The following is a 144,179-nucleotide window of genomic DNA, read 5'->3' as shown; positions in this document are numbered from 1 at the left end:
AACATCTAAAGCGGACAAAATCGATATGTTACACATGAATATACAAGAAAATTAATAATAGGGAAATAAAACTTTTGAAAAACCCTTGTAACCAACGTAACAAATTCACGTAAGATGTAAAATGACATATTTAATTTGTCCGCTTTGAATGATCTAATGGATGCCCTTTACAGAACCGCGATATCATTTCTTGATGCAGAGCTATGAATTTGTAAACTTCGTTCTTCTATTTTTTTCGAACGGTCAAGTATTTGAATATTGTTTCAAGAAAATTCAAGCCCTAAATAGAAATTCCGCTTCCAACAGTCACTAGAATTGAACTTTCTCTTTCAAATGCAACACATTTCATTAAAATCGGTCCAGGGGTTATCTCATGAAAACGTTTTTGCGTTTTACATGTATTTGAATAGGCCGCGCCGGAGTTGGGCCCGAGCTAAAGCTTCCTCTTAATATTAAAGGAGTACTGACACATAAAAAATCCACTTGGTTTTTTTTTTGCTTTAATAAGTAGTTAATGACCCAGTAATTACGGCACGAAACCTGATTTACTTCAGAGCGCGACAGGTAATTATTCGCAGTCTTTTTTGTAGCGACCAGTCGAAGTTTCGGTTCCAGAGAGTAACGAGACGGGAGAAACGGGAATGTAAACAAAGTGGTCACGTGTTGGCAAAAAGCCATGACGTATGCTCTGACCCGCAGCCAGCGTGCGCGACCAACTTGCTGAATATTGTCGTGCGACTGCCGCATCTGTCGGACGACCGCAGCCAATGACAGCGCCGGTAGCGTGAAAGTCATGGGCACGTGGTAGACCCGGCGGGGCGGGACCGGCGAGCGGGCGCCTCGCCGCTCTGATCATGTCTGTTTTCTTTCTCTCTCCCTGGTCAAAACGCGGGCCTCTTTCGCCGCAGACGGCGGCACATAAATCGGTTACAATTTGTTTCTGACACGAAATAACTTCTAGAATAAAGTGACCTCGAAAGAGTGCGAGTTATAAGACGTTGTGCGAAATAGTACATCGATGGCTTGATTTCTACTCGGACGCGGTAAGCGCAGACGCGCCAGCAATCGTCTGTACACGAAGCGGCTCGCCTGACTGGCGTGTTTACTCATCGCTACTAACGGCACCGCGAAAACTAACCGTATTTTCACTTAAGAGAAACATAAATGTTGAGGTATTGATTGTGCTGACGAATTTAGGCGCTTTATTACGAGCTGCGGACGCATCGCAAGGACCCTCGGCCCCGGATAGACGGCCGGCGAGCTAGGCCTACATCGTCTGCCAGCGATCGCAAGCTCGCCTGGCATGCTCGTTCGCTTCTGTAGGCGCCAATGAAATCAAATGTGCTGCAATGTAAACGTGACATAACTGTGTACACGTTGTGCCGACTAACATAGACGCTTCGTTATACGAGCCGCAAGCGGTCGTGTCACAAGCGCAAACAGTGTCGGATTCGATGGCCCAGCGAGCTATGCCTGCCGGCTCCTGGCCATCGGCGGCTGTCAACGGATCCGATATTGCTAACGCGGCCTTGCGGAAACACGTCTACAGTGCTCGCATAGACGTGTTTATATTGTCATCGTTTGTTTCAAACAAGATAGCTGTGCAAATACGGTTGCTTTCACTTTCTCTTCCAAGTTACGCAGCATTCCGAACGTCCACGCAAGGGCGCCGGTTCTGGGCGGAGCTACCGGCCGCTCGCACCATGTGTCCCGAATCGCCGCATGCGGCAAGTCGCACACGACGAGCCGTACGACAGATCGCACGGAAAATCGCACCATGTGTCTCGTGCTTTAGACGTCGCCAATCACTTAGCGACTCAGATATTGCGGCCGGCGATGGCGAGGACGAACCTCAACAAAACCCTCGCATCGGCCACGATCAATGGTAAGACACAACAAATCGGCGTTGAACGTTGTGACAGCGCAGTCAAGCTGATAGTGTGGGAAATATCCCGATGGACACGACAAAAACTGCAGTTGCAGCGACACGAACAGCGTCCCACTACAAGTCCAACAGCTAGAACAAGCAACAACAGAGGAGAAGAGCACATGTAAGCCGCATGGCAGCCAACGAAAATTCGTGACGTAGCCATATGACGTAACGTTTTCTTGGCTATTTACAATCCCGCGTGATGTCAATGTCGCGAGGTGCTCTGTTTTGTGGTTGGCTGCGCGCACATACTTTAACATTGATTTTAAATATTTTCTAAGCGATATTCGCCGCTGATATTTTATAGACGATGTCTGTGGGACCAACTAAATCGATCTCACAAGTTATCTCGACTTCAAATTTTTGTGTCAGTACTCCTTTAACCACTCTCGTTCGCGCGCCTGCAAAGCGTGCACCACCTAAAGCAACAAACAAATGGGTGAAGACAACCTTGCAAGAAAGTGGCTAGTTTCTATCTCGGTAGTTTCATGCGGCACCCTGCAAGCTGCAGGACTGCTTAGCCAATTGGAAGGCTGGATGCGCCTCTACATGTGTTGATCCGCGCCGAGTCGTCTGCTAAGCGTCTGCTTGCCATCATATCGATACATGCTCCATAGTTAAAGGACTGACGCAACAAACGTCTTTGCTTTGTAAGCATAAGCTGAGTTTACATGAATGCGACAGCGCGCTTCGCTTGATCTGTACGCTTTCTCAGCAGTTATTTTGCAGCCTCTTTAGCGATTAGTAAGGGCGAACGCCCAAATAAACTTTCACCCGCAGTGCATTGTCTGCTCGGTGTCTATTTAGCGTTGGCTCGCTACCGTCATCATTGGCCATACTATAGCGGATTGGTAAATTAATGATGCATTGAACAATTGGACCTTTTTTTTGGACCGCCTCGTTAACGCATCATCCCTTTAAATCCTGTGGCGCCATCTGCTAACTGGAAATTAAACCAATTTTACCACTAGGCGACGCCTCTGTAGTCATACCAGAGTCAAAAGAAACCGCTGATCTCAATAATTAAGGCAAACAGACACGTACCCAGGATTTCGTTTCGGGGAGAGGGGAGGGAGGCAGCCCAAGGTAACTTTTCTATGCAATAGGGGTGGGGGGGGGGGGGGGCGTACATTTACTACTACAATTGTGAAATGCCCACCGTTCACCATAAGGACGCGCAAATCCGCAAAAGAGAAATGAAATAAGGTGTGTCTCACATGTACGCCTGGGAGATACACCTCTCCTTTTCGTGACAAACAATGAACCGCATCAAATGGACTCGCCCAGGAAGAACACAGCCAAGAACAAGTAAACAATCGAAAGTGTAAACTAAAGATATCTAGTTGCGTTTTTTTTAATTAGCTCGGAAATAATATTAAAGAAATAACTATTTGCGGCAAAATTACAGTTCTTTTGGATCTCTCGTTTACTGCTCTACCAAGTTAAGTGTCCAAACCAACTCGTATTGTTATTTGGGAAGTTGCGTAACGGTGCCTGGCCGCCAGTCCCGTACAACCCCACCCCTGGGTACGTGCCTGACGGCAAAACATACCTTATATTTTGCTCTCAGCGTGAGATTATACTAAGCGATGACGGATTTTACGTCCTGTGTCTTGCTGTCAGGGCCAGGAGCCAAGAAAAAGTGCGAATTCGGATAGAAGCGGGGGTCTACGCTGTATGGGCGCTGCCATACTGCTATATGTAATCACGAGTAGGGTGGCTATTACGGTTACCGGCGGAAATCACGATAGTAATCAAGGTATATGATGTACATACGCGAAGGTTCTAACGTGTCCCTTATCGCTGTACTGTATCATGTACCAAGCCAACACAAATCTAAGTTCCCGCCGTTAATCACATTGTTATGTCTGGAACTATATCTCGCTGCGCAAGGATATTGCCTACGTACGCCTCGTGTCTTGGGCAGTGCTGCAAGTTACCTGTGAGACAGATTACAGTTCAAAGTTGAACGTGAGTAGGGACTAAATCTTGAAACACAAGTACAAGACACAAATAAAGAAAGAAGGAAAGCAAGAAGCAGAAAGACAGCTATACTAAAGATGCCTAAAGTACGTAAATAATGCCAATCGCATTACATGAAGTGCCTGGAAACATCATTACGCAAAGGGAAGCTCGTACAGAGACACTGGTAGAAACGAAGCCAAGTGGTGCTTAATTGTGTCCGTGAGATTATTTATTGCATTAAGCATTTCTAGAGCATTATGTCTGTCCTTTGTTCAAAATTTACGAATGCCTGGTGGCGTATTATTTGTAAATATTTCTACATACATTACAATCAATAAGTTCATCAACCCGCCACTTGACTCGTCAATCAATGAGACTTCAAGACCTGAACGCGGTTGCATAATGGTGCGCACGCGAACGGAGAGCCCGAGGAAGCGCGCAAGTTCTCGTGAAGGAAGAAGCGCGCGCAGTGGCGGCAGCGTTACAGCTGCGATGCCGCTGCTCCATTTACAGCAGGAGAAGCGACCAGAACAGTGAGTCGGAAGCTCGGCAGATGTACTACATTCCTTGCTTTTAAGCAACGCGGGAGGAGATGAGAGTGATTGCATGGGAGTGACTTGTTCGCGGCAACTTTTAGTGCCTGGCCAAGGCTATAACCGGAAACAACTGCGCTACAAAAAAGGAAAGAAGCCAGGCGCCTTCAAGAAGGTCGAGCCGGACTAATTTCCAAGGAATGCGCCGGTAAACCTCAGGAGAGGTCCCTGCCATTGGCGACGAATGAGTTCCCTAAGGGATCACGTTTGGCCACATTCTTCAGCTTTGGTCCTTGGCGTGTTGTTTTTTATCTCTGGAGAGTGGAGAAATATAGTAGGTTCTGAATGGCGAATAAGAGACGAATGCGGCGAAGTAAGTACGAGTTTTACGTGGCAGTATCGGGAGGCGCGATGAGCTCAACGTTGTCCAACCCGAGCATTTTTTAATGCTCGAATAAGAAGTAGTACTAATTAGTCGATCCTGACATTTTCAAACTGCAGCGACGGATCCATGAAATATTAGAGAAGCGGCAGGCGTAGTGCTCCTTCGTAAACTTCTCTTTCTAACAAGGTAGCGCAGCTTTTCACTCGAAGCATTCAATTTTTTTAGCACTAGACGCATGCATATGGCAGGTATTCCTTGCCATAAGCGGCAATCTATCGACATGTTTGAAGAGAAGTATATTTTTAATGTATTGTACTAACTTACCGCGCTTATATTTGGATGGCAACACATAATGTCGAAAAGTCGCTTAAAACCACGCAAGAAGCGGTTTAACGGAAAATGATAGTCGACAGGTGTGTATTAGAGAGAAAACGGCAATATGTGCATGATGATGCAGCTGAGATTAAGAGGAAAAAATACAATAAGCCATATTTTGAAATCCTTTGAGAAGGTTAGTAGAGCAGCATCGTGAAAGCCGTGCGAATGAAAATGCCCTCGAGAGTCGCGTATGCCTGAACGGTGCCATTATTAAAATTTGAAAATTTGCTGCAGTATTATAGAGTAGGCAGACGCAAGGACAGCTGTAAGTGGAGATCACTGGGAGACGCCTTCGTTGCTCCATAAAAACGTAAGTAGGCTGCTGCTGCAGATGATAATGACGATACTGGCGACGACGCCGTATATCACTGTTAGGCTTCCTGATTTGCCATCACAACAATTATAATACATCCGTGAAAAGGAGAATGTAAATATTTATTTATTTATTTATTTATTTATTTATTTATTTATTTATACACACTGCAGCCTCCATGAGGCTATTGCAAGAGTGGGATTAAGAACAAACATACAAACGTTTATAAACAACCTTGCGCGAATTGTTCCAATGGTAGTGAACGGATGTTGCCTGGTAATCAATTCCAGACTTCAATTGTTGATGGAAAAAAACTGTGTTTAAAGGAATCAGTGCGGGTAAAAAAGGTTGAGATATTTAGAGCATGGTGACTCCTCGCACATAAGGGTTTGGAAAAAGTCAAATAGTTATCTAGAGCGGAGAGGTGAGGAGAATTGATTAACGTGGGAAGGAGTGTAAGAAATTCAAGTTCGCGACGCTCTGCAAGAAGAGTGAGGCCAAGCAGTGGAAGAGAGTTAGACGGCGAAAATTCCTTGCCATATCTCCTACCAACAAAACGCATTGCCTTTTTTGCACTGATTCTAGTTTTTTGACGTCACAGTGTTTGCATAGATTCAATAGAACGCACCAATATTCGAAGATGGGGCGCAAGACGCAGCGTACGATGTAAGTAACCTAGCTTTTAAGGGCCTTGTTACAGTTGACATCAATGTGTTTCGATAATGACAAATCGTGTGCTAGTAGGCTACCTAAATATTTGAATTCGAAGACCCTATTTAAAGTAATATTCTTAAAGGCATAGGCAAAGAAGGAAGGGGATGAACGTCACGCAAAGGACACGGAGACAGTTTTGGAAAAGTTGATATTCATTTGCCATGCTTTGGACCAGTTACAGAAGTCAGCAATACAATCACTAAGGACACCATGATCAGTAGGAGATTTAATGGTAAGATATAAAACGCAATCATATGCAAAAAGGCGTATTTTAGCTGAGGTGTGTACGGGGAGACCATTAATATTGATACATGCATATTGCGTGTTTCTTGTGGCCGATGCACGCGGGCGCCCCGACGAAGACGACGAACGTTCGCTGGCTCTCGAGCTAACAACAATGAACTGGCCAGTGCTGCAGTTACCTTTCGTAAATATAGTTTGTAAATAGTCTCCAGTCTTAGTCCTTTGCTCGCGTAACGTTTTGGTGGAGGGTGCCGTTCCCCGTCATCGCCACGGAGTTCCGCAGCGGCCGCACCGTCCTGCTTTCCGCCATGGCTTCCGGTGACGACACCTCGTCTCCTTCTACTCCTGCGACCCCGACAACACGTACGTTACGGTTACCCATCTCCGCAATCCTGGCAATTCTCCGGCCAAGATAATGTCGACGTTGAGGACTGGGTCAACCTGTATGAGCGTGTTAGCCAAAACAATCGCTGGGACCCTACCATTATGCTAGCCAATGTCCTATTCTACTTCGGCGGAACTCCTCGTGTCTGGTTCTGGACACACGAGGACGAGATCTCTAGCTGGGATGCTTTTATAGAGAAGCTCGTCGACCTCTTTGGAAATCCCACCAGTCGGCAGCTGGCTGCTAGAAAAAAGCTTGCTACCCGAGTTCAGTCTGCTACTGAATCGTATGTCTCGTAAATACAAGACGTGCTCGCTCTTTGCCGGAAAGTCGACGAGAAAATGGCCTAGGTTGACAAAGTCGGCCACGTACTCAAAAGGATCGCGGACGACACCTTAAACTTGTTGGTCTTCAACAATGTGTCCACCATCAACGTCATTGTCAAGGAATGCCGTCGCTTTGAGCTCGCCAAAAGCCGCCGCGTCATTCCACAGTTCTCCCGTCTCCCTAACACGGCTGCGACGTCGTCTTGAGTTGACCTTACCACTTCACCACCCTTAAATGAGCATGTCACACGTATTGTTCGCCGCGAACTCGAGGCTACAAGTCCTGCGCCATTCCATTCGCGCCCCCTTGAACCCACCATTGACCAACCAGCCCTAGCGATCTCTCTCATTCAGGCAGTTGTACGGCAAGAATTTGCAAACCTAGGTTTTCCTGCTGCCTGCTCCGTCTCCCGACCTGACGCCCGACCGGTGCCGACTGCTCCGCCTCACGGCGATCTGTATTCCCCTCCCAGATTTGGCAGCAGTGGCAGCGTGTCAGCACAGCCATCACTGTCTAATTCACACGCTCTGTGTTTTTGCAGTTGATTGCGCATCGGATGGGAATCACGGTCGTGTGATAGCTCCTTCCACTGCCAGACTGCCAGGAAGCTGAGACGATCGCCTGGAAAGTATATCGGCGCATGCGGACTGGAGAGCGACATCAGCGCGCTTGGGACCGTCACAGTATAAGAAGGGACGCAAGAACATCGGACCACTATTTGGCAGCAGTGGCAGCGTGTCAGCACAGCCAGCACTGTCTAATTCGCACGCTCTGTGTTTTTGCAGTTGATTGCGCGTCGGCTGGGAATCACGGTCGTGTGATAGCTCCTTTCACCGCCAGACTGCCAGGAAGCTGAGACGATTGCCTGGAAAGTACATCGGCGCTAGCGGACTGGAGAGCGACATCAGCGCACTTGGGACCGTCACAGTATAAGAAGGGACGCAAGAACATCGGACCACTATTTGGCAGCAGTGGCAGCGTGTCAGCACAGCCAGCACTGTCTAATTCGCACGCTCTGTGTTTTTGCAGTTGATTGCGCGTCGGCTGGGAATCACGGTCGTGTGATAGCTCCTTTCACCGCCAGACTGCCAGGAAGCTGAGACGATTGCCTGGAAAGTACATCGGCGCTAGCGGACTGGAGAGCGACATCAGCGCACTTGGGACCGTCGCAGTATAAGAAGGGACGCAAGAACATCGGACCACCATTTGGCAGCAGTGGCAGCGTGTCAGCACAGCCAGCACTGTCTAATTCGCACGCTCTGTGTTTTTGCAGTTGATTGCGCGTCGGCTGGGAATCACGGTCGTGTGATAGCTCCTTTCACCGCCAGACTGCCAGGAAGCTGAGACGATTGCCTGGAAAGTACATCGGCGCTAGCGGACTGGAGAGCGACATCAGCGCACTTGGGACCGTCACAGTATAAGAAGGGACGCAAGAACATCGGACCACTATTTGGCAGCAGTGGCAGCGTGTCAGCACAGCCAGCACTGTCTAATTCGCACGCTCTGTGTTTTTGCAGTTGATTGCGCGTCGGCTGGGAATCACGGTCGTGTGATAGCTCCTTTCACCGCCAGACTGCCAGGAAGCTGAGACGATTGCCTGGAAAGTACATCGGCGCTAGCGGACTGGAGAGCGACATCAGCGCACTTGGGACCGTCACAGTATAAGAAGGGACGCAAGAACATCGGACCACCATTTGGCAGCAGTGGCAGCGTGTCAGCACAGCCAGCACTGTCTAATTCGCACGCTCTGTGTTTTTGCAGTTGATTGCGCGTCGGCTGGGAATCACGGTCGTGTGATAGCTCCTTTCACCGCCAGACTGCCAGGAAGCTGAGACGATTGCCTGGAAAGTACATCGGCGCTAGCGGACTGGAGAGCGACATCAGCGCGCTTGGGACCGTCACAGTATAAGAAGGGACGCAAGAACATCGGACCACCATTTGGCAGCAGTGGCAGCGTGTCAGCACAGCCAGCACTGTCTAATTCGCACGCTCTGTGTTTTTGCAGTTGATTGCGCGTCGGCTGGGAATCACGGTCGTGTGATAGCTCCTTTCACCGCCAGACTGCCAGGAAGCTGAGACGATTGCCTGGAAAGTACATCGGCGCTAGCGGACTGGAGAGCGACATCAGCGCACTTGGGACCGTCACAGTATAAGAAGGGACGCAAGAACATCGGACCACTATTTGGCAGCAGTGGCAGCGTGTCAGCACAGCCAGCACTGTCTAATTCGCACGCTCTGTGTTTTTGCAGTTGATTGCGCGTCGGCTGGGAATCACGGTCGTGTGATAGCTCCTTTCACCGCCAGACTGCCAGGAAGCTGAGACGATTGCCTGGAAAGTACATCGGCGCTAGCGGACTGGAGAGCGACATCAGCGCGCTTGGGACCGTCACAGTATAAGAAGGGACGCAAGAACATCGGACCACTATTTGGCAGCAGTGGCAGCGTGTCAGCACAGCCAGCACTGTCTAATTCGCACGCTCTGTGTTTTTGCAGTTGATTGCGCGTCGGCTGGGAATCACGGTCGTGTGATAGCTCCTTTCACCGCCAGACTGCCAGGAAGCTGAGACGATTGCCTGGAAAGTACATCGGCGCTAGCGGACTGGAGAGCGACATCAGCGCACTTGGGACCGTCACAGTATAAGAAGGGACGCAAGAACATCGGACCACTATTTGGCAGCAGTGGCAGCGTGTCAGCACAGCCAGCACTGTCTAATTCGCACGCTCTGTGTTTTTGCAGTTGATTGCGCGTCGGCTGGGAATCACGGTCGTGTGATAGCTCCTTTCACCGCCAGACTGCCAGGAAGCTGAGACGATTGCCTGGAAAGTACATCGGCGCTAGCGGACTGGAGAGCGACATCAGCGCACTTGGGACCGTCACAGTATAAGAAGGGACGCAAGAACATCGGACCACTATTTGGCAGCAGTGGCAGCGTGTCAGCACAGCCAGCACTGTCTAATTCGCACGCTCTGTGTTTTTGCAGTTGATTGCGCGTCGGCTGGGAATCACGGTCGTGTGATAGCTCCTTTCACCGCCAGACTGCCAGGAAGCTGAGACGATTGCCTGGAAAGTACATCGGCGCTAGCGGACTGGAGAGCGACATCAGCGCGCTTGGGACCGTCACAGTATAAGAAGGGACGCAAGAACATCGGACCACCATTTGGCAGCAGTGGCAGCGTGTCAGCACAGCCAGCACTGTCTAATTCGCACGCTCTGTGTTTTTGCAGTTGATTGCGCGTCGGCTGGGAATCACGGTCGTGTGATAGCTCCTTTCACCGCCAGACTGCCAGGAAGCTGAGACGATTGCCTGGAAAGTACATCGGCGCTAGCGGACTGGAGAGCGACATCAGCGCGCTTGGGACCGTCACAGTATAAGAAGGGACGCAAGAACATCGGACCACTATTTGGCAGCAGTGGCAGCGTGTCAGCACAGCCAGCACTGTCTAATTCGCACGCTCTGTGTTTTTGCAGTTGATTGCGCGTCGGCTGGGAATCACGGTCGTGTGATAGCTCCTTTCACGGCCAGACTGCCAGGAAGCTGAGACGATTGCCTGGAAAGTACATCGGCGCTAGCGGACTGGAGAGCGACATCAGCGCGCTTGGGACCGTCACAGTATAAGAAGGGACGCAAGAACATCGGACCACTATTTGGCAGCAGTGGCAGCGTGTCAGCACAGCCAGCACTGTCTAATTCGCACGCTCTGTGTTTTTGCAGTTGATTGCGCGTCGGCTGGGAATCACGGTCGTGTGATAGCTCCTTTCACCGCCAGACTGCCAGGAAGCTGAGACGATTGCCTGGAAAGTACATCGGCGCTAGCGGACTGGAGAGCGACATCAGCGCGCTTGGGACCGTCACAGTATAAGAAGGGACGCAAGAACATCGGACCACTATTTGGCAGCAGTGGCAGCGTGTCAGCACAGCCAGCACTGTCTAATTCGCACGCTCTGTGTTTTTGCAGTTGATTGCGCGTCGGCTGGGAATCACGGTCGTGTGATAGCTCCTTTCACCGCCAGACTGCCAGGAAGCTGAGACGATTGCCTGGAAAGTACATCGGCGCTAGCGGACTGGAGAGCGACATCAGCGCGCTTGGGACCGTCACAGTATAAGAAGGGACGCAAGAACATCGGACCACCATTTGGCAGCAGTGGCAGCGTGTCAGCACAGCCAGCACTGTATAATTCGCACGCTCTGCGTTTTTGCAGGTTAGTCATCGATTTGCGCATCTTCACTTTACCAATCGTCTAAAACCGCTGCCACTGCTGCCTTGGGTTTTTAGCGTTGCTGCAGTGATAGCAAATGCTGTAAAGGTTTTATTCTATATTTTTTTTTCTGCCATGGCTCCCAAAGAAAAAGAGATCTGTTTGTGTTCTAAGGACGAGTGTTTGGATAGTGAAGGACTGCTTTGCGCGGAGTGTGGCTACCGATACCATTTTGGAAATTGTTCTAACCTGTCTGAGAACACATTTAAGTCAAAAGACGAGTCATGGAGCAAGGCATGGCGGTGCCCTACTTGTAGAACGGGCCGGTTGAAGGGTGTTCAGGAAAGCAAGCCCAGTATTGAAGCTGAATTAGCAACACTCCTGGTTGCTTTGAATGAAAAGGTGGACAGACTTGCAATGCTTAAAGATACTGTTGAAAGTATTGAGAAATCATTTCAGCTGATGTCAAGTCAGTATGACGAAATTCTGACCCACATGCGTCGTCACGATAAAGAAATAGGCGAACTGAAGAAACGTGTTCAAACAATAGAAAGACAAGAAAAAACCTTTGATACCTCCCAGATTATGAAAGGGGTTGACCAGCTAGAATGGCAAAGCAGGAAACTGAATCTCGAGTTTCACGGCATCCCGGTAACTGAAAACCTGTTGTCAAAGGTAAATAAAGTGCACTGTTAAAGCAGTGCTTGTAAAAAAAAAACAGTTTTCATGTGAAATCTTGCCGGCCTACTCATGCATTCACACAGACTATGAAATCCTGTCATTAAAAATAGGCAGAACTATTATTGCTGTTGTTTACAGGCCCCCGAGCGGAGACGCACGCAACTGGTTAATTTTTGTGGAGTATTTACTGGCTTTTGTCACTGATAATAAGTACACTATTATAATGGGCGGAGACTTCAATATCAACATGCTTACTGCTACTCCCGCTAAAAGAGAAATGGAACAGCTCATTCTGGCCTTTGGATGCACAAATGTCATTAGTTCCCCTACCCGAATTACCGCTACCTCTGTAACACTACTTGACCTATTTATAACAAATAACTACACACCTTCTTGCAAAGCCGGAGTAATATGCAGTGATGTCAGCGATCACAATGCCATATACATGTACCTTGAAAACAACCACGCACGCCCAAAGAGCACACAGCGTGTTCAGTTCCAAGAAATAACACCTAAATGCTTAGAACTCTTCAGACAAAGAGTAAATAATTTTGAGTGGAGCAATTTGCTGTGCGAAACAGAAGCAGATCATGCATACAACTTATTCTTGAGTAGCTTTGTAAAATTATATAATGCATCATTCCCTTACAAGTACCTCACGCAGTTAAAAAAAAAAAAACGTAAACCCTGGATAACGCCAAGTCTACTTACTAGAATTCAAGCGAAGGATAGGATGTATAAGAAGTTGTTGAAAACTCGCGATTCTGATCTCTTTAAAACATACAAATGCCTTCCTAATAAACTAACGAAAGATATCACAACCGTTAGAGATGAGTATTATTGTAATTTCTTTTTTAACTCAACTTTAGGAGTGATGTGACGTGGAAAAAGTTAAAAATTGTGCTTAATCTCCCTCCCTAAGAAACCAAGTTATAAAAATTAGTCAGGAAAATGAATTGTCGGACAGGAAGTTGGCTGATGTGTTTAATTATTTTTTTATTGATCTCCAGAGTAATGATTATGATGTGATGGCTCTGGACTACGTAAATTGTGTCATGAATCAGACATGTTTCCTAAGTCTTGTAACTCAGTCCGAAGTAGAGACCATATTTTTTTTCATTAAATATTTCCGGGAGCTGTGACAAAGACGGTAATAAGGTGAAACCTGTGAAATATGTTATGGATGTAGGAACACCGAGTCTCGCCCATATATTCAACCTTTGTCTGGCAAATGGTGTCTTTCCTCAGCAAATGCAGATTGCAAGAGTAGCAGTTGTTTATAAGAAAGGTGACAAGAATGACTTTGCAAACTATAGGCCTTTGACAATACTACCTGTTTTCTCGAAAGGGCTTGAGAAAGTTATTTTGACCCGGATGATTAACTTCTGTAGTAAGCATGATATACTGACACCTTCACAATTTGGTTTCTGGAAACAGCGGTCCACCGAACTCGCTCTATTAGAACAAAAAGAATACATTCTAAAATCTCTTGATGACAGGAATTTAGCATTAGGAATATATGTAGATTTTTCGAAGGTTTTGACATTTAAAAAAGCTTCAAGTATATGGCTTTCGAGGAACGTCATTGATGCTTTTGAGCAGCTATCTCGGAAGTAGACAACAGTATGTTGAAATAAACGGTCAGCGATCCAATGTTAAAACTCTCTCTTCCGGCGTACCGCAAGGCAGCATTATGGGCCCGTTTCCTTTTAATATATACGTGAACGACATAACACAGATAGACAGAGAAATAAAAATGGTCATATATGCTGATGACACCAGTTTATTCTTTTCAGCCTCGTCTGCCTCGAACATGGTCATGAAAGCAAATACAGCACTTAGGCAGCTTGAGAAGTGGACAAAATATAACGCTCTAAAAATTAACACTTCCAAAACAAAGGCCATTATTTACCGTCCAAAAAACAAGGATGTTCATATTAACGATGATATCATTATTAATAATTTTCAAATAGAGAGTAAATTCCTTTAAAGTACCAGGTGTACTTTTCAATGAGAAAATGACGTGGGATGAGGACACAAATTGCATAGAATTTAAACTGTCACGTGTCATTGGATCGATTTACACTCATAAGCACCTCCTCCCTATAAAAGTGAAATTGCTACTTCACAATTCATTGTTCTGTTCCCATCTAAATTATTGTCATTTGGTCTGGGGGGAAACATCCCTCATGAATCTACGAAAATTACACGTTCAGCAGAAAAGAATGCTCAGAATAATATACAATGTAGCATATGACCACCCATCTAAACCGCTCTTTATGAAAGGCAACATAATGCCGATTCATGATCTGTACGCATACCGCCTAATCTCGAAATACGTTACCGAGGTCAAGAACAACGTCTCGTTCATTGCACAACTGGCATCACTGCAGAAAAGAAATTTCACGTACGCAACCAGAAACGCCGATATTTGGTACATACATTTCTTCAGAACAGGTTACGGGCAACATATGCTCAGAAACACTCTTCTATATCTCTTAAACCTGTGCCAACATTACAATTTAAATCTCCAACGCAGCCAGCCAAAAGATTTGCGTCATTTTGTTTCAGTTATAAGCGAAAGGGCGGCGCTTCTTGTTTGAAATGTACGACATGATATTATGCACATCGCTTTGGTTTTTGGAATTGTACATTTGTGTAAAAATTGTCATTTGTTTGTGCATTGTGTTATTCCTTTTTGTCTGTACTCATATGCTTGTACTGTTTGCCTTTCTTTTCTAAACATCATCTACTGTATCGGGGAAGCGAGAGCCCGTCAAGCTGGATATCTAGCTTTTTCTCTACCCCTCCCACATCCTTGGGATGGAAAATAAAGGCATTATTATTATTATTATTATTATTATAGATACCGCAACCTTACCGAGTGGAGAACACCGGACGACAAGCTCATTCGCTTCCGTTGCCTCCGCATTGGCCACGTCGCTTGCCACTGCCGAACCTCCTGGACGTCGCCGTATTCGAGCTCCTTTCCCCCGTCTCCTCGCCCATATGCCGACCCGCGCCGTTACTCGCCTCGCCGTATGCCTCCTACTTCTGACGTATCCGTCGATGTCAGTCGGCCTCCTCGATCGCTGTCACTTCAGCGCCGTTGTTCCCCGTCGCCCCAGACACCCCGCTATTCGTCGCCGACCAATTATGGACCATCCCGGACGGAAAACTGGACCACGCAGCTCTTGGAGGTAGCGCTGCATTATCTTCGTCATGTCGAAATCCTCCATTGACGCTCCCAGCGAACCAGAACTTGATGTTCACGTCGACGGTGTCCCTTTGACGGCGTTATTAGATACTGGAGCCCAGGTGTCCATAATGAGTTGTAACATCCGTCGTCGACTGAGGAAAGCTCTCACGCCTCCTACTGCTCGAGCCGTACGCGTGGCCGATGGCAGCAATGTTGACGTCACCGGAATGTGTATTTCTCATATAAGTATAGCCGGCCGCCGCGTTCCTGTTCTTTTTACAGTGCTGAGCAATCGTTTCCATGACCTAATCCTCGGACTCGAGCCATTCCTTTAATTCCAGAGGCCCTGGCATGTCGCTCCTGTCCGAGCATGCGTGTCTTCGCATCGCTCCACACGAAAGACCCGAATGCCAATTTATTCGACAAGGACCTGACCTCAGACGCGGCTCGGCTCGTCTAGAACATCATCCGAACATTCTGGCCAACCTCTGTTTTGATCGCACCAACGTACTGTGAGTTTCTGTGCTTTTGTCACGGACCTGGCAGGCCGCTCAGCTAGCCCTAAGGGCTGGGAGAGCAGGCTCAAGTACGCCAAAGGCCCGCACTCCTGCAGCAGCAATGTCCCCGAAATTCGTCACCGACGCTGATGGATGGACCACCCGAGTATCAAAACATTGCCAAGATACGCAGCACGTTGCAACGCTCATTTTGCGTCCGCCAACTGGCCTTTTTTCCTACCTCAGTGGAGCCTACGAACGCTTCACGACGCGCTAAGCGTCTCAGCGGCCCTGACAGCTGCAGAGGCTCGCGCCGCTACAGTAGACATAAAAAAATTGGAGGACGCTTAAGCTTCGCCTTCAAGAGTGGAACGCGATAGCGTTCCCGTCGACCCGCCAAGGGGTGTAAGACAATGCGCTACGGCGCAGCGATCACTTACGAGGCGCTCCAAATCGTACTTTGCACCCACCAATCACGCGGTGAGCGTCGAGCAACGCAGCGTTCGGCGCGGCAACGAAACGTGCGCCTGAGCAAGCGGAATGAACCAAAGAACTCGGTGTCTCGGAGGGGGAAACGATATACACCAGCCAAACGTCGTGATCGGCACGGGCAGAGAGATAGACAGATAGTGATCTAAAGAAAGGAAGGAGGCTTGATTCTGCAACCCCAGTCCATCTTGCAAGTTGTTTTTTATTCATGAAGTGCCTCCCGGGATTTATCGCTCACGGCCAACGCCGCCGACACCGACACCGACGACACCGGCTTTTCTGCGACACGAGCTCCTTAACGCTGTCGCGTTAAAAAAAATGAACTTGGCTATAATAACCAGCGATGACCCCTCTGTGACAGAAAAGCTCCAGCGCATTAACAAAAACACTTTTAACGGCAAAACTTACCCTGCCAACATCTATATCGCTTCGCCCCACAACTCGTGTAGAGGTGTGATTAACAACGTGGAAATGAACACCCCAACCGAAGAATTGATGCGGGAACTCCGAGCCTCAAATTACGAAATTATTGCTGCTCGTATGATGGGTAAAACAGCCAACGCAATCATAACTTTCAAGGGCTCGCATGTACCTCGCCAGGTCATGTTCGGCGGAGGTGTATATCGCTGCGTCCCTCACCGACCGAAGGTGCAATTTTGCTCAACATGCTTTGCTATGGGGCAGCGATCAGACGTTTGTCGCGACAATGGAAAACAAAGGTGCAGAACATGTGGAAAGTGTGTCGGAGATCCTGTAGAGGATCATGGCTGCAAACCAGGCTGCCCTAATTGTGGCAAGGACCACAAGGCCGATGACCCAACTTATGAAGTGCGACGAGCCGCTGATAAAGCGGTCAGAGAGGCGGCCTACCTGAAGCGTTTGAAACAACGAAAGGACGACAAGCAAATGAAAACAGTCACCATCGCAAGCCGAAGCCCAAAACGCAACTCCGACAACACATCGAGAGACAGAAGTAGCTCCAGAAGCCGTCAACAGTCCAGGGGCCGCAGCTGCTCTAGAGGCAGGAGCCACTTCCAGGGCCAAAGGCAGTCCGGGAACCAAAGCCAGTCCGGCAGCAGTGGCCAGTCCGCAAGCCGCGGCCAGTCCGGGGACTGCAACCGGCCCGGAGGTGGCAGCCAGTCTCCGGATCACAACCATTCCCGAGGCCAACAGGAACAGCAACCCGCAAACCAGCGAAACGTGAGTCAGTCACCCGGCACCTCCCCTTTCCCCCCCATGACCTATGCATTTCAAGTTCAAACACGAGCTCAAAAAGTAGCCAAGGATTATACACTCAACAAATAATGAGCCAGATGCGCCCCCTGTTCAACGAGCTACTCAGCAACCAGGCAGAGGTGATTGTCTGTACACAAGTGCAGGCTGCAATGGCCGCATTACCGCGTCTGGAAGAGTGCGATTGACCCAAATTAAGCACGTCGATCTACCAGCGTAACGCGACCCACTCCTTACCCTATAGCAGACTATAGACTATAGAATTCAGTAGACAATTTAGGCAACACATAAACAAACAGAAGATACTGCCGAACCACCAATCGAATATTTGATTAAATCGGATTAAATACTGAAAAACGAAGAAAAAACAAGTTACAAAAAAAAAAAACAATCCACAGCATGAGTCTCATAAAGTCGGAGAAAAAAATACGGGCAGAAACGGACCCACATAAATAAAACGCACTTAATCAACGTGGACATCCGTCGCGGTGGCTTAATGGCTGTGCGGCCGAGGGGAGGGAGATCCCAGTTTAAATGTCAGGCTGCGGCGGTCGCATTTCCACGGATATGGTGCACAAATTCTAAACCATAAATGCTTGTGTAGTTCGTAGCTAAGCAACATGTTACAAACCAACACCTTATTTACTTACTCAAGCTTACAGTACTACTATACTGCAGCGAGTATGCACCGGAGCAAGGGTGAAATGGTAGAGCATCCGCCTCGTATGCGAACGTTCCAGGTTCAAATCCTGGTTTCACCGAAAACATAGCGGCTTTTAATGCGTAGCAGTCTCTGCGCTACTCGGGCGTTTCCCGTGTGTCCATCTATCTATCTAGCCTCGTACCCGGCGGGGCTGGTGGTGCCTACCAACATGCAGGGTATATGCTCATGTTCGCATTGCTGACCATGGTCGCGGCATCGTCATCATTCGAGCTCCGTCATCCGACTCTCTCATTCTCCCGTGCACCGAGCCAGCTGGTGCGCCTGAGTAGATTCGTGAGCGTCGGCTGCGGAACACCGGGCGGTGGTTGCCTCCGTACGAACGGCGATTCAAAAGCTAGTTTCCCGCCCCGTGCACGCCAACTGGCTCCTGACGCTCAAAAGAAGCTCTTGTAAGACCGCAGCTTCTTCTAGAAATACGTCAACTCGGACATACCGTTTCTCAGAGGTGTACTTCAGCAGCTCGGGCATGGCGTACCACTGGGGCGCTACTTGGCGCAGAGGAAGGGGAACGTGCTCTTAATGACCGGTCAGCTGGGCAAGCCCACATTCTTTCTAACCCTCAACATGTCCGAGATCCTCAATGAGCGCCTGCTCGAAGTCACTGAGAGAGTCAAAGAGCCGGCCGAAGCGAGCAGTCTCAGGGTCGATGGCATAGCAAGCCACTTGCAAAATGCTTCGAATAGCTCGATTCCTACTGTAAGTGAGATCTGCATGTTTTTTTTTCTAATGGGTTGAGATGCTCCAGGACCTGGCGTTCAGTTTATATGGGTTGTCAATCTCCCCAAAAAGTGGGTCCTATAAAAGTATGCAAAGAACTCTTGGCGCCCCACCGCAGCTGCGGCGAAATAGCATAGTATCTGCCGCTGCTATGGGAGGCAGGCGAGTGCTGCCGCCGGGTACCTGCCCGTTAAATAGGCACAGGCGCATTCCCGGCCAGGTGCTCGGCAACTTCCGGAGTTCCAGACGCTTGGAAGGACGCCCACCTAATGGGAACTCGTTGTCATGGGACCGCCAGACTCCCATTTTCTCGAACTGCATGGTGTTCTCTTTGTCTAGGTTCTTGCACAGCAAGCATAGCTGTCTGTACGAGTCTCTTACAAGCAACACATCCCTGGAAAGCTGGGTGTTCTACTCACTGGGCCACGCCTGGGAAAAGAAAGCTAGTCTTCAAATATAAATAAATATATGAGCACGACGAGGCCATTTCTTTCGAAGATCACAAGAATATATAGAGGTGTTATACTCGAACCAACCCCGTTCATTTGTTTGTAGGGGCAGAGCCTACTCCTCAGTCTTCCTGTAGTACGCACTGATGACCCCGTGAAGAAGTCTCCGGGGAGCACTGGAGCGGCTGCTAAGTGAAGTGCGGAGTACGTTTTCGATGATATAACAGGCGTTCCTTGTTTTGGCTTGGTTTTGGTTCATCGAGGTCGAAGGGAAAAAAGCCACGTTAGGGAGCTATTAAACACGAAGCAACTGTGCAGTCTTCTTTAACAATGAATGAGATTACGCCTGTTATCCTACCCCACTCCTCTATAATAATCTCCCTTGCGCACTAAGAAGTACATGAAACGAGAGGTAGGGACGGAAGAAAAGGGAAGACGAAACACTGGCGAAAAGAGCAGCACGGATGGTCTTAACGACCCTATGGGAGGAAGCGGCTTACAACTAATAAAGACAAAATGCCCGAGGTATGAAATTACTATGTGGCGGCTGTATCAGCGGTATCGATAATGGCGAGGACATCCAGTGCATAGAGAAAGGCTTTCACTTCATGAGCCCACAAAATAAACTGCGATAGTTTCATCAAACACACACAGTAAAAGGAAATAAGAATAACCGGGTGAGTGCTTGAAGCCAGTTTTATATACGGGTAAGCGACAGGTGGGCGACTTCGCGAAGCTATGACTCCTCGCCACGCTTTCGGTTTCTTTCACTGGGGCTTGCTTGGGTCTCTCACTTGTTACAACTTTTGGAGAGTGAGATACACTCGCCCCAGTGAGTCGACGAGAGAAGTTGTCAATATAGAAAATATGGGGAAATAAAGAGCTGCGTGGGGCGCCACGGAACAGTGATGTAGTAAATTGCCAGGAGTCTATCAAGCCAAGCTTCACTGCAGCTTTGTGGGAGTGCGTGAGAGAGAGAGACAGAAAGAGAGAGAGAGATGAAACATCGGTTTCTCTCTGCCACTTCCCAGCGTCCCGTTCGCGTTCCTCGTTCGAGAGTTGGCTCGGCTCGGCTCGGCTTTCTCTGTTAGCTGCTGGCTCCAGGCTCTTGTTTCCAGAGTCTGCCCATTACGGCGTAACTCACGACCATCTTGGGAATACAGCGGCGCTGGGCAGGCTTTCCATGCAACGGGTCGAATTTTATCCGCTGAGTTCACATGGTGGATAATGTTGCCCCTCCCCTCTTGTACACCTATACACATTATAAAACTGTGCAAGCTATGGACGTGCGCTCAGCGGCGAAACGGGAGAAGGCGCGGTAGTGGAATAAACGAAGCAAGATTACTTGTTAACGACAATAAATTGGACCACCGGAAGCGAAAGAGGTTTGTAAACAGCAAGAAGAGCCCCTTCCCTACGCCCTTTCCTAAAGAAAACAAATGGGCGGGAAAACTAAAAAAAAAAGAAAGGGAAGACCGGAATGGGAAACAATTGGTTACACATTTTAGTTCACCCACCTGTCCGGAACGCTTGTAGCGTTAGGAATTTAGGACACTAGATTTCCCAGTGTAATATTGTGCAATTGTGTGCTCACTACTCAATAATGGTACTCAATAATATATATATATATATATATATATATATATATATATATATATATATATATATATATATATATATATATATTATATATATCATGCACTCGCAGATGTGGAAAACATATACTGGATGGTCGCAATCGGTAGGAGGAGACAGTTGAATGGTATGTGTTGAGGTTAGCTTAACGACAGGTTTGGCATGCGACTAGACGTGAGATGGTGAGGAATGGAAGAAAGAGAGCGAGACAAAAAATTCAAGGCCGCTCCACCCTGCGAAGGTGAATGACCAGCGGAGCTGTAAACATCGTGGTAAGAAATGTTTGCGATCACCGGTAGGTCATTTTCAAAGCCCAATCGGACGATCGGTCACAAACATGACAACTGAAGCCAAAAGCTTTGTCCACGAAGTTTGCGCAGAATCGCGCATCAGCGCTACTGTGAGTATCAGTCTCCCGAACGTGGTACCTGCGGCGTTGCGCCGCATTAATCGCTCCCCGATCTGGGGGACTGTACCCTCGAGCTCGCCGCTTACGAGCAGCCTCCTCGGCACGATCCTCGCTGGTTTGTGCCGCCCGCCGCTGTCGCTCACGCTCACGTCTGTGGTCCGGAAGTTGGGCCTCGTGAGCAGCTTGTTCTTCGGTAGTACGCACTACACGTGTCCTCCCCATACCAGTTCACGCAACATACTAACTGCCTATTCGGTTCTTTGCGCAGGCATGGAAATGCCGCAGATGGCTTGTTAGCAACCACCTGTCACACCAAGTGATCTATGCGCGCTACGGCCATTAGCGCTTCCTCGGTGCAGCCAAACCGAGCTGCTGACTAAGTCAAGAGCTGGACTAGCTGTCAAGACCGCATTGAATTCACGCTTCGCGACATCTCGAATGTTACCAATAACCATCAAATCAAGTCTGTTGCACACCGCACAAGCGAATTCAAAATGTCTCTACAAGAAGTCCTGAAATTTAGCACACGCACCATTGTGCTCGTCCAAATTACGGGTATGGTACCTGCGTCGCTTCACCGCATTCTCCGCTCCGTGGCACCCGTCTTCTTGTCGAGCTCGCCGCTTACGGGCAGCCTCTCGGGCACGATCTTCGCTGCTACTCGCCGCCCGTTTCCTAGCTTTCCTCCTGCTACGCCGGGCGTCAGCACATGCCTTACTGGTTTGCTCCGCCTCCTCATGGAAGGCGGCATTATGTAGTATTTTGCTTATGTAATAAAATAACAAAAAGCTTGGTAGCGCAATTTACCACCCTGTTCTCTCTCTCTCTCTCTTTCTATATATATATATATATATATATATATATATATATATATACACACACACACTGGCTCTCCATGCATGATGCACTTGGCTGTAGCAGCTCACAGGTAAGTTAAGCGCGGTGTTAGCCCTCGGTCGTCGACTTCAGCGTGCAGGCATGCGGTCCTCCTCTTGCTAAAGTGTCATTGATTTTGTTCGTTTCTTTGTAGCAGCCTCCATTTCGGCAAAACAGCCAATGTTCCTTGAGCACCACTTAACAAATTTGGTCGGTGTCTGAAGCCTCCCTATATCGAATTAGACGGTGGGATGCAATAGTGTCTCCGAAGGTCTACACAGTGGAGCGTAGACTAGTTCCATGCGGCTCTAGAAACAAACGCTAGTGTTCAACGAAATGAGAGAGCAGCTGATAGATAAACAATAAAGGAAAGTGAAGGCAACAATAAGGTACGCTAAAATAGGCAGATATTGAGCTAATTAGGACTGACGACAAGTTTATTATTTAGTTTGCAGAGAAAAAAAAGAAGGTCCATAAATTTTCGGACTGTTCGATTTCTGAAAAATCTAGGCTAGCGCCGAAGTTGGGAGCTCCGTTGAATTCTTTGCCGTCAGTGCAGCAAACGCTCCTCACGGAGGCATGCAGTGTTGTCACACACGTCTTTGAACCATAAAGTGTAGCTTAGCAAAAGAAGAAGAAAGCTAGCGCAAGTAGGATGCGTTAAGGAGTCATGAAATATTTATAAAACCGATCTGGGACGTCCGAAGGTTGATGCACAAGTGAGAGGAGCATATACGTATGCTGACGTATGCTGCCGAAAGCAGCGCCAATCCCAGGAAATGGCAAGTGCACGTCCTCAGGAAAGACACGGCTGAAGATACGCCGATCTCTTCGCAAGAGAACGGTGGTGCCGCCGGTCACCGCGGGACGTGTTTCTCTGTGCTTTGCCTTAGCGGTAACAGTTGGCGCCACGATTACGTTGCAGGGACATCATGCGCTGCTTTTGTGGGACCATAGGCTAGGCTTTCGTTCTGTGCTATCGAGAGCCAACCTCAAGAATACCGCCGAGATAATTCCCGAGCTTTGCTGTCGAGGTGAGATAAAGCCTAGTGAAAGCCTACAATGCCATTTGCTCACCGTTGAGGGGGCAAGCAGGTTAGAAACGGTTACCCGTTCGGCCTAAGGCAAGCAGGCCTAGGTAGACCAGATGCCGCCACGTCAGGCGATGACGTAATCTCCACTGTATCCTTCAAACGGAAGCCTTCGGCGGATTTCGACAAAGACCACTTCTGCGGTAAAAGAAACTACCGGCGATTCTATTGGAATATTCAAAACGTCGCGTTGGAATGCTCTCCCGATTCATGTATAAACTTTATGAGCAACTGAAATGTTGTTGATCTAGGCTGTAATTTCTGCGCTGTCTACAAAGAAGTGTAACACCGCCATCTGTGTTGGACCTGCTTCCTTGCGTTATATCTGTTCGGCGACACGGCATATCCCGAAGCGACTTCAATTACAGAGTCCAATATAATACGTTGATCAGTGAAGAAAAGAAACGGAACGTTTGTTTAGCCCTCCAAGTTGTTATCTCGTCGTTTCTTTTTCTCTTTAAGCAAATTAGAAGAAAAAATAAAGGATACACAAATATGATAATGTTTTGCTTTCCACTCTTGTACGGGCCTCAGTAATGGGGCTGGCAATATTAACAAATGACTGAAATGAGTTAATGAACGAGAAGATGAGAAAACGGGTAAGGACGGGTTTTTTCTTACTTGCTTTTTCTCTCTTTGCGGGTTCTAATTAACCGCGCGTGGGGCACTTTCTGTGTCCGCAGCAAAATAACGATGCGTGCTCGTAGCTTAATTACGTGTAGGAGCGAATACAATTTCACTTTGTATAAATGACGATGCGTGTCCAAACAAAAGACAAAGAATAAAGTGCGCCCCTGAATGAGAGCCGCAAGAAGTCGACACGCGGGAACTCTAGAAGCGAACTGATCGACAACACACGGGAAAAAGGGAGCGACGTGGTACAAGCCATTCTTGCTCCACGGTAACATTATTAGAAGAGAAGATTGAGCTGCCCAGGAAAAAAAAAAAAAAAAAAAGAAATAATTATTACAAGTTCGCGCTCTGCTTGAATAAATACGTGCACTATGACAAAACCCACACGTTCAACGTAGCATGTGGCCTCACCTAACAATCTGCAGGGCCAACCACGCCACAAATGAGAAAGGCGTCCTTTTGGCGATGCCACGGTAAGGCAGCCAGTCACGACGACCATGTTATGTGATCGCCAATCGAGCATAAATCAACCTTATGTACCTCACTCGCTGGCATGCATTTAGACTCACATGAAGTCGCAACTATTAAAGCTTCTGTGTTGGAACACGCTCTGACCTGCATGAAATACGGTGGCTATCACGCAAGCACACAAGCAAGGTCACCCGCCATTCCCACGAACACACATATGCGCACGCACATATACGTACGCACGCGTGCTTCTGCAAGCTCCCGAGAATAAAAGCAATTTCATACACACTCACAAATGACTAGGACACATTGACACTCATTCAGAATCTAACTAACTCGTCCTCACTCGGGCTCTTACGTACACAAAGAAAATTTGTGAACGGTGCCTTTGTGAATGATGGGTGCACCCCGACGTAGCGTCTTCAACTCTGCACAGATTTATCAAGACCGTCACAAGGAAGAAGGCTGGAGAGTTCCTCGTGCTTCGGACAGCTTTTATTCCACAGGCATGAGACAAAAAGGAGAGAGCCGAATGACGGGAAAACTAGGAGAGAGCGCCACGGTGTTATTGAGTAATTAAGCGAAACGAGGCTTTCCACGCCACTATCGGTGGTCCTTCATTATAGCATGCCTGCCTCTGACAGGGCGTGTTTTCATTTAAACATAGAGATAATTGCGACGGAGTAGGGTAAATAGGAAGCAAACTGTCGGGTCTGCGCGTCGTTCTTTAATCAGAAGTACTCTGGGAACACAGTTTTCGACGCAAACTTCAGCAGTGACAGCTCATAGGTTTAGTCGCATGGTGGTCAGGCTATGCGCTGCTCAGCGGTAGGGTGGGATTGAGACCGACCGATGACGTGTTCTACTTGCGAGGCACCTGTCCATAACAGCGCGGCCTTCGGGTTTTAAACTCGGTAGGTTGGATGAGAGAGCGAGAGAGAAAGAAAGAGAAAAGGGTAAAGATAACAAAGGCTGGGAGTTGGCCCGAGGCACTTAATTCGCTTTAGCCAGCCATTTTGCTCTGGGGGAAGGGGAATAAGGAGGAGCAAGAGAAGCGACGATGACGTCAGAGGGAAGTGGCAATACAGATAGTGGGAAAGTTTACTCATAGCTTAGAATCCAGTATCGTGCTTTTTAATAGTCTGGGAAGGCCTGAGTGACGTGAAATCCAGATAAGTAGTCACGCTAAGGACCCAATATAACATCCTTGAACAACGGCTGGCTTTCGAGACGGGCAATAGCTTCAGGATACCTTTGTCGATCTTCCGTGTACTTAGGGCAGTCTCATAGCATGTGCTTTATAGATTCATGCGCATGGTGTAGTTCACAGCCTGGAGACAAATAGCGTCGCATTCAGTGCGCGTAAGGGCGCGTAAACGCCGCTCCCAGCCTCAGCCGGCGCAGAAGAGCGGCGCTACTGTGCTGAATATTTAGTGCTAGTCTAAAAGTTATGTCTGGCTCCAGGCTAAGATGAATTACTTTGTTGTGGATAACACTAGGAGGTAGCTGAATGATTATTGGCGAAAATATATGAAATACAATACAACAGAAAGAAAGAACAACATTCATCAGGAAAATAAAGCGCACTCTACGGTTTGTTAATACAATCTGTGGTTCCTAAAGACCGAAAAAAAGGAAACGTAGGGAAGGCAAGAATAGCGACCCTCGTTTTTATTCTAAACTGCAACTTTGCAAACTTGAACGAAACGAACGAGCTCTTAGGCACATTCTTGATTTTTTTGTCTTGGAAATGTGCATTACCAGTCAAATATATCGCCTTTGTTCGTCTATTGTTTATTTTTGCTGTACAAAGCGCTGAATGCGTAGCACTATAGTTTTTTTTAATTTTGCAGCAAATTTGTGATCGGCATCTTCTGAATGTTTCGCGATGGCTCTGCGTACTGGAGGGAAGGTCCTGACATCGTTCTTGTGTTGCCTGAGCCTTTCGTTTAAACTATTTTGTTTCCCCAATGTAAGGAACTGGACAGTCAGCCCACTTGATCTCGTATTTTTTTCATGTTATTTGTTTCCTTCTGCACAGGAACAGAAACAGAAGCAAAAGCAAGACTTAATAGCCTGACAAGGGCCTTTGCTCCAGATACAGTACGGCACGCAGACCAACATGCATACTGTGAAGAAAAAACAAACACATACGCGCACATATTTGAACACAGGAGAAAAAGAGTAGTTTAAAAAAGAACAAATATTTTTGGAAGTTTGTACTTGTTTTGTAAAGGTGAAAAATGGTGAAATGTACACAATATAGCGACCCTTATTACAGATACACATACATTTACAGTACGACACTTGTGCTGTCAAACCATTCATGTCAAGTTACAGTTGCTCAACACATGTAATTTGAATAAAGACAACAATATACATGAAACACGCAAGATAATAAAGAAGATATATGTAAGTATTGTGTAACGTAATACTTTGGTGTTAGACATTTCGAAGCAAAACATAAGCATGTTGAAAAAAGATTAAAGAAAATTCAATGTTATTCTCTATTAAAGCCATTCTAAACCTTCTTTTTGAGGTTGTGGTATGTATGTCTAAGAAGCAGTCGACTTTATTTGGCAAAGTAGGCACCTGATTTGAAGTGTGTTGCACTCCATAAATAGTTCGTATCTTTGTAGTACTTCTAAAATGGGTGCGGAAAGGATACGCAGTATCCTGAAAACCTTGCAAGGAAAAAAGCCTATTGCACTTTACATACTGGAACAATTTGAAATAGTATATTTGATCGGCTTTTAACATATGATGCTTTAGAAAAAGCGCTTTGGTCCGCAGCCTAGATAAGGGGCCGTAATAGCTTTCCAAAGTTCTCAACACCCTCTTTTTGCAAGATAATGAGTTTAGTATAGCTTGTCAACGTCATTGTTCCCTACACAAGCGCGCAATAAGAGAGTCGAGAGTAGAACAGAGCATAGTAGAGCGTCTTTTTGAGCCACAGTGGTATTAATGAATTTAATTTGTTCATGCATCCAATGCTTCTACTTAATTAGGCCGTTAACATTGTTATGCACTTGTTCCAAGATAGGTCTTCGTGAAACCACACTCCCTGGAATTTTTGAGTCGTAACCTGTTCTAACATATGCCCTTGGCGGGAAATGCTCATGATGAAATTTCGCGGCTTGTTCACGCGGGCAAATATCACGTCTTTTGTTTTATTGGCGTTCAAGCATAGCTTGTTCAATTTTAACCAGAAAGACAACTGATTGACAAAAGTATTCACATTTCGTTCAAGATCAACCAGCGAAGCACATGGAAAAAGAAAGATATTTGTGTCGTCTGTGTACATTACTAGTTTGGGACAATCTGGAATGCGGCATAGGTCATTTATGTATATCATAAATAGGAGGGAACCCAATATGGAGCCCTGCGGCACTCCTCTCTTCACTTCGAGGTACGCTGATGGCTCGTTATTGATTACCACGTATTGGTAGTGACTGGTTAAGTAGCTTATTAACAAGTCACGTGCAATGCCTCGTATACCCCATGTGTTCAGTTCACCTAAACGGAAGTCATGACAAACGGTATCAAACGCTTTGCGTAGGTCAATAAATAGCTCAACTGCGTATAATCTTTTTCTCAAAGTTATCTAGTATATGATGCTTTATTTTAAGTAATGTTAGCGCGGCAGATTTGTTTTTTTGAAAGTCACATTGGACATCATTTATAACATTATACTTATAAAAAGAAAGAAAACCTCTGTAGCCGGACGTTTATTGCGCTTTCATATACTTTCGACAAAACAGGCAGAACTGATATGGGACGATAATTCGACATTTGTTTTTCGTTGTCTCCTTTAAAGGTAGGTCATACTCGAGCAATTTTCAAATTATCTGGAAAAATGGCCGTAGTAAAGGATAGGTTAATAATATGGGCAAGAGGAGCTGATATTACGTATCACGTACTTTACGTGATACGTAATATCACGTGATGCTACGTACTTTACTGGTGTATGTTTTACTTCGTCATATCCAGCAGCACAGTTCTTGATTTTGTTATTAATTTCTTCAAGTTCATGAAAATGTGAACGGTTTGGTAGAATGGTGTTTGGAATGCTGTAATTATTTAACAACAGATGAAGTTCATCTCCGTCACAGATATCATTGGAATCACAACTAATCACAAAATAATTGTTCATGGCCGTTGCAGCACTGTAGCCATTGATGACACCCGTTTATGTTTCTATAGTGGTTATACCGCTGGGTGTTTTCTGACCCAACAATCGTCTCACCTCGTTCCAGATTTTCCTTGGGTCATTGCTTATTCTACCGAAAACATCTTCGTAACAATTCATTTTGGCGTGTTTCAACTCGCGAGCTGGTTTCTAAATTTCTTGAACTAGATTAATATATCGATGTCAGGAGATCTTACAAACGTATAGGACATGCGATATTTTTGTTCCTTATTTTTCATGTAAAGCATTTGTAATCCATGGCTTCCTTATTTTTTGCACTCCTTATTTTTTTAGCACCTTCGGGAAAGCAAGATCACAAGATTTTTGAGTTTTGCGATCAATAGGTTATATGCCAAGTTTAGGTCAACTTCCTCAAATAAGCTCCCTCAGTTTTCCTCAACGACTCGGTGATGAAATAGTTCGAAGGTGGGCGCGTTGATTTCACGAAATAACACTTTTTCTTTTTTATTAGCCAGATTGTGACCACGAGACGAAGGAAAAGCGTAGAATGTGGGCAGATGATCTCGCTTATCTGTAGTAAAAGTAACCCAGCAACTCACGATGGCGAGCACATGTTCGTGATACAGATATCGAGCAAAGTTGCTGTTTCAGCCGTCAGTCGTGTTGCTTCCGTGATGATGTTTTCACAGGCGAAATGGTTTTTGAGCTCCGTTAGCTATCTGGCTGGAGCATCCATCGAAAGCATGTCTATGTTGACGTCACCCATTACCGTGAAAGGTAATCCAGAGCGACATGAGTAATCCAAGATGCGTTCTGTTGACTCCATAAATTTATGCTCCAAAAATGGCGCCTTGAACCCTCTGTCTTGGTAGAAGGTCCTTTCGAATGGAGGCTCTTCTTAAATAATTATCACAGTCAGACTGGGAATTCTGTCAAGAGGCTTAGCCTCCTCTGCTCAAGCATGGTTTGCATCTGATGAAGTCCAGTTCTCGCTCACCTATTCTATAGCTGCGCTTCTCCTTTCAAGGATTTTATTTTAGCCGTGAGTGAAACAAGCACTACATCTTTCATTTCAGGATGCCTGCGAAGCAACAGATGCAGCGCTTGTTAGCTAAATCCGTTCCGCTAGATGCGAAGAGCCCCCTACGGAGATGGGGAAAAGGAGGAGGCTGCTCCCAGTTTTTCTTCCACCCCTTTTTTTTCTGAAGAGCGACCCCTTCTTCGACAGGCTAATTGCGAGGCGTGTCCGCTCAGGACCCTGTTCATTGTGCCGTGACTGCGCTGTTGCTGTCTCGGCGAGCAAACAAAACAGCCGAGCGCTATTAATCGGGTGACTGACTCCTACCTGCATCCCTTCTTCGTCAGTTTTCCTCAACTCCTTTTCGAATAGACCCACGCCATTCCCGACATTCCACCCCACTCCTGCCCGCTTCCATCCCGCAATCGCCGAGAAAGTGAGCTCCGCCACCGACTCTCTCACTCTCTCCCATAAATCGCCACAATCTCCACATTAGGCAGCTTTCTCACCCCGATAGAAAACAGTTGGTCTCTGCACATAAGCGTTGCTCCGAGGATGAAAGCAAAATCTAAAGGTAATGCAGCGGAAGTCAAGGCAGGCGCCTCCGTTATGAGAGAAGCAGTCGACGTAAACAGGAAGAAAGAAGAAAAATAAAGCACCAAATCTGCACTTAAAGTAAACGCGGGAAGGCCGGTGGACTTGTGTACAAACAATACAGATACATCAGAGTGCCCGGTGTCGGAACTGCTACACCGCTCTCCGGCACGTTCCTTTTACTGTGTCCGTTGAACTCCTCTCCGGTCTGACAGTGATGATTCGCTTTTATTTGTTAGCCGCTTTGTTATTATCGTTTTAAAGACACTTCTGATTTCTCTTTCTTTCAGTTGAACGTTCTGTCTTTTTTTGTAAATGTCACCTCCTTATAGTGGGATGCGAGATGTATCGAGCAACAACCAAGATCCGTCCCAGCAATCTGTCTTGTCTCTTCGGGGCTTCTTTTCATTCGCTCGTGGGAAATGAAAGAACACAAGCGAAAGTCGCGCCATCACCCAAATCGCGCTTTTAGTTGCCGTCTTGCCTCCCTCCGCTTTTCTACCCTCCGCATACAAGTTGCCGCCAACACCAGAAAATGAATAAAGAGTGCCGCCGACGATTCGTACCAAGTCTAGCAAAGGGCGTCCGGGCATCGACTCATTAATCAGGTAATGACTCATTGCTTTCGCGCAGTTTCACCAACATCCCATTCTAGTTTCTCTTGCCGATAACCAACGAGTTGTTGCTTTGTTATGTACTTGCATATCCCTGTTCCTTCGTTTCGCACAGTCTACTTTTTCTCTTTTCTCTTCTCTAGTTTTTGACGGCACAACTTTTTCTAATAGCATGTAGTTCCCTTGGAAATGTGGTGAAGAGAGAGAGAAGTCAGTGAAAGGGCCATCGGATTCGATTTTCAAAAGAAGACAGTCATCCAAGGGAGGCAGTGTGACGGGCCCGAAACGAAGAAGAGGCCTCTCGGAACACAGCTCTCAGAGCACAGTTGACTTTGCTCTCGATGGTGAAGAAAAGGTCAATCTTAGATACGCAATCCTAGACGGACAGTTGCCACAAGAACACCCAAAATACTTTAGAGCGTGTTTCATTTATCTACAATGATATAATGCAGCGAACAGCTGTAGCATTGATCAACTGCAGTGACAATTCTTTTAAAAGTTATAATTTAACTCTCTAAAAGTGTTTAGAACCGTGTACGTGTTAGCGTAAGGTAGTAAGCGCATCACAGAAGGTTATGTAAGACGTGCCGAAAGATGCATGCTCAGTGACTTCAGGTGGTCATACTTAACACGGAGCCCCCTACTATGACCCCGTTAAAATTCTGCTTTGATGTAAATAAATAAATAAATAAATAAATAAATAAATAAATAAATAAATAAATCGGCCAAATAACCAACCTTACAGATACCTCACGTTTCTCTGTTTTGCTTTGCTTTAACACGTGTCAGTGCAGTCAAACGATAACACCGTCCCCCTCAAGCTAGACAAACAGACACAGGCACGTACCCAGGGGAGAGGGCCAGGGGAGCCCTGCCCCCCCCCCCCCCCCCCTGTTTATGCCACCACTCTTAAAGCGCCATCAAATCAATCTTGAGACGACAGCTATTCGGCGGTCAACACTGGGCTGCTGTTACGGCATTACTATGGTCAAGGCGTAGAAGCGAACGCTGATCGGGTCAAGGGAAAGGAAACTGAACTGAGGGCATGAAACAGATTCACATTGCGCCAGCTAAGAAAGGATGGAATGTTTTCGTATTTCTGATTATTTCGATGTTTGTTTCGAAATCTGAAGGTGCTGGCACTAGAAAGGCCCCACTGATATTTTTTCAACGGCCTACGTTTAACAATCATTCCTAAAAATTTAGGAATTTCAATAAAACCCTACAATAACTGTTGAATGCTTAAGCAATATGAATGTCACCTGCTACCTGGTCTGAGTTTTCCCCTAATTGTCGAGTACTTTTCGTGCAAACGTGGCAACGGGAAATAAGAGTCGCAAGAAATTCAAAAATTAAGCGATCTACTAAGGGAGAAAGCCGAGGCAGCAGCCAAACAGGAAAGAAAAGCAAAAATGAACAAATTTAGCCGTTGTTTGTGAATATATTTATGGATCAAAATCTTTTTATTTAAGAAGGAAGTAGAGAAAATGCCACCGGAAATGGATGATTCCGTGTGTTTTGAATGGCGCTTCTACAGTTATCGGTCGAGCCGACCTACATAGGCACTTCTGTGCTGTGCTTATGTAGGTGCTTTTCTAACCTTCCGCGGTGGGCGCAGTACGTCTAGAACTGCAGCGTCCTGCGCTCTATGCAGTTGTATGGGACTGACGGCCACTCATCATTACTCAACTTCCCAAATAACTATACGAGTCGGATTTGGCATAGAGTTTCCTACAATGTACTAAAGGAAACTGTAGCGCTTCAGTCGTTGAGCTACTATGAGAATGATGGGAAGTAGATGCATTTGTCTGATCTTCGTGCTTGTGGATTCGCTTATTACGCTTTGTATGCGTTCATTGTCGTAAATGTCAGAGCAATGTATACTTTTCGAAGTGTAGAAGACGCTGTGAACGCAAACAATCGCTACTAATTGCAACGGTTCAGCTTGTCGAGGTGGCCAAATCAAAACGCGCCTAGCGCCTCAAGGCACTGGGTCGCCCACGATAAATTCATAAGGGCGTTATATGTCACTTGTCGATACATGCGACCGTGTCGTAATGACTTCAATATCGGGCGTCTGTGCCCAGAGGTCCTGTATTCGAAACCTGCGGTTGGACAATTTTAATAATGTCTATTTAATTATTTACTGCGCAGAACATTGTTGAAAATGGCGAGTTTACAAAGCCACGAAGCCGTATGAAGCCGGAAGAACGAAGTTTAGGCAAATCCATGTGCTTCCCATAATTTACATGCTGGCTCAACCGCTTCTATTGCAGCTCCCGTAGACACTACCGCCAGAGTTCCCTGTAGTAATTATTGTATGAAACTCTACGAACTTTGGCACTTCCCTTGGTAGAGCAGTAAACGAGGGACCCAAAAGAACTGACTGTTTCGCAGATATATCTTTCACTATAATTCCTCCAGAGCTCATTAGAAAAACACTATTGGAAATCTTCAATTCTCGCTTGTTTAGCTGTTCTTGGCTGTGTCCTTCCTGCGTATCTTTCCTGCGCGAGTGAATTTGATGTGCTTCTTGGTTTTCTAAGTAAACCAGAGATGTATATCACAGGCGCACTTGTGAGATACACCTCATTTCATTTGTTTTGCGGGTTTACGCGCCTTTGTAGCGAGTGGTGGGAATTACTAACGTTTCTACTAGTAAATGTAGACCCGCCCCTCATCTGCATAGAAAAGTCACCTTGGGGGTTGCCTCTTCCCCACCCCCTTCAGAAAAAAAAATCCTGGGCACGTGCCGGGACAGACAGACAAACAGAGAGAGAGAGAGAGCGAGAAAGAAAAGAGTTTCAGCTACCCTAACAGCCAACATGCTACTTTGTATCAAAGGGAAAACAAATAAAATGATACGCGGTACACAACATTCGCTGCCGTGCACGTGACATTCTGCACCCGATAGACCAAATTTCATCCCGCTATTGACAACGCTGCTACACTTGACGATGGGGGTTGTTGCAGGTTAGAAAGGCTCATCGGGTTTGTGTGAATGGACACAGTTAGGCTTATTAGAGTGGCTGACTTTCCCCTGTGTTGCCGGACCAGGGAGTAAACGGACAATAAAAATAAACACTAAGTCAGGTTAGTTTGACAGCGCATTCGCTCAGCTATAAGGTCTGAATCTCTCTCTCTCTCTCTCTCTCACACACACACACACACACACACACACACACACACACACACACACACACACACACACACACACACACACACACACACACACACACACACACACACACACACACGCACACACACGCACACACACGCGCACACACACACACACACACACACACACACACACACACACACACACACACACACAACGGTGACTTCTAAACGAATAAACCAATTTGGGTAACCTGGTGTAACAAACTCAGTTGGGAGTCATCGCGCATTGCCTGTGTCTCTGTTTTCCACTCGCTTGTCTCGTCTTTTGTGCTGCTCCCTTGTAAGATGTATTTTCTCAACACTCCATTTTAGTTAATATTTTTACGCAAATCACCACAATGTTACGCGAATCAAGCACTGATTACACAGAAGACTGTAGAAGATGTATCAACACAACTAATTGGGATGCTGGCCAGTTTAGCTAATAACTTAAACGTGAGTTTCTTCTCCGTTGATGCCTTGGTCAGGAAGACTGCTTTCCGAACTTCTTCAGTGGACGTACGTTTCAATATTGTGGTAACCGGTTGATTATTAGAAGTGAAAATAAGGTCGAAGTTTCCTTTCCTGAATTAAGAAGAAATAAATTGTGGGTTGTTAGGTTTCAAAACCACGACCTGATTATGCGACACGTCGCAGTGAAGGATCCTGGGTTAATTGATACCACCTGGGGTTCTTTACCGTTCACTTAAACCTAACTGCACCCGGGTTATTGCCCGCCTCGAAGTGCGGCTGCCGTGATCGGTATCGAATGCGCAAGCTTGAGTTCAGCAGCAAAACGCCATCATCGTCCGCATCAGTATCACTTATTTACCCTTGAGGGTACCTAGTATGACCTTACATAATGGGGGATGTAGGATTATCACTAATAAACAAACCTTACTCCTACACTGAAAAAATACCGTCAGAACAAAAACAAATAAAGTGAACATAAGAAAAAAAAGTCATATATGTAATTGAGGCAACACTACAGGGTCACTCCGCAGCAGTATCACGCAACAGAAATAGAGTGAGCAAAAAGAGCATAAACTGATAGTGTGGTAGATTGCATAGATACTTAGACAATGTTCCGCGGAAACGAGAAGAGTTACGTTCATTCACTATTGAATGAGGCTATTTATTCCATGCATTATTAGCAACTGGAAGAAATGAATGGTTGAAAAGCGCAAGTCGAACCATGTAATCGTTGTATGCCTGAAGAATTAACTTGACGACGCGAAGCTCGATGTGGTGTAAGAAGTAGTATTTCACGTAGGCCCGGGAAACTGTAGGACAGCTTACGGACGCCATAGCCCCAAAGCTACCGCGACGGGTTCATTACTTGAGTTTTGCGGCGAAACCGCAACGCCGATATGTTAGTGTGACGTCACGAATTTAACTAATTAATTAGTTTATCGGAATGGTGCCGGCCTAGGTTCCAGACCTTAGGCAGGAGTGGGTTACAAATCAAATACATACATTGAATACGAACAAAGGAATACAATAAGATACGTAAACAATGAGAAAGATCGCCACAGGAAGCTTAGTGCACACGCTATACAGTAAAGTTCTGGAAGATATGCACAGGAGAGATGCGAGGGAAATGACAATCGAGGCTCATGTACTTCAAATCAATGTTTTATAGATTCCAGAGCACGTGAATAGGACGATATCACCGGGTATTTGACAACAGTGGTGGGAATTCAATTTCAGTTAGGTATCATCATCATCATCATCATCATCATCATCATCATCATAATCATCATCGTCGTCATCAGCCTGGTTACGCCTACTGCAGGGCAAAGGCCTCTCCCATACGTCTCCAACTACCCCGGTCATGTACTAATTGTGGCCACTTTGTCCCTGCAAACTTCTTAGTCTCATCCGCCCACCTAACTTTCTGCCGCCCCCTGCTAGGCTTCCCTAACCTTAGATTCCAGTCCGTAACCCTCAATGACTACTGGTTATCTTCCCTCCTCATTACATGTCCCGCCCATGCCCATTTCTCTTTCTTGATTTCAACTGAGATGTCATTAACTCGCGTTTGTTCCCTCAGTCAATCTGCTTTTTTCTTATCACTTAACGTTACACTTAAGTTAGGTATAGTTCTTGGAAAAAAAGAATACCTAAATATGTCGGGGTTACGTGAAAGCTCAATCACTTTTTCAGAATGATAAAACCGCGTGGGTCGTCGGTTTGTGTCACTTAGGTATGCATCCTTCCTAATTACGAACTGTCCGTGGTAAAGGGGATAGAAAAGTTTGATTCGCTCCCGGTATCGCCTGATGTATAGCTTTTCGAGATTAGTGTTTTATAAGAGAGCATTTCTTCTTATTTGGGTAGTTGCGTCTCAGAAAATTTTCTTGAAACTTGTCCCTTCTTGGATTTATTTGTTAAAAAGCTGGCAGATCCCACACCCTGTGGGAACCGATATTATGCGAAGCAACATGCGGGGAGCCTACCGAGTTAATGAAACGACCATGAGAGCACCAAGACGTAGGCGGCTGTTTCATAACCTACGAGACACACATGTCATGATATCACGTCATGACCGACATTTTATGTTCGCCATACACTCTTGTCATACTTTGCCAGTTTTGGCACATACCAAGTTAACGAGACGACCATGAAAGTACCAAGACGTAGACGGCTAGATAGATGGGTAGATAAATGTTCGCCAATAAACCCTTCGCATTTAATACAATGCAGTCCATCTTCAGTTACAAGATAATGTAACTAATATTGAGCAGGCACGGCTAAAATCTGTGACGTCACCGTGGGCTGGTGCGGGAACTTCAGTGTGGCGTTGCCAACTGTATTTCGCTATTGCGCATTTTTCTCTTTTACCTTGCCTCTTATCACGGTAAAAAAGACTGCATTGACATCGTATCAGGGAAATGTATTAGTACATGTCAAATCTTTTTTCTCTTTAGTGTACTTTATAAATCCGATTTTGAATACTGGGTAAACGGAGTACTTGGGAATCTTTAAACACAGTGGCAGACGAGCACAAGCAAGTGGACACATACCAGCGCTTGTGTGTGTTTCCACTGGCTTGTGCTCGTCAGCCACCGCGTCGGCTTTCCGAAGTGTGTCTTCCCAACAAGGCTAAAGCGTAAAGGGCGTCAGATAAAAAGAGCACATTAGACCATGTGCAAATGGGCATCCAAAAGGTTTTCAGAAAGCTAAAAAGGAGTTACGGTGCTGCTAGTACACCTTTCAGACTGCGACCACCTACAACCACCTTCAATGAATTCAAACAAAGGGAGAATACAGAACAAAATGAAGTAGCAGAAAGAGAAAACAAAAATAATATTAAACGCAACCAGAACACACGATAATCATAACCATACAAGAAGGAAAGAAATAATGTAATCATACAATACAAAATTAAGAATTACAATTAAGCCCTTTAATAAAGAAAACAATAACAAAAACGAACATTATAATGCTAGTGTTCTACTGTGCAATAGACCCTGAAAGGCAGTTGCCTATCTACCCTTTTAGTGCATTTCCTTTTCTTATCTTTCCCTTTTTTCCTTCTTCAACATACACTGGTAGTAAACCGGTTATATTTTCGGTTAACACATCCTGTCTTTCATTGCCTTGCGTTTCTTTAAGTTACGCACAGGTTGGTTAATGCCGATGTAGCCTTCCTTTACTTTTTCCTCTTCTGTTAACTCAACACCGCCAAGGCGGCGGAGGAATGTTTAGGCCAAAGCACCTTCCGGCAGGCGCAGCCAACTATTCGCCTCTACCTAATTCTGTTCCTCTTCCGCCGCGAGCCAAGCGCCACTTGAGAATTCTCTTTCCAGCAGCACATTCCACCCACGGAGGGGGCCAGGAGAGAAACAGTAAACCGACACACGCGCGTTCGCTTGAGCTGGAGCAACCCACGAAGAAGAGTAATACAGTCACAAAAAGAAATATATAGCGAGAAACGGTCTGAAACTCAAGAGCTCAGGAAACTCGAGGCACCCTGTAGGCAGTTTCAAACGGGCAGGCATTAAGCTCGAGCGGGCCGCAGAAAGAAAAGAGGAAATGAGACAGGCGGAGCTTCCAGTTCAGCTGCCTGGAACAGCTTCTCGCGAAGGTGGACATGTTCAATTCGAGGAGTGCTTTTCTTGCCCTTCCATTCTTGGACGTCGTTTTCCGTGCGCTTAGTTCACGGCGCCCTGACTAGACGGAGCAGCGCGTGTTGCTACCCGCCTGTTTTCGGTACATGACACTTGTGCGGAGTAGTGTGAGCCCCGGACTTCTCTAGTTACCAATTCCCCAGACTGGCTTTTTTTCGCCGGAATTACATCCGTGACGAAGAAAGCTGGCGCCATTGCGCCGAATTCAAGCAACTCGGGGATTTCCAGACTGAGAGGTGGGAGAGGGGGACGATGGGATGGGATGGGCGGAGGAAGGGAGCATAGCCATGCACGGCGATCTAGAGCAAATTAAGGGGCTAAGGCAGAGCAGGCGTCACTTTATTGCGGGTGACATGTTTTGACGTTCCGCAGATGAAGGGAAAGTATAGTTCGTGGTATAATCCTGCCGGCTGGGCATCTTACGGTGATGTCGAAAAAAGTCTGTCCGTCTGTCTGTCCGTCCGTCCGTCTGCGCGTGCTTGCTTGCAAGTGTTTCGATGTGTGAACGTGGCTGCCTTACAAGTGCTATATCTGCGACCTTTGGTGACCAGCCATTTTTTCTTTACCACGTCAATAGCTGTGTATTTCCCTTGGTTCTTTTCGGAACCAGACAGTGCTCGCAACAAACTTCAGTTCGCTTGTCAGGCATATAGTTGCAGCATTTATCTTAATTCCGACTCGGAATTACAGTAATGGTGTCTAAAACGAACCACGTAGTCAGACCTCGGGAGATTTAGCAGTGGTAACTGAGAAATATAATAAACTGCTAGTCCAAAAAATAAATGGGCAAATTTATATAGTAAGTGGAAGAAGTAGTGAACCTAACACCGAGTAGGTTAGGCCTATGTTATCCAAGGGTTGTGCATTTTCCTCGCAGAACAGGTAATTTAGCAGAAAAAGTAAAGGTCGAGCCAGAAAAAACAAAGAAAAGAAAATACTTGTGAACTTCGAATTAGGAAAAGTGAACTGATCCCATAGCCAGCAGTGAAAGTCGAGGACAACGGGCGCTGATGTTGCTGTAGGAAATGATGGTAATGGACAGAACAAAGACGAGACCGTTATGAGCTCGAAAGCGATTGCGAACACTCCCTAGAATATAGTTTGCACGGTATTATAACTGACTACTCGCATAACGACCCGACAGTCATCATTTCCGTTCGCGGTGCGTTGTTGCAACTTTGTCGCGGGTTTTCAGGACAGTTGGCATAAAAATAAATACTATAAAAGAAAGGTTACACTCCTATGCAGGCACAACACACAAGGCAGACAGGAAAAAGAGAGGATTGAAGCAGAAGGACAGGAAAGCAGCAAGAATTGCAGACAGCACCGTTTGCGAGCACGTTAGGGTTAGTGAATCAGACTCCGCAAATAATTTGCCGCATGATTTCGTTCCCTTTCGAACATTCGTTTACCATTTAGAACACGCGATTTCCAATAGAAATTTTTTATATTCCCGTACTTGTCTTGTCGCCTTGCTCTCCCTACTATGCTATATTGTTAGAATAGGCCTTCAGACATCTTATTTAAATAAAATTTGATGCAATCATTCAATAAACTTTACGAGTGTATAGAGGCTCCGAATGATTCACAATTACTCACTGAAATTTTCACATTCGCGCTTCAAAAAGGCATCTGGTCATCGTTCTTGCTTCGCGTTGTTCTTTGTTTTTAATAATTATATTTAAAACAACGTTTGCCAGAATTATATTCCTGTTGTTGAATGTTTTGTTGTTTAGGATGTTGACGATGCTCCTTCGAAACAGCGTGCACATTATATATATATATATATATATATATTTTTTTTTTTGCTGCCAAATTGGGCTGTAGTTAGCGGCAGTCCATTATCGGAACAGCGCGAAATGACGAGACATAACAAACGAAGGTCGTTACAGAGATGTCACATCTTTACGCCCCGTATATTCGCGCTTTCTCCTTCCTACCTATCTCTCTTTTAATCCCATCTCCCCCACCCTGCTGGCGCTGAGCCGTGCTCTCGCATGGGTTGCAGAAAATAGTGCTAGCGTTTCCTCCTTCCCCACAAGAACCACTTCTCTCTCTGCTACGCTGCACGTGGACGGGGTAAAATGAGGATAAAATAAGAAAGGACGATAAATAAAAAGAAAAAGAAAATTACTACATCAGGAATTACTAAACACGTCCACAAAGCCCCGTGGATTGTAAAGAAAAAGAAAGAAACAAGAGGAGGAAAACACCCACCCACAATAATGCTTTGACAGTTCCCTGATGCGATGATGAGTCACATCTATGTTGTAGAATCACCACTTCGTACAGAGTGCGGTCGTGTAACTTGTTTGCCACCAGGATGAGCGAGTGTCTCTGCACACCGCGGTCAGCTGGCAAATAACTGTTCGCCGCAGTAGTCACAGACTCCGCAGGCGGCCATCCTTATGAGGAAAGCGTAGGCATTGCTGAACGCAGCGCTTAACCATCTTCTGTCCATGATGGGTCCAATAATCCAATATGATCCCACAAGGTTATTGCAGAATAAGGTAAAGACATACAGGTCTTAGAATGTGTGTGGGGGAGTTTGGAAGAACATCAACATTTCAACTCTTTTCATGTGGTAAACAACTACGAAACGGCATCTCGGAAGAGTTACCGGTGTGATGTCTAAGTTTCTTTAACTATGATTTTCAATCTTCGGACAATAAGAAAAGAAAAACACATTAAAGAACATATGCTTCCTGTTTTTCCAGGAGAACTTCAGTGGAGTGAAGCAGATGTCCGACAGGTCACAGCATGTATAAAAGCTCCAGCGTGCGCCTCTATGGATATGATTGTTTTTAAAGTTCGTTTTTTTTTCAGCAAACAACGAACTGTGCAAAAAAAATTAAATAATGGGGTTTTACGTGCCAAAACCACTTTCTGATTATGAGGCACGCCGTAGTGGGGGACTCCGGAAATTTCGACCACCTGGGGTTCTTTAACGTGCACCTAAATCAACGAACTGTGCAGAATCAGCTGGCAAGAACAGGGTGCTACGAGAACACGAAGGGATTGTGGGTGCAAAAAACAAAGGAAGAAAAGAAGAAAGAAACTGAAGCAAGAGCAACGGCCGCATCTGCGGAGGAAAGATGACGCCATCAAAGGTTTTCACTTGAGCGCTCTCGAAGCCTAGGGAAAACCGGGAAAAGATGGAGTAGCTGACAACTCCGGAAGGCGCCCACGAAAGAGCCTGCGCAATATAGCGATGAGCCGCACGCATTTCTCCGCTGCCGATGTCGCACAGAGTTGTCATGCAGTGTACACAATACCGCGCACAGCTGAAAAAAAAATGAAAAGAGATGGCACGCAGAAGAAGGAAGAAAAATATATACGCCTGGCACGCATCTTAACTCCATGACCAACGTTTGCCGGTGTTTTATTTTGCAATTTGATCTCATGTTTACGCGTCACTACTTTTTGTCTTAAGGACGTTCTTGTTACTCTGTTGTTTCTTCAGTCGCGTTCTGTTGGTGAATTTCTGGCTAGATACAAGAATTTTCAAGAGTACGGCAAACATAAAGAGAAGGTTGAACGAAAATAGTGTGGTAGTCCCACGAAACTGCAAAATCTTTTTCGGAACGGCGAGATGGTTTGCTCGTAAAGGCGACTGTTATTTCGTGGTCTTGTAACGCAACACCGGTTCTTGTCTGTGTAGCCTCGAGAGGAAAAGAAAGAAGGAGACGAGCGGTTGCCAAGAAAGAAGAAAAAAGATTGAAATGGTAATAAACATCACAATATCGGCTTTATGTGAACCAAACGTGCGATGCAACGAGGCCATTACTGCGGTCGAGAGAGACTACACGGACGACCTCCGCTGTATGAAATATGAAATCTAACGGGCCATTAAGGTTTCATAATGCAGCGGATATATTTCGTGCTCTTAGTTAGATGCAGCAGGTGCTTTTAAACAGAAGAAGCAACAGGGTATTTCCAGAAACCACAACATTATGCTGGTGTACAGCTTGTCATGGAGACATAAACGCACAAGGGAAAGCGACATTATGCAGAACATGAGATACACCTCCGATTTTTTGGAGGGAGGAGGAGGTTTTAGTGCAGAGAAAGAAGAGCTTGGCCAGGAGGGCGTGTCTCTAGCCTGATACTCCTCACCGAGACATGAGACAGACAGTTATAGGTAGATGACAGGTGAAGATGCTACAATACAAGACACAACTACAATATATCAAGTTTCATTACGATTCCATCAAAAATGCAATGTGACAGTTATTTTAAAGCAGAAAAGGACAAGTACAAACAATTGCACAGATCCCACGCACTGCTGGAATCGATGGTAGGTGAAGCAGTTTCCAGGTAGCTGGGTATCCAGCATTTCCCCGGGGTTTCACAAAGCGTTGCCAGTTGGACCAACGTCTTTGCGTAAATCGAGTAGTGTGTGTGACGCGAGCATATGTGCTTGTGACGAGAACAGCAACACTAAAACGACGATCGTATGATGGCAACGGCATGGTTTCTTCTGCGGCCATTCAAGCCGAATTTACACGACATGCCGATTGCTGGGGTCTACATGGGTACTGAACTGGCGTAAGCGAAAGAAACACGGGCTTTGACGTGATCTACGACTAAGTGTTATACAATCGTACGTACCCGTGTCTATGTCACGAGGTCTATGCTTAAACGGTGACAGAATTTGTACTCGGGCGAAGAAATGTTAAAACTTGATCAACCGGTGCGATCATGAAGATGGTACAACCTAGCCCAGCACCTTTTACGTGCATGCAGTTAGCTGCTACAAGGCAAGTATTGGAGAATGTAGGCCCATTCCGTAGATAGAAGGAGAACGGGTGCAGTTTAACACAGCATCTCAAAGTGCCAGTTGCCACGAAGAAATAAGGCGAGAAATTGACACCTGACGCACGCTCCGAACTACGCAGTCGGTTTGCTTCGTTTATTACGTCATTCGCACACCCGATGACAGAAAAGGTCTGCAACGTGACATCGACACAATCGCTACATGGTGCGAGAAATGACTCATGCCACTGAGCGTCTCAAAATGCAAATAGATGTCGTTCTCAAGCAAACATACTATCAACCATTACATGTGTCAGATTAAGTCAATACCACTTGAATCAACTGAATGTTTCCCAAGTACCTAGGGGTCCTCCTCACGCAGTCATTATCATGGACCACTCATGCTCAAAATATCGGCTCTAATGCACCGCACACACTTGGTTACTTACGCCGCAAATTGAAAACAGCATCTCCCAAAATAAGAAACTAGCATACCTAACATACTTTTTTCGACCTAAGCTTAACTTAATTGATTGATTACATTCTGAGGTTTTACTTGCCAAAACCACAATCTGATTGCGAGGCACGCCGTAGTGGAGGACTCCGGTAATTTCGGCCCCCTGGGGCTCCTTAACGTGCACACAATGCACGGTACCACGCGCGTTTTTGCCTTTCGCCCCCAACGAAATGCGGCCGCCGAGGCCGGGATTTGTTCTCGCGATCTCGTGCATAGCAGCGCCACGCCAAAATCACTACGCCATCACGGCTGGTTAACGCAAGTTTGAATAGGCAGCATCCTCGTGGCACCCTTCGCAAGGCTATCTTTCGAGAGTCACGAATTTGCAATGTTTATAGTATTCACATGGCAGCATTCCAGGAAAGTCAACGTTACGGTGCTGAAATGCACTCTACTGGGAAACGCCGAATAATTTAATTTTACTGCCACGCGGAATCGCGACATGGGCTTCTAAACCCAGTAGCACATTTGGCCTTGCTGCTGCCCTCCCTCCATTCATACCACAGACAGGAACAAATAATTGGAATAACTGGAAGACGGGAACTTAATAACTGGCAACTTGCAAAGGGAGCGCAACGCCTCCGCTCTCAAACAGCTGGCCACCACTCCGGCCACCGTCGTCGACCTCAAGCCGCCCCGAGGTGCAGGGGCCGCTTTTACATAACGGCGCTGCTCACGAATGCGCGTCCCAGAGCGCAGCACCTGTTAATGATGTGGCATATGCTGCCGCTGCACAAGCTACACGGCATTTCCTGCGATCCTCCCCCGAGAACATCTTCACGCTTAGCTCGCAGTCTACTCATAGCACGCCTCAACGGTCAAACGGTGTCAAGGTAAACGGCTCATTCCTCCCCCACGCAATTACACAATGCAGTTCACTCCCTGGTGTTATTGCATTTTGCAAGGATCGCCCAAAGTTTCGCTAGCTGTTGACAAGCCACCTTATTAACGCGGTGACGCCTTCGCCTAAGCGTCACGTTTCTTTCTTTGCTTTGTGTGTTTAACTTACTTCTTAGTTACCTATGCATTTCCGAACTCTAAATACATTATTCGTTTTTCTTTTGCCAGCGTTACAACTGTATTCTGTCAAATTAAACTGTTGTGTGTATATATGGCGTGATCACTAAGGTTTTACAGAATTAACAAAAAATAAAGAAAAAAAGAAAACGCGTGTTGCAGAGAACATAATTGTAGTCCTTGGCTGTATTACTCAGACAGGCGGATATTACTTTTACTAGAAATTCTAACACAAATTCAAGTAATTAGAATAGCTGACTAATTAACTTCCCAAACAGTCACTTCACGACACGTATTACAATTCACGAACTGTAGCAGGCTAGATTGCAAGGCGTATCGTCGTGGAAAGTATTTCCAGAACGAATCCAGTTTGGAGATATAGGATATCAAGCTTGCCGTAAGAATGGACGTTTGTTCCCCTTACTTTTTAACGAAACGCTCTTTTATGCATTGAAGCACAAAATTAACTAGAACGCCTATGTATAGCGTCCTACACGTTAGGAAATAATATTTCGAAACTGGTATTATCTTGGAAACTCATTTGAAGTGGATACGTCTTGCAAACTTACCAGCTACATGTCGTAAATTGCAATATGTACGTAAAGTAACTAATTAAGAAGTCGATTAGTGAATTCTTGTTAATTAGATGAATATGTGTTTCGACTTCTCGTGCTAATAGTGTCTGCCTTTTCAAAAAATTCAACTCATGGAGAAGAATTATGTTATCTACCACAGGTGATCTTTAAATATTCTGTATAACTTAAGAAGGATAAGCCCTTACGCACAAAGCGTGTATTTTGCTTATCTGCAAGTAGTGCTGTATGCCCACTCCCCCTTCCCCTCGCCCTACCCTCCACTCTTTTTTTGTGATATCTACGGGCTGTTAAGGTGGAATAAATGAAATGAAATGGCCCCCGGTGAAAAACAGGCACCGAGAAATAGCAAAACAATGTACGCGTGATAAGATGGTGCTTTGATGCCACCGGGACCTCCACGTTTGAGTACTAGCCAGCTAAGTTACGTGCGTCTGTGATGTCACGGGAAAAATTTGGAGGACGTTTAAGCTTCGCCTTTATGTGTAGAACATGATAGCATTCAGAGATCCCTGACTGCTTCTCACGCTTCCCAGCAACTGCAGCGTATTTAACCGTAATGTTTACCGGGAAACGTTGGCGGCGAACGCTATGCGTGAAGTCAGGCTTTCTGTTAGGAACCGCGGCCTCTTGCGCGGGCCGCGATGCGACGGAGGCGTGCGCCATCTGGAGGTGTTGAAAGGAACCGGGCTCGCCGCTCCGTGGCCTTTAAGATATTCGCGCGTAGGCGCGCGCAAATAGTGGACGCCGTGGCCGGTCTATGTATGGTAGAAATGCTGCAAAAGGGGTTCGTTTGAGTTTTCGCGCAACAGAATTATGTTTTTTCGTATATTCAAATTACAATCCGACGCTATCATGTCTGTAGGTTGTGTGTAAGTCGTACTTTATGATTTTTCTACGTATTATAGCTTGAGAAATTCAATTCGTTCAGTAACTCCCTGCGCCACATCGACTGCCTGGGGTATGTGTGGCTTGAAATTCTTTTTGCCGGGACAACGAAGTTGGGCGCCGACGCCGGATTATCTGCAACACGGGGCCTTAACGCTGTCGCGTTAAAATTGTTTAGAGGGTGGACAAAAGCATGAAACTTCGGAGGAGATTTTGCGCCGTGCCCGGTCGCTGTAAATCGTTTAATCTGCCTTTCCACTATGCTTCTCTGCATGGTGCCATCTTTAATGACGTATAGCACCGCGCTCTCAGGACAGCATTAAACCGGCGGGACTCAAGACCGTTTTCAGAAGCTGATATCCATATGGACCATGGTCGTGAGCGTCGCTGGCGGAGAATGCAACAAGGGCGTCGCTACAGTAGTCGAAGTCGATGGGCCTCGGCGACCATTTGTGGGCTTGGTGTGCACCTTTTAGTGTGCGCACAACTAGTGCTCGCTCCCTTCCGTTCTTTCTCTCTTTTCACCCCCTTTAGCTCCTTCATGCCGTTCAGGGTAGAAAACGATACGTGCGTCTCGTTAACCTCCCTGCCTTCCCTTGCTTCTTTCTCTCTGTCTTATTGAAACACCACGCCCGCATCGAAATATTTACGCCATTGCTTTGGATTTGCATAAGCAATGCATTGTATTTGCGTCATCAGTGTAACATTTTTATAAATATTGTAATGTATTTGCATCAATTTGCACAAACGTTTGAACCATTAACGTTACGCTTGCATAAAATTTTCTTTAATATTTGCACGAACATCAAATAATGGTTCGCTTATCACCGGTTTTTAGATATGCACGGAATCCGCTCAATTTTTCGTATATGCCCCTGGCATCGTATGGTATCCGAAAGCACAAAAAAGTTTATTTTCTCTATTGCTGCAGACATAATGGTTATTTATATATTTGACATGGACCCTAACACACTCCACGACGTACTATAATATTGCGGGCCCTGTCATGTAATATACTCGAGGCTAATGCATCATTTGTCAAGAGCAACCCCCTACTCCTTTCTTGTCACGTGATTTCGTCTTCCATCGTAGCCAAACACGACTGCTTCATTTGGACGAGGGAGGCACCAGTAATCCGCACATTCAATTGCCCCGTCGACGTACAGGACATTGCTTCTTGTTCCTAAAGAAACGGGAAAGTCTTAATGAATGACGGCGGCCAATTCTTAGGCAAGATTCAAAGCATAAAGGGAACTAACATTTATTAAAACAGTGGCGCCACAAATATAGAAAGGTCCGCGAATAAGATAGGGCTGCTGACATAAGCCGAAAGGCTTCATTACACCCGTCAGTTGTTTCACACAGGCCCGAAGATACCGTCAGTGCTCAGACTGCAATCAGCGACGTACTTCGTTATAGTTTACCAGGCTTCGAGCATCGGAATGGTCAGGTGAAGAGTGTGTGCCGCTTTGATCTTCGCAACGTGAGCGACCTTTAGCCGAAAGTATCGAAGGAGCCTCTAAGGTGCACGCTCTCGCTACGTAGCGCCAGCATCCTGCCATGTACGACGACATTCTGAGTAATGAACTTGTGTTGCTCATAAGCTGGTCCTGATGGACTGCGCCGGTACAGATGTCTATGCCTTTCCGTTTCCTCCTGCTAGGAGACGATGGTGACCCCTTGACGCACGGGCGCTGCGAAGATTATGAATGGAAGTGCGCCCGGCATTACATGCTGTGCATGCGTAAAGCGAATGGTGCTTCAGTCGCTCGGAAGAGCATTAAGCAGAAGGAATGAGTTTTCGTGCTGCTGAAAACTGTGGACTCTAATATGCAGCCTCTCCAAGTTTTTAATAATCTCTCGGCAGCGCCGACCGGTACAATGGTTCGCACCGTGTAAGGGAGCGCACCTACGGATGTAGTGAGGGTAGGCAGGCGTAGGTGCACGTTGTCGGAGTGTCCTGCGGTCCGGGCGCCGTCTGTGAGGCCCTTCCAGCCTCGACTTAAGCCCCATCTCCTTATGAGTTCACATCCAACACTTGCGACCGTTTAACGTAAAAATTGTGTGCGCACAAGTCACGTATAATGACGGTCGAGCCCAGAAGAGGGGCGTTACGCAGGCGCTTGCTTAAAACAAAATTCTGTTCACGTTGGAAGCAGGTACCACGTTGGGCTACACATGGAATAGCCTAGCAGAAAATGCCCATTCAGAAGATCGCCCTCGAGCGTTAAGCCAAGCATCCCTACTTTCGCAGGTGGTCATACGGGCTATTCGGAGTTACAGCGGGAGCTTCGTTGCTGGCTGTTGTGTGACTCATATTCGATATTAGCGCCCCTCACCATTACTGCCTCCAGGGGAAAATCGTTGTGGAACTCCCCTTAACTCTTACGATGGGGAAGACGACCCTCCTTTGAAGGCTTAAGTAATAACATTTTATTGAGTAAATCATCATGGTTACAATAACATACTATAGGTCACTCGAAATTTAAGGAGCCTTCATTACATATTCAGGTATAATCAGGGAGGTAACGCGGAATTTTTGAAAAACAATGTATACCATTTTAGTATACAAAGTATAATAAAATATTTAGTATAACAAGGTATACTAAATATTTACAATGTTACGACGATAACAATAAAACGAAAGAAATATTCTTAAATGGGTACAATATGTGTTTGTTGTATTTTTGTTCAATTGACTGCAATTCATGAGTATTTTAATGCTCCAGCCAATAAGAAACGTAAGTTGCAAGAAAAAAAAAGGATTTCTGCCTAGTGGAAGTAACCTCTTTCTGGTCGGTGCCACAATTGTTTGGCAAAACGCCACATTTTGCTTAGATATGGTATCAGTAAACGTCCCTCACATGTTGTGGAGACACTGAAAATAAGATATATCACCAGCGTCTCTGTAACATTTCCATCGGCGCAAGAATCAGTCGGTCGTAAACATGGAGAAAACGAAACTTGTCCATCATCGTGATATTTTAAATCGCATGATCTTATCGTTGGAGCAATGTGTTAGTATATGTTCTTTCCTCCGTCCGCACTTTGTGCGTAATTCCACTTTTAGCTTCGCCCGTACAAACGCAAAAGTCCGCGATGTCTGGCCTATGGGTAGGCTGGATTCAGGGAGCCTTCGGCACAATGAACTAAAAAGTAACCAAAAGTAACCAATAAGTAACGAAGAGAATAAAAAAAAAAGTGGAACATTCGGTTGAAATTCAGGACGACTTCAGGAACACACTTCATTAACGCTTGTCATTTCTCATTTCTCGTTTTCTTTTGTAACGTTTGCAATGTTCTAAATGGGTTACTGGCACCAATATTTATGTAACATTTTCACGTACAAAAATTGTTTGCGAGTCCGAGTTTTGCGCGTCAGACTGCGCTTCAATAACTGCATGTGTCTGCGTCTCGCAGGTTGCAACAATAGCTAAAATCGATGCCCCCCCCCCCCCTCCCTTTTTTTTTTCGTCTTTCAGACGTCAGCTTCGGCACGCAGGCGCACCGCGGGTCGCATTAGAGGCCACGATCTCAGCACCGAGGGAAACAGCGCAAAAGAAAGCGATAACCGGCGCCGAAACGTGCCTCAGGAACGTTGCATAATGGACCCGTTGCTCGGCAGAGGGGGCGCCAGTAATAATGGATGCGCGCGCCTCGTCAATACACGGGATGCAAAGAAAGCGGCTCCGGTGTTGCGCAACTTACAACCCTTGCTTGAGAGATTCGTGGCATTATGGCGCCCTACAAAGCGAGGAGAGGCGAGGGTGGAGCGTTACGACGTGCCTTTGCAGGAGCCTTCGTAATGCAGAGAAATTGACGTGGTTCATGGGAGCCGCGGCAGAATAATGCGTGTCCCTTGTGTCTTATCGCTGGGCTGGCAGTTCGTTTTGGTCGACCCTTTGCCCGCCAGCGAAGCCTCGGACGCCAAAACGACTTTTGTGCACGCCTCACACTGCCTGCCTCAGCAACGGGCAGGCTTGCTCGCTGTCACGTGGTACGTGCACTGTTGCACGTTTGGCGTTATGCGTGTCCGTGTACAGAACGGCCAGTACACAGAACGGGCGCTTAGTTGCGTGCACGGGCGTCATTGGCTAGCATTCATTACTTTGAAGCCCCAAATAGCTCGCACTGCTCGCCTTAGTTTTTTTTTCCCATTTGATATGCACTGAAATAGCAGAGAAGCACGGCAAACTGATTGTTTAGAGTGTTTTTCCTTGCGCATTGTAGCACAAACTAGCAAAAAATTTCGCCAGACAAACAGGCATAAGCGGAAAGGAGAAAACACTAAATTCAAAGGAGAGACGTATGCACGTTAACGACCGAAGTATGAAAAGCAAAATGCCGCGCAGCCTGTCGCTTTCGAATGTTAGGCTCTCAAGCCATCTTTCTCCTAGTTAACGAATACTGTTAAACTGTACGCTATGGGGCAAGTAAAAGATAAATCCGACAAAAGCAAACGCTCCTTCCTACCTAAGTTATGATAGCGTGTGCGCATTAAATAACTTAAGTAGGCTTCGGAAGTACACGCACTGCTTGTTGTTGTGGCATCCACCACATTCCTGCAGCGCCGGGCCATTTTCAAATGATTGCTGCTGGGCATGTAAGAGATGCTTTTTTTTTCTCGCACCCAATTCACTGCCGAGAGAAAGGTGGACGCTTAGTCGAGAACCAGGGCATGGTACTTAAATTTGAATTCTGGCTCAGCTGACGGGAAGTATTTTCTCAAACTTTCCGTGTTTTCTTTCTTTTTCAATTTCACTGTTTCAAAGACTGTGTTGCAGCAAAAGAATGCGCCTTTTTTACGCGAAAGCTTTTGTTGCGAAGTTTTGAAGGATTCTAATACCCTCTAGCGCAGCTTTCCAGTTAAGGAGCTCTTCATCGGCTCTAACTTCTTCTGACTTTTTATTTCCGGAGACGGTTAGCTCTGTTGAGCACTGTACTTCATCTTCAGTATTTCTTTTATTTACAAACATGATTGCGGGTATTTAGAGTTCTGCAAGGCATTTTAATAAACGCTCCCTTTACAACTACTACACTTGCGTTTCTCTGAAGTTGTCAAATACGGTTCAAACATGATGTCATTGTACATTTAGTGATAAGCGGAGCGATGAGTGCGGTTTGCTGATCGGGAGATACGAAATTGTGAAACCAAAGAATAATTGTCAGACTTGCGCGATTTTTCATTCCTTTTATTATTTAAGTATGATTGCCCATGCGTCAGCCCATGCCACCGCCCATGCCCATGAAACCAATGCTGCGACTACTCGGCTGGAGAAACCCTAGGGCTCTAAAGCGCTGTTGATCGACGCAGTACGTTGTAGGATAGCGTCGTTAGAGCATCGTTATGTGCTGGCAGCCGGCGCATTTGCCACTCTATGCCAGGAGTGCCATAGATAAGCATAAGCTTGCTCTTTTCTGGGTCATCGATGTGGAAAAATGGACTCGAAATGAAAGGTTTAGAACTGCTGTAGACTAACGCTTATTCTACGTTAATCTGTGAGAGCGGCGCCGGGGTATAACAGCATTGCAATGATCACAACTCGAAATCCAGCGCAAAATCCGTTGTAGATTCGGAGCCTTTTTCCCGTGAAAGTTTTCTGTTTATGTATAGGCGTCCCCTTTCGTCATTATTTTAGTCACCACAAGCTTGAAACAAAAACGGACAACTAAATTCAAGCGAATACGGTAGGTTCGCTGCACTAAGCTACGACTCACTTACTTGTAGCCTATCGACTGCGTCGCAGACGACGCTCGTTACGCATGCTCCATTATAACGTGCGCCTCTCCACCCCTGCGCATTGCGCGGGCACTGGAAATATGCTTTAAAAAAGGCGGACTCCTCCATAGACTTCGTCAGTTTTCGTTGATTGCAATGACATTTCCTTTCGCAGCTGAGCGTGGGTGACGCTTTATGATGTGAAGGTGATTGAGCCATTCTACTTGTGAGTGTTTTTTCCAGCAGAAGAAAAAGAAGAAGAAGGAAAAGAACACGAAAAATAAAAGAGTCTTTCTCGACGCGCGTCCTCACAGTAAGCTTCCACACCCATTGATTCAACGCTTTTATTGAAAGCGTCGAGAAAGCCTGCAGATCTTTAAACAAGCTAGCGATTTTTGGAGCAGTTCGCATTATTCGCTTCTGAATTATGTGAGGTTGACAATGAAAGGTCACTAAAGCTTCGTGCCGCTTCTTTCCCTTTATTTCTTTTTTACTGCCAGTCGTGTGTTGCAGTAAAATAAGAGAGCAGTGATTCTGACAACGAATTTCCTAACGACGAGGGAAAGACGAAGGAAAGGAAAGAAAGCATCGAATCTCAGCGGTATGCTCGTCTTTCAGCTTACCCCGGACCGAACAGAAAAGCCGGAGACACTTCTACTTTGCACAAAGAATGAATACAAGCTTTTGCTCAATAAAATGGGAGTCACGTTCCCAGTACTGTGATTTTCTTTTGTAATCACTAAGCGTGTCTTCTGCGAGCTTTGTTCGGGCGCGTAGCTTCGGCTATTATATAGAACATGTTTTATTCTGCCCTCAGTCACGTTTCTATCTGAATAAAAGCTGTTCCGAGCAGCAGATAAAAATGTTGAAGCTTCCGGCTTACGACAACTGCATTTTTGATTTTCTGGGGAAGGCTTGCAGCAATGCTTTCTCCTGCGGGAGAAATCAGAAGTGCACGCCGTCTGCAGCAGTGCCGTCTGCAGCAAAGTCCATTTTCTAAGCAGGTGGATCGGTGAGCTCATCGATACACCCTTAACATTGTTCCTCATAAGGTTCCATTATGTAAACGGAACATATTTGCAAAAATATATGCCAACATGTAAAGGCGAACATAGAAAAAACAGCAGCTTCCCCCTTCTGGCGATAATCGGCGTCACTTCATACAACGAAAACGAAGCAACACATCAAGGAAAAGGCAGGCGATAGAAAAGGGCGTCGGAAAGGAATCAGCGTCACTGTTCAATACATTGAGAAAATCTACATTCCTTCGTCCGGCGTCATTGCAGACGACGCGTACGTCTGATTTATTATGGACGTAGCAGGTTAATAGCGTGTTAAAATATCGCGCAATTTATCGTAACTAAATCAATGCCGACCGAGCGCCCCTTCTTCACTTGGAATCTCACGTGGACTCTTTCCGTGCGGCTTATAGGGCCTCCAGAGATGCGTTTGACTACGACAACAAAGAAGCGGAGTTGACACAGCGTCAATGCTAGCCGCTCAATCACTTGCGTGCCAAGGCGGCGTTGTGCTATCCTCTGCTGGCACGACGCACGCCGCTATCGCTCCTTCCGAGTTGCTCGGTGCAGGCACTGTCCTGACCGGAACGGACTGCAGACGACAAACTAACGTTATCTGATGTTTTACTGGACGCTGGCTAACGCTGATGGTGTCCCGTCGGTCTCATTTCGTGCACCATCGAGGTTCGAAGCGTGCAACGCCACTGGTGGCAGTCCTCAGCTCTCCATCATTGTGTGACTCCTGGAAGATGCCAGAGCGCTGTGCCTTCTACCCAGCGCAAGTTGCGTTGCGTGCTGTGTCGCGCCAACATGTCGCACCCACGCACAGTTGTAACACCGTCGAAGAATTCCAAGTTCAACGCTGAACATTACTGTTATGACTGCTTCACCCTTGCGGTGAAACTTCGCATTTTCGTGCGTTCGGATTATTAGGAGTGTCAAAGCGGAAAAAGTGTATACGTGGGCCGTGAGGGAAGCCGGTCACGTGACACACACACACACACACACACACACACACACACACACACACACACACACACACGTGAATGCAAGTGTATTCGCATCAAAGTTAGATTAGATTAGATTATGGGGTTTTACGTGCCAAAACCACTTTCTGATTATGAGGCACGTCGTAGTGGAGGACTCCGGAAATTTATACCACCTGGGGTTCTTTAACGTGCACCTAAATCTAAGCACACGGGTGTTTTCGCATGTCGCCCCCATCGAAATGCAGCTGCCGCGGCCGGGATTCGATCCCGCGACCTCGTGCTCAGCAGCCCAACACCATAGCCACTGAGCAACCACGGCGGGTTCGCATCAAAGTTATACATCCAGACATCGGACAATTATCACTTTGTCCCACACGAACATGCGCATAATCAAGCCCTAGTCAAAGAAAATACAAGTGAGCACATGGTGAAAAAATGCAAAATAGTCAGGCAGTTCTAGAAAACACAGCAGATAGAAAACGTCACTACGTGTAATCACATAATCATGCCGTGCTAAAGAAACATAAGCTGCGCACGAGTGAAAGTTACGGTGTATACGAGCTCGTTCCCGGTTCTGCTCGTGTAGTTGCTGATCGAAAGCTGTCTGCTCCTCAGGAGTACGCATGACGCGAGGCCTACCAGATTCGGAGCCCGAGAGAAACTGCTGCGCACGCACTCGGCTGCGACGAAGAGCAAGGACGTCACTGCTATCGCAGCCAATCACGCGCCTCTCTTATCTTATTTTTTTCGCGCATGCGCATAGGGTTACGCTGGAGGAGTTTCACGCGTACAGACGACAGACGGACGGATGAATCGGCTAGCCATATACAGCTTCGCTGTAAAATCGCGACAGAACTCATCTACGATGAATATCGAAGTTTGCGAATAACACCCATCTGAGACAAAAATCAAGTCGGTGTAATATCAAATTCAATTTTTTTTATTGAAGAGCGCCCTAAAGGAGATTGGATCCACAATATTATACTGCGCTACCTTCGGGATCGGCCCACAAGGAATGCTAGACAGATAGCCAGAAGCAAAACTTATCTGACAATGCCAAGAATGCTATTTTCGTTAATAGATAACAAAAGTCGGCAGCGTAATCCAGTACAAGAAAACATTTTCTACTCAATGTGAAACACAGCGAGCAGAAAAAAAGAAAGACGGCTACAGCAGGCAGACACAAAAGGAAGAATACGTGCACAAGAATAATCTTGTCGACAGGCACATGAATAATTCTTATGAACAGCAAGCTATGCGTTTTTTTTCTCTTTCTCTCTTATGTTCGAATTAATTGTTCATGGTAATGCTATTCTTGTAAACTTATAACTTTTATATGGATTTGTTTTGATAGCGCTTTCTTATTTCGGTACTTCTTTTCTTGCCCGAGATAGTATAACCCGATTTTTTTCCGTGGCCAAACTTTCCATATTGCAATAAATACCACAACAGCTAGTATTAAAAGAACGAAGAAAGTAGTGTTGCCTTGGCCTTAGTGGTTGTGCCAGTCCAGCAGCGCACGCTCGCTCACAGGAACGTAGAAAGGTAACCCAGATCAAAGCGTTTCAGATCGTTTCGGCTGAAGAGTGACTACATTCAGGTTTCTGTCGAACTAAGCAATAACGTTGCGATCACAACTTAGTGCCCGTGATTAGAAGCGGTAGGAATTGTTCACGACCACACAAAAGGCATACAGATGACGCCAAGTCAATCTCCCACGGGTTTTCCGTCTCTCAACTCTACGTAAACACAAGCGGCGATGTCGCAAGAGAGCCCGATTCACTCCATCAATTTTTGTTACAAGAGCGGGACACGGATAATCAAATTAGCCCCACCTCCAAGCTGACTTTTCCAACTCTCGTCTTCAGTTTGTGAGACGTAATGGATTGTTTTACTCGCTGCTTCGTTCATTCTTCCGTTTTAGTTTCCTTAGTGGACCCACGTTTCCCAAAAAAACGTCATCTGGAGAAGGCAGGCAGGAAGCTTACCAGCCTACACTGAAGCCCAACTCTTTACGACCTTGGGAAATACACCCTGCGGAAGAGTTCGTTGTTCAGAACAAAATTAATGTCAAACAAATGAGGCGCTAATTTAGTCAGGGCCAATCCCTCTGAGCCGCTTGTTGAGAGTTCTTAGCAGCACAACAGCAGATGACGTGGCAGCTGCTACTTACGACGCTTCTGGTGAACGTGCTGATTAGGTCAACAATCATAAACAACGCTTCTATATTGTTACGTAGGTTACGAAGGTGTTACGGTTACGAAGGTCAGCGCTCGTTACCGACAAATGCGCCCAAGTGCCTATAAGAGCAGATACAGAAACACCTTCGACTTGCACATCAAGAAGGTTCAGATGAGTGGGCAACGTCAGTAGAGGATTTGGAGGCGTAGGGAGCAATGCAGGATCATCTCGAGGCGCTGCATCGTCTAGTTTTCCGGCTGGGAGCGGCGTCCGAAGGGAGTCGACGAATAGGAGCGATGGGGCTGTGGAGAGCGGGATTGTCGTCGTTGGGGCGAAGGCGAACGTGAATAGGGGCGGGTCGGCGCAGGAGAATCAGTGGCGGCATTAGCGGAGCTTGCGGCATAGGGACGAGAAGGGCCAGCTGGGGGGCGAGAGTAGGCAGTATAAGTAGACCGGGTCGGGGAACTCCAACGACTACGACAGTGCCGAGAAATGTGCCCGATTCGATGGCAGTGAAAACAAATGGGCTTGTCGTCAGCAGTGCGCCATTCAGATGGGTCGCGGAAACGTGGTGGGTAATAAGATGCGGGACGAGGCGGAATCGAAGAAGCCGGGTGGGTATCAGGGCGATGGGCCGAGCGGATGGTGTGAAGACCCATGTTTGCGAACTCCTGGCGGACTACCTGGATCAGGGAAACCGTGACTACAGGTCCATTGGAGGAGCTGGAGTCGAAGGCAGCCGGATAGGCGCGGCCTCAATCTCACGCCGGATGATCCTCGTGACATCGCCAGGATTGTTGGGACGAGGAGTGTCGGCACAGGAAGATGTCGCTGGGGTGTTGGGCAGACGGGCAAACTGCTGGTCGATACGGCGGCGTTTAGCGAGTTCCAGGCGGTGGCCCTCTTATAACTGCATCCACTGTCGCCACGTTGTTCAAAACGAGAAAGTTGAAGGCGTCATCGGCAATGCCTTTGAGGATGTGGGAAACCTTGTCTGACTCAGTCATGTGTCCGTCAACTTTGCGGCATAGAGCCAAGACGTCCTGAATGTACGTGGCGTAGGGCTCTGTTGATGTCTGCACACGGCCGGATAACGCCTTCTGCGCGGCAAGTTGGTGGTCGTAGGGGCTGCCGAACAAGTGTCGGAGCTTTTGCTTAAGCGAATTCCAACTGGTGAGCTCATCTTCGTGAGTCCGAAACCAAACTCGAGGTGTGTCACCAAGGTAAAAGACTACGTTGGCGAGCATATCATGATAGTAGGGTCCCACCGGTTATTGCGGCTGACGTGTTCGCACAGGCTGATCCAGTCCTCGACGTCTTCCCCATCTTTGCCCGAGAATACGCCAGGATCACTGGGAGAAGGGAGAGCGATGTAGGTCGTCGAAGTGGCAGCAGGTGTCGGAGGCGGCTGAGTCGAGTTGTCGTCGCCGGGAGTCATGAAGGAAGACTCGACGTACCGTCCACTGCGAAGCTCCGTGACGAGGTATAGGGAACGTCCACCTCCACCAGATATGTTGCGTTGGAAGACGCAGACGAACAGCTATAAAGTATATTTACAAGGAAATACGCCGCACTTGGCCATGAGGCAACAGCCCGCGCTAGCCTCTAATCGTCGTCGTCATCTTCACACTGCTCACCTCTTCGTCATCACAAATGCTGTTCCGTAGCAATATTACAGCCAGTTGCATAACCCACGTGCCCACCAGGATGCATGCGCGCGCGCACGCACGCACGCACGCACACACACACACACACACACACACACACACACACACACACACACACACACACACACACACACACACACACACACACACACACACACACACACACACACACACACACACACACACGTACATGGAGACCCCTCTTGTCAGTGACAAGCGTCCCTTCGCTGCAAAGGGGAAATAGACGTAATGTTTACTGCAGTATGGACTTGACATATCTTACTGATATATTTAATATTGCTCCACCATTCTAGTGCCTCCTTGTACTTATATCTTCACAGCTAATATTAATTGCCCCATGGATGCGCTTAAGCATAGAAGCTTCCCTACCACCCACAAGCACCCACAGGTACGTAGTCTCAGAAAGCGAAAACAATTTGTTTGGAGAACCCCCTAAGTAATTTCGGCTACAGCTGTAGCGAGCTGTGGGAGGCAACATGAAACACATTTTCACGGAAGATGCCAATCTCGCAGTTACACGTAAGTTCTTTCTGTGTAACTTGAGGCGTAGCGCAGTAGTGCAGACGGGACGAGAAAAGAGACAACGAGAAAGCGCTCCGCTGTCATCCTGCGTACCCTCCTGCTCTATACCTCACGTTATGGGGCACCAACTAGCCCACCAGTCTGTTCCCTCTGCAGTCGGCGGCATCTTGCACACTGAGGCTGGAAATTTCTTCGAGTTCAAGACACTGCAACGAATGAGGCGCGTTGGTTTAATTAAGTTGTTATGCGGGCTGCATTCTTTAGCGTGAGGCTGTCACGCGCACTCTGAGAACCTCGTTACATAGGACGCTTAAGGCTGTAGCTATAATTAACGGTCAACCTCCCAGACCGGAGGCGAAGACAGTCAGGGAAGACTACGGCTTTGTGTTCCTGTCAATCCGCGTCAGTCGCACTTAGCAACGTAAGTACTTCTCCGGATCGGCATGTAGGAGCCTAAGAGCAGAGCGGAAGAGCAGCGTGCGAGCGCTTAGGTGCGCACGACAGAACGCGTTCTTGTAATTAAACGCCGCCTAGCTAAGCGGACAGCCGTTCTCCTAGTTGACCGTACCAGAGACAGCATTTCATTTGCCCCAGTTACGGCCAACCATAAATTGCATTGAAGTAAGCCGGAGGGGGGGGGGCGCAAAGTGCTTATGCGAATACAGTAGTAGCAACTATTTTACATTACCGTTAGAATTCAGCGATACTAAAAAATAATTACACTGTCTAGGACGTATCTTTCTCCCCAACAACTACCGTTATTTGTCTTGCGCGGCAAGATACACGACGATTATTGCTTGGGGAGAAGTCTGAAAGGGTGAAAATTTCTCTTAGAGTACATGTCTTGTTTCCTCTTTTCTATTGCCCACCAAACCAAATGAATGTGGAAACACCAGTCAATCTTCTGGCAACCACAGAGCATTCTGCAGTTTATATCAGTATTAGTTCTCTTTTGTACTTCAGGGGGGTTCATACTCCGTAATTCATTTTTTTCATGCTATTCTTTGTCTGTAACATGCAATATGGCCTTACTCGTGGTACTTAGGTGCTTGCTTTTCATCACAGCTATAATTTGAAATTGTTCTAATATCTCTTTATCCACGAGATTCTAGGCCAAGACACGGTAATGGGTTTGAGCCATGAGATGAAAGGATAACAAATTTATGCTGCGCCCTGAACAGAGCCTGCATGCTCTGGCGCAGTAATATATAGCAATACGTTTCTCATAGGCAGTTCTAGAACAAAAAGTGAAAACGTACGATAGGTTTATCATAACAAACTAGTTTACCCATGTTTTTAAACTCAAGTAATAGGATTTCTATTCTAGCTAACGAGCTAATACGGATTCTTATTTGAATCGAGTGCTCTTCTTAAGCTGGCCCCTGCTGATGCATTTCTGCAGTAGCAACTGGTTTATTTCGCTTCTCTAAACTTTTGTGAGTAAAACTCGTTCAAGAAACGCGTCTTTAGTTATATTCTGTTAATTTAGGTATTTCTGTTTCACAGACACACACGCACACGCACGCACACACGCACACATACGCATCGACTTATAAGCACACGCACACACACACGCAAGCACGCAAATGCACAAGCACACACACGCCCCCTTCGCCCACACAAATACATAAGGTAAATTAAGGTGAAGTGTAATAAATTAAGAACTACAAAGAAACAAAAACAAGAATTGAAAGTTTCTTTAGTGTGAGAAACCCTTTGCCCTCCCCTCTTAATAGCGTCTTGACAGATGCAAGTAAGGTTACTAATTTTTTTTTGCATTAAGTGAAGGAAAATGGTAAGCCTGGTTAGTAAAGATGTCTCTGTCAGTTGACACGACCTCTACATTCAATGCGTCACCCATCATAGGCCTTCGGTACTGAAGTGCTGACAGATGAGTACGCATTTGGAGGTTGGTTCGTGATTACGAGCAGTAAACAGCGCTAAACAACAGGATGAAGTGCTGACGATTTCGCCAAGACCTCGCTTTCTCATTTTTTTTCATTATAAATCATCGTCACGAGCTGTAGTAATGATTTTCACCTGTGACATGCGAGCGCTATTAGAAACAATATGCAAAGTGAACTACCCAGCGCTGTACTGGAAGTTCACTATAAGATCACGTCAAAGCCGCCATAGACGATTAAATCACTTTGGCACCGTACAAGACAGAACGTTATATAATATCAAGTTACGGAAGAAGCTTGTAGACTACGTTTCTTTACTATTTTTGCTAAGTGGACAATAACAACCAGCTCCTAAAACGAATGCGTGGACCAGATAGATGGCCTGGAAAATTTATTAAATTTTGAAAACCTGGCGAGAGTTGTGGATGAATGATGCGATCAACGGCTGTCGATATGCAATTAAAGAAGCAAGGCATCACAGCGTTTGTTGTACTGAACTTCAGATAACGATACATGGTACTGAAAGGCAGGCGTACAAAACATGGACACAAGAGAAAAAAACACAAGCACACACGCGTGTTTCTCTCATGTATGTGTTTCACGCCCCTCTTGAACCATGAATCTTGGTTCTGTCGTTCTTGCGTTCTGCCGTTCTGAGCTTCAGTTAAAAGGGGGTTTTCACTACCAAATAACGGTTTCTTTCTGTCGGCCGCCACACGAAAGCGATAAGAGGCTTCTTCGATGTTGTATGCATTTCGCTGTGTATTCAAACAAGTAGGCTTGAAAATCAGCTCCTTTATCGCACAGCTCCATTGCTGGTGCTCTTTTGACGAAAATAGACTGTCGACACGTGACGTGAGTGCTCCAGGGAAAACAGATCTGCACTCTTTAGGTACAGCTTCAGCCTTCCAATTTTCAATCAGTAGAAGGCGTACTGCTTCGGCGTCCAGGTGGGTACTGCTGCCCGCTGAAGCGACCTTTGAAAACTTTCAGATAAGGCATAGGAAAGCGTTTCATAATTGCAAATCAACCAGGTACATTGATCCTCATCGAAAGAACTGAATGGAATTCTGGGGTTTCACGTGCCAAAAGAACGATTTGATTATGGGGCATAGTGGGGGCACTCTGAATTAATTTTTGACCACCAGGGAATCTTTAATGTGCCCTCAATGCACGGGACACCGGTGTTTTTGAATTTCGTCAAATAACATAATAGAATAAGAATGTCATGAGCGGAGTGTCAAAAACGAAATACAGACAAACAAAATTAAAGGAGTGATAACAGCGAAGTGAAGAACGCAATATAGAGTAGAAATGTGGGACACACGGTGATGTGGTCAATAATACGACAGTTTAAATGTTTCCGTGTTGCGGTCGTTACGAATGTCATCAGATAGTCTTTTTCAGTCGTTATGGAAGCAGGCAGAAATGACTGATGAAAAGCATTTGTTTTAGCATGAAGGCGCTGTATGCTAAGGGAATCAAAAAGCCATCCGAGTGTGAGAGTTTGAGAGGCAATAATAGAATTACGCAAGCAAAAAAAAAAAAAAAGCCACCTGACGCAATGAAACAAGCAAGCTCGAGTGATCTGGCGATGCTTGTTTCATTACGTGCGTTGCCTCACAGCTCGACCGTCATCACAGAGGAAGGACTTAATTATAGTAACACTGTGCTGACGGTCGATTTGCGAGGAAAGAAAGCGTGCAGCGTGGTTTTGCATTGCTTCTAGGAAGCACATTATAGTAATCCTAATGGAGGTTCCAGGTGGCTGATGTGAATCTAATTTTGCACGTTTCAAGTTTGAACGGAATATGTTGTACAGCAAGGCGAGATGATGAGTTCGTTGCTTACACACGACCTTGAATAATTCGCACACCAAGATAGAATTTGAACTTTTCAGAGAATATACAAAAGCTTATCCCTCGAATACGCTGCCTGATACGCCAATACTATATAGCAGATGTAGATAACACCTCTTGAACTGACATTTCAGTGAGTTACTCTGCCTCATCTTTGAATCAGCACTGGGTAAATGTTCTTGGAAGCTGTATTTAAACGAATATACCAGGTGCACATTCATGAAAAATTTGTATTATGTACAGCTACATGACGCAGGCATATTAATTAAATCGGATACGGACGCATAGAATTACATTTCACGCGTAACCAGATAATTTCTGCGTTTTATGTGTGAGCTGATAAATTGGAGTTGGTCCCGAGCAAAAGCTTCACTTCTATCTTGGCTAGGAAGCATCAGTTTGTCTATGTATGGAAATACGGGTCCAACTCTTAGTTCTTATTGATATCGTACTATAAATGTCTTTCACCCTTTCTAGGCTATCACACACCCCAATTTGTTAACCTCCCTGCCTTTCCGTCTTCCCTTCTCTCTCTCTCTCTCTCTCTCTAAGAAAGGTGACCGCTCTTTAATTTACAATTAACGCCCCATCTGTGTATTACCTTTCTTTAGCAAAGTAATTGAAAAGCTAATAGAAAAACGTTCAACTAATTACCTTACAAAATTTAACATTCTCTCACCATTCCAATACAGCTTTCGCTCGGGTTACTCGACCGAACTGGCTCTCGTTGCTCTAACCGATCAACTAAAGCTCGCTATCGACGAAGGGAATTATGCAGCTTCAGTATTTGTAGATTTAAGCAACGCGTTTGAGAAAATAAATCATCGCATGTTATTTCGTAAGCTTGAATCATTAGGAATTACCGGCCCAGTACTTTTGTTGCTAAAATTACTTAACAGACAGAATGAAGGTAGCAACCATTTCAGGCGTTCATTCTAAAACCATGTTCGCTAATATTGGCGTGCCCCAGGGTTCCATACTGGGTCCGCTTTTATTTTTATTATACGTCAACGATCTGCCTAACTGCCTGTCCTCTTCGAAATGTGTACTTTACGCAGATGATACTAGTATCATTAATTCCAATAAATGTATTACAACCTTAGTATCTAACCTTAATGGCGATTTGCACAGCCTGCTGGAGTGGTGCCATACTAACCAGCTACGGATAAACACATCGAAAACAAAATTTGTTGTATTCACTTCCCACCAACGAGCACTTCACTCCATTCCTCCTATCTTTTTGGGCGCAAGTCTTATCCCTGCAAGTTTTTCATGTAATTATCTTGGCATAGAAGTCGAGAGACATGTTAAATTGATGTAAAACTTAACCAAGCTAAAACAGAAGATTACCTACGGGATTAGGGTACTTCTAAAAACACGAAACGTATGTGACCATCAAATATTACTATCATTATACTTTTCATTCATTCATTCCCACATTAACTACTGCGTCACTTGCTGGGGAAATACTTACGTAACCCATTTAAACTCATTGCAAATCCTACATTATCAGGCTATTAGGATAATCACATTTCGCCCATATTACAACAACGCCTCATATCTTTTACGAACTAATCACATTCTTACAGTCATACAACTTGTTAAATATAACCTAGGTACCTTTTTGTTCCGTCAAATCAATTACACACGATGCGATAGCTTGATACCACAATCTTCTCTATTAAGTACTAATATTACCAGGTTTGCAATAAATAGGAACTTCATTTTACCCAAAATACATACTAATTATGGCAAACAGAGCGTCCATTTTTCATCTATCGTATTCTGGAACACACTACCATTATACAGAAAAACGCTTAAAATTCACGAATTCAAGAAACAACTAATATATTACATTCTATCGAATACTGATGCCTAGTCCATACTCACAACTATTCTTTCAGGGTGCCTTCATTTCATTTTCATTGCTATGCCATTAGGTTCCTTTTTCTGCCTCACATATACATTCGAGTTAGCAAACTATACTGTGTTCGTCACGTCACCTACGCTGTTACTTTATAAGTTGTCAACGAGATTGTATTACACTGCTTTTTTTCATGACATTTATGCATATGTAATTCTTCAATCATGCTATTCATACTAAAACCTGTAATTTTTCTATGTTAACGATTTGTTGAAACTGCTGTACTTTTGTTTTATTACGTTTACTTTTAAAGGAGGTCCCATTGCAGTCTTTGACTTCGGGACCTCCTTCTGCATATTAACAACTTGTAATCTTTCTAATCATCTCAATAAAAACCGATTCTGATTCTGAACTGACTGAAGTTCTAGCTACTTTTACCGAGCTTAGAGTAAAAGTGAAAAAAGGAAATGTTTTATTGTTCGCTGAATGTCGGAAAATGTTGAACTGTTTTGTGAGAAGTGACCAGAAATTCTGGCCTATGCTCGAGCTCGCTGTCCTAAAACAGCAGCCGTGCAAAGGGCGAGATGCAATTTACGATCTTTCTCGACATGAGTGATACGGTTCACTGTTAAGTTTCCCCGGTCGTGTGTCGGAATTACCTGGAACGCCTGCGCCTCAAATATTTTTCCTTTGCCAATTGGCCGCAGAAACTCGTTTGATGCCCAATGTAAGCAGGCAGGTCTGTGCTCACTTCAGCCGTCCGCGCTCAATTTACAGAGAGTTAAAGGGACACTGAAAGTTAATATTAAGTCAACGTGGACTGTTAAAATACAATCCCAGAAACCTCAAAACGCTTGTTTCGTGCGAAGAAGAGACTTATTTTAAGAGAAAATGCGTTCTGAAGCGTCCGCGTACCTCTAGTGCAGTTCAAATCACCCGCCTTCCGATCGAGGAGTATTGACGTCATGGTCTCATAGTGACGTTGCGCCGTCGGTGAGTAGAACAGGCTCCCGCAGACGGCGCTACGGCTTTTCTGCGCAAAACGCTAACGCGCGGCCAGAAACAGAGCCAAGACAGAGCCGACAGCAGCGCGAAAGTGGAACTATGATGGCTAGCGGAAGGGAAAGCGCATGACGATAAGCTGGTTCTTTATTTTATGACGCCAACTTCGACGCTCGTTGCAATGGATGACCCTGACAACAACACATTAGCTCGCGATGCTGGGCTCGAGTTCAGCGATTTAAGCACTGATGAACGTGACCTGCTGTTGAGGGCTCGCGCTGCCGGCGTCGCTGCGTACTACTACGACGACGGCCTGCTTTGAAAGGCACTTCATGCGACTTCAGTACGTCGGCGTTGAACTCGTAAACCTCTGGACGAAAGTGCAGCGAGCACACTACGTGATTTTTCGGCTCTTTGCCAGCGCGCTGTGGCAGAGGCACGGCACTCAACCACTTCGAACGGAGAGGTTCACTCGTTGGGACACAGTGATAAGTAACGTTGGATTCGCCGCTGCAATTGCCTTTGGCCAAGTTCCGCGGACCGTTCGCGCATCCCACGACCTCACATGGACGTGGCATTCTCGCTGCTTCTTCCAAATGCAAGTTTCGCGAGCCAGCAGGACAACCGCAGCACGACGCGATAAAGAAACAACTGAAACTCCAAAGCGCGCGCGGCGCAAAGTCGAGCGCGCAGAGTCGAGCGAAAACGAAACCTTTCGATCACCCATACTACTCAAGGGTAACGTCAAAATGTTATTTTTTCTTAGAATCGAATAGAAGTAGACAAGTAGCATTTTCTTCCGTCTTATAATCTAATGAGATGATCTTTTTAATACAAGTAGTTGAGTACTAGTGACAAATTATGATGAGGAGTGCTTTCGTCATCGGGCTAGTGCCGCAATGTCGCTGGGGGGTCTCAAATCGTGTCATGCATTTACCTCAATTTGTGGGTTACTAAAGCTCTGTTCGCGATTATATTGAAGCCTTAGACGTTCTAGAGCATTGCTTTATCACTTTAACTTGACTTTCTGGTAACCTTTAGTGTCCCTTTAACAAGTGCTGACAGCGCTTCTTTTAGCGCCCTTGCTTAGCAAGTCTGCCCCTGAACCAAAGCCAGGAGTGTCGTAAGTAAAAGAACAAACAGTAAATTTACCTATAACATATTGAGGCACATTTTATAAAACGTAGTCTGTTTTCCAGAAAGGTATATTTAGGCAAGAATACATTCGGGAGTAAGAGATAAAGTAGGCGACAATGTGCGAGAGATCAAATTAGTCGACACGAATTGCCGAGGTAACGCCAGCAGTCATAAAAATTCTCTGTATACGACCGCTCTGAAACAAAAGCGGAGAAAATATCAATTTATTTTTTGTCTTTGTACTTCCCATTTCGTGAATGCTTCGCAGATTACCCATAGCAGAAATGCCACACCGTTCTTGTGAACGGCTATTAACCAGCTTCCCTCATATTGGTCTGCTATTTATGACCTCCTTTTGATTATTTCGAGCGCGTAATGGGACGGCCGTTTTGCCAGAACATTTTATTCGCCCCCATTGAACGTGCGTCGTAAGTAACAAATGCGAGAGTGCAAAGGATATAACGGCAAATCACTCAGCCACATTTGTCAAACGGTTGTCATGACAACTTGGGCGCACTAACGTCATTTCTGCGCAGGAAGCTAGCGGCCGTAAATGTGGCACTTACGTATACGCGCTGCAACGCGTTAATGGAAGCACACCAGACAATTTTTCGACTCCGATCATTGACTTAACGATGTCGTGCTTAGGAGTACAAAATGTGGAAAAGGCGTAGTCATAGAATGAGTTTATCAACAAAAGGCAAAAATGGCAGAAAAATGAAAGAGATATCAAGAGAGAGAGAGAGACAGAGAGAGATACAGAAGAAAGGCAGATAGTTTAACCAGACGCGCTTCCGATTTGCTACCCTACGCTTGGGAAAGCAGAATCATAGACGAAAAGAGAGAGAGGGACGATGAGAAAGAACACTAGTTACTTGCACAATTGAAGGGGAGCACCAAGTCTATAAACGGTCGCCAAAAACTGTAGACTTTCGGTGGTGCAGTAATGCTCTCGCTGTTTTCTGCACCACTGATGCGCCAGGCTGCGACCGTAATGTCTGTTTCCGAAATGGTCTTGCGTCCGGCTGCATTGCTTATTGACGTACAGTTTGTTGCTGTATGGTTTACTCCTGAAGGAGAGGTTCATGCTTGAAGTCGTACGAGAAATAAAGGTGCAAAACGTATTCATTACGGTCTTCACACCCACCAGGGTAGTACATAGTCGTGTAGCACATCCAATGAGGACCAAGTAAACCTTTCTCAAACTGTCGTCTGCATACACTGGCTACTTCCTTAAACCTGCAACTGCCAAAATAATAAATCCTGCTCTAATGCGACGTTTATCCCACCTCTAGGTCTGCGTAGCATTTGCTAATTGAAATGGAAGAGATAAAAATATTCTTTAGATGCAGGAAAGACCAGCGGAACATCACGGATGATAGAAAAAATAAAAAAACGCAGCTCATTCGGTAAGAGCAACTTTCGCTGATAGTCTCAAGGTAGTAGTGTTTCGTGGCTTCAGACTGGGTCCTACAATACTGCAATTTGCCATCGAGACACCCTCAATTCAGCGGCAAGCTATCAGCTCTAGGCCAGCTCTGATTTCTCTGCGAGTTAATACACGTGCGACGCAGACATATTGTCATTACGCCACCGCCCGGATGATACAAATTAATCATGTCGCAATTAAGAAACAAGGCTAAATACTGCACACTGTTGCAACCATAAATTTAATGCGCTTCAATTTAAGAGAATTGACGAAAATGAGTAAATAAAATATTAAACATGAAGTTCATAACTCAACAGCTATGGCTAGAAGAGATATCAGAATTCCCTTCCCGTATTTGTTAGATAATCGGAAGCGTATAACAATGTGAAGCGTTTGGTTAGAGCTTACACGTTTCTTAAGCGACATAGGCCTGGACTCGCGCTTGTGATGGTAGCACTTATGCGATGTGTTCTTTGATCTCGTTTCTCTCATCCTCATTCCCCATTGTAAACCTCTTTTTCTGCTCTTTCCCTTCCATTGCGCAGAGAAGCGGGTGGGCTGCACCATAAGCTTTCAGCGGTACGAACACGAGCCCATCTGGAAAGAAGTGTCATTCACGGCTTGATTTACTTAATTCCTTGCTTCGCTTCAGAATACCACAACGCATAAAAAAAAGCCTTTTACGTGGCCTTTACACAACACCATCGCCATGGATTGTGCAGTGTGGAAAGACAATCGATGGCCGGATCTTTTGGCACGCACCAACAACCTGCCACTTTCTGAAAGCCTACGTATTTTTGGGTCCATGGCCAAAATACTCTGCGTATCAGGCCATAAAGACCACTATGGTTTTCCTGAGAAAAACATTAACTGAATATGCGACTATAATAAGTGTTTCCATAATTTTTTTTAAGTTCACGCGCGTCTACTTTTACTTGTTACCATCATCTTCTTCACTTTCTTCCTTTCCTTTTTTCCTTCACCCCAACGATGAATAGTAGGCTAGAACACGGTAGTACAAGAGCAGCTCCCAGCTTTTCTGTTGTAATAAATCTAATTCTCTGTAAACAAGAGATACGGTCGTTGGTCCGAGGATAAGTTAACAGATTTGGCTAACAAATATATTCCTAAAGTTCACATTCGCCCCAGTAATCAAAAACAATATTTACTATTAAAAAACTAGAAAATAAAAAGGAACGTCTTACCGAGCGGCTAAAAATAACGGGAACTCTCATCGATGGGAAATCTACTACAAAGCTGAAAACGAATATATGATTGCTATCCGCAGCGCAAAGCGTTCCTTTATGGCACTAAACTCCCAAATTTGCTGGGCACTAACTAAAGACAATTTTGGCAAGTAGTAAACCCTCATTCTGTGCGCACTATTATGCTCACCAATGACACACGAGGCGATTACCGATACTGAATGCACTGACACTTTTAATTCCGCATTTGCAGCAGTTTTCACGAAAGAAACCGAAACGAATATTTCTTTACCTTTGTTCAATATTGCAGGTCACATGCCATGCATCACATTTTGTGCTGACGGAATTTCATCCATAATCCAGAAGACTAAGCTATCATCATCTGGCATTGATGAAATTAACTCTAAACTTCTAAGGAACACAAGACACATGGCTGCATCATACTTGTCCTTACTGTTCTCACAGTCACTCTCTTCAGGAAACATGCTGGGTGATTGGAAAGTGGGAAAGGTCGTTCCAGTCTACAAAACATTTAACAGGAATTCTTCATTAAATTATCGACCCATCTCATTAACAAGCGTGCCGTGCAATATCATGGAACATGTCATCTACTCTTAAATCATTGCCTTGTTGGACAGTAATCACTTTTTTCACTCTTCACAACATGGTTTTCGCAAATGTTTCTCTTGCGAAACTCAATTAGCTCTTTTCCTGACGCATACTAACCTGGGTATCAATGTACAAACTGAGGAGTCTTTTTGGATTTTGCAAAGGCATCTGATAAAGTATCCCGCCGACATTTGCTACTAAAACTTCAATTGCTGAACTTGCACCCTAACGTTCTAATCTGGATAAAGGAATTTTTGTCGAATCGCACACAAATGGTTTTAGTCAAAAATAGCCTATGAAGTCCCCTCTCAGTAACCTCTGGCGTGCCCCAAGGATCTTGTCTTGGTCCCTTGTTATATTTAATATATATTAATGATTTACCTAAGTGTGTCCCCTGTAATATATGCATGTTTGCAGACGACTGCGTCATCTACCACTCTATCAGTAACTCCTCTGGCCATACTGCTCTTCAAAATGTTCTTTATAGTGTTTTAGAATGGTGCAGCAGTTCGCTGATGGCCCTTAACACCAACAAATGTAAATTCATGTCCTTCTCCTGCCGTCGCAAAGCTTTCTTCTTTCCATATACAATTATTAACACACCATTAGAACCAGTACAATCCTATAAATACCTAGGTGTAACCCTATCTCACAATTTGTCTTGGCGCGCACATTTCGCTAGCATTATGTCCGCAGCTAACAATACCTTCGGTCTTCTAAAATGGAATCTACGGCTCGTCCCACCTGATGTAAAATTACTAGCATATAAGTCACTTGTCAGGCCGAAACTGGAATACGCGTCAGCGATCTGGAACCTGCATCAAGCATATCTCACCGACGCCTTAGAATCAGCTCATAATCGTGCTGTTAGATTCCTTCATACCTCATACTCATACGACGTCAGCGTTTCATCTCTGAAATCAGAATCCGACTTGTCAATTCTTTCATGTCAACGTCGGATTTCCAGTCTTTTCCCTGTACCACAAGTTATTCTTTTCTTCCCTTAATCAAGAACCTTACATCACAGCAGCAGCGCGCATATCTCATCGCACGAGCCATCCACGTGCACGGACAACCACCTTCACAGCCTCCTTTTTCTTCCGTACCGCCACAGACTGGAACGGCCTTCCCACCAACATCGCTAGTACCACTTGTCTATCTTCGTTCACAGAACTTGTAACCGACCATTTTGTTAAATAATTATTTCTCACCATGTTTTTTCGCTATTTTATAAAAACGCACCCCTTATGTAATGTCCCTGCGGGAGACCTTTAAGGTAATAAACTGAACTGAAACTGAACACGAATCTATAGCGATTCCACAACAGCAGCTAGGGCTTTTCAGAAGGGGCGCATCGCCAAGCAAGCTGCTCGTCTTCTTAGCGCCTCGAGTTCATATGCTCTCTCGCATCATTCGACTCACTGGGTTCCCGCTCACGTAGGGTCGGTCGATGGTGCTCCCTCGAACCTCAATGAGTCTGCTCACGAGGCTGCGCGCGACCTCACCGACCGCTCTTCCTCTGTAAGGAGCGTCGACTTCCCTCCCCCATACGGCCGCAGGGACGCTCTCGCTACTCACAACGAGGTTATGAAATTCTTCTACATGTCTAGAAGGGCCTTTCCATCACCTCACCCCAAGTTGAATAGGGCGCAAGCCATCTCTCTCAGACTCTTACAGACCAGCACATACCCGTGCCTGTCCGTTTTACACGAGGTTTACCCCGACGTATATCGCGACGACGCCTGCCCGTCCTGCGGGCAGACCTTCACACTAGCCCACATGCTCTGCGAGGTCGGGTCGACATACTCCAAGTTCAACAAGGAGGAGTGGGACTCGCTTCTGCGTAGCCCCGCTCTAGACAAGCAAATCTTAGCTGTCCGGCGTGCCCGCGATCGGGACAATGGGCTAGACCTGCTGGTCCCGACGTGGAACTAGCCGGGTGTGCGACGAGTTCGCGTCCTCGCTGGACCTGCAATAAATTTCTTTCACTCATTCACAAGACACGCGGTCGACGAAACGTCAGTAAAAACACGCAGCGTTTACTGCTTCCTAAAAGGAACTTCCGCGGTATCTTGCGTTTAGCCGCTGAAGTGAAACTTTCGTCAAACGTCCTTTGGATGAGATCGCTTAATGCCTGATTTGGCGTGAAGTTGTTGCCCACGTGACTAGAGTACGAAACATGTCCACTTACTACCAGATATTCTCACCATTGCCCCGTGTACAAACGCAGCACCTATTATGCGTGCCTGCATATATCCATTGTGGCGGCGTTTAATTTCATATACAAAACCTTTGGGATTGTGGCATAGTACAAAAAGTTAAAAAAAAAATGAAATGCGGGCACCTTGTTAGTATCGTTAGCATCGTTACGTCCTTGCGACGCGAATAAAATGGTTCGTCCAATGCGAAAAAAAAAAAGGCAATCGTATCGGTCCCTATACTCTTCTCCTAAAGACCCAGTGAATGGCACCGGACGGCTGCTAGCTCGTTTTCGAGCGTTCAAGGAACCTTCAAGAACGGTTATGTTGAGCAAAGGCCTCCTGGTCAAAACACGAGACACAAAGGAGCAGAAAACGAGAAAGTGGGATAAAAACCAACAGGACACAACAAAGCGCATCAAAAAGTACAAGATTTGACAAAATGTGACAAAGTATAATTTTACAAGATACATTTCAGTTTTTTGTTGTTCAATGAAAACACTGAAACGAGAACTAGGCTGACATCTACGAAAATGCAGGACTACTGCTTATGCTCATGAGACCACTATGAATGTTGTGTAAGGGGTGTTCGAACATCAGTCCACGAGCCGTCCCAGAGGGTGGCTGCAAAATGCGACCTTGTTGCCTGTTTGCCCTTGCCACTAATGGCGCCCTGCCGCGACGTTGGCCAATTTCGGGGCAAGACATTTTTTTTCTCCCTCCCGCTTAACCTGCTTTGGGAGAAAAGAAACAGAAGCGGTGCGAACGTGTTCTCGCTTCTCGGGTCGTTGGGGGAAGCGGTTGCGGAGCCTGTAATTTACAGCGGCGTACAGTGTTGAGCTCTTGATCTGTGGCCCGCCACTATGCTGCGCAGACAGATCATCGTTGCTATTTTGCGTTCAAAGCCTGGCGACCTTTATCACGCCCACTCCGTGTTATTTCGTCTTTCTGGTCCCACTCCATTCGCTCCTTTGTCCCAGCCCATCAAGCTTTTCCGTCCCATGTGCTTCCTTCCTGAACCGCGAAAGACGCTCGTTTCTCGGGGCACTTTAGCTGCCGAAGTGTGTACAACCATAGCCTCCTTGTACAACCAACCCTGACGCGCACTTTACCGTTTCCATCTTCCGCTCTCTCCACCTCTGCCTCTGACCCAGCGACACAAGGGTCATATTGTTGTGTCGTCGTGGTCTGTCCTAATTCAAAATGGCAGGCCATGGTTCTCTTGATTTCAAGTTACACGCCCTCCACTCTGCACTTGCGGTAACGAGGTGTCCACGTGACGCGATTGTGGTACCTAGAGCTGCGGGTATTAGAGTCACTCTGAGGTCAAAAAGAAGTCGACGCGCGTATTCAACTATACGTAAGTTAGTTTCGTATGGTTTTTCCTTTCGCCCTCACTTCATCTTTCTTTTGTTTTACAGCGAAAAGCCTCTGGGTGGTGGAAATTTTTCGTGTCCGTCCGTTAGCAGAAATTATCTCTGCAGTGGCTGAAGTGGCTGCAGTGGCTCATCTGCAGTGGATCATCTGCAGTGGCTCATACCCCCGTGAGCAAGCAAAAATTCAATCGCTCATACTCCCGTAAGGCACAGGATATAAGCAGTTGAGTTGAGTGGTTGTAGGCTACCGGTGGGATTATCCCTGCAGTTGCTGCCGGTAATTTCTCCACTATAGCGACACTTAAAATAAATAAATCACATAAATCAGACACAGACCTCACACTTACAAGTAGTCACTCCTAAGGTCACCACGCGGAGGCCAAATCCGTGAGGATATAAGCACTCAGCAAAGTATAATGAATGGTGCATACATTTTTTGGAATCACGCATACAACATACAGAACAGTATACGTTTCAATAAGGAAGAAGCTCCAAACAATAATCCGAACCACATAATTGTTGATAAGGCGCTCCTGAATATAATGCGAAGCACGTATGACTCCCTGCATACGTTGCCCGGTAAAGATTACTGTTGCGCAAGGCGACGGCCGCTTGCGACGTGAGGAGTGACGTATGTAAAACAACCAGCCTAGCAACTGATTTCAATGTTGTTGCAGCACCGCTATGGGCGGCGGCGTGCTGTGAAATTGAGCATCACTCCAATTACTATAATTACTGTAAATTACCATTACTACCATTACTCTCATGCAATAAAACATTGCATACTCCCCTCAATCGTTGTAGTGCTGATTTCAACAGCTTCTATGGACATCCACTTTCGCAGGGCGGGGATGGTGAGTCAGTTTTTTTTTCCTCCCAACATTGGGTCTATCGTACACAGGGTAATAATACTGCGTGTCTGGCGAGCTGTTCTCAATTGTTGCCCCCCCCCCTCCTTCCCCTAACAGAAGTCTGTTATTTGAAGGGAAGCCGAGCAAGTCATCCGATTGAAGATGTGAGTGGTTTTCGAAAGGTGCCGCACTACAATTCGTCTGTCATCCTGTAGATAGGTTAGTTCTTACTGGCTGGACACTCCGAACAGTACAACAACTCGGTGTCCATGGCGTCGCGCGGATGCACCCTCCCCTGTAGATGAAAGAGTAAAAGGACAACGATGGCATATAGATTTCTGTAATGTAAAAATTGATTCGCCATCCCAGCTTGTACCCACAACTTCATGTTTATTCAACGGGAATGCTTATACAGGGTGTTTCAGCGAACATTACAGCGAACGCAGATAGCTCAATTCTACTTTATGAGCTGGTCTACCCGAAGCGGCGGACACTACTTGCACAAAAAATTGAAATGCAAAATCGACTAATTACCAAGGATTCACTAATTAACATTCAGCTAATTATCCTTATGACCCATATTGCAATTAAGAAACACTAGCCGTGGAGTTCGCAAGGCGGATCCACTTGGAATGAATTCTCAGGACACCAGTCTTGAGATATAAATTCTCCAGCTTTGCGCAGAAATGCATTGGCGTTCAAGTTACTTGTGGGCTCCAGTGGCTGAAAGGACGTTTTGTTAACAAATTAACTGGAATACCAATGCATTTCTTCGCAAAGTTCGGGAATTTATATCTCGAAACTGGTTTTGTCATGAGAATTCGTTCCAAGTGGATCCGCCTTGCGAACCACGGCTAGAGTTTGTTAATTGCTATATGGGCCATACTGTTATTAGGTAAGAACTTAATTAGTGAATTTTTATTAATTAGCCAATTTTGCATCTCTAGTTTTTGTGCAAGTATTGTCCTCCGCTTCGAGTAGACCAGCTCATGAAATAGAATTTTGATGTCTGCCACAGGCAACTCTTAAAGTAAAGATTTGTGAAAGTGTTCGGTGAAACGCCCTGTATATGACAAGAGACTGAAGTACATGCCAAGACAAATTGCAGATGTAGATTAACAAAGCCAAGTGATGATAAAAAAAGAAGAGGGAACATGGTAAAGAGGACATATTTAAGGACATATGTTTGGAGACATCAACAACAAGAACAGTATTTAAACCCAAAACGCCCTAATGCCAGGTTAAACAATAAAGTTATCAGTTAAGAGGAAGCTTTAGCTCGGGCCCAACTCCGACGCGGCCTATTCAAATACATGTAAAAAAGCAAAAACGTTTTTCTGAGATAACCCCTGGACCGATTTTAATGCAATTTGTTGCTTTTGAGAGAGAAAGTTACATTCTAGTGACTGTTGGAAGCGGAATTTTGATTTAGGGCTTGAATTTTGTTAAAGAGATTTACAAAATTTCAGAAGTTTGAACAATATAGAAGCACGAAGTTTACAAACTAATAGCTCTGCATCAAGAACAGATATCGCGGTTCTGTTAACGGCATCCATTAGGTCATTCAAAGCGGACAAATTTAATGTCATTTTACATCTTACGTGAGTTTGTTACGGTGTTTACGAGGGTTCTGCAAAAGTTGTAATTACATATTAATAAATTTTTTTGAGATTCATGTATAAGATGTCAAATTTGCCCGCTTTAGATGTGCTATTAGGTACAATTTATAGAATTGCGATATCACCTATTCTTACTGAGTTACAGAGTTGTAAACTTGATAGTTTCGTTTTCTGAAAATTTGCGATTTTTGCCAATTTTTTTTAAACAATTGACGACCTAAATCGAAAATTCGAAAACAACAGTCACTAGATTTTAAGTTTTTCTTTTAAATGCAACAAACCCCGTCAAATTTGGTGCTGTGGTTGCCGAGAAAAACGAATTCTCCTTTTACATGCATTTAGATAGGAGCCCCGAGCTAAAGCTTCCTCTTAAACAATAATCAGTTCACTCTAGGTTACACACGCATTACTTTGGTAGTCGAATTGCTTGGTCGCAAGTGTTAAGGAACCCTGATTAATGCATTTGTATTTTAATCTGTTGATATGAAATGCTTCAATTATTTTTCTTGTTAGTTTGTACGACGTCGTGAGAGGACAACAGTATCATTGAGAATGGGATTACAGTTGCATGAGCTACAATGACTAGCCAAGCGGTAAGGCCATCCAGACCGAGAGAATGAGCAGTTATGCTCCTGCAATGTCTTGCTCATACGTCCCCCACACTGTGAACATGCACCATGCTGAAATATTACAGTATCAGATATACGAAACCTAGTTTGCACAATACGTACTTGGACACATGTTTTGCTTAGCATCCAGTGTGTACTGTTTTATGGCCTATCATGTTGCCTTTTCTGGTCTATACTCTTGCTTTCTAGAGAAAATTTTGACCGAGCTTTTGTGGTGCAGAAAGAACCACGTCTAACAGAAATCTGGCTGCGACATTCCACGACAGTCACTACAGGAAGCAGAAGAAATTGTTCAAAGTGTGTGGCAGAATATTTTAGTATGGTTTGAAACTAACAAACTTGTTTTAAACTCTAAAAGTACTAACTGCATAGTAGTTACTTCTAATCGAAGAACTACTCCTAATAAATGCACCTTGCACATAGGAGACATACAGATCCAACGAATTAGTAGTCATAAATATCTAGGGATATCTCGACTCGTCACTACAATGGGCTCCATATATTGAACAAGCAACAAAAATATAGCTTTTGTGTTATTATTTATTTTATTTACTTTATTTACAGATACTGTCAGCCCTTACACGGGCTATTAAAGGTCTGGAATATAATTGTAGTTAGCATTCGGGAAAACAATGACTTCAGATATTTTGCATTCAAACCTAACAATTAAAGTGACAAAGTAATAGCACCAAATAACAAATAAGCAAATTGTTAGCAAAGAAACGTACCAATGCACAGATAGGCAAAAAAAAAAACTTCTATAAGCGGTTACAAATTAGTGTGTCAGCCATAGAGTTTCTCACTATAACACCTAGAGGGTAATCTGGCGCCACCGTCTATGGGAGTTTCTTAAGGGGGCACCGTGCCGTCATGGGAATGACGGTATATGTGTCTGCGAGGCTCGTGTTGGCTAGTGTTGTAAGAGGCTTCGTCTAAAACGTGGATATGACTACGCAAATAACGCGTTCTCAAAGTAAGATCTTCATAAAATATTTCCATTCACACATATTACATCTTTACTCACCCACGATGCATGACCAAGCGAAGAAAAGCAAGAACAGACGACCAACTGTTTCAAAGCGAGCGCGAACCTTGTCGTCTGTCCTCCAACTTTAGCGGCCCGCTGATACTTTTTACGTAACATATAGTCGTACACGCAATAACAAGTTCTCATAGTTAAACAAAACTTGTTTTCGCGTAATAATAAAGCTAAAACAGCTTTTCACGTGCTGTTCTAGCAGAAAATGAATCATTCTGACAGACGAAACGGTACTTGCCAAGCGCGTCTTCAAGGTGTCCTGTCTCTACGAGAACGATGCCAACCCGAATCCACAATATACCGGCATTCCCATGCATACCACAGCGCAGCAGCGCCAGATTTCACTCTAGGCAATGTAGTGAGAAACTCTATGGTGTCAGCTATGTGTTTTATGAACGAATCAGCTGATGAGGATGAGATGGATTATTCAGACAGAGAATTACTTTCACTGAAAGCTCTTTGGAAGAAGCTATACTTAAAAGAGTCAGTACGGACGGCAGGAGTATAAATAAACATTGAATGGGTATGCTTAGACGTCTCACTACGAAGAATTTAAAAATAGTCTGCATATTTTATATGAACATGATGATGAATAATACGATATACATATTTCAACCTTTGGTATTTAGTCCTAGCTTGTAATGTAGGTAGTCCTGCAAGTACACACAGTTAAGAAGGGGAGTCCGACCACCGGTAATTGTTGAATATAAATCTGACAGCTAGACGCTGGATTTTTTTTCTATTTTTAATATGTTTGTAGTAGACAAAAGATCCCTGACAACTTTTGCATATTCAATTATTGGCCTAAAAAGTGTTCTACACACTAAACATTTTGTTTCTTGTGTCGCAAAGGTCAAATTACACCTGAGACGCCAGAGCGACTTGCTGGCCTTAGAACACACATAATCTATGTCATAGTTCCAGCGAAGATCTTTTGAGAAAATCAAGCCGAGGTATTTATGTTGCTCAACTCTTAAGTTCATAATTATCAATGTAGTAACTGTTGTTTATAGGATTTTTCTTTCAAGAGACTGTCATAACTACGGTTTTAGTGGATTTATCTCAATTTGCCATTCATCATAGTATTTATTTAGTTCAGCAAGTTTCTATCTAGTTTTTCCTGATCAGCTACTTTTTGAACTTTATTGTATATAGCGCAGTCATATGTAAATAGCCTGGTGGGAACGTCTACATTCTTCGGCACGTCGCTAATAAATAAAATAAAAGGGGGCCCAGAATGCTACCTTGGGGTACCCCTGACTTAACAGATGGAACTAGAGATTTCATGTCTCTAATCTCAACATATTGCTTGCGAGAACGAAAATAAGATGAGAAGCGATTTGTAATGGTAGCATTATTAAAGATTAACTCGATTTTTCGTAGCAATTTCTGGTGAGACACTTTATCGAATGCCTTTCAGAAATCCATGAAGATCATATTTGTCTGTCCGTGAAAGTTAACGGTTTCGATAAGATGGTGTACTAATGCGATGAGCTGAGATGTAGTAGACAAGTCTTGTCAAAAGCCGTGTTGGAAATCTTGATAATAAATTGTGCTCATTTATATAGCTTATAAGATGTTTCCAGATAATATGTTCAAGCACCTTTGAGCAAGTATTAGTAATTGAGACAGGGCGATAATTTGCTAAATTGTCTGGACTACCGCTTTTCAGTACAGGAATCACTTTAGCTCACTTCAAAACATTGGGGAAAGAACCGATACGAAGCGAAGGCCGAAAAAATAATGTGAGATATTTTGAATTCCATTCGGCGTGCCGGCAGAAAAACTCATTTGGGATGCGATCGGGTCCGGGGCTTTTCCTTAGGTTCAAATTTAGCAAGAGGTTGAGCACGCCTCTTTCGGAAATTTCGACGTCTGTAATAGGTAGCCTGTCATATGGAGTATCCGTTTAAACTCTCAGTTGCTTTCATTGATTGTGCCGTGGAGCGAGCATTCGACGATGAGCTTATATATCTCAAAAATTTGTCAATTGCTTATCAGAAATCTCGGGATTGTGATGCCCAAGAACTTTTGTTTGGATGGTTTCCAAGTTGCTCGAGTTCCTTGCCGAGATGTCGAATAGTGGATCGAAGCTGAGTGTTAGGATTATTCTTACAGTTCTTACGTTTCCGTTTTAGCTGTCTCTTTATGTGTATTATTTCTCCATTTATCCTTTTTGTTATACCTTAATAAAGGCACGCAAACATTTCCGTCATCAAACAGTATGTTTGGTTTATTTCAGTAATTTTCATTGCCATTAACCATATTGTTTAGAATAATGAGGTTTCTCCTACGCCTCGTATCAATATTCAGAAACGTGCGGTGAGAATAATAGCATCGATCACTAAGGACACGCCCGTTGCAGTTTGTTGCAGTCAAATATAATACCACTTTTCCAAGCTCCCGACTACATCATAACTATGCTAATCAGCACAATACTAAGCACTAACAAGCCAGACCTCTGATCAATATTTATGCCGCCTACAAGGGATACTAGGCAGGTTGAACATTAAAAATTCAACTTGCTGAAAACCTATAATGTACATAGTCAACATTTCCTATTTGTTGGTGCAAATATCTCGAATGAAATACCCAGTTTCAATAGAAAAGTTGCAAATATAGTTCCATCATTAAAACATCACTTTAAAATACGTATATAAAACTACCAATGTTTGCTTCTTGCTTTGGATTGTAACTTATGCTGACTTTGTATTATGGATCAAAAACGAGTCACAAAGTATAAGGATTGAGATTATACTGCCAGCCATATTTATTGCACTATGCCGAAATAAAGTGTTTCTTCTTGTTTCTTCTTCTAAAATACGATATCCTTTGTGTAACTACTTGACTTACCATTCCTCTTGCAGCCCCATTCTTGGAAAACGCCTCTTTATGGGTCGGTGCCACAGCAGAGGATGATCATGATCATTATTATAATAACAAGCATCATCATCTAACGACCAAAGCACCAGTGTACACAGCCAATCAACCGCACGTCTGCTGCCATATTGTTCTAGCCAGCGAACCGGACCTCACGCTAACATCCATGCTTTTGTTTCTCGTTTCCCACTGCCACTTTTCGAAATATACCGTTCAAAAAGACATGACACCCTTCGTGAGACGACAATTGCGGACTGTATCAGATTGACATTCCTTCTTGTTTAGGCGAATGTAGCTCACGTCAGCGTATTGCTACGTTCAGACTCCGGTAGTATATATTCAAAAGCGTGCTTTTGCCATATCAATCGTGTTTGTAGCACTAATATTTGTAAGCACTGCGGGTCGTACGCAATCACTTCGTAATTATGAAGACTCACTCAAAATGCACAGATACATTGCTTTTTCTTTTTAGTAAGTTCTGCAGGGTGTTCCAATAAAATATAGCTTGGATACATTTATTGGCAGAAGGAGATGCGGAATCTAAGCGTGCCGAGAAAAGCTCTCTGTGCCAGTTTTTACTCTCGCAACACCGCAGTCACCAGATAATTGTAGGGTATAACCAGCCAGCCGCTACTAAAGCGAAAGTAGTATTATTTCCCTCCTACAACGTTTAAAACCCACTTATCTAATTTATTTTTGTTGACACTGTTTGTCTCTTGTCAGCGATTACTTTTCATATTCTTGGCAGCACCTATAAGTTCGACCATTCCGCTTCCCTTAACCCGTGAAGGGGAACATTCGCTTTTCACTTCATTTGTTCTTTTTCGAGAACAAAACTTTCTGACAAAAGACACCTCGTCTCTTCTGAAGCCTCTGCCATAACATCCTCTGTTTTCTCAGCCTTATGATATGGAAAAAGACTCCATCGCCTGGAGTTGCTTGATAAGGGCATTAACTTAATTTGACATGCTGACACTCACGATATGCAGTACATCTTATGGACGAAGTCACTTCTTACGTGTTTTGTTTCACCTTTTTGCGCCAAGACACTCCCCCACTCTACAAGCTAAGTGCTCGTCCTTGACCTTCAAAACGATGCTCCTAGCTTTTCCGCTGGGAAGGCGGCAACATCCAATCACTTCCTGTTGGAAGAGTCGCTAAATTGCCTGAAGACACCATTTGCAGTGACAGGGCGTGCACAAAAGCAACGGAACCATACGCGATGCCAGCGTACTAGTCTTTTCTACCGGTATACTGTCCTCCGGCAATCTACGAGGAGAAGCACTCAGCGGGCAAGAAAATAAGTAAGACATACTGTTTATTTTGTAGCGTCAGATTAGGTGCTGATCTAGACTACAAAGCGATAAAAACCTGACGTTATCGTTGAAGGAAGTTAACCCAAGCACTTACTCAGGTGTAGTGAAAGCACTCATGCTTCTGTCGGCTTCTATCTATTTGCTCAACTTCCTCTTGCAAGTCATGCAGTCACCAAAATCACTCGACTCCACTCATGAGGACATCATATTTTTCGTTTGCATTTTGCTCAACCCAAGTACATTGAAATAACATTTCGGTGTTTGTAAACGCTCTCACGGAGTTTATCAATGCTACCACAAAGAATGCATGCGCATTTGCCTAAGAGCTCCTGAAAACACACCGCGCAAAGATTTAAGCGACGTTCTGTACACAGCGAGACACGAGGGACATGCACTGCGTTTGTCATGCGAGTAGCTATAGCCGCAGTTTCTTTGCACATAGGGCTTCGGCACTGCTTGTGCAATACTTCCCTGCAATACTTGATTTTAAAAGTGCATTGCCAATGCAGTGGAGCGATAGGGTTTATTCAAAGCTTCGCAAACAAGGGCATACCACTGGGCTTTTAGGAAAGCTTTGAAACACCGCTCTAGTTGCAAAATTCAGGCCTAGTCGCCTTTGAAGTGTAACCACAAACCCGTCGTCGTTTCTACTCAGAGGCGCCCCTATGGAACAGGTAAAGTAAACAAACAAATAAAGGAGTTAAAATTTCTCGAAATTCCTCCTGCGACGGACAAGGTTCCATCAGTATTTTCGCTTCTTTTACCTCGAGGATAGAGCCTAGGATCCGGATGATTCGGGCGCATTTACCTGCACAATAATAAAGTGATGAAAGGAACAAGAGACCCGCTGCGCAACAGCTCGGCAGTATCCGTGAAATACGAAGCATATACGACTAAGCTTACAAAGCTATCGCAGTGTGCACTTATACATGCTTTCTCAACCATCTCGCTTCCGTCTTCTCTGAGGGTCGTTCCCGCTTATGCGTCTGTTCTATCAATTTATTTTGAATTTATTCACATTGTCTTTCTATCTTTTCTTCTGTTATTTTTGTTTTTATATTTCATTCCAGTCATCACGTACCGAACTCACAAAGCTATTCATTCTCATAGGCACCTTGCCATTGCTTGGCTGCCTTCACTACTAATATTACTAGCATCAGGAATGGCTGGAATTTCCTCTTAGAAGAATTCTAGCGTAAGAGATCTTTGTTTTTGTGAATAAATGCCCTGGAGTCAAAGTCGAGGTTTCTCGTCGCTAACGTTTCCAGCTCCCAAGTATCTTTTTTTTTTCAGTCTACGCTGTGTAGTGTTCCCAATTCGCTGCTTGAAGTTAAGGCGCATATCGTATTACGGGGTTGAGACTCTCGACCGCTCAAGCCATTCCCTATCACGAAACAGGAAATACTTTGCCGCATAGAATCTATAAAGCGATATTCTACTCAGTTGTTCTTTGTTTATACTTATATATGCCCACACATATATTTATATATACCATACAGTTATATCCCGGGTCAAGAGAAACGTTTTTCCAACTGTGAAGCTTTCTTTCTGAGAAATACATGGGGGATCTCTTTGTAGCTGCATACTACAGTCGGTAGGATGACAATTGTTCTCTTTCATGAACATTTCTCCACCTCGCGGGTTTCCGTAGAACTGATTTTCCCTATTACAGCGTAAGTTGTTGTGGCCTTATTCCAATAGCCGTTTCGGTTGGCGATGCTGTCCCGTCGCAGCTATCGCCAGAAATGAGATAGAAATACTCAGTTCCCGCCGGGATCGAACTCAGGCACTCTACGCGGGAGTCAGCAAATCTACCACTGCGCCACGCCAGCGCTTGCTAGCTGCTGCAGAAACATGCCCTCAACACGCGTCCTGGCGCGTGAGGGGTCATGCGATGCGAGGTGCACGCCGCTTAGCGTCGATACGTCCACACTTTACATTGCAGTTGCATATTATTGGACCAGGTGGCACGCCATGCAACAGCTGCATAGGTAGCGGTACACGAAAGAAGTTTTGAGGGAAAAAAGGAAGGTTAAAGAGATGTATGTATAGCATACCTGGTTAACTAAAGCAGGCTAGATGACTATTAGTCACCGCCCCGTACCAAAAGGAATGCAATAAGTCGTCATCATCATCCTCCACAGGATCGTATGGTGGCACAGGTCAAGGTATGCGACATGTGCGCAGCGTGGTCTGGATACCTGCGTTTACTCTTCGGTACACGTTATAGAGCCTCCTCGCAAGTTATGAACCACTGCTGAAGAAGCGGATCGTACATCTACATACGCGCCTGCAACCAGGCAACATCGGGATCAGCAGACCACTGTGTACAAGTCGCGAGTCGCCGTAGACTGCGTGTGGACAGTTGAGTTCGTTCTCAGGAAAGCGGCGCAAAGAGACTTCGCCCCGAAGGCCCTCTAGTGCGTGCTGCCGAAATTGGAGCCACTATGGAGCAATTACTCCGCTTATGCTGTGACGGTGCTACGTGTGCCGAGCAAGCCTGTGAATTTTCAGGTCTTGTTTGCTTTTAATGTCTCTCCGTGAAGTGTACAAGATACACTGTATTCATAAGTATATATACTTCTGCTCAGAGGCGAATTCAAGGCACCGTCGAGTGGGTGGGGGGGAAGGGGGCGAAGGGCGAGGGATTGTTAACGTCATGCTAAATTATGTGAGTGCAAAAGTGACGCCACGTCTTGTGGGTAATCAGGGCCCTAGCCCTCCCCTCCCCCACCTCCTACAACCCCCCTTCCCGCCCCACCTCTGGATCCGACAATGCTTCTTTACAGTTTGTCCAGGAAAGAAATAATGGCATAGCCCGTTGCTTTACAACAAATGAACCTGCACCTAAACATCCGCTAACGTTTTATTTAATTCTGCAACGCGAAAAAGACCTTGCTGCATTCGCGGTGGAAGCGGCTCTGGACGGCAGGTCAGCTATTGTGTGACCGCTCTCTTCGTACGTTTCACCTTGTACAAAAATGAATACTTGCTGCAAGGCGCTCTGCTGATTTTGCCGAAACTTTCCTCGGTTCTTGCGAGGGTTGGCGCATAGCTGCCAGATTTGCAAATTATGTCTTCGTAAACTTAAGCTATTTATTACAAAAAAAGAAGACAATGTAGGCTGCTCCCGGGAAAAAGTTATTTGGCGGAAGTAGGGCTATATGCGCTGATTTTGCTGTTATCGTCAGCGAAACAATTAAATGGCAAATTAACGTAACGATCGCGCAAATTGAAGGCAACAATTTTATAATTTGTCACGTGTTATCATCGTAGGTCTGCTGTTATGGATTTGAAGGTCACTGCGATTGGTCGAGATATATTCCGAATAAAAATTTCAGGGCACGAGATTTAAAATAATCGAAAAGGCGTATATAAGTATATTCACACATATTCTTGGAACCACCCCGACTTATGAATTTATGAAATAGGCCAACTCCTGAAGGAGCTTCACGCTGAAGGCTATATATGCGTTACTGAAGCTGCTAACGTCCACGAGCCCACACGAAATACTTTCAGTACGTCACCTGCTGGATTGTGCAACACGGAATTGTGTCACCTACCACTGGATGGTGTACACACTTTACCGCGTTTGTTATCTCTTCTTCTTTTTTTGCGATAGCAATTATATGGACACTCCAGGTGCATTTTAGCCGTCACCGTCGCCGTGATGTTCCGTATAAAGTCCAAGGGCGATAACACCTTCGCCTTGCGCCGTATGCTGTATGAACGAGTGAAACCACGCGAGGGGAGCTGACGATCTTGGCTAAATCTGGCTCGCGCGAAGAAAGAAAGCAGAGCAAACGCGGAGTCTTCCGTCGCACGAAAGGCCGTGGGGGGATGGTGTGGAGGGGGGGGGGGGGCGGCGTTGTGCTCCGACAGCAGCAGCAGCAGCAGCAAACGACTTTATTGGGGTCCTGAGGAGCTAAGCGGGGGCCTGTAGGTCCCTACCCAGCCGTTGGCTAGCCCCATGTCGGAACAGAGAGGCCATGCCTCTCCGCTCGTTCACGGGCCCTCTGGACAGCCAGGAGCTGGACGTCCTGCCTCGGGTCTGTAATGGCCTTCGTCCAGTCTTCTTCTGTATTAAAATCCTGTAACACAGGGCACTGCCAGAGCATGTGACTTAATGAGCTAAATTCAGTGCCACAATCTGGGCAGAGTGGATCGATGTCCGGGTGGAGGATGTTCAAAAAGCCCCTAGAGGGGTAGGACCCTGTCTGGAGCATGCGAAGCGTGCTAGCTTGTGGCCTGTTGAGTTTATGATGGGGGAAAGGAAAACTCTGCCTATTCCCTCTGTAATGAGAGGTGATTTCATGAAAAGTAACCAGTGGATCACTGTGGACGAGCTCTCCCGAACTCTCCCGAGACACCATCCCGTCGCGGCATACAAAACCTCGCGCACGGTCGTGGGCTATCTCATTGGGGTTCAGGTGACCCGGTAATACATCTGGTCCCATGTGAGCTGGGAACCAGACTATGTGGTGAACGATGTCAGACGGGTGTTTGCCGTTTAGAATCCTGGCTGCTTCTTTGGCTATCAATCCCGATGCGAACGCTCTAACAGCTGCTCGCAAGGGCAACTGACGATCGCAGCTCGATATCGCGCACCATATATGGAGGAAGGTGGGGAGGCAGCGCGGGAGGGAGGGGTGGGGGCTACGACTCCGCCAACAAGTGCGCACTTTGCACGGCGGCGCGCGATCGCGCGCACCGTGAGTTGGAGGGGACCTGCACACGGCTCACACCTTTGTTCTCGCCGTTTTTTCGTTGAAGCGGTAGGCAGCATCAACGTCGTTTCGCTCGCTGCTGCTGCCGCGCTTGCTCGCGCCAGCATTTTGACAACAAGTGTTTCGCGGTCATCGAATATGATGTCTTCATGTTTGCCTGTGCGCGCTGACACCATGCTTGTTAATTGAGTTAGCAAGCGACTATTCCGACGTTGAAACATCCGATCAAACTACTATACTTACTTCGTATAACTGTCTAACCAATGCTTCGCCTCTCGGGCGGAACTACGACTTTTTTGTTCTCTTCCTATTCACTAACTTGTCCCCTCTTCCGTCCTCTGTAAGGCGTATAAAAGAACCTGTGAAGGTCTCGTTTTTCGTGAGCTTTTGGAACGAGAAAACTCATATGTGGCCGTAATACATTCTATACGTGCACTGGGCCCACGAGAACTATTGGAAAGTGCACGTGCCCAAATTCGTGCGTTCTCTGCGCGCATATTGTTAACTTGCCGGGTTCATCAAAACGTAACCGCACTTCGGCCCACCGTAAAGGTGGGCCGAAGTGCCACAACTGCGACTTGAATAAATTTTTATTACATTTATTCTATTCATTTTATACTTTCTAGCTGCTTGATACCAAGGCTGAAATTAGCACTCGGTTATTATTTTTGTGATGTAAGTAAGTAGGAAATATGTATGAATACTTAATTTCTGAAGGAAAGTAGGTTACCGCAAAAACTACCTCTATTAAATGGACATAGTAATAGGGTAAGTACCCACAAATAGGTTTGCATGTATGTGGCATAGAAATGTGTACATTTCAAATAGTACATTTCGGCGAATCTCCGCAAGAAACAAGCTTCAGCTGCAGGCAACTAACCGGCCCGGCACCCGTCAGCCCAAGCCGTGGAGAGGCGCCTCCACTGATCCCTGCATTTATGTGGTCACGCTCCACAAAGTCATTAAGGCTTGCATTGAGCCTAGTTGGAATGCATACTTGTGTCTCTGTGTTCAACTTTGCAGCGCTGATCTTTGATCCACAATGCTCACGCAACAACTCGTGTGTCCCAAACAGGCGTTTGGCAAAGAAGGGTCCTGGAAATTGGTTGCGCGAGAACACGTGCCCTTGGCGGAGAAAACCCAAGTTCGAAATCGGGCGATAGAATCTAAGAATACTATCTGCTTGAAGAAGCGAGAAACGGCTGAAGAAATGATTTCGGTCAAATAAACGAATGACGCGTTTGACGGTGTATAATGTTTCAATAAGAATATTTAGGCAGCGTTTGCTGCTTCTTCACGTAATTTCGCACAGAACGGAGCCGGTGAACGGCGCATCTGTAGATGCAGAACACATGACGATACGTACACGCCGAATCGTAATATGTATGCTGTCCTGCGTGGAGTCATGTCGGGCAATGACGGTAGCTTGCAAAACTGCTTACGTGGTAAAATACAAAAAGAAACTGCGGTGCTAGCTTTAACATGTTTAAATCGTCCCTTTGCCACACTTCCCATTACTTCTGAAACGTATGCACGCTAAACTTCAAAGTGACGAGCGGATGCGTGGCAAGAGATGCCTCACGCCTAAATGTTAATTCGCTCACTGAACAGCTCACAATCGGAACTGCAGAAAACATAGCTTCATTCGCGTGCCCTGAAAGCGGCCGCACAAGACGCTTCTAGTTTTTATTAACCGAAACCCCCCAATGCAGACGCAGGAGAAAAGACGCAGGCAAAAATAATTGCATAACAATACTAAGGAGAAATCAATATCATCGAGAAGCCTAATAAGTGGAACAAAAGACTGACCCATACGGAAACAAATGCACAGAGATGTGTGCATGCAGTAAGCAAAATATAGAAAAGGTAAACTATCCATAGGCTCACTAAGCTTATGACTCCAGATAAGATGGTTCCTGTGGCTGTACAGTCCTTCACAAAAAAAGTGAAAAAGAAAATCACTCACAAACTCCCCTGGGAGTTGTTTAAGTATGCGTAAGCATTGTGCCGCTTGCCCATCTGCGCGCAGACCGGTATTATTATCAATGTTATGAAACTTGATCAGCACAGTATAAACGACAGCGCTGCAACGACAGGCACTTATGCGGACGCAAGCAAACTATTGCAGGTGGCGGCACAAGGTGCGCTGATGACGTTGCGAATTTCCGATCATTAAAAGCCGCTGTCACTCTTTAGCGCCTCATTCATCCGCGGCGAACCATAAACAACCATGATCAAACGAAATCCGGCGGCAGCTGAGTGTGGCGTGGCCGCGTGGTGGGGACCTGCGATGGGGACAGAGTACACCGTGTGCTGATAGCTTCGTGTGCGCTGTGTTCTCGCCGCTTACAGGTAGCTCGCGTTGAATCGAGACGCGCGGGCCTAAGTTGAGAGTGATCTGTGATGGGGGCACAGTGCGCCAGTGCTGATAGCTCCGTGGGCGATGTGCTCTCGCCGCTTACTTCGCGCTGAAGCGAGAAGTAGCACGAAGTTCAATTTGCTCGCTGCCGCGTGCCCTACCTTCAAAGCAGTTGTCTTACGTGACGGCCGGATGGGTTTCCTCGTTGGGTAAGCATAAAAACGCTTACGCATTCAAAAAATAATAATCAATCTTTACACGAAACCAGCAGGCTGCAACAATCCAGAAAAGGTGAAGACAGTCAGGGATTTTGGCATCGCGTCCTGGAACTCAGCGTGGAACCTGGCTGCGGCGGTGAGCAGCTGGCCGTCAAATCACACGCACAAAGTTAATCACAAGGAGAGCCGACACAGGAGCACTCACGCTTGTACACGCTTACGCAACCACTGAGATGTGGGCAGAAATCAAAGTGCTGGTTAGAACACGTGCGGACGCACACGCGTGCGTGCGTGCGTACACACACACACACACACACACACACACACACACACACACACACACACACACACACACACACACACACACACACACACACACACACACACACACACACACACACACACACACACACACACACACACACACACACACACACACACACACACACACGTATTCTCTCTCGTACGCTCTCTCTCTCTCTCGTATGCATGGGCACTATCATGCACATATACGAGTATGCGAAACTATAGTAGAGAATTAGTGAATCAAGTCGACAGGGAAATTCGCCACGACCGGTGGGAGTAGACGGTCCAAACGGCCCTTGGGTCCCTTCATGTACGACGAATGGTGCCCCATTTTTGTATCCAGAAGACATTTCCTGTTGCCATAATATGGTCCTTTCGAGTAGAGAAACCCCCTTGTGATGGGGTCTCTCGCCTTTCTTCTAGCTCTGTTCGACTGATCGGGCGAACGCTCGAGGCATCGTTCTAATAATTTCTCGCGTCCTTTCGGATGACTCTTACTCACTTTGCGCAACATCTCCTCTGTTCTGCCGGGTACCGTGATAGCACTACAAGTACATCTATTTTACCTTCTTTAGGGGCCATGCGATCCGAGTGACCAGTCATGTGATCGTGGTCGCTGATAACTTCCTCGCTTAAATATTTATCTTTCGTTCATGGTTCCATTTTCTTGTTCCTTCCTTTATTGCTTCGATGTACTCTTCTCTTAAATTCAACTAGTTTTTCTCTTGGTTTAACATGAAAGATGATGAGAACAGGAACAAGGGAAGCATATATACACTAACACAGTAGTTTCCTTAAAGCCTTGTGTCTAGTCCGGTGATCTTCATGTAGTCCAGATCAGGCCTTGTAGCTATTGATGCTACTGTACGGTAATACAGTGTCTGAGAGACTTGGCAGCGTTCACAGTTCGGGTTGTTCGCACCACCGATAAGATGTGCATAGCGTCGAGTGCAGGCGACGTCCAGGTGAATCTGGTGAAGCATTCTCGCTTGGCGTTGCTTTACTTTAGTCGGGAGGCGAAAAGTCCTGCCACAGTCTATTTCCCGAAGGCGCCTCTATCGGTCTATTTACTCACTGGACGAAATCACGTCTATAAACGTCCCTTCCTATCACTCACTCACTCACTCACTCACTCACTCACTCACTCACTCACTCACTCACTCACTCACTCACTCACTCACTCACTCACTCACTCACTCACTCACTCACTCACTCACTCACTCACTCACTCACTCACTCACTCACTCACTCACTCACTCACTCACTCACTCACTCACTCACTCACTCACTCACTCACTCACTCACTCACTCACTCACTCACTCACTCACTCACTCACTCACTCACTCACTCACTCACTCACTCACTCACTCACTCACTCACTCACTCACTCACTCACTCACTCACTCACTCACTCACTCACTCACTCACTCACTCACTCACTGTATAGGGCTGCTTGAAGTTACCAAAGGAAGCTCCTTCCCCACTAAACACACGACTGTGACGCTTCTTACCAAGTTTCCGTGACAAATTTGCCGGAGTCCTTTGACGAAACGATTCTGATGATGTTACAAAACTTAGGACACTTGGATACAAGGCAAATAAATCTACAGTGCTGAGAGTTTGGAATTAAAGCACAAATAAGAGGTTGCACTTTTTTTCGCAGTGCAGGGAAGTGCTCACAAAGCAGCGAAATGACTCGTTTAGCCAAAGGAACGCGATAAAAACATACGAAAAAACGAAAAAGATCAAAACAAATTAAAACAATGCTCTGATGAAGCGACCCTGCGGCTGACATTCCGCAGCAACAGTGCCGTGGAACGCACGGCCCCACCGCGTTCATTAATCTTCATTAGCCACCGCTTTCTTCGGCCCAGCACCTCGCGTGATTGGAGCGAATGCCGCCACAGAGCCGTCTTCAACTGCAATGCCTGCCGACGTTAAACGTAGTATCTCAGCTTCGTATAATCGCTCGCACTATCCTTTGCTTTTGACGTCACAGACTTTTTGTCTCCTTCAGTGTCTGCGTAGAAAGAAGTACTTAGTTCTCGATCCACTTTCTCTTCGCCCTGTCGGACGATTCGTTTTAACCAGCGATAGGTTTCTCCGGGAAGAGCATTTATAAAAGTTAAACAAAGAAACTAGCTTCCCAGGGATAGAAAGTGCGGATACCAGAACGCTGATGCAATTAAACTTTTGACAGTGTGACAGCCAAGTTGGCCGAACTTTGAAAGCTGGCTGGCAGATTGGTTAGCTTGCCTCCCTTTTAGATCATGATCTTGTCAACCTATTTCATTTCGTTTGTTCACGCTATTGCTGCTGTTCTACACACTCCTTTGAATGTGCGCTGCTGTCAGTGGATCTCCTATTGTTGAGAAGCGCTACCGGAGCGCGCACTATGAACGGTGAGATAAACTTGTATTTTATAGATCGTAATAAATTGGGTTGTGTTCCCTTTATTGGTATTGTTGAAGTTCTCAAAGGGTTTAGGAAAACAGAGTCCGAAAACACAGAAAAACGACATTTTCACTCTCAAAATGCGAAGGGCGACTTAAGCAAACAAGTTCATGAAAAAGTAGAAAGATAGTACAAAAAAGTAAGAATAAGGGAAACAGCCTACGATACAATTATTTTCTAAACATTATTTGTCTATACATGTTTACGTTGATAATCACCGATAATTTGTCAGCGTGTTGTTTATTGCCCCTCACGGTCTTGTCCGCTTCTAGTTGCCATCTCACACTCTATCGTCTACTCACCACTCCCGCATCAGTCACACGTTTCATGACAGAACAGAGGGCTCGCGTCGCAGCCGAGGTGCTCAGTGTTTATGCAAATGCTAGCGAAAAATTCATAAATAAAGCTCCGAGAGGAATAATTTTTCGTTATTCTGCAGTTCCGGGAACAGGGCTGGCATGATGGAAGGACTCTTTTGTCCGATTTTATTCCCTTCTCATCATCCAATGCTCACGATTAGTTAATGCAGGCGATCACATAGGCAGAGCGCCGCTTCAACCATTGAAGAAGCACGAAAACAAACAGAATTGGTATAGAATCACCTGGTGCTATTGTATTTCATAACTTTCTAGATAAGGCTTTCTAAACGATTCTGAATTTTTTGTAGCCTCTAATTAGGTTATTCATAACCGTCACAAAAGCCCAAATAAACCTTTGTTAAATTACAGGTGCTTCCTGCACCTGTAAACAGCTCAATTGTGCGAAGAGGCAGTTACAAGCTTTATAAGTAACATCACCGCAATGTTACGGCGAAATGCAATAGTGCAGTTCATGTCTGAAAACATTTTGCTCGCGCTCGTTTTGTGAATAATTTAGCTATGAACTTCTAGAGAAACTAGATCTCAGGGTCGAGATATCTCAGCAATGCTATTTAAGTGCTCTCCCCTTTTCACGTTGCTTTACTGAGTTCGACCGGCGCTCAACCAATGTTGTTACCGGGATTGGCATATGCTGAACGCTGGACGATAACAAGGAGAATTGAGTCGAGCGAAAGAAATTGTCATCATGGCGGTCAGGTTGTGATCATTATTCGGGGATAAGCCACACAGCTGCGAAAATACTCGAAGCGAGGGCAACGCAAAAGTTGCGCGTATGCGGTGCGCATTGAAGGCCCACGCGTGGGTAACGTAACAAGCGCACAAGAAAGCGCGACGCTGAGGTTTCAGCGTACTGGCGCATCCTGCATTTTCTCTGCTGCATATCTTGCCGTATGATCACGTTTTCCCCTCAACGGCTTTCGCATGAACTCTTGCACAAGCGAAATCAAAACTTTTCATGGTACGCCCAAGAAGAAGAAGAAAAACTTCGAAGCTTCCGGTATAGAAGCAGCCAGGGCAGTGATATTTACACAATGTAGCCAGCTGAGCTAAACAACGCTAACAGGTTTAGCAGCTGGCCCCCCGGGGTTCTTTCCCCATTTCCCTTCATGAAGAACCTTTTATCACTGTAAAATTAAATCCTCATCCAGAAGAATGCTTACCTGGTACTTCTGCTATTGCGAAACTTTCCACCATAGCTGCTTTAGTTTTTTATGACTCTCGGTCACTGCAGTTTAGCGTTTATTTGTTCGAATTTATTAACCATGGCGCTTAGCTACTTTTACCCCGTTAACCTCCGTTTTTTATTACCTTCACTTGACACAGCAACTTTTAGAATGAAAGAATAAAATTATCTATAGTACTGGAGTAAATACTGCCACAGCAATCAAAGTAAGAAAGTAAGAAACACGAAAGGATGCAAGAGTAGGTACTTAACCGAAAAAGGCATAGAAAAGAAAGAACATTGCCCATCTAAAACCTGCTCTCTCTCTCTCTCCCCTTCACTCAGGGGACTAGTATTTGCCTTCGGATGTTGCCAGCAGGATTTAACAGCAATGACTTTTTGAATCAGGAAACAACAACTAAACGAACAGAGACAAGCGTTAGAGACAGAAACAGCATTGGAAACAATCAAGCCAGTTGGATGTGAAGCTTGGAAAACGAGTGAGGCCCTGGAAACAGCATACGCTTTTCAGAGCGGTTCTTTGCAGGACTCGCCCGCGGTGCCAGGTTGTTAAAACGCAACATTTAATTTAGGTGTATGCGTGTGTTCGTGTGTTAGGCTATCACTTTTGCGTCCCTCATTGAAACATAGTCTATGTGGTCGACGGAAAACACGAAAACTCTACCTAGATTCAGTCATTGCGCAACACGGGATGGAGAATTGCCGAGGCGAATTCCCCTGTGTGAAGTTCGAAGCGAGGTAAAGCACATGCATAAAAGAAGCCTGCGCTTTCATAATACGCCGCTTCAACTCCAGAGCGCATCAATGAAGCCCTTACCAAGCATGTGTCGCATCGAATAGTGGAAGTTAACGTACAGAAGCAACACACAGGCTATGAAAAACGCTGTAGTGAAAGACGCCGTATTAATTTCGACCTGTTGAGGGACTTCAACGTGCGTGTAAATTTAAGTAGAGGGGCGTTTTTGCATTACGGTACAATTGTAATGCGGCTGCCACAGCTACAAATATAACCCCGTCCTCCGAATAGAACGTCATAGTCGTTGAGCAACCGTGGAGAGTAAACGTGTGTCAGCGATGGTGCCTGAATTATATGACAATTATTAGGACGAGGCTTTAACTTTGGGGAGTCTCTGATTTCTCTTTTGAAATACTTGTTAAATGCACAAATGTGCTCAATAGGCCATCGTTCGACCGAATTGAATGATTTTGTTTTATTCATATGTATTGCAGATGCGCAAATCCTATATTTAAGGAACCGACGAAGGAGTTTCAAGATTTCAAGATTTCATATCTTGCGGATTGAAGTATATGTTATACCATGTAATACATGTAATACCATTGCATATGACATATAAATACAGAAGGAGGTATCAAAACTCACAAGATTGAGAGTGAGACCTCATATAATACCATATAACAGACAGCAACACTTCGATAAAAGTGGTAAACGCAGAAAATTGAGGTATGGAAAATGTTCAGTTAAGCAAAAGATGCAAAAGAAGCAAAAGATTATATATATATATATATATATATATATATATATATATATATATATATATATATATATAAGAGCACTTATAATGAATATTAAGAAGTGTTTATGAGTTTAACAGATATGAGCGCAAAGCCTTTTTAAATATTTCAAAGGATCCCTTCTTTATTCCATGGTAAGAGGAAGTTAATTAATTTTGCAAATCGAGTTGATGATACACGAGGGAACTGATTACTGTGTAGTAAAGGAATTGGAAGCTTTCCATTGACATATTTATGTATAAGAATGCTTAGGAAGTATTTATTTAGTTTTTGAACCGACAAAATGCCATGTGAGCAGAGTAAGGAGGGCGCATTGGACATGAAGCTGCTGAAGGTTAGTATTCTTATTGCTTGATTCTGGAGACGCTGAATGATTGATAAAGGAGTAACGTACGTCTCTCCCCACGACGAGATGCAATAGACAATATTACTGTGAAAGAAAGCGTAATAAAGCGACAACAATATTTCAAAACGAAAGAAAGGTCGCACTCTTAGTAGGATTCGAATAGCATACGCTGGCTCTCGCATAAGCAGTGAGACGTTGTGTTGACCTTTAAATTTTTGTCTAGTTTGATTCCGAGAAACATTGTACTAGAGGTAGCATGAATTCAAGTATCGCCCATGTAGACAAAGGGATTGTTATGAATAATTCGGTTAGTTGGCGAAAATATAACCAAGTTAGATTTCTTGCCATTGACATTCCATTTATTCTTACTGAACCAGTCAACATTTATCAAGTCGGTATTTAATTTAAACAATGTCGACTCGAACTCTTTATTGGCGGTTATTACAGTAGCATCATCCGCATAAAGCATGCAGGAAGAATGTGCAAGACATAGCGGAAGATCATTGACGTAAATCAGAAATAAAAGCGGGCCCAGTAATAACCCCTGCGGCAAGCCGATGTTGATGGGCCGGGTATTAGAATAGGTACCAGACACGTATACTATTTTTTCACGACCATGCGAATAAGTACGAATTAGTTCTAATAGGAGGCGAGATACACCGATTGACTCCAGTTTCTGAAATAAGATGTCGTGCATAATCGAATCAAAAGCTTTTGAAATGCAAAGAAATACACCACCAACGACATTACAGGTGTCAAATGCCGATTTAAGTTTGTATGTTAGGGATATTAAGGCTAATTCAATTAAGTATCCCGGTCTGAAACCATACTGGTTATTGGAAAGAATATAAAACTTGTATAGATAAGTTCTTAAACGTTCGGCAAAAAGGTTTTCTACGACTTTACTGAAAAATTGAAGAATTGCTATGGGGCGCTAATTAGAGATTAATTGCTTGTCACCTTTTTAAAAGACTGGAATAAATTTTGCTATTGTCAGAGTTGCTGGGGAAAACCCAGTTTGAAGGACAAGATTGATGATGATGATGAAAATATCACAGATTGAATGCGCTGTCACTTTTATGTTGGCAACATAGAAATTATCAAGACCAGTGGCTGTATTCTTAATTCTAATGATAACGGTGTAAACTTCTACAGATGAAGCCGGATAGCGAAAAAAAGAATGTGGTAATCGCGAGCATGTCTCGTCGAGGGGTGTCATCGAGGGGTGCCATCGAAAAAAAAATCAGTATCTGCTATCTTGCGGACCACAATATTAAATTTTTATACAACAAACAGCGACGCTTACAAAAAAAGTCGCAGGCCTGCGCGGCACAGGCAGCACAGTCACAGCATAAGCTGGAGGAACGTCTCCATAGGAGCTCCATTTTCGGGAGCACGCACTTTACAGAGGGTTCGTACCTTGCGCAGATGTGCCTTAGCATGTACCGAGGAGTAAACACAGGTATCGAGATTACGCGGGGCAAATGTGACATCGGCGCACATGTGAACCCGTGGCACGATACCATGCTGTTGATGAGAATGATGACGATAATTTATTTCCATCCATTCTAAATCGAGGCTGTAACATATAGTAATTTAGCCTGCTTATGTCAAGTTGTGACGAGTGGTACAATATGGCGCTAATGATGATGATGATGGTTTATTGGCATCACCTTTGAAACGGGGTGGTCTCAAACAGTCCCGTAGCCTGCTTGATGTATTCAGGTATGCTATACGTTTTTCATTCCAGTATTTTTGTATACATTTCCTTAACATTCTTTTTCTTCCTCAAACCTTCTCTATCTACCTATGAACTGCTACATGGCGTGCCACCTGGTGTAATATCATCCAACTGCAATGCAAAATGTGCACGTATCAACGCTATGCTGCGCGCATCTCAGATTGCGTCTCTCCTTGCGCGCTAGGATGCGTGTATAGGGCATATTTCCGCTACAAGCTAGCAAGCGCTGGCGTGGCTCAGTGGTAGACTAGCTGGCTCCTGCACAGCGGGCCCGGATTTGATGGTGGCAGGAACGCGAAATTTTTGTTTCTCATTCCCGCTGATAGCTGCGACGGACACCAGCGGTTGCGGCGGACACCATCGCCAACCGAAACAGCTATGGGAATGAGCCCACGACAGCTTACACTCTAAAACCAAGGCATATGCCGAAATAGATATACATTTGCATCTGCCCTACTGCAATGATAAAGTGTATAGCTGGTAAGCTATAGTAGGTTTCGCGCTTTAATGTGGCAACGAGTAAGTTGGCATCCCCACATTCACACACAAGCATAAAGATAACTGCGCCCTTTCTTATTATGTAAGTTTATGATGTTGCATGAAGCGGCAGAACTTTGCTCTCAGAGGCTTACCCCCAAGGCCACAATCTGTGATGTCTATTAAAGGAAGCGGTTCCCCGAGAAAATGTCACCAATCTGACATTTACAGTGTCACGGGCTCGTGAAGGTGCACTATTGCTCAAAACACCGAGAAGCCATGGCCTCTTGCGACTTGATGACTGCTATTACTGGATCCCTCAAACTGCGTTTCATACGTAATTCATTTAGTATAAAGAGTAAATAATCCGCAATAATGAAACCCACCTACTCTTTCATAATGATCAATACCAGGAATGATCGTGGGCCGATGAGATAAACTATTCACCAAGTTGGCAGTTGTTGAGAGGAACGACCGAATGTAAAGCAAATAATGGACATACTTGTAGACGTTACATAAAAAAGGGATAGATTACAATTACAATTAATGCTTTCAAAAATGTAATTCATTACAGTTGTCAATTATTACCCTACGTAACTGATAAATTACTAAAAGTTAACTATTACTCTAACATTACTTTCCTCCCTACTTTTATTAACTTTAAACTAAATGATGGGTTTTACGAGCCAGAACCACGATTTGATTATGATGCACACCGTAGTGGGACACTTCGAAAATTTGGACTACCTGCGGTTCTTTAACGTGTACCTAAATCTAAGTGCACGGGTGTTCTCGCATCCCGCCCCCATCAAAATGCGGCCGCCCTGGCCGGAATTCGATTCCGTGACCTCGTGCTCAGCAGCCCAACACCATAGCCACTAAACAACCCCGGCGGCTCTTTTATTAGTTTCGCACAAAAGGAAATTTCTTTGGTAAAATATTTCGCCCAAATATTCTATCGTTTCCTTGCAATGTCATCTGCAACAACACTGAAAACTCTCTTGATGTGCGCTCTGGAGAGTAGGGCTGTATTGTAGCGAATGAACACCTTTCTCACAAGATGGTGGTTACTCAATGCCAGCCGAAATGGCGCAAACACATGCAATGTAAATCGAAATAAACACCAGGAGACGGACAAAAGGAGCACCGTCTGTCTCATATTGTCTGTTTCCTATTTTCTTCGCAATACACTGCATGTGTTTAAACCATTCGGGCTGTCATTAAGATGTACCTGCTGGCCCAGCCGCCAGTTCTGCTAGGTTACTCAAAGCGCTCTGGCCTGGGTCCTCTGTGACGTGCAGTGCTTCATTATTTGTGAGTCTAGGGAGAAGGCCTTCCTGATAGGGCCAGTGAAAAAAACGCAAAAATTGTCCATAGGTGATTCCCTGGCATCAACGTCGCATAGTGGCCGTTGCTACAGAGCCACTGAGGCGCCGTATCTATATATCAGCCAGCATCTGATGGACCTCCTCCCAGCGCCCTTCAGTCGTTAGAGAGTTAGACTTAAAGGACTAATTTTCTAACGACTGACTTCACGTTCCTTCAAAAGGCGGTAAATCTACGTAGCAATTTGGCATAAAGCTACACATTATTCAACCCTACAAATTCTGTTCGCGTGTTAGGATATAAAATATAGGTTGATATGAGCCACACATAATCAAATAGACACATACATATGCATTTAACGGCGAGAAACTTCTGCCCATAACAGAGAGGTCACTGACCGCACTAAGGGAAGAAATGAGAACCACCTCATATCGCCAATGAAGGCCACCTACTAGCACTTGCAGGCGAGAGCAGAGAGAAAGAGAGATACAGGAAGAGAGAGAGATATAAAGAGAGAGAGAAACTTCTAATAGAAAAGCTGAGAGGCCAGACTTCGAAGAAAGGCATGCAGATCTGCAAGTCTGTAGCGTTCAGGTTATTGACGCTCCACTGCAGAACGATAATTGTGCTAATGGAGGTAACCAATGCACGTCTTTTTATACCTTTGGACACTGCTGTTCCCGCCTAATTCAAGTAGTCAAACTGCGCCGCCTGTTATAGCTTGTTTCGCAGACAAATGTAACTGGTTGCATTTAATTGATTACTCAAAAAAGTAATTGAATTACAGTGAGCGTTATCGAGCACACAATGTAATCGGTAAATTACAGGGTTACCAAAAAATTATTGAGTACAAGTAATAACTACATATACTTGGTTATGTACAAGCCTGATGTTCTTTATTTCGTTCCTGTGACGCGTGCACCAGCTATGCCATCGGTGAATAAGACAGAGACGATGCTTTCGCAGATTTCTCATAACCAGCAATGATCCTGAACAAAAGAGACTACCTCCTCACGAGGAAGTTCTAGGTTATTAAAACAACGGGTTACTGTGAAGCATATACGTAGGGTTGAGCGTTTCCGGTTTAAACAAGCAAGCAAGCAAACAAACCGAAAAAGAGAGAAAGATATAAAATAGAATATTAAAACAAAAAAGGACACCGAAATTATTTCACGAATTCAATTTTAACCGAAATGATTGAGTCAAGACAAATTTATGTTAGCTTCATTGACACATTAGCCACACCAGGCCACCTGTCCTACCCTTGGAAACCTCACTGCGCATGTATCGGCGGCTCCACAATATCGTTAGCATAAAGCTGACCTTCAGTAAAACACAAGTATTTAACTCATCAGCGTTGCCGCATGCCATTTTATTTTGGAACCACCATCCTGACGATATTGTCTCCATTACAGATCGCGAAGCATTCCATGACCATCTGCACTAACATCTGATACTTAAAGAGCGTTCTAACTGTTCAATACTTGTCAAATGCCCAATTTACTTGTTTTTGACGTTCTCTGGCATTTGTCTCTTTCCTTGTTGAATGTAATTTCTTGTTAAGTTTTGTATAACTTGTTTTAGTGAATATATATACTCGCTTGACCATGATCACTGTGTTTATAATCAGCATATTGTCGCACACAGTTTAGCACATGTTATTTTTTTCGCGTGTTATGCTGCCTTCTTTTTTCACTGTCGCTTTGCATTTTACCGCACATATATATCATTTTTTTTCTGTATTTGTTGCTAGTTGTTATAATTACCATGTTAATGTCCCCTTTACGCTCTGCTCCTACAAGGAGGCTGCAAGGTAACCTGAATAAATAAATACATTTACCTGAGAGCTAAAACTACGATTGCCGCGCATTTGCAAGACTACATGCGTTTTGATAGAGGGAGCCTTAGGACGTCAAGGTCACGCCCTAGCCTGCCTTCCAAATAATCATTACAGATTTTTTTCATCCCTCTTACCTGTCGCTGTGACGAAGACGAGGAGCATGGAGAGGGAGGAGTATGCGCAGAGGAGTCTCGGGTAGCCCAAGCCCATGTCATTGCAGTGTTCGCTTTGCAGGCGCAGTGGCGGATGAAGTGGACACGTTCTGTGGTATAGCAAGATGTAAAAACAAAACTAATTGGTTGACGTTCATCTTAACAACTTTTGAAAGCGCAATAGGAAGGACGAACTTGGTTAAAACACGTTGGCCGGCTAGTTGGTTTGAATGCATGATAGAATACGTTTGCGCGACTGAACAAGGACGTAGAAGGAAACAGATACGCTGTCTCTGCTTATTTGTTTCTTCTACGTCATCGTTCAGTCGACCTTACACAAGGAAAAACGAGACACAAGAAACGACAGGACAAGGTTCTTGCTCGCATCTGAAAAATAAAATAAAAGAAATTTATCAGCCCTTCCACTTTGTGAAGAAGGACGAACAGCGAAGCTGTGGCACGTTTTACCTCAGTCGACGCGTATATGTATACAGAGGCATTATTATTATTGTTATTATTATTATTATTACTATTACAAAAATGGGGTTGTCTGTTTCCCTCCCATAGAAGCCCATGTATTGACAGCAGACTGAAACTGAACAATATTTACAACTTCACTTTGAACTATGCAACTAGGAAAAGTAGACGAAACTCGGCGCAATGTTAGAGTCATCTTAGTGGCTAATTTTCATATAATTTGTTTCGTGATGATTTCAATAAAACAAGAGTTACAGTCATTTTCTGTGATCAAATTTCCTCAGTAGACGGCCATCTATGGACAGCAGACGAGAATTCTGTAAGATTCACAACTTCATTGCCAAATAACTAATTACGGCCAGTAAATAAAACTCGGCATAATGATAGAGTCGTGTTAGTGGCCAATTTCAGTATGATCATTCCAAGATGCCTACATTAGATCGAGAGCTACAGACCATTCGCGAGAAACTTGAGACGCAATTTTTTTTCGTGTCGACGCGACGCGTAGACATACGGAGATCCACAACCGCCGCAGGCTAGCTATATATGCAGCTTCTCTGTAAAATTATATTATACACGCGTCACATACATACACAATAATGTGATCGCACATGAGGAGAGGCAACAATCAATGATAACCTCATGTTAATCGTAAAAAAAAAAGTAATCTGACCATGCAGACGTCTTAACAATCAGGAAAAGCAAACTACTTACGTTTAACAAGACAGAAGAGTGACTAACACAAGCACCTCTCTTCCTTCTTTAAATATGATAGGCCTCTGTTAATTCTCGTGTAAGGTGGTTATTACTTCCGAAAGCAAGCTCTATTTCATTAAACATGGGATAGCACGCGCATTCTGTACAAGCGAGAGATACGACACCCCAGATAATTTCAAAATCAAAATTTCCATTTTCCAGTAAGCGTCTCGCCCTATTGTTTCTTGTGTTTCGTCCTTTCGTTGTGCTTCGGAAAGTTGCTAAGATGAAGTTCTGTGATGGTAGCGTGGGGTCGTGCTTATATTTTGTCTCCGTCTCTCTCTCTCTTTGTACTATGCGTTGAAATTGTGAACTTGTATAATGCTATAAATAAACTTTGATTCTATTTGTTTTTGAATATGAAATTCACTCTAGTAATTTTGCATACTCACGTCGCCGTATGACAGTGCGCCCATCCTTCAGATTTCGTTTCGAAAACTTTACTATTGCGCATGCTGCATGCAAGTAGAGTGTTGAAGAGCAGCGTTTGCGGTTATGCGATACGGATGAGCGCCAACTAGAGAGCTAGATTCTTGGCGAGAAAAGGCGATGAAACGGCCCGTAGAAAAGTATATTCACCGAAAAAAAGAAACTGAATTTTCAGGAAGATGACAGGAATAAAAAAAGTACCGGGCAGGCTCACATCCAGTTCAAACCTACGTAAAGCGAAGTATTCTTGGTGTGAGGCGCTCATGAGCCATGTGCATATGAAGTGTGATTTTCGAGGTATAGCATTAGTATTAAAGAGCAGCATGTTACACAAAGAAAGAATTCTACTTTCAATGAATCACAGACAAGGCTGTACATTATAAACGCATATTTACAAGCAGTACGTAATACATATATTATTTGTTTACGTTGTCAGTGGTGATACGCAGTGACGTGTTGCAATTGTGGCGTTTCTGATGCGTCCGTTTCTTCTAGTGCAACTGCGGATGGAAACACGCCAAGCTGCTTTGGCCACGAGAAAGAGTGTTCTGTGCCGCTTGTCGAAGCATGTATCCGTGGCGTCCGTCCTTAGAGTACGGAAGTATAGTGAGTATTTGGAAAACACACGCCGAAATCACCGAGCCTTACAAAAACGTTATTTCTTTTGCCCCTGTAAAGCGTGCACCATTTAAGTCATTGCTGCATAAGACAAAGCAGGCTGCCTCTCCTCAACTCCTCTGTCTTAAAGATAAATAAATAAATAAATAAATAGAGGCGAGAAACATAAATCTATTATATGACATTTTCGGAAACTATTGCTACAATTCTGAAAAGAGAACTGCCCGCACCATTTCACTTAATTTCACTCATATACCACCGGAAAAACTGTCGGTGTTAAAAAAAATGCAAGTATCGACTGAAATGAGTAAATATGACCCAAGTGGGCTTCACACAAGTCTCTGCATGTAATTTGTAGTTCTTGTTCATTAAATGATGGCATCCTGGAGACGTAAGCCACAGAAGGACCGGCCATTGCAATCATCAAAAATAAACTCCAGCCACTAAAAAATGTCAAGCGAAAAGACAAGAAAGGGGAAAGAAAACAAGCGCACAAAGGAAAATAAGTTGGGGTGTAAAACATCAAGTAACCGAGGCATATCCTGGTGTACAATAGGCATTGTCGGAGCGCAATGCATCGGTAACACGCCAACGCCCAATCGAAGCGCGCCTCACCAGAAATGTCACTATCTTTGCAGGCACTATGTGACAAACAAAACAAAAATAGCCTTGAACGCAGAAAAATGAAAGTAGACTAGAAGAAACTACCCTAAAAAAATCAGTACATGTATTACATTCAACGTGTTGTAGAGATGTTGCTACATACAAAAACAGCAGCGAATATTAGTACAACTGCACATAAACGGGCACCAAGAAGGAATATGAGTGCATTCACGATCGATCGCATTTTAGAGAGAGTGCATAAGGTCACTATCTATAAAAAGTTACGAAAAGCTGTGACAGCGTACGTTTGTTTTCCTGAGCATGACCAGGGAGCAAAGATCTCCACGTATAAAGGACAACTATCCAGCCGGTTCAAGCGATTGCGCGAGGTCCCTCGCTGGCGCTGGTATTGCGGGGGCACTCGATGAGCACGTGTTGCACAGACGCATTCGGACTTTTACAGCAAGTACAAGCAGCGGACGACCTCTTCTTGATCCTATGTAGGAGGGGAGGCGGGCATAAACCACATCCAGGCATAGTCGATGAAATGGCACATCAAAGGTGCGATAAATGCCTTGAAATAATGCGAAAAGCTAAAACTGGACAATCTTGAATAGGAGAGATAATTTTTGTCTGGTTGTCAAGCTGCATGGCATCACTAAGTTGTTGGGGCACTGTGGACAAAAAAAAAAAAAAAGCTTGGCGTCGGATATAATCTGATCAAGATATAATATTATTATAATGCTATGGAACAAGAAAGCAGGTTTATACGCATGTAATACAATTGAAACTCCCTCTTTTCGTCATATAATACCAAAAGAAAGTTGAACCAGTTCAAACTTTCTAACCCAAAGCTATATACGAAAAACACACTTCATACATCCAAGCCCGAGACATACCCTGTGACATTGTTATAGCTGTATACAGAAAATGGATATAACGGAAAAACAATCACGAGATCTCCATCCGGCACTGCGAGCAGGACCAGGACTAAGGCATTTAAGTGCAAGAGGAGGAAGATCTATGCGCGCAAACAAACTACGAGATCAAGCCAACCGCAGTGCCACATAATGTCCAATGACTCGGGCCGATGCGATACAGGAGCAGGCAACCACCTCTCAGCACGTACACACATCTGCGCAGCATCACCCACCACGTAAAAGGTTAGCGACTGTGGGAGGGGGATCGTAAATTGGCATTAGCTTTCCCGCGCGGGGATCTCAACTATCTTGCCTCGAACGCGGTGGAAGCGTTACTGTGTGCCTCTGTTCTGAGAGGCAAGGCCACAAGTATCCTGAAACATCCAAGGACGTTGCCCCATCATCACAAACACTGAAAGAACACACTCGGGTGGGGTTCCAAGCTTTAGGGACAGCTCAGAGAAAATAAATGACCCTGTGTTTGCTTTTCAACGCACTCGGAATAAAGGAAAGGGGAGGGAAGAGACCGAGATTTACGAAGTCGGGGCATAGGCGTTATCGGTTACGCGCACTCGGTCACGCAAAGCTTGGTGCGTACTGATGCGATTCGAGGGGTCAGAGCGGCGAAGCAGTAGAAAAGGTTCTGCACAGAACGCGGCGTGCTTTAAGATTTTCCCATTCGTTTCCGCCACAGCTGATGTGTGGTATTCTCACCAAACGATTCCTGGTAGCACAGTCGACTGGCTCAACTTCCACACGATGTTGAAGTTATGCGTGCGCAGAGAAAGAAAAAATTAGAAAGTAAACTGCCTGTCTTAAGTACATACAGATATTACAAGTTTGACTCAGTCACCACTGCCAAAATAAATAAATAAATAAATAAATAATTGGGATGGGAAGGGGTAACCTGCCGAAGCTGCAGAGTGGGTCTTAGGAAAGACGTGGTAGTCGAGGGTACCAGAATTATTCTGAGTAATTAACTTTAACCTGCACGCAAAGCACGATATTCAGGCAGATTTGCATTCCGACGCCATGCAGCCGAATGCGGCCGCCGCGGCCGGGATTGAACCGGCAACCTCGTGCTCAGCAGTGCAACGGTACAGCCACTGCTACGCCACCGCTAGCACAACAGATTCTTGTAGCAGAGTACTTGTCTGACTAAAGGGAACGTATCCTTCAAAACCACACACATCATTTTCGCCATAAAAAATCGCGGCTTAACTCACGGGATGAACAGATAGAGAGGTGAAAATAAAAAGTTACAACAGAAGCAGGGAATGTTCGCCAAAGTTGTCTTCATGACAAATGCAGCGGTAGAACAGGGTTGACTACTGGAATCTCGATGTTGACAGGGCAGCAGGGCGCTTGAGCTGTGTGCGTGTTGACATTGGTCTTTAGAAGACAGCCCTTGCATATCTTTGCCCAGGACGGTAGGCCCGCCATCCACTCCTGTCATTAGCGGGCGTTGAGTCACACGAACCAGTCACTTATCTGTTGCTGCGCGTCCTCCCAAACTCTGGTCAGGGCGCAGTATTGAAGCAAAGACGCGTGCTAGTTGCCAATACATCCCACTGCCATCGCTTTCGTGCATCTGTCACGCTGTCTAGGACGCTGTTAACCCGGTGTGAATCTTGCGCGCATTGAGCACACTCTGCATTTTAATGTGCGCGATGACCGTTTAAGTGGGTTGCAGTGACGAACGACGTCGTGTGTTTTCAGAAACAGTTGCGACTCCACACAACCAACTTGGTCGACCGAGGACCATTCGTCACCTTCAAACGCCGCCGTGCACACTTTATCGTCTTCCAGTGTGGCCTACGAAACAACCTGAGCGCGGGGATTGCCTGATGACTTTTAACGCACGACTTCAGCTGTTCGCTTTCGAGGCCTGCAAGCTGTGAGCAACGCGAAGCGCGCTTAGCTCGCGACCACCAGTGATGACGCGACTGTTCGCTTATAGTCGGTATGAGCCGTCCACACATAGAACACCGTTCTCGCCAGGCAACTGAATGAGTGCTAAGTGTCACAGTCGACGGCTAAATTGGGAAGAATGATCGGGAAACTTGACTGTGCGAGGTCATTGAGGGATATAGGCCGACCATTTTGTAAACCCCGGAGAGAATAATAAATGTCTAGGCGTGGTCGCCTGGATACGTTAATGTGGGTCCTCGATGTCGGCAATTACTCGGCGGGAACATTACTCTGAATCACCGCACTTGCAGCTGCTTGCAAGGATAAATAATATTATTTTTATTTAGATGCAGAAGATTAGATTATGTGGTATTTACGTGCCAAAACCGCGATATGATTATGAGGCAGGCCATAGGGGAGGACTGCGGAAATATTGACCACCTGGAGTTTTTTAACGTGCACCTAAATCTAAGTACACGGGTGTTTTCGCATTTCGCCCCCATCGAAATGCAGCCGCTGTGACCGGGATTCAATCCCGCAACCGAGTGCTTAGCATCCCAAGACCATAGCCACAAAGCAACCACGGCGGGTATTAGATGTAGAAGTATGTGAAGATAGGCCACGTTAGAGCCAGCTATGCTAAAATTTCATTTCTGTGCTAAAGGAAAAATAAGGAAAGGAAAGGAGCTGTACTAGAAGGGAAACTTGAGTGAGTTGGTGGCAGTTCATGTGTCGAAAAGTAGCAGCGCTAAACAGACAAGCACATAAACAAAGAACACGACACTAGCGCTGACTTACAACTGAAGTTTATTTCGAGGAATGTCACATTTATAAGCACGCGCCGACAGAGCAACAACTAAGCGACTGTACATGCGCAGCAGGAGCGATCCTGGTGACATGTGTAGCCATACATGGAATAAACAAGCGCGTCACAAAAATAAAACATAAAAATAATGCCGAGAGAAGACTCCCCCTTCAAACTTACCAACAGTCTACCATGATACACTTTCTTGCATATGTCTCAACTCTTTGTTACTAAGAACGACAGACGGCTTACTAAAACACCTTTCCCCTTCCCTATCAATATAAAAGGCTTCCATAAGCTCCCTTGTGGTTTGATCCTTATACCAGAACAAACCGTTTTTTATACTATCGGTCGGCACCCACACCACTCTACACAGTGCAAAGGCAAGTGCAAAGCCCCCGTACCTCTTAATGATGACAAGTGCTCCTTTAATCTAATGTTCACACAGCGACCGGTCTAGCCCACGTAAACATTCCTGCACAACAGTGGCAACCTGTACGCAACGAAAAATCTACGATCTACATCGAAGGTATACATGTTTAACTTCTCGGAACAGAAACTGCATTTTTTTCCATGGCCCAATAATTTTTGTGCAAATGGAAACAAATCGTAGCAAGTTTGCTGGGAGGGAACATGACCATACGCACCACTTACCTATTATAGTCGTGTTTTTCAAGCAATGCGAAAACTTCTGCAAATATGGCACCAGCACCGGTCTTTTTTTATTGCGCGTTGAATCTCTTGATTTTCTCTTCACCTCATCAGTACCCTTTACCCAGTTGATCAGATTATGACAGACCCTCAAGATTTCACTTCCTGGGTAACGCGTTTTAAAGAATGCGACATTCCTCAATATAAAGTTCAGTTGTGAGTCAGCGCAAGTGTCGTTTTCTTCTTTGCCCATGCCCTTGTCTGTGTAGCGCTGTTACTTTTCGAAACATGAAAGGAAAGGTAAGAAGAAAATATCAAGAAGCCCGATACGCACATCAACGCAAGCGCACGAACATTGACTAACGTTCACCAAATGGTGCTATAAGTTAGGGAACGCTACTTTACCCAAGAAGAAAGAAAACTGTTTGAAAAGTACATATATTGTAACACGAAATTCGCGCCCCAGTTAACAAGTTTACTCCCTCCCATTTTCAAGCTAAGTTCTAAAACATGTGAACAAGAACAACGTTTTTTTCTTGTCAAAGATGTTCTTTTGGGGGGATCTTGGGAAAGCCGGCCTTAAGCAGGCCTCCCTTCTTCTACTCTTTATACGTTTTGCCTCTTCTCTCTGATTTCATCGTCACTAATCTTGTTCCTCCTTTCTCCCCTTCCTCGAGCGCAGAGTAGGCTAAAAGAATGCGCCTTTGACTCACCTCTGTGACTTTCGCATTCCAAAACTTATCTCTTTCTCTCACTTATTTCTTGACAGCTCACTGCTCTGAGCCATTAATTCTGTAAAAGAAAACAACGTTGGAGTACTTCATGTGCGTGTTAAACTTGCGTTCAGGAAAAATTAACGGCAATCAAGTTTGCAGATTTCTTTCTTTTTCGCTGTTCCGCTTCTTATAATAGGTGCAGACGCAGCTGATTTGTCAAAAGCCGCGTCCAAATCTTGCGGCGCTTTCATGAAATCTTATTGGCACTGTGGAACACATCATCGCACTGTGACTTACCGACGCGCAGACACTGGTAACCCTGTCCAGTGGTGCAGTGGACACGGCCTGCGCCCCTGTATGCTAAAAAAGCAGGCGTGCCTCTTTCGTGAGCCTAAAATCAGCTACGTCAGTGATTGCGATTATTCCTGTGCGAGTAGGTGAGAAGTCGGTATACTCGCCCATGTTATGGCCACTCTATTCTGTGTCACCGAGTGCGTGCAGTATTGGTCAACCACGAAGTTCGCAGCAGCTATTCCGGCGAAGAGTAGAGGGGGATTCAGAGAGATCTTACGATATTGCTACGCGCACGTAGAAGAGATTCCTGTTTGATAAGTGCCAATGTGTTGACGAAGGTCGAGAAGACCTAGGCGGCGGCAATTCGCCCGTTAGTCATTTAGCAGCCATTCTCATCTTCCTCGGCCGCCTTTTATATATGGCCCGCTCCAGGCCGCGTATCTCGTGCCTCGTACCGCGAGCTGCGAGATGAGAAAAATAATATGCGGATCTCACGCACTGTGCGAATCTATGCAAGCGAAGCTTCGTATGCTGTTTGCTTTGAGTGATGATAATTAGCGGTGATGTTGGCGGCAAGTGTGCAATTTCTTCAGCGTTTACTCCAATACGAGAGTGGTGAGTTGATGTTAAACGTTACCTTGCGTGCATCACAGCTGTTTGTCTGCGTATCCCACAGAACACGCAGACACGTGAGACGTGTTTGCTTGAGGCGTTGTCATGCGTCATTGTTCATAATCTCTGATAATTGAGCATAATCATTGCATCACATGGAACATCGCATCGTGGTAGAAGTGTAGAACTTTAATTGAATTATAGAGATCTATGCAATTCAATTAATTGTTATAAAATTGTATGTATCCATTGTATAGATACATTCCTGGTCTGCACCACGTTTGGTTGCGCAGCGAAAACGCTCCTGTTCCGCGCGACGCCTCTTTCGAGCTTGGGTGTCCTCGACGCTGAGTGCACGCTTTGGAGCCATTTTGTGGGCGCGTGTTTACGTGCTCCTTCTGCATACGTGACAAGCACACTGTTGAGACTCCAGCTCCAAGCGCTCTCTTCGGGCTATAGATGACTGTAATGTTTACACTGTCACACTGCCTAGCACGCAACCTCCACAGCCCAGCACCTGCATTTTTTTGTCGCATAGGAAAGCAAGCACAGCACGTACCCTACGCACAAATTACACCTCCCAGCACGCGGAGGCGAGCGCCATCTGGTGGCGTTGCAAGAAACTAAACGGCACGCGTGGGAAGAGCTTAACAGCAGTGTCCGCAAAGTAGGGACAAGAGGCTAAGAAAGCTTCGTTTTAAAAAGGAAGAAGGATAATAAAAAACTTCGCTCCTGCCCTTAGTCCGAACGGTTTTCAGGTCTTTCGCTCGTTGACTCACATATTGTTGTAGTGCACTTAACCTCTGCCCCAATGACGTGGTGACGCGGACGTGATATAGACAGGGTCAAACCAGCCTATCTAGCGATCTGGCCATTATTATCCGCTCTCAACGACTTTACAACCGCTGAAACGATGGATCTGCCCAATCAGAGGCTGCTTCTTGGGCGCCGGTGCACCGCTGCACCGCCGCTCTTCTAAAAAATAAAGGGGGGGGGGGAGGGAGGGAGCTCTCTAGCAGCCATCACCATCTTCTTCTCGGCCGCCTTATACATATGGCGCGCTCCGGCGCGTGTTTCGTGCCTCGTGCTGCGAGCATCGAGATTAGAAAAAAAAAGAAGAATAAAAACAGAGCTTCTGCTTCTGCCATCAGTCCGAGTTGTTCCCAGGTCTTTTGCTCGCTGACTCACACATTGTTGTAGTGGACATAACCTCGGTCCCTATAGTCGTTTTTGCAAATAGCTTGACGAATATGCTGCTGCAGACTAGATGTCATCCATACCTTCCACAGTACTGCATTGTATTAGTCAAACATCTATAATATATTGATATTGCCCGGGACAAGCCCTACACCACGCCATGCCCAGAATGTCGCTCCAGTCTTTGCTGATTCCTACAGAGAACACATTTCGCGATTACCTTATCTTCTTTACTTACACACAAGAACTTCATAACCCGCATGAAGTTTCTGGTGGTGGAAGCTGCGTATTACCATATGCTACTGTGGTTTACATTCTCGAGGTTGTTATATTTGTTTTTCTTCCATAGCCTTGGGTACTCAACGAATATAGAGCATGCGACATCTCATATTAAAAACATGCCATCATTTCTATTATAAGACGGCGAAACCCTGATCTGCTGCATCGTCGATCACTCAGAGCAATCAGTCTAATACACAATGATCAGAATTGTTGTTATCCTAGATTTTAAGCTGACCAAACTCATGTCTCCTCTTTTCATTTAAAAAAGCTAATTGTTTGTGAGAGTATGGTCACCGATGATAAAATATCCGGAAAGCAATGTTAAGCATGGGTATCTTTAATGTTATAGAAATGCAACGTTTCTATGAGGCGATAGTTGTCATAGAGTCTTAAATTGCATTGAACATACCAGAAGTCCTTATTGGGGTCATTGTTCTTTTTGTTTACACGTAGAAGCGTTGGAGGGTAGGTTGCTCTAACTGCTGCAGTTGCAGCGGTATCTGTTTTTGCTGCAGAGTAACGAATTCGTAAATTTCGTGGTTATCATGCTTAAATTTTTGAGCTTGTCAATTTTGTCAAACACTATTTACAATTTGAGGTACCAATGAATATTTGATTTCCTGGAGTGTCTAAAATTTAGCACAATTCCTAAAAGGCACAAAATTTCATTCAAATAGGTCCAGCGGTGGTTTCACAGAAGCTTATGTATATGAATGCGGAAATTGGATTTGGTCCCGAGCTAAGGCTTTCTATTAAGTTTCCCCTTGCTTGGATTAGCATTATCAGGAATCAAACTCATAGAGTATGAAAAAGTGTAGGTTGGTTGCAGCAGTTTATCAAAACAATCGCACTACTACACACGGAGGTCCCGACCGCTTTAAACATTTGTTAATGACTCACTGCCACTGCTGGCGAACCTCTACGTACGCTCAACGTGTGTTCAACCTTTTATCAGTCGAGAATAACTACAGTGTATAAACTTCAGGGCTAATTGTTACGTGAGCCCTGTAGTCAACGCACGTAAGAACACCTTCTAAGCATCTATAAAAGTTAGAGGCTGACACGGATGAAATACCATGTCACACAGCAGATTTTCGGAACACAGGACAATGAGAAGAAGCACAGAACAGAGCTCAGGACAGAGCGCTCTGTCTTGTGCTCTTATACTTCATTCTGTGTCGCGGTGTTAAAAAAATCTGCTTTATGACAAGATGTAATAACTAAACCAAATAATCACAGGGCTAGTGAGATATCATTTGGCGCCACACAACATGCTGATTATGCATACGCCCGAACGGAGTCCTTATTTTGTACAGCTCAGTTGCGACTTTCCTGGAGGGCACTCGACGTCAACGAACTCTTCGCCATCGTTGTCCTTGATCTCTGATATACACCCACGACTGTTGCTGTCATCGTCGCCGTTATTGTTGTTGCAATTTGTTTGTTTCTTTGATTCCGAGCGCCGAGAGTCTGCCAACGTTTTTATGGGATGTGCTGAAAATTGGGCTGAGCCTGTCAAGTAAGGCAAATAAACGGAATAGTGAAGAAGTGCAGAGCAAGGGGCAGAGCAAGGGGCAGAGCAAGAGGCGCCACCACTGGAAAGAACCGCGGTAGAGGAGTACGTAACTCGGTCTCTGTCCGAATTTGTATCTTTTTTTTATTTTCTCGCTATAAGTAAGAAAAACTAATAAAAATGGCACATACCTGCAGGAAGAAAACGGGTGTGTGAAAATTACTTATTGTTTCTGCGCATGATTCGCTTACTACTAAGGCTGCTACTAAATTCAGCTAGAGACATGTTTAATTACGCGTGCATTGTTTGGCCTGATTTGCGACGCGCACCGCTCTCGTTCGCAACAAGCAAAGCAACGATGAATTGCCCGCCGAACAGCACGATCGTCGGAGACGGAGGAAAGACGTCACGGAAGAGGGCAATGAGAGTGCGAGAACCGCATGTTGCGAGGCCACCCATAAATCAGTCTCGTTTCACGTCTGCAGTTTCCTCAAGACATTCCCCCGCTCTTTTTGCTCATATTTTCTGGTTATAGACGGCAATTATCTTATGTTAAGTTTCTAGACTTTTTCGTATTTTCTTCGATATGTAGTAATTCATTCTCACGCCTCTTTTGTACCAATAAACATAAGGCTTCCAGTAAGCTGTAAGGACACAGAGGACGATGGGGAAGAACCACACAAAATATTTAATTAAATTATGGAAAGAAAGGTCACACGATAGTTACTAATGTGTAACGCGAGCGTTTAAGCGTTGGGCAGTGACCCTAGCTAGTCGTTTTCGCTCCATATCACGTGCTCGCTGAAACGGAATCGCTTGGTGGTCTGAATGTCTTGCTGATTCCATGACAATTCAGAGTAAATTATGTTTTATAGCGTTCTGGTTTTAGGTACTGTGCTCCTCTTTGATGCTCGAGTGCTCGCCAGCTTTCTAAACATACGATGGCGCCGCCGGGCGCGCAACAGCGCGTCTAGTGAGCCACCACCACTGGCGCTCTGTTAAACACCACACGGTTAACGTAACGGGGCGGCAAACACCCGCGCCGCCACCGACTCACGCAGGGAAAGGGGGGGGGGGGAGGGGGTCGTTACCACGCCGCAGAAAAATTTCTGATACTGCGGGCGCAATCAAGGGGTTCCACCACCCGGAATGCAGAGAGGGTAGCGCCATGTGTTGGTTTTGCAGGGAACGACGGTTTGCGTCACGTTACCGAGCTTTCCTCTGTCATTGGTGGAAGTGCATCCGACATCCCCTACACTTCCACCAATATAAGTACCTTCTGGCACACTGCCAAAGTTTGCGCAGCTTTCTCTCTCCCTCTCTCTCTGCGGAAGGCGCCACCACGAAACTAAGGAACGAGCTAAGAAAAGCTAACGCTTTAAGAACTACTGTTGAAAAGAAAAAGGAATCTCCACTGAAAGTCGAGAACTCTACCATAATATCGCTATTTGAGAAAATATCCGAGTGATTAAGTGTCTCTAAGATATTTCATTCCCAGTTGACTTGCGTTAGAGACCCCGATTAGTTCAGCAAGTGTCGACGTTTAATAGAGCTTGTTAGTCGTCACCAATCTGTTAAAGTAAGACTACACTGTTAAGTGTGTGAGTGGCAGAATTGGTGGAGCAGGGATCTTGGCTTTTTCGAGCCGCCTTGTTTAGTCCTTTCGGCAGCGTTAGTGATATGCGAGATGCTGATGCCACGTTTAACTATGTGGCATGTTATTCCTCACGCACACGATACAAAAGGCCCGTTAAAACGTTAAAGAACCCCAGGTGGTCGAAATTTCAGGAGACCCCCACTATGGCATGCTTAATAATCAGAAAGTGGTTTTGGTACGTAAAGTCACATAATCTAATTTTATAACTATAAAAAAGAACATGGTTGAAGCAGTTGTTCGCATGAGTTCGTAACGCCCATGCACCATGATTCGGGCGAAAGTTAAAGAAACCCAGGTGGTCAGAATTAATCTAGAGCCCTTCACTACGGCTTGCCTCGTATACAATTGAGCCGTTACGGGATATAAGCTCACACAATTTTAAGTCTTCCTCCTCCGGTGCTGGAGACAATTACGGTTCCTAGTTCATGAACTTGAACAGCAGAAATTGATACAGATACAGATACAAAAATATTGATATTTAGTATATTTAGTATGATATTTAGTAAATACTGATATCTAATAATAGAGCAGACTTGAAGATGAAGTTCCATTTAGGGCTTTTGGGACATTTTGGCCCATCACTGAAGCTATGTGTGCCGTATTTTCTCCTGTATATTGATTAAAATGCACGCAGCAAAGACGTAGCATCTTTCGTTCAGTGCAGACACCTGGCATGAAAGAAAGATAGACGAAAAGGAAAGAAGGAAGATAATTATATTAGTGAATTTAGAGGGATAAAGTGCATTTGACCTAGACAGATAGGAGGTGAATAGATATCCCTGCTGATATCGAGAAAAAGAAAGTCTGCTGGCCTTATATAATTGCTGCTTGAAACTTTGCCATCAAGGCTCCGCGACACTCCAACGCTCACGCGACGGCGCGTGAACTTTCACGACAACGGCGCAGCGCAACGCCTGTGCCAAAAGGTTTAAAACATAAACCCGGTTTCCCTTCAAGTCTGTTGCGATGTGCTCGCAACGTGTTGCGGCGACGACCCTTGATGGGCTTCAATGGTGTGTGCGCATCCCAGTAGGCCATACAACGTGGCCCTTCTGGGGTTCAAGATGTCACTTCGCGCTGCGCCGGCATTTATCAAGCGGGCACTTGCCCTGAAGCGTTTACTGATTTGAAAAGAGAAGGCTCTTATGGGTGAAAGTTCCGGAGCGTAAAGACGGAGAACTTGGCGGTACTGGGAGCTGGAAACCGGAGTACACCAGCGCTGCTTCGCTTCTCGGTTGCGAGAAGCGTCGCAGCGAAGTGCCGCCTCGATGGCGGAGCGACGTGCGCTCTTTCTCGGGCTCGCGTGCCGAGCGGGAAGAGCAGCCCAGGGCGGTGCTCCAGGCATCCCGCAAGATTGCCCCTACTTGCGTTTCAAGGGAGTAGCGCGCTCGTCACTTTGTGACACCGGTGATAGAGACGCTGAAAAGATGGCAGGGCGGGCCGCTGTAAAGGGCAATCAATCTTCAGATTTCACGGCAAGCGTTCACATGCGTACGGAAATACGGAAAATAAAAGGTAAGCTGAAAGAAGAAGAAGAAAGAAACGCCCTCTTAAGAACTTGTACAGCTAGAACAGAGGGATGATAGTTATGGTAAAAACGTTTTGACACTTACTTGCCGAAAAGACACTTGCATGAGACGAAAAAAATAGCTTTTTGTACATAGCCTCGAACATCGTGACAGTAAACCCCTGACCCTTCTCACTACATGAAGCGGTGCATGGATGAGCTTTCCATACTTCCTAGACCAGACGGTTGAGGTGCTTCGACATTCTATAGTGCCGTACATCCAGAGCAACTCCGCACTGAGATCTATATCTGCATTGGTGAAGTTCCTGAGGGCAGCAGGCCTATGCAAAAAACTTTGACAATACTTCCTATTTTTGGTAGCACCGCATGATCGCGAACGTGGTTTAACTTAGTTTAATTAATTTGTACTTCTTTGTCTTTTTATCCTCTTATCTCTTCAACCCGTGCAGGGAAGTCGAGCAGAACTACCTCTAGTTAACATCCCCGCCGTTCTATGCACCTTTTCTCCCTCTCTCCCGCTTTGTATATATCTCTCTTACTCATATTGTGACGAAGAAGGTGAAAAACACCCACTGAAGATGATCCACACCACGAACAGCAGCAGGATTGTGATCGCTTCATGCAAGACCACGCTGAAATTACGGTTGAGAGCGCTGCCAGACGTAACTGCTGAAGCCACCTGTTCTAGACAATAAACCTCATTTTAATCGGTGGATGTGCTGGGTGCAGCATGTCAACACGACTGCAGCACGTCATGCCGAGGAGTGCCGCAAGTTAGCGCGCCCCTTCCCCACCGCTGAGCAACAGTGCCAGAAAACGCTCCGTGACGCCCACCGGGTGCACCTTTCCTTCTCTCCCGGCGACCTCGTCTAGCTCTCAGTGCCTTCGAACGCTTATGGCCTCTCTTTGATATTTCTCTCTCGCCTCGATGGACCTTATGGCATTGTCCAGCGCAAGTCCTCGGTGGATCATCTCATCGAGCCACTGATGTTCCCCTCTGACCGCCGCCGTCGTGGACGCGACATGGTTCCCGTAGACAGCGTGAAGCATCACGGGGAGCCACTCGTGGTCACTACTGCTTGAGACGCCAGGATGGCTGCTTTTTCTCCTGGGGGTATTGTGATGAGGAAGACCAACTGAAGATGATGCACACCACCAACAGCAACAGCATCGTGATCGCTTTCACACAAGACGACGGTGAAGTTACAGTTGAGAGTGCTGCCCGACGTAACTGTTCAAACCGGATATTCCGAAAATAAACCTCATTTTATTATATATAAATCCTTGTGAACGATAAAAAGGGCTACCCAGGGGCCCAATTTTTGTTAATTACAACTATAAGACACCCGTTATCGAAGCCAAGGAAAGCAAGTGGAAGGCATTTGATATATATTTATATCCGAACCCACTTTCAGGGATATTATATATATATATATATATATATATATATAGCCGAACCCACTTTCCGGGTTGAACACACAAAAGTACCCAAGATTGTGGACAGTCTAACATCCGCCGCCGTGGCACAATTTGTAGTGCAGCGCACGTATAATGCGAAGGTTGTGGGCTCGGCTCCTATCGGTGACAAGTTGTTGTACAGCGAAGCTGTTAGCCTCTAGTTGGTCGGGATTTTTCAGGGCATGCTCACCCTGAAAAACGGCAGCTAGAAATGCGGTTTGTGTTTAAGTTTCCGGGTAACAAAATTATGTTTCCTCGTATATTCCAATTACAGACCGATGCTATCATGTCTGTAGATTGTGTGTAAGTCGTACTTTACGCATTTTTTGACACATTTTATTTTGAGGAGCTCAATTGGTACAATAACGCATTTGCGCTGGGAGGGCCTACAACAAAGAGGATGTATGCTGTGCTAACTGTACCGCCAACTAGTGGCCCCGGCTAGTCAAACAGACTTCAAAGAGCAGCTGGAAAATGGTTTTGTCTTTCAGTTTCCGCGTAATAGATCTAAGTTTTCTTCTATATTCGAATAACAATCCAAATCTATCATGTTTGCAGCTTGTGTGTAAGTCGTAGTTTAAGCATTGTCTGACGCAATTTCTTTTTAAATAATTCAGTTCAATTAGGCACTTGCGCTTGGCGTACGGCCTAGAAGAATGAGGATGTGCACTTCCGCACAAGTCGTGCGCGCACGACGCTTGTGGTGGTGGCGCTTGTGTAACGTTGTCTAACGTCAGTTGGGGCGGTCAATACTCGTCTAACATTCGCACCACCTTAGCTATACATCCACTTTCATGGGGTGGAACGAAGGCGGATTTTCTTTTTTTTTTCGTCCACTTTCATTTTCCTTGAATTTATCACTTCTACACTTCAATAGAAAAAACAAGTTCAAATAACTACCCCCTTGTTTCCCTTGGCTTCATGCGATTATATAGTCGCTGGGACGCAGCGTTTGAGTGAGGTAGTGCACCGTGCTCTCGTCGGTTTTTTATTGCAAGTAAAATGGTGGAGCGACTGGAGCAGCGCTACTGCATCAAATTTTGCTAGAAACTGGGTGACAGTCAAGTGGAAACCATTCGGAAGATTCAGACGGCTTTCGGTGACGATGCTATGAGCAGCATACAGATTAAGGAGTGATACAACCGGTTTAAAGACGGCCGCACATCGGTGGAAAGCGAGCCACGCTCCGGTCGGCCATCAACATGCCGAAATGACCAGGTCATTGCCGAAATGAACGCTGTGGTGATGCGGGACCGTCGTGTGACTATCAGAGAAATTGCGGAAGAGGTGGGCATCAGCACTTATTCTGCACATTCCATTATGACCGAAGATTTGGCCATAAAGAGAGTTGCGGCGAAATTCGTGCCGAAGCTGCTCACAGTGAAGCAAAAGCATTTCGTGTTGAAGTCTCACAGGACATGCTGGATTCCACAAACAGTGACCCCGACTTCATGAACACCATAATCACTGGTGACGAGTCTTGGATGTATGTGTATGACCCGGAAACCAAATCTCAGTCGTCACAGTGGAAGAAGTCCACGTCACCAAGACCAAAGAACGCCCGCCAAGTGCGCAGCAACGTCAAAATGAAGCTGACTGCTTTCTTTGACTCCCGAGGTGTGGTACACGACGAATACGCACCACAGGGTCAAACAATCACCAAAGAGTGCTACAGGAATGTTCTCCGTCGCCTACGTGATGCTGTGCGGCGCAAGAGACCAGAGTTGTGGTCAACAGGAAATTGGTGCATCCTAGTTCATCAGGACAGTTCAACAGGCTCCTTACTCTCCTGATGTGGCCCCCTGCGACTTCTGGCTGTTTCCCAAAATCAAGAGGCTATTTAAGCGAGCGCGATTTCAGACAAGAGAGGACATTATGGCTGCAACGACAGCTGAGCTAAACTCCATTCCGAAAGAGGCCTTCTCAGAATGCTCCCAACAATGGCAGAACCGCTGGGAGAAGTGTGTGGAGTCCCAAGGAGACTACTTTTAGGGTGATTAGGTTTCCAACGCTCCAGTTATGGCAGTTTTTTTTTCTTCAGCCAAACGTCGGATACTTTTCTAACAGACCTCGTGTATATATATATATATATATATATATATATATATATATATATATATATATATATATATATATATATATATATATATATGAACACTGGTGACTCTTTGCCCATTCACTGTCAGCCTTATCAGAGCACGAAGTGATTCACAATGTCGTGCCCGAAATTCTTGCGAAGAACATCAGCCGTACACGTTTCCTCGCTTATGGAGACCGCGACCCTACTACTGTCGAAAGTACCCGCCGCACCGTCCGCGGATGGTGTCCAAGCGATCGCCAAGCTGACACAACAGCTCCAGGTTATGACGAGCGCCTTGGCATCCCTCAGCAGTTGTGCCGTACTTCGACCTCATACTGACACAGCACTTCGGCCCCTCCGTCTTGAACCCAACCTGCCTGGGAGCGCAGTCCACGCTTCCCTTGGTGAGGATATCCTCCCAGGCGCGACGTCGATCTCCAAGCTACCAAAGTATGCCGTCGACACTTCCTAGGTGGTAGAAACGGCTGTCGTGGCTACCACAACGACCACGCTGTCGGTGCACACCACCTATGGTTCCTCGGGTAGCTGGACAGGTAGCCTGGCGGAGAGGAGGCGCTGCGACTTCGAGCCGCCGACTTTGGTGGACTAACAGAGCTTCGCGGCTTTCAAGACGACGCAATCCTTTGGTTTCAAGCTCTCAATGCCTTGGGTGATCGTCATGCTTGGCCAGAACAAAAGAAAGGGCTGGTTGCTGCAAAACGACCTTGCGGTGCCGCCAAGGTGTGAGACAACTACGAAGGCATGAAGCAGCGGCCTTGGCCTTAATGGAGTGTAGCTCTGATAGCTGCTTTTGGCCAGCTTCCTTATGCCTACGGTGAGTCCCGACCTGCGCACTTGTGCGCATGGTGCTCTGGAGAGCTACCACTTTGATCCTGCGGCAGATGTGCCTAGCAACGCCTCGACAGAGGGGTATGCAGGATACCCTGCCGTAGACGCCGGCTCACCTGGTGTCGCTGTCGGCTTCACTCCATACGGTGGGATGCGCATGGCGACCACCGCTCCCGCGTCCAACCACCAAAGGGCGGCGCATCACAAACCGACACCATCGGCTCCACCACAACCTCTAAACAGGCAGAAGGTCACCGCTGCTACTTTTACACGGCAGACTACGCCAGCTGAGCGACTGCGACGAAAACCCGGCGACGCTTAGAAGCCACACAATCTCGCCGCTGCAGCTGAACCCCGGAAGGTTCTGGCAGATTGCCTCGCCACCTGCCCCGCTGTAGCATCCCACACTATACCATCAATTCCAAAGACCAAGACCACTTTGCATCCTCAGCAGTCGTTGATGTGGCCTTGGCCCTCTTGAATGATTAGGCGCAGTGAGGCACCGGCTCCTCTCGTACTATACGTTCTATCACTCCAGGCTACCGACGGGTCCTAGGACCACGGAAGCGAGATACTTCCTGACCATCCGGTGCCACATCTCTGGTTCTCAGAGAAGCCACTGGTCGAAGCCACAGCCCTTCGCCCCATGCTCAGCGACATCTTGTTCAAAGAAGTCGAAGCGAACAACACAGTTGAAATCATCATCGAAGAACTCCCCATGCGGCCCAAATCTACCTATGCGACGTGCAAGAGACCAAAGGTTTCTGCGCAGACGCAGCTGTACCCTGTTTGGAACCAACCTTCTCCCGATTGCCAACGACAGCGCTCTTGCAGTCGCCCACGACACAGGGAACAGGTATAGCCCTTCGTTCCATCATCGCACATGGACAACTTGGCGGCATGTGGCATTTCGCCTAGTTTGGGTGATTCGAGTGCATTAGCAACGCTGCGAAGATGCACCCGATGAGTGAGCAGATGGTTTCACTGCTTGCATGGCACGTCAGTGCTGCCGGCCCCTCTTGAATGTCCAGGATCTCATGACGCGCTTTCACATTGGCGGCCGTCCCGAAACAGCCAATGCCGCCCACTAGAGTTATCCTCGGCAATTTCTCCTTCCCAGAGTCATTTGCGGCGGTCTGGCCTAGTGTCGAAGAAAAGTGGCTCTCGGGCGCGGGCGCTCGCACGGCGAGGCGAGAAAAGAAGAGGAAATCAGACTAAAGCAGGCGATCGCAGGACGGGTCAGTGTGGCCAATCCCCCTCGTGAGTACCGAGCCATGTTTTGAGGCAACAACAACAATAACGATGGCCTTTTGTCTGCTTCTCTCCATTACAATACCTATACAACCGAGAAGAAGGGAAACCGAGAGGCTCGATTTTTGTTAATCACAACCATGTAGAGCCAACAGGTCGGTAAGCCAAGAAAGGCATAGGGGAAACTAGCTGGGGCTGAAATTGAAATGTAGAAAATAATGAGGAAAAACGGAAATGAAAGTGGACAAAACTAAAACATGCCAACGGCGAGATCCAACCTGACAACCTCAGCACTACGCGTGCGTTGCATAGAAATTGGACTACGACGACGGCCATCAATCCAACCACTAACGGGTGTTTTTATGTGCATTAGGTTTATTTCTGGGAGTGTTAGCCTACGCCACACAGGGCTCCGGTGGGTGGATGGAACATCCTTCGTATGCTCGATGGAGTCACATAGCATACGTGAACTCAGGAGCGTCCATGTGGCTATATAATAATTCCACGTGTGTTACCTAATGACATTAAGCCTGTCAGATTCATCAATGCTGCCACTGCCAAAGACATTTAGAATAGCAGTTGGCAACCATGAGAAATCTCGGGAGCGTAGAGCCTTTGTATGATAAAAGTTACGAAATTTTACAAGCCGTGAGCGACCTTCGCTTCCTTTTAGTGGACACTAATTGTATGGACAGCCATAAGTGACATTACTTGTTTTGTCTTGTCTACATTGTGCTTGTTTGTTGACGGGCTGACGACATTGGTCGTGTTATTTTATACATGCATACATAGAAACACTTGTGGGGACTCCTTCACCCCTGTGTAGTGGGTGACCTTACTACGGGTACTACACCGTGCTTTCATTGCTCATGCCTGTACAGAAACTCTTTTTACACTTGTGTTCGTGCGTTGATATTTTCTTCTTGCTTTTCGAATGTTTAGTGTTGCTTGAGTAACGAATTAGGCATTTCGGGAAAGCCGGCTTTAACGTTGCCTGACTTCCCATGTTTCTGCATCTAAAAATAGCTACTGTCCGTCTGGCATTGATAAACAGCTAGCTGTGATGTATATTCAGCCAAACTTGATTTTATGGAAGTTAAGGTATGGCAGCTAGCTAGGCTATTGACTGTCAGTTTGGAGAGCATTGTGTTTTATTTGCTACATTTCCTACTTCAAAATATCGAAATGTGCGCACCCCGCTTTGTCTGAGATTGGACCAGGGGAGAACAGTCTGGATGCTTTACGACGAAACATTCGGTCCTTAACAGCTGTTGCGTTTAACGTATGACATGTACCCACGAGGGGGATTGGCTGTAAAGACCGACATGTCATCTTCCTCATGCCAACAGTTACCACAGATGCATTTTTGTCTTCATAGTAGTTGGTGTCAGTTTAAATAGTCGCATATTTAAAATTTGGCATATTTATAATGCTTTAAGACACCGTACAGCAGCTAATAAGCATGACTGCTGGATAAAACACAAGACTTTTGTGTGGCAAATCAGCCTAGAACTATCACTCTCGAAGAGCGAGGAAGGCCACGTATTGCCTTGTCTCTCGCTTTCTCTCTCTCCACACACACACACACACACACACACACACACACACACACACACACACACACACACACACACACACACACACACACACACACACACACACACACACAGCGCGCACGCACACACACACACAGTTTCTTTTGTCGTCTTTTCTGTTTTTTGGCGTATTCACAATTTCAGAAAAGTGATTTATGAAGTTATTTATACATTTATAAATGTCCGATTAAAAGGCCGAAGTACAGAAGCAAAAACTCAGCTCCATCGTTCAATGAACCCGCCAGTTCAAAGTTGGCCCTCGTATGCACGTGGTCTTCTTCGGTGATACTGGGAATAAAAGCTCGATGAAACAGACGTGTTCTGTGTCATGTTGTCCTTCTTTCGCCCTCTGCCTCCTCTGCTGCGAGTAGTAGCACTAGCCATAGGTTGGCCGTGTTTCTTTTTATCACAACGGTGCCTCACTGCTCTGACCAAACCCCTTGCAGCAGAACCAGCATCGAGTAAGTTCTGCGCCTCTCCCGTCAACGTGAACGACAGGGCAAGCCTTCATCAAGAAACAGCTAGAGAACGACAAAGGACACGCCCTCCGACGTTGACTGACAAGTCCGCACACATGCACATACAAATAATGTTAGCAGAGCCACAGACGGCACACGGGAATCCATGACGCGGAAGGATTACGTCTGCGGTAAGACGGGAAAGGTAATCCGCAGTTGGCATATCCGCGTCGACTGCCTGGAGGTGGCAGATTGGAGCACGTGGCGTTAATTAATCCTGCAGGACCACGCCACCTCTTCTGTCACGGCTTGTGTCCGGCGGTTGCGTGTGACGGACAGAACGCGGAAGGTAACGTAGCGAGATAACTCATCGAAACACCCTGCCTGACATTTGGCGCGGAGAGTTTTGCCTTGACAATGACGCATGGCCAGCTCGAAAAGAGGACTACGTGGTATATTTGCTTTGTGGCTCAGCGTCATAGTCTTCGACAGGCGGCCCTCATTTTGCTTCCATCTCCGTTAGTTTTATAGCTAATGAGAACAAAGATGCCCGGTGTGCCTATACGTCTTAGATAATTGGCCAATCGACCGTGGTGTGCATGCACCATATTTAGGTAGGAAGAAAAGCTAAACCAAATTCCTTACAGAACATAGACAGTGGTAGGTGGGGGTCATTTTTGCGTTGAGCGTTTCTCCCTCTATGGCACGCGTAACACACATTGTTCATAATAACACACCACCTTCCAGAGGCGTGCGCAGCTAACAGTTCGTTTGAAAAGGAGTGATAAATCACACGAGCACACCTCCTGCGTTTGTCGACACTTAGTGATTGATCATACCAAGCGTTCTCAACCACGTGTGTTGACCAGTAGACATGTCGGTCAGACTATCCTTAAGAATTTATTCATCAATTAGAGCGTAAGTAGAGGGAGAAAAAGAGAGAGGAAAGGCAACGAGGTTAAGCAGACGCATGTCAGGTTCGCTACCCTGCACCAGGGGAAGGAGATAACCTGATGATTGAGGGCATCACTAAAGAGGACACAGCTGTTATTGCAGTAAGCAACCATACCCTACCTAAGCTGCTCGGGTGAAATGTCGCTACTGAAGTATCCGGCAACATTCGTTTCCGTTTGCGTCATTCTAGGCACTTAGCGGAACGTTTGTTCCCATTTCGCATTATTTTGGGCCACTTCAGTAAAAAATAAAGACATAAGTTACCATCAGTAAACAGCGCTAAACAACAGCATAAAGAAAGGGACACAGAGGGACACGACGCTGTTTTCTGTGTCCCTTTCTTTGTCCAGTTGTTTAGCGCTGTTTACTGCTCTTAATCATGAACCAACCAGCCAAAGTGCGTACTCTACTGTAGTTTATAAGTGACCAATTGTGGGAACTGAACCGCTGTCTCTAAATTACGCCAACCCACGACTTCACTTAATATGAAGACATGGGTTTTTGTGTGGTTCCTGAGAATGTCGTGAGTGGGGGCGCTGGCCAATTAACATCCCCGATGCGGGCACAGTCACGCTTCCTGGGGCCCTAGGGTTCAGAGATAATAATAGTCATGTAAATAAATATGCGGTGGAAATTAGCAAAAAGCGATTGGAGGATTGGTGGCTCAAACGCAGAGAGGTGACATAAGATTAAAAGTGTAGGAAGACGTACTTAAAGAAAACGGCGAATTTTAATAACTTCAAAAACTGTTAAGCAACAATAAAAAGCTGAGCATGATGACAACTGCCATCATCACGTTTCAAAGGGGACGCTCCTACCTTCCAGCCAACCTTCCATCCATCCATACCCAGAGTTCACTATGGTATACATACACAATAACCAAGAAAGTGGACGGTAATACGGCGCCACTACCTTCCGTGGTTGTTCAGTGGCTATGGTGTTGGGCTGCTAAGCACGAGGTCGCGGGATCAAATCCCGGCCAAGGCGGCCGCATTTCGATAGAGACTAAATGCGAAAACCCCCGTGTATTTAGGTTTAGGTGCACGTTAAAGAACTTCAGGTGGTCCAAATTTTCGGAGTCCCCCACTACGGCGCGCCTTGAAATGAGATCTTGTTTTCGGCACGTGAAACCCCCTAATTTAGTCTTTAAAGCGATGCCATAGTTCTACATGATGGCGTGAAAAGAAAGAGAGAGAGAGAGAGAGGAAAGGGGAAAGGCAGGGAGGTTAACCAGAGAAAAAGATCCGGTTGGCTACCCTACGCTGGGGAGAGAGGGGAGGGGGAGGTAAAGTGATAACAAAGTAGAGATAAGGAAAGGGAGGAGAAAAGAAAGTAGCTTAGCTGGTAAGAGCATTGCGCACGTAATGCAAAAAGCGTGGGTCCATATCCCACCTGCGGCCAGTTGTTCCTTCATCCACGCTAATTTCCCTTTTATAATTTCTATATTTTAATGAAGCAAACGAGTAATTTTCCCTATGCCTTTCTTGTTGTCATTGCCTGTCGGCTTCACGTGGTTGTGGCTTGGGGAGACGGGAACGCAAGAAGGAAATCAATAAGAGGCGCTAAGTGTAGTTGTAGTTTGAGGAATATAATCTGTGGGCGGGCTTACAATTGCTTTAGATAACCTACACTTGTCTCAGGTGTACAGCAATGAAGTTGACGACGACGACAACACAAATCGCCCACGTCATGAAACGAAACTTGTACGCCGCATCCTGACCACGATGAAAAATGAACCCGCTCGTTTCCACGCTTGCAACTAATTCCTGCGTTTCAGCCCAAATTAATGCCGAGAGTCCAATGCGCAGCCTAGCTTTCCTGCATCGCACCTTTTTCTTTTTGCGTGAGCTTGCCGCATGCGCTGAATGCCATTAGTTTACCGGCGCGGGAGCGGTGAATTCGCCGTAACTTATCTTGATAGCCGCCGGCCGCCATCAAACTCCGTCTCGGGCAAAATTTACCGGCACGTGAATGGGCTCAGCGGCCGTTTTTTCAGCCTAGAGAAAACATTACACAGGAAGCAGCTGAACATGGAGGCCAAACGCGTTCTCCAGTCCCTTTTGAACGTTTCAGGAAAGATCATTAGAGGTTAAGTGGAACAGAGAAAAGCTGCCGAGAGTAAGGTGTGGGCTCCGAATGCCCTGAAAACATATTATATATATATATATATATATATATATATATATATATATATATATATATATATATATATATATATATAAGCGCGCCTACACGATAAGCCACCAGAATGAGAAAGCCAATGCCGGAAGGCTGGGTGAACGAGGGCGGCATTGCATTCCACGCAAGCGCCAGCCGCATCGAATCAATGCCTGGCTTCATTAATCTTCATTAGTAGCCGCCAAATGACTCGGTTCCTTTACCGACTTCTCATAAAATACAAACGTTCGATTCCTTTGCACACCTGTCCCCATGCATATTTCGTGTCTTCCTCCGTAAGGTCACTTTGATATTTTTGTTCTTTTAAACAGGCATTAAGTGCACCGATATTGTCGGCTGATTTTATCATGAACAGCCGGGAACATCAGGCTTAAAGCGTTTGAGACTTGTCCTTTATCAGGAATTATAGAACATTTGAACATTTAAGGCGCCATATGCGCGACCCGTGTGCGGACACGGTTCTTGACTACAGTCTAGCATGACTATATTGCGGATGTTATTGAGAACAGTAAAAATATGAGTAAGACAAAGAACATAAACACGATATAGAAGTATTTTTTCTTCATTTCTTGTGCTTCCCCACAGATAGGCCCTTTAAGCGAGCCCATTGATCAGTTTTTCTGTTGGTATGTGACAGTATGCAAATGCGCGCTGGCGTAATTATACTATTCTTTCTATCTTTATCTGCACATCATTTCGTTTGTTCTTTTTCTGTTTAAAGAAGATCTTAAGATCTGACGTTTGTAGGCAGGATGTATTTTAGATAGAACATATATTTTTTTAACGAACCTTGGTGAAAATTAAAGTACATGACTAAATGTCACGTTTACAACTTGACGTTTTCGTAAGGAGGTATGATTTTCGGTGAAATTAAATGCGGAAACTAAGCTTAGAAACCAAAAGTGGTTACTGAGTGCGAAGGAATAAATGCAGTCAGGAATTTTTATCGTGGGTCAGAAGGTGTTGGTCTAATTGGCTAGTGTAGAAATACGCATTGTACAAAAATTATGTATTATTGAGCTTGGGAACAAGCTAATATTCATGGTGACCTTAAACGGCAAACGCAATGGATTGAGACCGAGGGAGGGCAGCAAAAGGACAATATATCTGTGTAATTTGCCTGGACTAGACGTAAGGGTGCTGAACTTAATTGGGATTTAACTATATTTAGTATAACGAGAAACAGAAATTAGAAATAGAAATTTGTTTGCAGCATAAGAAGAAACATTTGAAGTTTTTAAGCGTGCTGAACAAAAAGGTAATAAGTATGTATGCTATTCACACATCTTTAAAAATAAGAAAAGAAATAAAAAACAGTAAGACTTTATACATGCCTTGCAGTTAACTCACAATGTAGTACTTTAAGAAATAAATTTAGCTGGGAAACAATGCAGACTTGTGAAATTTGAAAGATATCACCTGCATTACTTTCAGTGCGAGTGGCTCTCGGGCAGATTTTAATCACTCGTGAAGATGATGTTAATCTCCATGAAATGAGAGGGAAAAAAAGAAGAAAAAATGAAAGAGGAATAGAAAACAGAAAACTGTGACTAAACACGAAAGCTGTTTAACTGTCTACATATCTCTTTTTGTAAGTTCTGCTGTTTAGTTCCTTTCATTTATCTATATTTTCCTATTATCTTTCTGTGCATACCCCGCCCTAGAGTAGCAAATCAGATTATTTGATTATGAAGCAAAGCATACATTTAAAAGGTTACTTCAGTTTCTGTGCTTTACATTTCCGACAGCACTTTTCCTATCAGCGTCAAAGCACGCTTACCCGTTTTACTGCAGAGAGAAAGTAGCGTGAGTAGCAAAATTAATGAGAAAACTGAAACCGTAAAAGAAGAGAAGTCTCACTTCTTAAGTAACGCTTATATTTTGCATACAGCTTTCTCGCTTGTATCTTCATCGTTCAGGGGGACACAAAGAAGAAAAAATATTGTATTAAGACTCGTGGAACCCCTTCCAAAGAAACATCTTCTGCTAAAAATGAAAGAGAAATCACTTCGCCTCATTAGGACGTTCTTTGTGAAGGCATCTTACGAATGAACCCATGGATAGATTATAAACCAGAGTTACGATCCCATAAAGGTGACTTGTGTGCTTTGGAGCTGTCCTGGCGCTGGTATTACTACAGTTGTGAAGTGTTCTTGCCACTTTTATTGGCTAATATTTTCCCATTTGCTAGTAAAAAGTAACAGCCGTCCCAGCTTCAAGGTGACGGAAACTCCTGTTTATTTCCTTGTAACCCGTTAAAAGAAGTCTCAGTTTCGCCCGAAAGGCGAAACAACGATTGCGATAGCAAATTAGTAGACGGCTACCCGAAGTAAGAATAATAGTTTTATCGGTCGTATAAACTTTGAACATTCGCTTGCTATAAGTGATTTAACAAGCATGATGCCAGCGTGCACAAACACACATGAACACATCACACTCGATGAACGCAAACAGTCGCTGTCAATACGCCGGTGTTAGCAAGTGCGACAGCAGCAGTGAGCGAAGTGGCCTTTGTACGGTCTGCCGCCTCAACGCAACAGCGGCGAGAACACAACGCGCAGAAAGGTAAGGGCCGTCTGCAGATCCCTTTCAAGCTATGGCGCGCGGCACAGCCCGCGGCCGTGTAAAGTATGCATTTGTTGGCAGAGTCGAAGCCCCCTCCGCCTCCTCTCTCCCGCGTTGCCGCTCCGCTTTACTGCATATATGGCGCGTGAGGTTGAGCTGCGAGCATCTGGTGCCTTTGCACCTGGTACAGAAATGTGCACTGGCTGTCGGCGCACAATGCCGCCCCCCTCCCCCCACCGCCTTTCGCGCGGCGACGGAAAAAAGCGCATGCCAGATTCCACGAGCCAGATTGAGCCGCGATCTTCGGCTTCCCTCGCGTGCTTTCACTAGCACGTACAGCACACGACGCGCTGCGACGGTGTTATCGCCCTTGGACATTATACGGGACATCACGGCGACGGCGATGACAAAATGCACCTGGAGTATCCATAATAATTGCTATCGCAATAAAATAGAAATAGGTGCAGGGATACCTACCCACCGTGGCAGCCCAATGAATATGGCGTTGCGCTGTAGAGCTGGAGGTCGCGCGGGTCGCAGGTTTTCATCCCGCCTGCGGCTGCCGCATTTCGATTGGGGCGAAATACAACAAACAATTTAAAAATAAAGCTTGCAACCAGATGTAAACGCATTACGTCGTAAAGAAATAGCGCTGTAATCACTGTGCATGCTCCGGACGTTATTGGGTTTCTGTGGTTTACGTGCGTAACGTACATTATTTGGCGAGCTTAACGCTCGTAACGTTTACCTATGATAAGAAATAGCGTTGTCCAACATGACGGCACCCGAAGCTGCCGCCTCAGCGTGAATTCTCGTCATGGCTACGTTCTCGCTCTCGTTGATCGCCAGTAACTATTGAAATGAGCTTTCGCTTCCTCTAAACTGACCTGAAACGTTGTTTACGAGTGCATAAAGCGACCAATTTTTGAGAGCGTTCGGCGATTCCGGTGTCCCTATGCCTAAACGAGATGCGTCCGCATAGCAACAACACTATGGTTGGTACGAGATAGCCTGGGTTTGGATACGTTTGGCACAAGGCACCACACGGCGCTCTAACTTCTGACGTCCTCCTTACGTGCCTTGCCACACGTTAGACTAAACAGTCTTGAACGGACGCACACTATAACATCCCGCAAGGATGCTTGCGTTTAACGTACATAAGGCGAGAAACAATATTCCAAAACTGTCCATTAGCGCTCGTGTGCTTCGATTTACATGCACGTTAAAGAAACACACTGGGTAAAATTACTGCGGAGTCCCCCACTATGGCGTGCATCCTCTTCATATCGTGGTTTTGGTACGCAAAACTCTAGAATTTAATTGAACTTTAATAGATCGGCTGAAAGTATATACCAGTGAATCTTGGAGAACAAGTTCGAGCTCTGCCTGCTGGTACGCTCACCGCATGGCAGTGCTCTCAGCATTTTGGACAAGGCGCAAGGAGCTTGGAAGGATGAACAAAGTGTAATGAAAAAGAGGGGGACAGCCGAAGCACGCAAGCAGGATCGCCAACGCAGTGCGCGAGACAGTAAAGCGGAGCCAGTGTTCCTGAAGCCTGAACCAGCGTTCTTTGATGCGGACCTTTCTGGATTCGCGGCCCACGCCAAATATACCCCTTTTCAAATGCAAGATTTACACGTCATCTGAAGGTTCGGTCAAACTTTTGTGTTCTTCACCCCCTTAATGTCAGCGACATTCGCAGAAACCGCGGCTCGCTGCACCGTTCCGGCGTCTTGCGCGGCTATTCGAAACAGAGGCAGTGTAAGCCAATTGAACGCTTCACCACGCGATAAAACGTGGCGGTGCCCACGGGGGCCTGGCGACAAGCGTCTATAGGCTTTTCAGTAGATAAAGGATCTCTGACCTTTCTATGCGAAGTAATATAATGTGACGTCTAAGACACTGTGTAAGGCCTACACGTGGACATCACCTTGGATCCCAAGATTAGTCGTGCAAGGCTCATCTTATATAGTTTCTTGCGTTCTCACTGCTAATGAACGTGAAAGTGCCCCTCCTGCTCGCCCCGTAGCTCCAAGTTGAGCCCACGTCTACGAAAGTATTCAAGCATTTCTGTGATGTCAACACAGGACGTCACGTCACGAAGTGCACGCAAACGAGGGCACCCTAACCGTGACTGGAAAAGTCTTCTAGCCAAGCTCCTTTTCTGTGCTATCAGAAATGAAACATTGCGCTGGAACCGAGCAAATGCGTTCTATTCCCGCGTAAGCGCACCCCTGCTCGCTTTCCTGTGTCCGGCGTCCGAGACCATGTTTATCACTGTCGTGCGCGCTTTCGTTCGGCTCTGCGCGAGTACCTCGAACTACACGCTATACGAATGCTACGACGCCGTTGCCTACCGAGATGCTTTAGCTTAGCTGGACACGAAGAAGAGCGGACCATTCCAGTTCTGCCGCAGCTGGCGGCGCCGAGACAGCAATTTATGACCGTGTCCGGTGTCGCCACAAGTTCCGCACCAACCATCGCATCCGCTGCGAGAGAGTGCACTTACCCACCACTTCCGCATATACACTCGGGTAGCTTGCGAGCTCAGTGTATGACTTTCACTAGGTTGCCGACGAGGGAAGCACACGGCAAGATGAAGTGGAGGGGGTAAGGTGGGGGTAACCGCGGGGCCGAAGGGGTCCTACATCGTCCTCTAGTTCCTCATACTTGCTTTCCTATGGCGTATACGGACAAAAGGTCACGCCATGCATCGTGCCACTCTATCAAGCAGTGCGTCTGTGCAGAGTTGCACGATTGATCACATTAGCTGTAGTTATAAACGTTAATAATAGTGGCGGTAAGTTGTTCAGAGTTTAAGACTGATGGGGCCGAAATGAAAAATAAAGAAAAGCTGCGTGTCGTTTATTGTGTCCAGGGTAAAAAACCCATGGAGAGCAAAATTTATCTGGAGTCTCCACTATGGTGCGGCTCATAATCGGATTGTAGTTGTGGCTCGTAAAACTACAAAATTTATGAGTAGAAAATTGAGTGTCACGGATGTTGGCACTGCTTCCCTCAAGGTAGACGCCGGAACTTTATTTCTTTAATATTTATTTATTTATCTATGCTGCAATCCCCGCTGGGGATTTTAGCAGGGTAGGAAACAATACATATGTAAAGAACACTATAGCATAGGCAACGAACACAAATACAAATCAGGTCAACAGAGCTTGAACATAGCAGTGGCACAGCAAGATAAATTTTTACTCAATACGTGAAACAAACGCCGAAAGTGATGATTTTAAAACTTTGTCATTGGTTAGATGATTCCATTCAACCACTGTTCGTGGAAAGAGGGAATACTCAAAACAGTTATTACGCGTACTAAATGGGGTTATTCTTCGGCTATGTCGTTGCCTAGTAGCATAACCAGACGAAAAGTAATTATTCCCGTGAGATCTGCCTTATAATGACCATTGATAAGTTGAAAAAAGGATTTTAGTCGTGATACACGGTTTCTTTACATTAATGGTGGCAGTTTTGCTTTTGTTAAGAGGTCTGTCACTGAAGGTGAGCCATTAGCGCCCGAACTTTCTAAGGTGAACTCTCTGGTAAGAACGCGCCGAACGCAATGCTGCTCAGCTACGAAGCTCTGAAAACAAAAACAAAAATAAAGCAAATAGAACAACAACAAAAAAAGAACATGGTGTATTCAACATGATGTAGCCGATGATCATATTGACCTGCGCATCACAATGTGCTTTAGAGTGAAGCAAAGACTGTTTGTTCTTTCTTTTTCATTTCTTAGCTCTTAGTAAGCAGAAAAACCTTCTCGAAAGATGCGTGAGTCAATACACGCTAGAAAGCAGGAGATCAACTTGAGTGGTGTATTTCCTGCTTTAGGAGAACTGGGAATTGAGCTAGTTGGTGTTGATTCATAATTAGCACAGCGCAAACAACGAAGACGAATGGGAGACATGGAACAACAGGGCCATGCACTATCAACTGATGTATTTTTTTTTCTTTTGGGGGCGGCTGAACAAGCGTATTATAAAGACGTCAAGCTTCTTCTAGCGCATGCTCGCCATATCTATACGTCATCACATCACTACCTAACAAATATCTAGTTAGGCATCTGGCCATTACGTTATTCTGATGCCGGCCTGTATAGTTAGATAGTCAATTGTTATCTAAACATAGGCCCGTCTCCTTAACAGCACATTCATGTTGATTACTCTAACACATTATCTTTAAACATATGGAATTTGTTGAAACTAACAAAATTTTATGCGCTTTCCAGCATGGTTTGAGACGTGGCCTCAGCACTAAAACACAACTGACAGAATTCGTTCACATCAGCAGCTCTTTAGACAAAGGTGACCAGATTTATGCTATTTTTACAGACTTTGCGAATGCGTTCGACACTGTTTCACGCCCTAAACTCATGCACAAACTCTTAACTATACTAAGATATGCATCCTTGGGTGGCTGGATATCGGACTTTCTTTCCTTGCGCTCACAATAGGTACGTTTCAACTCTACTAACTCATCCTTGATGCCTGTTACATCAGGGGTTCCCCAAGGCTCAGTACTGGGTCCTATTTTATTCCTGCTTTATATTAATGATCCCCCCGTACACACCTCAGTGAAATACGCCTTTTTGCAGATGATTGCGTTTTATATCATACCATTAAATCTCCAATTGATCACGTTGTCCTTAACAATTCTTTCGCTGACTTCTGTAACTGGTCCAAAGCAAGCAAAATGAATATAAACTTTTTCAAAACTGTCTCCATGTCCTTTACGCGACGCTCATGCCCTTCCTTCTTTGCCTATGCCTTTGATAATATTACTTTAAATAGAGCGGTCAAATTCAAGTATTTAGGTACCCTACTAACACACGATTTGTCATGGTCGAAACACATTGAAGTCACCTGTAACAAGGCCCTTGAAAGACTAGGTCACTTACATTGTACGCTGCGTCTTGCCCCTCAAGAAGCTAAACTTCTTACATATAAAACTCTCATTCGCCACATCCTAGAATATGGCTGCGCTGTATCGAATCCATACAGACACTGTGACATTGAAAAACTAAAATCACTCTAAAAAAAAAGGCAGTGCGTTTTGTTTGTAGAAGATATGTCAAGGAGTTTTTGCCGTTGAACTCTCTTCACCTACTTGACCTCACTCTTTTTGGAGAGCGTCGCAAACTTTAATGCCTACTAAAATTCCTTCAGACGTTAATCGATTCTCGTCGCCTCTCCTCTCTAGATAACAATTTGACTTTTTCCAAACCCTCATCTACAAAGAGTCACCATGCTCTAAATATCTCAACCTTTTTTGCCCACACTGATTCCTTTAATTACAGCTTTTTTACATCAACACTTGAAGTCTCGAATTCATTACTGGGCAAGATCCCTTCACTGCCACTGCAACAATTCAGGCAAGCTTGTTTATAATTGTTTATAAATGTTTGTTTGTTTGTTGTTCATCTCACTCCTGCAATAGCCTCATGGAGGCGGCAGTATAAATAAATAAATAAATAAATAAATAAATAAATAAATAAATAAATGAAATGGTGATGAGAGGGCATGTAGTTAGGGTGAACATGCGCGAGAGGGAGCTTGGAGTCTATAAAACGCATGTTAAAAAATTGTTATGTAATAATAGTCCACGCGTGGTCCTGTTGTTTATTGTCTTCCCTTCGTGTTCGTTGTTTGCGCTGTAGTATTTATGTATATGTTCACTCTAATGTTTTGAACGTGGTCAAATAGCCCATTCCATCGATATAAGAAGCGTCGCCAGCCTATATATTGTCGCGTTGTAGTGACGTTGAACAATTAAACGCTGCCAAAAGCGTGAGTCAAGAACGTAAGTCATTATTGGGCGGCCATCTTGTGGCCAGAAAAACGAGCGACACTCAAAGGACAGCGATAGTGGCGAGCGCAGTCGTCGTTCGCCGTAATGTTAACTCACGGGTCAAGTTCGTCGGCCATCTATGCGTGCATCAGGGTATGCATTCCAAAATAATCGCTCGGGCTCGCTTACATTCGCAAATGTACAACAGTTTTCGCGCCGCGGGCACAGTCTGATTAGACAAGATCCCGTGGACTGCTACAGAATCCGATACAACAGTAGACCGATTTAACACAGTGTTTACCGCCTTACCGTTGCCGGTACCGGCAGCCCCGAGTGCACATGCGCGGAGTCGGCCGGGCTCCCGTCGGTTTACGGGAGGGTTACCGTCGGTTACCGTCGGTTACCGTGAATGAGGAACAACATGCCGTTGCCCAGGCTGCCCACTTTAATCCTAATTTGCCCGTGTTACTAGCTCTCCTTCGAAACCGCAAGAAATATATGATGAAATCATCCATTGCTTAGTCTCATTTCATGCTGGACAAAGGCATCGAAAAAAAAAATTATGCTGGCGATTCGGAGCGCTTTAAAAGCGTTCCCTGCGTCAATATTTTGCTGCCCACTTCGCTGTTGTGCGGTGCGCAATGACGGCGACGGGCAAACGCAAACGAGACGCCGCGCAGACGACGCGGCGTGTGTGAGCATATTCCGGTACACTGCAATTCTCTGTCAAACGAAGCACCAGCACTCGCGTAAATGCGGCCTATAGTTACAGCGCCGAAATATTTAACGCGATTATAGAGAAAGACATTCAACAAGAGCGCGCACTACCATAGAGCCCAGTGGCCGAATTGACTGTAGCGCACCAAGCGGATAGAATTAACGCCCTCCGGTTTCGGTTGTGAGCGCGCGTGTTTCGAACACGTGCTAGCACACGTTGCGCCGGCTGCGCTAATCGGCGAGGCACTTTTCTTTTTTCTGCTGCTCAAGCACGCGCGTTCTTAGTACGGAATCGTTTTATTTAGTACAAATGATTGCGAACGGTATTCACAAGCCTCCATCGAACCTGTGCCACGTGTAATTTCATAAATTAGACACAAGACGTTCATCCAACGTTTTGGCACCAGGTAAGCAGGAGTAGCTGTCGTACGAAGCTCTACCGGACGGCATCAGATGAAAAAATTACAAGCATGTCACTTTGGTATTGAGACCTTATAGGAATACTGCGTGTGGAGGCGAAGCGTGCGATAGTCGTGAATGGGCGGCATCACAAACCAAAGTAATTCGCTTCTACGTACACATGGCGTAGAAAATACCCGGCTCATCCCAAACAATACCCTAAAATATGAAACTATCTGATTTGCAAGCATTCCCAATTTCCGGTCATTATTTTCTGTACCTTAAGGGCACAAATACACGGGCGACTGCACGTTTCCAAAAGAACTTGCCCTCAGCCGATGCGATGGTAAGCCACATACACAGAAGTGGCCACACCACAGGCTCTCAGCCTGACCATGCTGGACGGTGGCAGAATTCCTTCTACTCACACTCAAGACAAATAAAACCTGTTTTCAGTCGTTCAGAAGACAGAATTTTCAAGTTCTTGGTTTTTGACCTCCTAGGCGTCATCTTTTGCGCGTTCTGCCGGCGTAAGCAAGACACGCCATGTGTTATCACTCCTGGCAATCGCTCGTCGCGTTTTCACAAGCGTGAGTACCGAAATAAGGTATATGTTGTTGCGGGGCCACAAAAAGCGTCACAAACTTGTCCCGCTGCCATTCAGTACACGCCAAACTTGCTTTGTCACCACGACCGAGCTGCTTTTCGCTAATTGCGTGATAAGGCCGGGTGCGGCCCTGTGCTTCAAAGGTGCCCCAAAAAGTAACGAAATTAGTCACAATAATGTTGGGGGTAAGCGAAAGCGCCAAATCTATCTTGTCCCAGTAATATTCAGTACACGCGAAACTAACTGCGTCACAAAGCCGGGTGCGGTGAGAGTGCCCAAAAGCTACCGAAATAATGGTAAAATAACGTTGCGGCTCATAGAAAGCATCGCAAACATCTCTCAGTATGAGTCATCAACGCAAATTAACTACGCCAGGACGGCCGAGCTGTTTTTCGCTAACAGCGTCACACGTCTCGGTTCCATGCCGTAAGAGCATTGAAATGCGTTGCAGACTGTCAAACAAAATTTCTCACCTTACCGTATCCCAATCGTGCAGTGGCGCCGTATCGAAGTGCACAAGAAACGGAAGAATACGCAGGAGCCCACAAACAGGCTGCGTCCAAAAGAAACGGGTCGCCGAACAGGCGAACTTCCCAGCCGGCCTCGCCCGCTTCGGTGGCGCGTCTGGCGCATGACGCATGCATATCGCGCGTCTGGCGTGCCACTAGCTTGTTGCTAGATAACGCTAGAAAAATTAGACGCGAAGTATAAGTTCATTTATAGGCAAAGCTTTTTAGGTTTAGAAGGAAAGAATAATAAGAATAAAACATTGTCCAAGTTCATTTCACTTTTTTTTTCGGATGTTCGGGTCAGCTACCGAATGGGATTAACGCTAGGCGTGACGTGTTTCCTGTTGCGAGTTATTGCCGAGTGGCCCCTGTTGTTGAATTTCTTTCTCTATGACGCGATAGCGTTAAGGGCCCCGTGTCGCAGAAAATCCAGCGTCCAGCGTCGGACGTAGTTTCGGCAAGAGTCGTTGCGAGCTATGCACACCCAGCCACGGAGGTCGTCCACGTAGCGCAAGAAATTTAGTGATCTAATCAAATTTCTGAAGGTAAAATACATCAGAAAATCGTAACGTACGACTTACACGCAACCTGCCGACATGATAGCGTCGGATTGTAATTAGAATAAACGTGAAAATATAATTATCTTACGCGGAAATTCAAAAACACAAAGTCCCCTTTGCAGGCTTTCTACCATATTATAGAACAGTCATAGCCTCCACCGGCGGGCAAGTCTCAATGGACATAAAGCGGGCGCGCCCTGTACCTTGCAACACCTCCAGATGGCGCTCGCTTCCGCGGCATCGTAGAGTGCCTGAATAGTCTCCCTTCGTGTTTGTGTCTCTCTGTGTGCATTCTTTATTTTTATTTTTAAACATTTCCTCTCTTGTCTTCGTTCTGACCGCTTTCTCCCAACCCCAGTGTAGGGTTACAAACCGTAGACTAATATCTGGTTAACCTCCCTGCCTTTCCTCTTCATCTCGCTCTCTCTCTCTCCCTCGCCGAGCGGCGGCGAAGGAGAAACCATTCCGGGAACCCACCGCATCACGGTCCACGCAAGAGGCCGCGTTTCTACCAGAAAGCTCGCATTCAGGCCAGCGTTTCCCGGTAAACATTACGGTTACATAAGCTGCAGTTGGTCCCTTACTGCGTAACAAGCAGTCAGATATATCTTTGAATGCTATCGCTTTCCACTCTTAAAGGCAAAGCTTAAGCGTCCTCCCAATTTTGTGCTGCTGTGATGTACCACCAACGCCGGCGTCCGGAGTGTTCGCACCGACGGCCTTGTCGTTCGGGTCTCTGATGCGGGGTGGGTTTCACGCAAAAAAAAAAAGAAAGAAAAAAAGGTTGCCTTGAATTAACTATACCCGGTCTTATAGCCGGTGTTTAGCAGAGCCAAAGCTGCGAGGTATGGGAACGCAGGTGCTTGCGCAAGGTGAATATAGCTCGTATGTCTGCTCGTACACATTTGCGTAGTGTTGTGCAACGACGGACACTGCGGACCCTTCGGATGCTGAGGGCGTCGGTACGAGGCCACAACACGCGGACGAAAACATGTTTGATATGTTTGTTCGCCTTCCTGATTCTCTGAGGCGCCGTTAGCTTACAGAGAGATGCACGGAGCTTCTATACGGAATGGCACAGCCCAGTGTGCCTTTTTATGCCTAGTTGCCGTGATACGCCCTAAAGCATCGTCCTTTGTCTAGGCTGCTACTGCGCCTTTCCTTCCGGCAATAATCCGACCAGATCATTGGTGCATGCGCACTAGTTCTGAACCTTTTCGAAAATATTAAATATGAGCTCTATCCATTTAGAATAGCACGTGCAAGCAATGCACCAATTAGAGAAGCGAATGAAAGAGAACAGAGAGAGTAAGCGCGAGAGTGGGAGAACGATTCAAAGAACAACGACTGTCGCTACCTTGTAAATGTATTTTTATCTAGAGACCTCAGAGCGGCCAGGTTGGTGGCGCCACCTGGTGGAACAGAGCTCAACAAGACAAACACTGAGCTATTACTGCAGTGATGAAGTCTATTTTGCTTCGCTGCTGGCGTAAATTTTTGGCAGCGACTAAACCGTAACATATTAACACTTCAATTTTTTTTTCGACAACGACACTCATGTAGCGGAATAAGGTGTCTGAACATTGCGGTTAGAAGGAGTGGCACAAGACGTAGCTACCAGCGTTGTTGATTCTGTAGACCTCTCCGGCAACCCAGGAAACCGCAAACGATAATAAGTTTGCGGACACCGTATAAAAAGAAGTAGAACTTCTCAACGTACACGTGCCATTATACTAACCACAGCAACACCCCCCATTTCAGCACCTGGTGTTCTTCGCTACCGCCCCACCCCTGCACCCATAAACCGATATAATAGCATACGTGTATATGGGATATTTCGATCACAGTTGCGCGAGGATGATCCTCTGCGCGGAAATTCCGTACGCTCGAACTGATTGCCGTTGCGCTCAGGCCATAACGCGGCGGTATTTCGCAGTTTCAAAGCCGATGTAGCATATGGCATGGGAAGCGCTACCCGAGATACCTCATTGTGCTCTAGGAGCCGACGGATCCGACACTAGGAGACTGGAAGTGCGGGGAACCCCGAAATCGCGGCATAATTGGCGGCTGCGCGCGCGAGGAATTATTAAGCAGCGTCGTCGCTGAGGTGCATCTGTCAAGTGGAGAATGTCTACGCAGTCATCGCGGGCGCTGTGCGCTTCCCCGTGTGGCTCGGAAACCGACCGCGTACTCGCGACTGATGTGCTTGATGCAGGAGGACATTAACGGGATTCACGTTCGTTAAGCTAAAACCAGAGCGAAATTTACGCAACTGAAAAAAAAAAAAACACGTCAAACACTGCGCGCTTCTCACTAGGAAGCCTGCCTGGGTGCTGAGACATGCAGGAATAGCGGGGAACGAAAAGACGGACAGGGTAGCTCGAGGGCTTGCAATCCGAGCACCCGAGGAATCCACACTCGAAAGTCGACCGTCTGTTCCAATGAATACTCGGGTTTATTGGCACACTACTGGGGAATCAGAATACGATATCCTTCCCCACGTAAATCACTCACCAGGGCAGAGGCCACTCCAGACAGGAACTTTCCCCAACTTAAACCTACTGAGGAAAATGTAGCCTACCAGATACGAAACTATATGCCCGGGGTGTGGTCAAAAGCCCACCTTGTATCGCACCACATGGGAATGTCAACTTATAACACCAGTCTCCAAAATCATAAATCCAAAGGCGGAACAATGGGAGGCACTGCTGACCAGCGACCGCTGCGAGGACCAAATTGGTCTCGTGCAGCGAGCACGCAGGGCAGCTGAGGCCGTTGGAGCCGTGGACAAAGAGCCCCACCCATGCTAAACCCAGTCAAGAGTGTCCAAGAAGACCCTGACGGCCTACAACAAAAGATTTTGCAGAGACCACTAAATGTTTTTGATGATGATGATGATGATGATGATGATGGAAGGACCTATAGTCGCACACTCGTCAGTAAACTGGAGACAAAATGCCCTTCTACCATTCACTCCCGAAGAACTCGCAGGCTAAAATGAAAAAAAAAATCTAAAAGCATTTAGCAAATCTGTGCTAACAGTGAGAGCCATATGTATACATGAATAGATCTCGCTGACAGCCAGCTGCTAGAGGCAAGCAGGGGTTCCTAAATGTGACCTTCATAGCACGAAGATCGCCCATGATGATCACTCAGTATTCAGAGACATCACTCAAGCGTACTGAAGTTTGCATGGTGGTGGTGGTGGTAACAACTTTATTGAGACTCTGCTCAGTTATGATCTGGCAGGCCCGAGTACATTCTTTGGGGGTGCGAGGGCTTACCCCCTCCCAGGTCGCTCCTGCCAGCTCCCTCACAACAGACGTGGGAAGAGCTGCTCAGAACGCCGGATGAAAAAGTACAAAAAGCCCTCGTTGCCTGGGCCGAAAGGGTCGCTCCTCGTGAGGGGCCATTCTAGGACTCGGGCCTGCCAGAAGTTTGCATGAAAACCGTACGAAATGCAGTGAAGTCCGCCATCTGTCACAGTGCCCAACCATTCTGCGAATGTTACATTCGAAAAGTCGCTTTTGAGTACTCAAGAGCCCTCTGGTGAAACGCTTCATATTTGGATGGCCGAAATCAAGCGCTCGTAACCATATCGCCTGGTTCATTCAGAACACCGCGCCCAAGCTCAGCCCACTCTTGGAAACCTTGGACCTTGAACAGTGACCTAGTCCGACATAATTTCAGTCACAAGGCTCATGCGGTTGCACTGGGAGCAGCTAACCGTTCGGCTTGGGCATGCTTTCACTTACTCCCATCTCAAGAGGGCTTCGCATTGATGTAAACCCAAACGGAGCAGGTTATGAGCCATGGCAGTCGAATGTACTTGCGGCTTAGTACAGCATATATGCGAAAGGTCTTGTGCAGGATAAAACGCGCCATAGTCCGCAGTGCTCTTGTGGCCACCCAGACAAAGATGTGCACCACTTCTTTCTCGAGCGCCCAAGACACGTAAATTCATGGTAAACGTTAAGAGCAGATTTAATGTTAAGGCTGCTACGAACATTGAGCCTGAATAACGATATTTTGCACATGGCCAGCAGTGATGCTTCCGAGAAAGGCACTTGTTGCTTTCAATATTTTCCTGGAAGATACCAATATCTTGGATTTATATTAAATTAAATACCCCTGAGAGACATATGTGGGGTGTAAGTATAAGCTTGTTATGTCGTGCAGTAGTTATGTAATGAACGAGAGGAAAAGGGTTTGAGCAAGGGGCCCGATTTTTATTAATCATATCATAAGACGCCAACAAAGACACCAAGACAACATAGGGGAAAATACTTGTACTTACTAATTGAGTTGAAAAAAATGATAAATTAATGGCAATGAAAGTGGACGAAAAAACAACTTGCCGCAGGTGGCGAACGATTCCAAGTCTTCGCATTACGCATTAGAGCATCGCAGACGTAATGCGAAGACGTGGGCTTTTTATGATATGAGTACGTAGTACTTTATATATGAGCCCTTATGTTTTGTGCGTTCTTCCGCAAAATTGAGCTTCTGTATTTGTTCTCGCGCAATTCGAAGTACTTGAGTTTATATATCCAACAGTATACATGTGTACCTTCTGTGGGTCCATGGACTCATGCACAAAACTTTTTCTTCAGGCTGTCTGACTGTATCTTGTGATGCATTTGCTACACATTTCGTAACAAATTTTCCGACCTATTTCTTAGCGACGCGAAGAGAAGTGGCCGGCACCACCTAAAGACGCCATACTCTCATAATAAATTATGTCAATGAAAAAAAAATGCATTGCCTACACTAAGATTATTTACTAAATTTACCATTTTATCTCATAGATCTTAGGGCTTTCAATTCTTAAATCATACGGATGTACCCAAGGTGTGTTCAGTTTTTACAAGGTTGTACCCCAACGTGCCTTCTCTTTGCCCGCATGTTCTTGATCCACGAGCGTCAATTAGCTCGTGATTTGATTAAACAAATTTGATTAAACAAATTATGGGGTTTTACGTGCCAAAACCACTTTCTGATTATGAGGCACGCCGTAGTGGGGGACTCCGGAAATTTCGACCACCTGGTGTTCTTTAACGTGCACCTAAATATAAGTACACGGGTGTTTTCGCATTTCGCCCCCATCGAAATGCGGCCGCCGTGGCCGGGATTCGATCCCGCGACCTCATGCTCAGCAGCCCAACGTCACGATTGAGACTGTGAGAGTACAGGAGTGAGCATGGGGTCCACATATCTCAGTCGGAAGCGTAATTTTCCATTGGCGTAGAAACGGCCGCTTCAACCAAACTGCACGAAACATCCACTGTATGTAATTACAGTGCAGGGCAAGTCGGATATATTAATACCCTACATACAGCTCGCATAAAAAGGTACACTTCGAATGAAATTGAGGTAGTATTTGTGGTACGCTGCATGTGTCTAAATCCTGGTAGTTGCCAAAGCAAGTCTTGCGGTGAACCGCTGAAGTCACATTCAGCGTCCACCGTATCTGTCGTAATGACAGTCCGAAATGAGGGCCCATTTCCCCACTGATCTTCCCTTCACTTCTCACAATTTCGTCTGCTTGCCTAACCCCCGTATTGAGAAATGCATCTTAACTTGAAGCCCATGCTTGACTGGATGTAAACGACGCCTGGGGCGAACGTGCCCAAGATTCTCATTGCGTTTCTTTGGTGCGTTCACGACAGGCGTGATTTAAATCAAGTAAAGCGTGGGCTTCAAGCTTTGATCAATTGATGAATGCGGGGGTAAGGCTTTATGTGGGCATAGATGCAGTTTTCTTGAGTACCAAATACACGTTTCTTTAGCTTTACCAGCTATGCTCAGCGACCGCAGGGACTGTCAAGTCAGCCCGTTTAATTTGCCTGAAGCCTCTTGCATGCCAAATGCCTAAGAAAGAAAGAAAGAAAGAAAGAAAGAAAGAAAGAAAGAAAGAAAGAAAGAAAGAAAGAGAAAAAGCAAGCAAGCACACAGGTTTCCGCCAACAGGAAGCAACCGGCGTCGTTCGCCGAGTGCATACTGAATAGCGTCAATATATCGCGCCGCAGAAAAAATAGGTGCTTAACCAGGGCCCGCTGTGCCTGTGCCTTGATGGCGCAATTTAGTCAACGCGCACCTAATCATCTATAGATGCAGAAGAGTGCACGTCTCCGGCGTTATGCGCAAGAGGGGCTTAAACTTGCTATCAAAAATATTTTCAGTCGCATTTTTATTCAAAAAGCGATTTCTTTATAATTTTCTTTCTGTTCAGTCATACAAACTGACAACGGAGAAGGAAAGTGAAACAAAGTGAAGTTCTCGTTTCTTTTAAAATCTTAAGTTTCGTACCGCTGCTGCTGTTTCTATCAGAAAGGGAGCATGCGAAGCCGTGGCTGTCCTTTGTTAACGACACTGGTCTTTGATTGATCGATTTCTGGTCACCGAGAGACCGAAGAAAGTCGGTGAGCAGTGGCGCGAGCAAATGGCGGAGATGGATCATGATGGTGTCTTCATGAGACACGAGGCATACTAAGCCCTCCGCGTACTTAGTTGAAGCTTTTACGGTGCCTTGCTTCCTTTTCTGCCTCTTGGCTTCCGCCTTTAAGATCACTCCAACTGCATCTTGAGCCCATGGTCACTAACTAAAAGGTATTTGATTGGGTTTCTGAAAAACAGCCGCCACCCTTTTCAGTCATGACACGCTGTCCCACGCATGCACTGAACTTAAGTTCAGCATGTGCTTAATTTGCTTTGATGCCCATTGCCCGATGCTTCAGTCACGTACTTCGCTTAATTACACAAATAGATTGTCATTCTGGCTGATGTTGCATAAAGTGATTTTTTGTAGTACACGGCGGCGTCGAGCTCCCATTTATTGCACTCAATTGACTGCTTCTTACTGCCACTAATATAATAGATTTCAAGTAAAATATCCCCCTGCGATTATTTGCCTCACGCGCTGGACGACAGCTTAGTTTTGTTACAAAGAATTCTCTAGCCGGATAGTTGGCCAACATCGAACTAACGATCCACCGTGAACACTCAAGCACGCAGTCAGGCGGGAACAGCGCTAAGGACGAGGTCGTAGAAGAGTTCCCTCGGAAAAAATGAAAAACCAACCAGCTAACAATTTCACGTTAATAAGTCAAGAGATGAAGACAGAGAGACAAAAGGGAAGGAAAGACAGGGAGGTTAGCCAGTGTAAATACCGGCTGGCTACCCTGTGCTGGGGAAAGGGGTAAAGGGGCAAATGCCTTAAGGGCTCAAGTTCTTAAGGACA

At 45.5% G+C, this 144,179-nt stretch overlaps 1 long non-coding RNA gene across 1 annotated transcript; it reads right to left on the bottom strand.

The window, feature by feature from the left end:
* Positions 1-46,801: 46,801 nt before the first annotated feature.
* Positions 46,802-136,473, bottom strand: LOC129385275 (uncharacterized). The gene is made up of 3 exons (XR_008612848.1): positions 136,344-136,473; positions 99,971-100,098; positions 46,802-47,093 (listed from the first exon to the last, which is right to left on the bottom strand). It is a non-coding gene; the product is annotated as an uncharacterized lncRNA (long non-coding RNA).
* Between the last annotated feature and the right edge of the window lie 7,706 nt (positions 136,474-144,179).

This window comes from Dermacentor andersoni, chromosome 7, assembly GCF_023375885.2.
Source record: "Dermacentor andersoni chromosome 7, qqDerAnde1_hic_scaffold, whole genome shotgun sequence".
Lineage (NCBI taxonomy): Eukaryota > Metazoa > Arthropoda > Arachnida > Ixodida > Ixodidae > Dermacentor > Dermacentor andersoni.
Note: the sequence above shows the minus strand (reverse complement) of the source record. Positions and strands in the feature narration are given on the sequence as shown.